Source organism: Odontesthes bonariensis, chromosome 6 (assembly GCF_027942865.1).
Source record: "Odontesthes bonariensis isolate fOdoBon6 chromosome 6, fOdoBon6.hap1, whole genome shotgun sequence".
NCBI classification, from domain to species: Eukaryota; Metazoa; Chordata; class Actinopteri; order Atheriniformes; family Atherinopsidae; genus Odontesthes; species Odontesthes bonariensis.
This window is the reverse complement of record NC_134511.1, coordinates 16,974,784-17,082,405: the sequence shown is the minus strand read 5'-3', so window position 1 is coordinate 17,082,405 and position 107,622 is coordinate 16,974,784. Positions and strand designations below refer to the sequence as shown.

Here is a 107,622-nt window from a genome sequence, read left to right as displayed (position 1 = left end):
AACTCTAAAGTCATTTATTTTTCCAGGCTACCTCCACCTGTCCTACCAGGTGTGAGCTGCTGATAGCCCAGACGCAAAAGGACCTGGGATGTAAAATTGTTGCACAGTGACACCTGGTGAGAGTTAAGCTGCAGAGCACCAGGAAAGCGGACATGAATGGAGGGCCGTCTCTAATCCACATCATGACAAGAGGAAGGCCCCGAACAAACCATAATGACTGCAAACTTACTCAACCACTCAGATTTTCTGGAAATGTAGGAAACTGCGCCTCAAGCCAGCGATTACACAACAAAAAACTTGGTTTTGATTTAGAAGCACTGTTTATTAAATGGTTAACACGTAACATATTTGAAGGGTACCATAGTAGAACACCGTATAATCAGTTACCCAGCATAATACTCCAACTGTGTGCCGTAACACTCAAATTTGCTACTACAATAATAGAAATATATGAGAAAAATAAGACAATCATAGTTGTTGTTGTGCATTCCTCATTTGGCACTCTTAAAAAAAACAAACAAAAAAAAAACACATGACATTCACATGTCTCTGTGTCCTGGGATTACAGTGTCATACGTCTGGAAAAATTGGCACGAAATGCAGCTGTAATTTCAGAGATTATGTCAAACGTCTAGGTCGTGGCCTTTAAAAAGACAAAACAAAGAAACCATCCACATTGTAACACTTCTTCCATCTTTTCAGAAGAAATGAACAGTTATGATGCAGACTTAAAGTAACTGAGCCCTTGTCAAAACACTGGGTGCACCAAGATTAGCCTTTGGCAGCAAAGATGAAAAAGAAAGGAGTGGGGGGGGGGGGGGGGGGTCATTGCAGTCGTGTTATCACGTAACGGTTGCAGGTGCACCGTTCACAGTTCTTGAGGTTCATACAAAACGAAAATATAAAACAGCTCTCTGATCAGACACAAAGCGGGAGAACTCATCTTAAAAAGGCCTTTTTGTTAAACTGTTAAACGGAACAGAAAGCGAGAGGTTAGACGTTCGCACACAGTACAGATGAATGACCGCTTCACTCCTTTAGCAATGCTGAGGTAATCACTGCAGAAACAATCCAATGGAATGATTAAATGTAGGATTTGGTTGTCTATATATATAAAAAAAATAAATAAAATGAATCGAGCACAGCGTTAAAGTAAGTTGAGTGCTGTCATTTTAAGGATAAACCACTTCCTCTTATGGAGCTCAAGGTTCAAAAGAGAGCTAAGTGACGAGCACTCGTGTGACACGGCATCATCTGTCTGCTGGCTAACAAGGGCTAAAAATAAATGGTGTGTCGCTTTGAGCGTGACATCCAGCTCCCATCATCCCCGATGACTGCGGCGTGGGTAAGCAACCGCAAGGTTTCCAGGGTGAGAAGCGCCCCGTTCGGGGGATGAAAGAGAAAACTGGACAACTCAGGTCTAAAGTCAGGTAATGTCAAGTCATGGGAAACGAACGCCAACCGCCCTGATTGTGAAACTTTTTCTCCGCTGATGCGGAGTTTAAATCAGTCACTGGTTCAAGCACTTAGTTCGGAGGGGATTTGAAATGTTTCGTCACCGAGATGGAGAAGCTCGGACAGCACCGAAACAGGGTTAACGTCTCCGAACGACCTGGAACATGTGGATTTGTGTTGCAGCATCTTCGAGGCATCATTCATGTGGCCCTCTGCCATAATAAACTGAAAATCTCGGGCTTTCTCTATAAGAAAAGATTTGGCTGGGGTTATTTTTAGCAGGTACTTCTACAAACAAACAAAAAAGTTACGTTCTTGTGATTTTAAAATATTATTTATATATCTTTTGTATTTCTTGGATTGTAGAAAGGTTGGCGTTAAAGTGAATGACGGTTTGATTCCCCTGTGCCAGACAAGATTTGGAATCAGTCTCAATTTTTCTTCTAAATATGTGGAAAGACTGCGATTTGCAATTATGTCTTAGTGTTCCCGCCTTTCTGTTGGGAAATTTCAGAAGGGAAGTGCACTGCAGAATGATCAGAAAGGAATGATTCCACTGTGGAAAAAGAGGCGAACCACCTCAAGTCAGTTTTACTGGCTCTGCAGCCACTGCACCCTCAGTTCCTCCACCTCTTTCCCATACCAGTCATGGAGTTTGGAGAAGCAGTCGGTGCCAGGGGAGACCGGGCTCTCCAGTGATGCTCCTCTCCGTCGGGGTGGCACAGGCGGAGCCCTCGCGCCATCGGCCCCATAACCGATCCCGTTCCCAGGGTCTGCGCAGCCTTCCCAGGTCGCAAAGGAGGACGCTCCCTCGACGAAGCCATTAGCCAAACCAGCCGGTGGTTTACTCCATGCAACTCCATTCTCCTTGGAGCACCCGGAGACGAGCTGCACCTCATCCTGGAGGCTCCTCTGGGCAGAGGTGGCCATCATGGAAGGGGCACTTGATGACGATGATAAGGAAGATGAAGAAGACGAAGAAGTGGACGCTCCAGACTTGGACCGTGCCACCTGATTGCGTCGGGATGACTTAGGCTTACCCGGCTGGCCTCCAACTCCAACACAACCCACCCCAGCGGCCTCCAGGACCTCCTCCAGCTGCCTCTCCAGCTCCTTCACAACCAGCCTCATGTAGTCAAAGCTGGCCCTCGACAGCGCTTTCACCCACGACTCCATGGCTGCCTGGTTTTCGGCAGCCATCTTGTACACCCGCGCTTTGGCGCAATCAAACTTGACGGCAAAGGCAAACTCCTCGGCGGACTCGCAGAGCTCCACGGTGCATCCCTCGAGAACGATGACGCCGATGGGCTCTCGGCTGTCGCGCTCCTCAAAGTAGAAGAGCATGTTGCCCTTTAGGACGAACCAGCGCCGGTGATAAGCAGTGTTGCGTTCGCCCTTTTTAAACAGGAAGCCCGTCTTGTCGGGTGGCGAGTCACAGGTGGCGTAGTGCGCCACGCTGCGTTCATTCAGCTTCATCTTCTTCTCTGTGGATTCTTTATTTACCTAAAAATAAAAAATAAAAAACACAACGTAAGGACAGAGGTCATATTTTAGCCTCTTTGCTCTAAATTTGAAGCTTTCTTAGTCAGAGAACCAGACCACTTTTATGAGACAATGAAGCTGATTCAGCGTCACATTCCTGGGCAGGTGCTTGCCAAAAAGACTTGAACCAACCTTCCCTCTCTGAGAGGTGGTGCCAGTGCATGCTATGGTTTTTGTATTACTTTCACTTTACCAGGGCAGCACACACAGTCCCAGACAAAAAAAAAAAAAGCAGATTTAAAAGGCTTGTTATTGTGGTTTGGGCTGAGCAATCACATGCTCAGCAGTAAACTGGAGCTCAGGCCTTCCCACTAAGTAAACAACCACTAATCTAGTTTCCTTTGGTCAATATGGAAACGCCGTCACTCAGGCTTATCTTCATCTAAACTTTTTTTTTTTATCGTTTCTAAAACAGGAGTGTGCACTCCTCTTCTTTTACCTCACACCATTAAGGCGCCACACAAAGCTTCGGTGATTCATATGTCAGCGCTAAAACAAAAAAGACAGTTTGGCTCCTTGGAAAGCAAAATATACAAAAATACTTTGTGTGCTTGTATAACATTTGCTGCTTAAAGTGCAATGTTACAGTCTGATTGGGCCAAAAGCTGTCAGTGAGGCCACACATTTACAGTAGGCTGGTACTTACATGTTTATCTAATATCCAGCTGACGTCCACCCCAGTCCTCCCATCACATCTGGAGCTCTCCGCTTATCAAGTCTCCACCTTCTTCTGTCTGTCTCTCCCCAAACAAAGACTAGAAGGGAAAAAAAACAATGTTCCCAGTGTTAGAAACATACGTCCACTCTGCCAGCTGACCAAACTCGTACATGTGGAATTAAGTCCGCGTCCAGTTTCATACGTGCACCAGATTAGCTGTGTTTTTCTCCCCCATCTCTGCGGGCTAATCCCGTCTGGGCGAGTGATTCAGAGTCGAGTGGGCTGGTGTGTCACAAGCTTTTGACACATCAGCATTTTACAGGAATTCATCTCGGCCTATCACACCGCCTCAGTTAACGCGGACAAAAATCCACGAACGAGCACGGCACGCTGTGAAAACACGTCTGTCTGTGCCAACTAGCTACAATGCTTTTAGCCACTTTTTTTTTTTTTTTTTTTTTTCCCATTGCAACTATGCACCGAGAGTCAGCGTTCCCGAGTTCACCGAGTTACAGCTGGACCCACGACACGAGTTATTCATGATAATGGCGCGCCATAACAAGCTGAGTGTAACTATTAGTTACCAGCGCATAAAAATGTCTCTTTCGGCCAAGCTGATAATCTCACCGTTGTATATTTTATTTTCATCTCCTCCTGGCTTCTTTCTTTCTTTTTCCCGTTCCTTTCTTTCGTCACGTGACCAGCAGGAGGCGCACACGTTGTTTCGCCGGCGACCAGCTTGGCCGGGCGGTGTCGTTCGTAAAATTCAGCTCCCACCGTGGCGAAGCGGGCCTTGTCCGGATGTACGCAGACACAAAACAAGCGCACCCCGTCTTTGCCCTTGGAAAGGTGGCGCTGAGAGCAGTGATCTGCTGTTGCTGCACCTGCGTGGATGTAAAGTACCAGGAAGGCTTGCTGAGTATGAAACGAGGGTTTTTCCCCAGTCTCTGGCTTGTCAGGGTCGATTTGAATAAGATTGGATAAAATATAATATTTTTACGTTGCTGATTTTTCTTTTTTCTTTTTTATAGATGAGACGAGTGCCCAATGGTTAGAGTAGACCAACAGCACGGGTTAATTATAATTCCATTAACATATTCATGTTATATTTATTTTTGAATTTGCATTGAACCTTTATTCTTTGATATATTTCTACATTTGAATTGATTTCCAATGGGCTAGAACTCCAAAATAAACCTCGGTAGGTGAAGCACTGAGATATCTTACATGAAGGACAGCGTTAACACTGAATAACTAAGCAATTAGTCAGAATTTTTTTCATGTATCTGTCGTTGTCACTGAAATACTAATTGCACAATCTGGTTGTGGTTATGTGACAGTGAATTTCTTCAGCTATTTTTAGATGCTGTGCGCACCAACTAAAAAAAATCTGAATAATCAAGGAAATGACTGCTGCCCTGAAAATTCCCACAAGTTTTGAGTAATATCTCTGATGTATTTATAGGTAAGCTAAATTTGAATGTGCAGCTTTTAGAGAAAAGCTACATGTGTTCTTTATTTGCTTTACAGACAGGTTTAAAGAAGCCCGATCTCATCTAGCGCATTATTTTAAAGGTCTTCTAAATGATTTTCTAAATAACAGCTGCAAATAACTGAGATACTCAAGCAAATAGTTTTGTAGTTAGTAGTTGGGAGGTGATATGTATTTTCCTACTTTACTCTCTGTCCATTTGCTCTTTGTCTGTTCTTGTTTTTGAATATTTTTCCAATATGAGTGACGCATTTTCATTGAACTTGTTAAATGACTCTGATGATATTCGCCTCTAAAGGTCTGGCCACTCTGCTGTGGTCAAATCGTACATTCACAGAAATGACAACAAGGTACTTTATGATCTAAACCTTTTTTTTGTATGTACATACATATTCTTTTTTTCAGCAGCCACTTGATTCCCATCCACAAAAAGCACCTATACACAACCGCTGTCTTCTTTCATGTTGTACTTTTGCTCGAGGGTGCCAGGGCGGTGAGTCAAATGTGTCGTTTTCTGATGCACATTTTACTGATTTTTCCAGTTCATGGATTTGAACTCAAGACATTCCAGCCACAAAACTCCCTTTTTGTTCTTTAGGCCATCCCTATAATCCTGTCCTTCATCATAGTGGTGCTGAGTAGCTGGCTGCTGCCTGTGTTTTAATCTGAAAGACCTGAACAAGCCAGCATGAATTCATTCGAATATGTTCTGCAGACAGTTCACGGCCCAGAGCACAGCCGGCCTGTTATCTCATCACACTAATCTTCAACTAACAGATGCAGCTGCTGATGTCATTGGCTGTAGTTTTCTTTTCTGAGGCATTTGCTCGGACTGCTTTTTCGTTGGCTTTGATTAAGCGTAATGCTCTTGTAGTGGGTTTAATTTCCTGCATGTGGCTCTCAGCTCACCGAGTCATGACACTGTAAAGAGATCAGTCTGCAGGAGCACAGTTTCCAATCGAAGGTACGGACGTAAAAACAACACAGAAATGATTGTTCGCTTTAAAATAATCACATACACCCACACTGAGTGCAAAGTGTTTACTTCTCACAAGTTTTTTCCAAACGGTTTGTGAACACACACAACAGAGTATCACGGACAAAGCTTTCGAGGTGTTCCAATCGTCTTTTGAGCTGGTTCTTTATTGATTGTGTCCAATGAGAACAAAGAGGTGGACTTGTGTGGCGTCTCTCATCCAAAACTGGTGAGAGGCTGCGTGTTCAAAGAGGCTGCTCACCAGCAAACATTCCCCGACCCCTAAATGTCAAGAATGGCCAAAGAATATATTAATTTGCTTTTCTATGTGTTTTAACAATAAACACAATTGTTATCATTATTTTCTAATCACCAATGACTCGTTGCCTGAAGCAACAGGAAATTGTGGAGTTTATACTGACTGCAGTATTAATCTGTTGGACCTCACATGAGGAAATAAGAAAAGAAATATCTCTAAACTCTGTACTAGAGAGCAGAGCACCCGGTGTGTTGGACCCAACAACAGACAGCCTCTCCACACAAATGCATAGAAAAACACAGTGATGACAGGACAAAGTGAAGAGTTAGTCAAGCATTCATTAATCCTCATGCCTCCCCTCTTGATAAAGCACAACTATTATTTGGTTTACGCCGCTTTTCTTCTTTTTCCTCTCACGAAGCGGCCCACTCGACAGTGATAACACAGATGTTTTTTCATCCGCACAAACACTAATCCTTATAGGTAAATAACTTTGTCCTGTGCCCTGCTGAAAAACATGTAACTTTAGGGAATGTTGGCTTTTGTCAAAAAAGAAACAAAGAAAGACAGAGAGAGAGAGAGGGGGTGGGGGGGTGGGGGGGCGACGACTCTCAGTCATCCAACACAATATCAAAAATATCATCTCTTAAAATGTTAAAGTCTCTGTAGAAAAATGCCTGAAATATATTGATATCAAACACGTACATGTAGCTTTGTATACAAATAAAATTTGATGCAAATTATTACTTCATCAGTCATCCCTTAAAGCTGCAACTATGCCACTCTGTCCTCGACTCTCCTCCTGTTACTGTGATATAATCGTGGATGCATGGCACCGGTCGATCGAATAGATGAATGATGAGCATAATGTCTGGACACAGATCAGTGACCACACACCGTCATTCATTTAAAAAAAAAACAACAACATTGGTCTCTACAAAAACACTTTGTGGCTGTGATATGGCACGTATTGACATTGAATATTCTTTTCTCTTTATCTGCAGTTCAGCAGAGCAGCATTTTGCCCAAAGGCAGACCCACTGGGCTCTCCACACACAAAACAATTACAGTTCTTAAAAGGCAAATTCCATCGGTTCAGTGGAGCCATTGATTTCCATCTGAGTATGCACAGAGCAAAAGTCTGTGTAGACATCAATCAAATGCTAGCTGACGTTATTTCAACCCATCTTGCACCAATTAATCTAAACCCGCCTCGTTACTTCTGATAATAGGATTTCAGCCGTTTTCTAATCTTTAATTCAGCCATTTATGTGAACAAACATATTGCCACCACAATACAAGTCATCTTTTTGCTCTTTCATACAGTGACCGCCCTTCTTGTTTTGCCTGTTTTGACAGCAAAGTCGCCCCTGCACAGCTGTGCCTGGAAATAGTATAGTGCTCAGAAGTCATCATAAGTAAGAATCTGTCCATGAGGATATTGTCTCCTGTCGGTTGAGAGCCATTAGCACTTCATGTAAAAGAAGGTGTTTGGGCTCAGCTCTGGCTCCTCCTTCCCTGATCAACAAGGGTCCATCAGCGTAGGAAGCCAGCGTCCCTTCCTCTCACAGCTCAAGTATCTCTACGGGCCGTGCTGAGGAGAAAGAGGAAACACATTAGTGTGAAAATGTGACAGCACAGAGGAGAGCCACTTGATAGTCACAGCACCAACAATTGCTTTTCGTGGTAAAAAATGAAAGATATCGTCTCCCTGACACAAGCACCCCGCAACACAAGCCAACAAAGTTGATAGGACTCAACAGTCTGGCACGTTTTCCTCTCTGGATCAAAAAGCCCCTTTCTGTTGTCAAACGTCAGCAGCCTCACCTCACGTCACTTAAACTGCCGTTTTATCAGCGTCTTTTAAGTCAAGTCTGGAGTAGCTCGATGAGTGTGGAGGACTCCATCTGGGCCTCTGTCCTTCAAAAACCTAATCCAGTTGTTGAGATGTTGTTTGAGTACGGTGCAGCTGATGCCTCTAAATTTTGAAAATCACCAAAGGGGCGGAGGGGTGAAATCCTCAGATTAAGTTTGCTTCACCACCACAAGAAGTTGAACTGAACCATCTTTTTACACACACTGCTGCATGAGCGCCCGTTAATGTTTTTTAATTTTTTTTTGGTATCGATACACCTTCACACACATGCATGTGTCCCTTTAGCATTTCAATTCATGCATATGAGTGCCCGCAGACGTTTCGACAATACACACACTCACACACACACATCCCCACTCGCTTTCCCACATCATGACATTGTCTGAGTCATGGACGGAGGCACCATAACCAGACAGAAATCATTCCGTATGTACACCAGATTTACTTCTGAGGGCTCTGGTGTTTGGGTCTGTAGGTCAGGTCTGTTTTGTGTTCTAATTAACCTTACATACAGTATCTCCATCACTGATATGATGCCGCTGGCATGCCACATCAGAATTATTTGTTTCATTTGCTTTAATGCTTCCTCGTAGCAATTTCATTTTCCGTGATCATAATGAAATGTAGCTTATTAAGGAAAAAAAACAAAGTAAATGATGCATGCAGAACAAGGATGAGCAAACAGACTGTGACAAACTGTGTCTCTTAGCAGACTATCACCACCAACAATCAGGCAGAGATACAACAGCTAATTAATATTCATTGGCAAAATGTGTGCCTCACTCTGACACATTTATTGAGTTTTACTGCGTGGTGTGCGCTTGTCAGGTGAGAAAAAATCCGATGGAGACAATCCATTGCTCTACAGACGGCGGAAACATTGGAACCACACATCAGACTATTGCGTTCTAAGTAAATGAGAGTAACGGGTCTATATTTACTAACTGAACTGTATAAATCAACCATGTCAGATCTGAAAAATTGTCGGAGAAATCATTGAAGCTTCACTTTCACCTGATGAAAACGAGGTGACTCGAGGTAAAATGAGATGGACGTGGGTTCGAACTCTGTAAAACTCAAGCTTTAAAATCCAGGAGCTCCCAGAAATAATAGCTTATATCAGCAGATGCCAAACAGCCGGAAATAAATATTTTTACTCGTATAAGTTTGTTTGTAATCAAAGGTAAGAGGTGAAGCTTGCAGAGGCCGCTGCAGCTCAGCAGGGATAAAATCTCAGGAATTTTTGATTGAACACACTCTACATGTAAAAATGTTGCCCGTGGTGTTCTTTGAACAAAGTGATGTGTTGTTTCTTATTAATAATAGTGACCTCACCCACATGCATATAGAGATGCATGTTCACGAAGAGATTGTTCTGCATGCAGATGCTACTGAGTGGGAGTGAAGCATCAGCAGAGGGGGAAAGGAAGAAAGAGATGAAGAAATGGTGGGAGGGAGCGAGACAGTGAGAGAAACAGAGCTGAGCTACGAACTGGAACGGTGAGCTGTAGGGAGTAGGTCAGTGCAGTTGAGTCAGTCCTGACTCATGATGGAGGCGGCAAAGATCCACCTCCTCCCTGCCCATTACAACTTCATCCTCAAGCCTGGAGCACCGGATCCCTGATTGCCTTGACAAAAAAACGTCGAAGATCTCCTGCACACGTGGTCAGAGGAGCAGTGGTTTCTGTATCACAGGAGCAATTCTATTGTAAGTCATTGATGTACTCAACAGTGTCTGCTGCATCCAAACTTTTTTTCTCACAAGTGCTGGATGTACCAGAGCAAATGTCAACAGACTCTCCTGATCGGCACACGCAGTCTATTTCCATCGCTCATGAGTGGTCAAGGTAATGACATCATATGACCTACTGTAGAAATGCAGCAATAGCCAATGTTCATCTGTATCAGATCACAATACTGTTTTGGCACCGGGAAATAAACGATGTCACACTGGTGAAACAGACTGGTCTGGAAACGATCCCTCCAAATCTAAATGAACTTTTTATTCGTTCAAAGTTCATGCAGCCGTTTGTCTTTAGACAATATTTAACATTTGAAAACTCTGGCTTCTTTTATCAAAATGCGCACACTGCAGCTGAACTGAACAATGCACAAACTATTAAATGCACAAATTTCCACCTTCAATGCTCAGAGGCAATAAGAATAGTTTTATAAGTTGGAAAGGGAATATTTGGGCACCACTGCAGCTGTGTGTGTCAGCACTGAGTTGCAGCTCAGGCAAATCAGCGAAGACGGTCAACAAAATTCAATGACTTTAAAAAAAAAAAGAAAAAGGAAATGAGTAAAGAATACTTCTCTTGAGAAAAGGACACCATGTGCTTAACAAAAGCAGAAGCTCCTGTGTTTATTCCCCACTATTTCCAGGCACTCAACAAAGCCTCGGAGTAAAAGAAAGAAAAAAATTAATGAAAGATGAAAGAAACAAGTGCAGATGCTTTTACGTTTTCAATGTGCTTTCTTAATCATACAATTCCAAGTCCACCGTGTCAATTTCCTCGGATCAATGCACAGTGCATTAACTAGTAGGGAAGTGCCATCGTAGCAAAAGCCCTTATGAGCTGCATCTATTGATGATACTGCCTGCAATCCTTCCTGTTCAGTACCAATGTGTATGTGAGTGCATGCGTGCTGCCTCCAGGCTTATTAGGATCCACTGATACAAGGTAAATAGAGTGAATGTCTTTCACTGAGAAATCATCAAGAGGGCCAGCATGTGTTCACATGGCAGCAAACGCAATGAAGCCAAAACAGCACCGCCCTTAGCCACATCAGTTTCTTTCCTTCTCTATCGTTCTGTGCCTTTTCTCTGCTTCTCTCTGTCTCTCAGCCCCCCCCCCCCCAAACGCCACGACTTCCACTTAGTCTCATTTTTCTCATGGCTGAATATCCACTGATCCCTAATCCAGATGCCGATTTTAGATTGTATGGCCAGCGAGGTCATGCTTTGGATTTAGTCATGTGTGATTTCATAGCTCGTTTTTCTCAGCCTCATCCTTCAAGCTTCTCACACCCACAACCCCGGCACAAACATGTGATATGCATATTAAATGGACCGTTCATGAAATAACTGCCTTCCCCACACACGCACATCTTTATCTTTCTGTACCTTTCCCTCCTTCCTTTGTTACTTTCTCTGCCTGTGCTCTCCTTCTCTGTTTATCAAAAATAATATGTGCAGCAGCAGTTCTGAGCTTTGTCAAGGCTAATGTTGATACAAAGGCTGTTTGAGGCAGCGCTGTTATCTTCTGCAGTCTAATCCAGCTAATTAAGGGCATTGCTGGGAGGAAGGTGCAACTACTCTCCTCTAACTCGGGGGTATGCTGTCTCCCCAAGTCTGCCAAGCTGACGTGTGCCTTTACAAACACCTTTTATGAATACATAACCATACACACACACACACACACACATACATACATGCAGGTAGGATACCTCAACACTTGATTTAAAAATGATTATCTCTGCTCACACACAGAGGAAATGCCAGCTTTATCAAATATGCTTCTATAAAAGCTGATGAAGGGGAGACTACCGACACCGCTACCGCTCATATAGACCAAGATGGTATTAATGCTGATTTATGCTCCTTTGAGAAAATCAAGTGCTGCATGTTTCTGTGCTGGATTATCTCTACTCAGGAGCAGAACTGATTAGCTTAATGCCCATTAAGTCTCATAGATATAATATCACAGATATATGGAGTGTGGGGTTCCACACGAACAATAGTTATATGGTATTTCAACCATTTGAAAAGGAAAATCATAGAAAATCAATTAGAATTTGCCATAAAGACATGCAGCCGCACACATCCAGAAGGCAGTGTGTCATCAAACGCATCTCTCCTCAGTCCATCATGTCGCTCTCCTCTCGTTATCTCTGTGTTCTTTCAGTTCTACAGTCTTTTATGTCAACGGATTGGAAGGTGATGAAGGAGGAGTGAGTATGACCTCCCTTGTGCCAAAGCGTTTATTTCAGCAGGTGCGCTTAAAGATGCAATGACCTCTACCTGTATCCAGTATTAAATAGCTCCGATCTATTGAGACTCCTTAAGAGTTTTCATTCATTCATGGCTATGCGTGTATATGTAGGTGTCAGTTTATGGGAAGATCTTTCAGGCTTTGGATGAAATCTGAGGGAGGCAGATTTTCTTGTTTCATACAGAACGACATGAATAAATCACAATCCCTTCTAAGAAACACCTTCCTGAGTTTGAGACTCGTTAGTGCCGAAATCTTACAGAAAAACAAAGATGTTCCATTTGTATTTTTCAGTTAGCAATCACTGCCTATAGATGCACACATATGCATCCGCAGAGATGTACACACATGAATACAAAGACACTTGCATGAACACAGATTTGCAGATATGCATCAATGCACACATGCAATTTTCTTTCTCCTCCTGACAAACACAATCGCACGTGCACAAACACTCACCGCCTCTTCCTGATCTCTCTGTTTACGTCTCAGCGCCCGTGGCGATGCCTTTTCTCTCCATTCCACTCACTTTATCCTTCCTTTTGTTTTCTGTTTCCCAACACCTCCTCTTTCTGTCTGGATAATCCAAAGTTCAGCTGGAGTAGACAGCTCTCAGAAAATAGAAAACACTATTAATGATTCAAGAATGTTTAAGTTAAGACGTAACGGGGGTTGTTTGCTGTCAAACCGTTGTGGTGGTTGATTTACGTAGGATTGTTTTATGGGGCTTTAGGGAAGGTGTGTGAGGAGGCACGCAAGGTGGAGGAGTGTTTGTTGTTGGTGGGAAACTGTGGCTGATCGGGAGCCCTCCGTTTTCCAACATTAACTCACGAGAAAGAGCATGAGAAGGAGGTGGGGGGGAGTAGGAGCAGCAATGCACAGGGCTGAGCCTTAAGTCACTGAGCTCGGCCTGTAAGTGTAATTCTGTGTCATCAACATCATATTGAAGGTCACAGTCTGGACAGTAGCCGTGATACTGCACTTTCTCACTGAAACGGACGCGCTCTCTCTCACGGGGCTCCCTGCCAGGGGCTTTGGGGCATTTGTTCTTTTCATGGCGGAGGAGTGGCATGGGCCTGGGCAATGTAGGAACAAAACCTGACTCAGGGATCCCACTTTCAGCAGAAATGAAGCACGGAGTGGAGGAGAATAAATCCTTGTTTGGTTTCAGCGGGAAAATCCCACCATTCCTCAAAGACCCATTAGCCTTGGATATATTCCCTGATAAGACTAATGTTGGATGAGGCAGATTCCTAATGTTGTGATCCTCAGCTCTCAGTGGGGTAAGTCTTGGTGGTGGCAGGGGTGGGTGCGGTTTCTTGAGTACAGTCAAGACTGCAGGAGGGTTGACAGGGGCCAGATTGAGGGGCACCTGTGTTTTAAAGATGCAGTCATCGGGGAAGAGTTTCATCTTCTCCAGGCTGGAAGCAGTCGTAGTGGTAGTGGTGGAGCTCGAGCTAGAGTTGAGTGTGTCTGTCTTAGAGCTCTCTGTCAGTCCGTCCTCCTCCAATTGCAGGTCACAAGTCAGGGTGTCAATCTCATGAACAACCTGGTGATAAGCAGAAGAAATGTCACTGTGACAGCTGGGGATCAGGTTATTAAACTTATGCTACAAAGTGGCATGAGAGGATGAAATATCACCCACAACAATCTTTTCTGCAAAAGCTGGCAAGTGGGAGGCTACAGGGCAGGGGATGACACTTTACCCACTTTAGAAACTGATATTTTTTTTATCTTCTTAAGTTCATGAAATGCAAAGAGACACCTTTTGATTTAAGATAATTAAGATTCAAACTTAAAGGACAAGACCGTTTTTTTGACATTGGGCCCTTGATTTCACATTATAACATGATGTTCTACTCACCCCTGCTTGTTGTTGGTAATTTGGAGCTGTTCCGAAGATATTCGAGAGGCGTCTGGCTGCTCTCTTGAGATATTCGGCCATGAAACGGTTTCCTATGGGCAATGTTATACAGGCACAAACTACGCTGTTTATAATTTATTAATTACTGTACACTAGCACTGATAACGTGGAGGTGCGTCGCTTACTTAAAAAAATCCGGGTTACTGTAATTTTGAATTTTTGTCGTAAAGTGGGTGTTACTGACGTCATCGTCGTGCTACTACCACAGACAGCCCACAGACCCACTTTACGACAAAAATTCAAAATTACAGTAACCCGGATTTTTTTAAGTAAGCGACGCACCTCCACGTTATCAGTGCTAGTGTACAGTAATTAATAAATTATAAACAGCATAGTTTGTGCCTGTATAACATTGTCCATAGGAAACCGTTTCATGGCCGAATATCTCAAGAGAGCAGCCAGACGCCTCTCGAATATCTTCGGAACTGCTCCAAATTACCAACAACAAGCAGGGGTGAGTAGAACATCATGTTATAATGTGAAATCAAGGGCCCAATGTCAAAAAAACGGTCTTGTCCTTTAAGATCTCGCAATAAACAACCACACACAAGACAAATTAAAAATCACTACAGTTCATGGGAAGGCCCACCGGCACTGCCAGACTCTCACTGGAATGATACCATGCAACAATCTCATGCACCAGAGGAACTTTAGCAGGACCAAGTACAGGCAAAAGACACAGAAATGACCTTTTTAACATAAAACCATCACCAGAAAAGAGTAAAAAAAAAGGGGCCGACACAAACAAAAAAGGAACGCAACAAAGAAAAAAATGAACAACCAGAAGACTGCCAGTGTGTTGCAAAACCAACACAAAGTAATTAACAGAGCAAATAAATCTGTTAGCTTGAAATGTAATATTATTTATGTATACAGTGCTATGCAGAACACAGTTATAAGGAGCTGTCCAGACTACTAAAGAGTAATATACAGTGTTGTCTTAAACACATTACCTCATGTCCATTGCACTTTGGAAAAGGACACACTTATTCTCCCCAGCATTTATATCTGCAGAGCTCAGACAATAGCCGGAGGCTGGGTGGCTTTTAATTACATATACACTATAGTAAAAAATGTCCAAGGAACTATTAACATAGTGGATTAAATGTAATAATGGTGATAAACTCTTTGGGGAAGTCAATTCTGAAATTGGGTGAAATAATACCTATCCATAATATTCCTTTTGGATGAGAGTTCCTTAGTGACTCTCCTCTCTTGGTGGAGCGTTACTGCTTTGATGAGCCGAATGGAAGTGCTGGGCATTGTATTCATGGCTGTAACTATTAAGGATTCAGAAAGTCTAATTCAGCTTGAGCTGAGAATGTCTAAGATCACAGTTTTATAGTTGAAACTCCTGCAATAACCAAGGAGAAAACCTCGCCCGATGGGAAAAGGTCGTATATCTACCCTTGCAACATTCACAATGACAACAATGACAATGTGCTTATGAAAATGTTTTGAAGTACAGCTAAAAATGCCCAGTCGGCCGCTTTAAATCTCGGCTGCATCCCAGTATTTGAAATGCAAGTCCAAACAGTGGCTCAAAGAGAGGCTGAGAGGGAAGTGATGAATAGAGCGAGAAAGGAAAGAGAGCAAGTGACTGGAGAGAGACATATTGGGCAAGTGCAGGAAAGACAGAGCTAAACTCTCCATGCAGTCTTTAAAAGGATAATTTGTTGGGACACACACAAGAGCTAATACCAGTGTCCCAGTGTGCAGCCCCTGCTGTAGGCCAGGCAGCTTGAACGGCCGTGCCAAGCATCTGGGCAGGGTCCTTGCTCAGAGCCAGGCTTGGCTCCGGCCCCGTCTGTGAGTTCTAACAGATAACTGCATTTCAAATGGATTATGCCCCAAACGCTGGCTTTGATAGTAACACCCCCTTGAGGTATGTGTTTAATGTGTGAGCAGTGTCAGAATTACTGATCCTCTACACAATTTCCTGCGAGGTACGGAAGAAAAGAAAAAAGGAGGGCACATCAGAAAATTATTAAAATAGTCAGATTACAACACCCTCTTGTTCTCAATTGACTCTGATGCCTGCTCTGACGGACTGTTTGCCTCTGAAAAGGACAAAGGAAGTTGTCTCAAGCTCGAGTTGAGTATAGAGAAAGAGAGAGGGGAGCAGGGAGGCAGAAAGAGACAGATGCTGTGTTGGCTACCCATCCATAATGTAGGAAGCAGAGGCTGTATGCAATAAGATTTTATTAGAATGACAGCTTGTCATGTTAGGGTGAAAGGTTTGGCACTGCAGCCTGGATGCAGAGCGTGTAGCAAGTAGAGGAATGTAAACACAAGTAAGACTGCAAGTTAGTTTCAGCTGAGGTGGCTGAATAGGATTCAGTGACTGGTACGAGAGGAAGCACGGATTTGAGGCAAGCAGCGATATGTCTCTAAGAAAATATGCCACAGTGGGACTCGTGAGAACAACTTACTGTAGGAATCTTTAATCTTAATCACCACTCCTGTCTCTGTGTCTGTTGAGTGTTGATCTTCAACAAGGACTCGAGAGAAGAGCCCAAACAAGAGACAAAAAGCGAAAGATTTACGTGGCAGGTATCGGAGGAGCACCACGAGAGTGGTGACAAGTGAAAAGAAAAGACTACGTCGCTAATATTTGGCAGGAGATCATTCCCAGCAAACAACAGCCTGCATTTAGTCATGAGTCAGGGTGAAGAAGCCGTCCTGTCATCTCACACCCCTCACACTCCTGAGCCAAATGTCTTTAAAGTTGGAGATAGTGATCACATACATTGGTGGGCAGGGAGAGGAGCACGGTCTATGTATGCAGGAGTGAGTGAGTGTGTGATATTTCCAGGCCCCAGTGAGGTGGATGTCAGCCTCCCATCTCCTCTCAGACAACAGTGCTTAGGAAGAGCATCCTCAAAGCAAGCCTATAGGGGGAAAAAACAAAACAAGAAAAAACAAAAACAAAGCAGATAGTCTTCACAAAGTGTCCCCTGTTAATTTACCTCTTTGAGCTCTTTGGCAACATCCTTAAGGTCTCCCAGGATGGTTTCCAGATTCTCCACGATTGTCTTGATCTCCTTTTTCACTTGTACTTTGGAGACAACTCCTTCAGCGTCCGCATTTAGTGTCCCTGACATTCTTTAGTTTGTGACACAATCTATTTCGTGCAGGATCTCAAGTCAAATCCTTTGGTCGCCACGATGACACTTTGCCAACGCATTTTCAATTAGTCCTCCGCTCCTTCTACTTTCGCTCCTACATCACGGCCAGGACGGAGCGAAGTGGCGATGGGCAGCATTCTACATCTACCACCAGGCATGCGCAATAGAGCGAAACACCAAAAAATAACGGTTAAATCAAAATATTGTATCATACTGTCTGTGAAGCGGCACCTGCCCACAGGTTTGTGAACCTATGCGGAATCTTTTTCCAACAAAAACAAAAAAATGACGCACCAAGTACATCTTCCACGTCAATGAAAAGCTTAATTTAACATCTGGTGAGAAAAGGACCAACGCGAATATGCGCTAAAAAAATGTGTCAGCTACAGTGGAGAAGAACAGAAAGAAGAACAACTAAGCATCTGTCTAAGCCGTTACACGGTCCGTCGTTGTTGTGACGGTCCATATTCCTCAGGCATCGACAAAATGGTCATTCAGTCCCCCTACTTGTCCAAAATATACGGCTCTGGTGGTGATACCACCGGGTAACGGCATCCCAGAGGCACTTTCCTTTGAAGAACACGCTGACAGATTCATTCCGTCTCCATCGCAGCCTCCTTGGAGAGTCTGAGGAGAGCAGCCAACGTCCGGGCGCAGAGCAACCTCACGCGCGCTCTCTCTCTCTCCCTCCCTCGCGCGCTTTACTCGGATTGCCTCTGACATTGTTAGTTTGTTTTGTTCCCATGTCATGTCCGACAGTTGTTATTATGGCGAGAACGGTGGCATTTACGTTGTTCAAATGACATAATTACACCCCTACGAGCTTGTGATAAATCGAACCCTTTCTACCGACAAATGCATTGGTGGGGTGTTATTAAGTAACTATATCTACGTAACTAAGTAGCTATTTAAAGCTAGGACATCAAATAATCCATTACAATTGAAATTCTTGCATGAAAAATGTAACAAATGACAATGGAAATTCTGTGTTGTCAGTAGAAAAATGTAGTAAAGAATAAAATTGGTTGTAAGTTTGAGCCACTATTTGATGTTTCCGCATAAATACTGTGATATTAAAGTTAGGACTTTGACTCCTCACGTTAACTTTGTTATTTTCTAAACCATTCTTTATTGTAACAGCTTGTATGCACATTGTTTTATTACTATATGTACTATAACTGTTCAAATTCAGCTCGTGGGTGAATATCTTGTAACTAAACTAAACTTGTAACTGGTGGTATATTTCAGATCGTTTGATAAATAATACAAAGCGACGTTTCCCAGATAGAGAAAAAAAATATGGCCCAACCCAAGAAACTACCAAGTTTCAGAGCTGAGGGGGGTATGGCAGAAAATTTACTTAAACTCGTTGAAAGATAAGCTGGAGGCAAAAAAAAAAAAAAAAACGAGCGAAACTATCTATTTTAAAGATCTAGCCAAAAGGGTTGCAGGGCAGGAATTCAATGACCAGTTCAGATGCAACCCAAAACAAAATTTAAAAAGGTTAGAAAAAAAAAAAAGAAACAGAGAACAGAACTGGTAATGTATCCAAACACAAAGTCAAAACCAGGCAGGTGGAAATATGAGCACTGGGGGGAACGTAAAGGTGACTTAAAAGTAAAGGAAGAGAGTTTAAAAACAATACAAAAACCAAACAATTAGCTACAAATGTCATAATTAGGTCGCATTTCATGCAAAACGACAAACACTGAGCAGTTTCAAATTTTGAAATACGTGGTTTTGATTATTGTTTTTCCTTAAACAGTCGTGCAATACCAAATTTCTCACTATGTTTGAATTTTGCGTTTGCTTAAAAAAATGCATCCGGCAAGAGAGAAAAGTACTTACCCATTTACAAGATCAATAAATATGCTTGTCATTGTTATTTTCATCACATACTTGGTCATCCTAAACCTCTTACATGGTGGTAAAAAAAGGAAAGATGGCCAGCTATAAAACGATAATGTTACTGTCATGTCAAGATAATGGGACTCGCAAGGCTGAAAACTCGGGATCAAAGTGCGTACATTAAGCGGCGCAATAAAATCGTGGACTCTGATTGGTCACTGCCGAGAACGTCCCCTTGTAAATGCGGAAGTGGAACTTGTAGGAGTTCACCCTCACTGCTGTCATTTAGTGCTGCTCGTATAACAACTGTGTCAGTGCTGCCCAGAAACAGACAGTTATAGAGTACTTCACCGCTATGTCTTTGTCATTCGAGGGAAAAGTTGTGCTTGTAACTGGCGCTGGAGGAGGTAAAATCGCTGTTTGCAAGGCTGTCAGTTGTATCGACGCTTCTGTAGCTTTTATAACGTTAGCTTCGAATGCTAATTTGCTAGTTGTTGGGTTGTTGTGGGGAAGTATGTGAGAAAAGTTATGAAAGCAGGCAGTCCACGACTCTGCTGTCTTTCTCTGCTGATTATCTGGTTATTTCACTGATTGAACGGCAACACCGGAGATAGAGCTGCAAGTCTCAAAGTTGTCACAGTAAATAATGACATATTTGTTATGAAAAAACATACATATGATTAATGTTCTTTTAATTAGGATACAAATAAATAGAATAGAATGGAATGGAATGGAAAAAAACCCGTAAATTTGATGAACACGGGGAGCAAAGTACACGTATAGCCATGGCTTACAATCGCTCAGATGAAAGTGTGTGAAAGGGCACATGCAACAACACAACAAAGGCTGCAAATGGGGGTGTTTTACTCTGTAAATGTGTGCTTATACTCTTTAATTCTTCCGTCTTTCTTTTTGCAGGCCTTGGCAGAGAATATGCACTGGCTTTTGCTGCAAGAGGAGCCTCAGTAGTTGGTAAATAAACAACAGTAATAATGGATGTTTTGAGAACAAGTATGGACAATATGTTGATTAATGTTAGAGCTCCCATATGAACCCTTGTAACATCTAGTGTAGTTATCTTTTTTTTTTTTTTTTTTTTTAGTCTGACATGAAAGTGGATGATCTTGCCAAAGCTAGTTGCTTTCATATTTCATCAGTCATATAGCCTACTAAGGATTTCTACTGTTGGTTCATATCACTCGCTATATAATACCTCACAAGGTATTTTTTTCATTGTCGAGACCAACAAGACGTTTTTTTATTACACAGTTACTGATGATGGCATAAAGAAATGCCAGCCTTAATGGCTTTTATTTCTGCCCGGACTGAGCTAGCTCTCTGCTCCGACAAGGAATCAGTTTAACTCCAGTCCTTTCTTAAGCTACTCACTTATGGAGGATTGCAGAATTCACCCCATTATTGCTAATCTTTTTTTCTTGTTGCAATAAAGTGAATGACCTTGGGGCTGACACAAAAGGGGGTGGCAAGAGTTCTGCAGCTGCTGATAAGGTTGTGGAAGAGATAAGAGCAAAGGGAGGCAAGGCAGTGGCGAACTATGGTGAGAACTATGGACTACCCTTCTCTTCTCCTTTCTTCCCCCCTCAATCTGTGTTTTTTTTTTTTGCTCCTTGCTTTCCATGTACTGTGTAGTTTATGTAATGGCTAACAGAAAAAAGGTATTGACTTCTCTCAGTTTCTCTTGCTCTCCGATTAAACTGTGTATCTTGTAAAGTTTCTCTCATCTTTATGCTTCTCACACACATTTGTACATGACAGATTCCTTTTTTTTTTTTTGTTATCCACTATGCAGCAAGCAGTTATGATTCACGATCGATAAAGATAGCATGCCACTCATCATCACTCTACAAAGTGGGAAATTGATAGGGGCTATCAAGACTCTGCTGTACATAGTACAAGTTTCCTGTCTACCTCACTCCTTGTCTGCCATATATTCTCTCTCTTTAGAAAGCGAGCACAAGAATCAGCTCTTTCATTTAACCCAAACCAACAAGAACCACACAGTGGGACAGTCCTGTGAATGAAAGAAAGAAAGTACTATTTTCTTTTCATGTCCATACAGATTCTGTGGAAGATGGAGAAAAGCTGATCCAGACAGCCTTGGATACTTTTGGAAGAATAGGTTTGTATTATTTTTGCATGGGAATCCTATAGTCATCAGTGGTGATATTTAGAGTGCATATATTAGATGCCTGTCAGTGACGTCATTACTACAATTAGTTTAATCAGGTAATATTCTTTTCTTCCAGATATTGTTGTAAACAATGCTGGGTGAGTCATTTCACAATAATATTATTCAGAATATTTTTTGCCTTAATTACCTCATCTGCTCTTAGGATGGATTTTCTGTTGCAGTTATCGTATTAATTGGAGCGTGAGCCACGCTAATGACACAAGAAAGCCTTAAGTTTTTTCTCACACTGAAAACACTGAAACTCTTTCATGCTCTTCTTTGCCTAGGATACTTCGTGACCGATCATTTGCCAGGACCAGTGATTTGGACTGGGGTAATTTTATGATCTTTGATCTTTACATTCACTTCAGTCTCATCAGCTCATACTATAAAGGGGGATCTCATAACACCACCTTATTTCCTTTTGTTTGTCTAACCACCATACTTATTTTATCTATAAAAAGACTTATTTTATCTATAAAAAGCAATTGTCTCTGTTGGAGGTTTAAAAATATACTTTTGGTTACTTCTGAGATCCACACGGCACGACACAAGTGTGCAATGTTATGTTTACTGTGACATTTCTCCCACTCTGCATTTCAGACCTCATTCAAAGAATTCACCTGAGAGGCTCTTTCTTGGTGACGCGAGCTGCCTGGAACCATATGAAAAACCAAAAGTTTGGCAGGTAAGGAGCACAGCCAGCAACAATCGTTCATGTGGAGTAACCGCTCTGTCGCCCTGTTAAAATATTGGGATTCTTTTTTTTTTAGCTCTTACAAAGTTGCAGTGTTCTCGCCAGCCTCACTCTGTGTTACAAACTATCAGTGCTACATACAACTTTCAGGTCCCTCCCCCTCTGTGGACGAGGTTGATCACGTGAGTTCACACCAGTGTGCGCGCACACAAGCTGGGGCAGACTCACGCTCAGCATGGAAGACGTGGTTGGTGACTGTTCTGCTCAGATAATAGATAAATAATAAACCTAACGTGATTGGTTAAAAACAGCCGGGAGCGCTCGATTTTTGCAAGCACGATTACAGGCTTCAGAGGGAGCTACAGATTTCGGGATTTTTCCTAAACAGCCTATTTAATATTCTCCTTTCAGAATCCAATGACAGTTCAAGCTAATATGACTAAAAAAAAGTTGCCGACCGCAGCTTTAAGAAAGAGTGTCGTTTTGTTTTTTTCCTCTTTGTTTTCTCAAATTTGAAAATAAATATCAGCTTGCCAAGAAAAAAAAAGTGTGCAAAACATATTTAAAATATCATGGATAAATGTAAAATAGTATTTGTAAAATGAAGTCAAAATAACGAGAAGATTGAAGTTGAAATAAAGTCTAAAGTCTAAAATTACCCAACATTTTACGATTACAGTTGAGATTAAATCAAGCCAGCACTGGTGCATTGACCTGAGATATGTGAACAAAATGACCTGGTGACTCTGTACTTCAGAATAGGTTTTTAGTAATCGGGTGATTCTTTGTATTTTAGTGCATAAACACTGCATGCTAAAAAGTAGAAAGAAATTCAGTTTGTTGTGTATGAGAACCCACAGAAACCTGAAAGACGTGGTGGCATTCCAGCAAGCTGGAAACGTTGATAATGGATGAATGAATATGCTGCATCTCAGTTGATCAAATTGTTTGTTCCTGTAGTTGTAAAGCTCAGGCGGCCACAACATGCTTTGACGTTTGAATAGTTGCGATAAGCTGAAGCCAAGTAGCATTGCTATCAATTGTTTCCGTGGTGGATTTGGTTGCTGTGTTGTGTGATACGGTCGCCTAACAAATGCACCACTTCTCAAACTCACTTCCACATCCTGTGACTGTACATATTTGGGCAGATGGCATGCAGTCACCCTAAAGTTTGAATTCATTTTTGACATTGCGTCTCTGTTTTGGAAATGGGGGAAAAAAAAAAAACCTTCAGTGACCCCAATACGTCTTTGCATTATTCCTAGACTTTGATTAAGATTATATAAGTATGCAATAAAATTCTGTGAGGGACTGAGAACAAATTCAGATGTTGGCTGAACAACTAAAGATACATACATACTGAGGTAATAATTATTACATTATGAACATTATCAACACATTCTGACTCGGGCGGTTACTTGATTTCACTCAGTTTATCAAGCAACACTGGCTACACGGTTTGAAATATTGGCATATGACACTGCAGACAGACATGTAATGCACAGTGGGCTATTTATTTAACCTCGGTTTACAACCAGGTCTTTCTTTCATGCTGATGCAAATCACAGCGGCTGCTTTCTGGAACTCAACAATCATTGATGTTGTTCTTAATTATCCCCGTTCTTCTCCCCGACAGGTGAAAATGTACCCTGCAATGAGAGCCCTGTTTAGATATGCGTGTTTTGTGTGATAATTAGCATGGGAAGGTCTCACGACCTGCTTTGCTCCCTTGATAATGTAGGTAATAGTTGCCCTTCATAAAAGCACACAAGCTGCTGCAGAAAGAAACAAGTTACATTTCGTAACAACTCGCCTGTAGCTCGACAGTCGCTCATTACTGGGAAGAAAACCCTTGAAAATAACAGTGTTGGCTTTAAATAAACATTTTGATATAGATATAGATATAGTCTTAAATTCTTTATAGAAACAAAGAGGATAATCATTTCACCTTTTTTTTTAGTGCATTGCTCAGGCGCAGTCCTGAAATTCAATCTTTGTGGGCAGTCACCCCAAAGAAAAATTTATGGTGCATTCAAAGGAAAACCCATTGCTGAAAGAAATGAGAAAGAAGAAATGTCAATGACCCGACTCCCCTGTTCTCACTATATGAGAGCACGGAGGAGCAAACGCATTGAACATATTTGTCTTCTAAAGCAAAGTTTTATTGAGATGTTCCGTTTAAAAAAAAAAAAAAAAAAAGACTTCAAAGATATGTGTCGTAACACTAGATGGTTTGAACATTTCCTTCAGTAAATGTCTCCGTGACTTTTATCAAACAAAAGTAATTGATGTGAAAATACTTGCCATTCTCCTGGTATTTCTATTGTTGTGCGACGTATGAGCGCTTGCTTTGATATGGATCGCTGCTTTCTTAAGACCAGTGAGACGGCGTGTTGCAGATGTGTCTCCTGCAGTTAATGTGGCATTGAGGCTTAACCTCATTACTTCTGCTCGACTGAGGTGAACTCTCTTCGTGAGAATGTGTACATGAGTGCCAGACCGTGGCGTTGATGTGCAAACGGGTTTTTATTTCTACGGTCGATCAAGTAAATAAGATGTGTTTGTCGTTGTGTACCTATGGTAAAGGAGATATCTGTCAATGTGTTCTCATTATATGGCTAAATGCTTATAATGAGTTTATGCGTGCATCAGACGTGTGTATTCTTTGCGCAATTGTGTGTGGGCCATCACAGACTCCTATTACTCCATAGCAATGCTTGTCACCTTGCATTAACGCTGACCTGTTGCCTCTGGGTTTTTTTTGTTTTGTTTTTTTTTTTGTGGTCAGAATCATCATGACTGCCTCAGCTGCAGGCATCTACGGTAACTTCGGCCAGGCCAACTACAGCGCTGCCAAGCTGGGCATGCTGGGGCTTGCTAACACCTTGGCAATTGAAGGACGCAAGTACAACATTTACTGCAACACTATTGCCCCTGTTGCTGGGTCACGCCTCACAGAGACTGTCATGCCACCAGGTAAGCATTAAACACAACATATTATTGCAGAGAGTTGGTCTGTATAATGCACACTGTGGTGTTCTGTTCGCTATGTTGGTGCTCATTTATTCATAAAAACAGTCATTATTTGGTCAGGCCAAAATAGTCAAGCGGATCTTTACCACAGCTTTTCTTAATCCCCCCCCCAAACAGCTGCAAGATGTAATGCCAGCTTAATGTAAATTCATGAAATTTGAGGCAACAGCACTCGCATTTGACATGCGAATGTTCATCTAATTTTCAGGAGGTTTGTTTTCCTCACTGTGTCAACAACCATGATGAAATCTTGCACCCTCTGAGTGCTTTAAAAGTTTTAATTTGCCAGCCCCCTTATTGAAGCAGGCAGCTCCGGCTCTTTGTTTCCCCGGCCTTTACGGCTGCACTCGCACACATACATGGAAATATTAAGTACGCCAATGAAATACTTACATTTTTGATGCTAAAAAAAGAAAGTGAAACATTGGGACACCCACAGGGATCGCTTTAAGATGAAGCTCAAATCAACTACATATGGGGTACTGTATGTTACATGTGATGCATCCAACAAAAACTTGATATAATTCATCAGTGAGTCACTGTTTTATTCTCATGAGCCCGTAAAGACTGGGACAGCCACCAAAAGCAGTGTTTGTCTGCACCTTGTGGGTATATTTTTGCATGCTCTATGACTTCCGCTCTGTTGAAGAGTATTAAGTGACCAAGTAGAGGCACGGTTTTGTTGCCCTGCCGTGCTGGTCTCCAGCAGCATCTGTCACTCTGTGCTGTGCCAACTGTCACAGGATGGCCTCGGTAAATGACTTGGTTCCATATGTTGGTTTTTACTGACTCAGATTTTTCTAAAAGACAAACAACAGAACTCATGGTGCTAAAAAACGACAAGGCCAGCAGAGCAGAATGGCTTCTGTGTTACAACAGGCTCACAGATATTTTCAGTGCACATTTGGCATCTCGATTTGAATATTGAATTGTTTTTTTTTATTTTTGTTTGGAGGGAATTAAAAGCTTTTGTGAGGATAAATTTCTTACATCATTACAACATGTTTAGAAATCTGTTAGAAATAAAGCATTTGTACTCACTTGTGGCTCCTCTTATTTGTTATCAGATTTAAAAGATATTAATCCTAAAATACCCTAAATATCCTAAAAGATTCTTTTTTGTTTATCAACATAATTTGCACTACTTTTATACCTCATGCTTTTAATAGTTTGCGATCAGATGGAATAAGCATACGGGGCAGATGTTTGGTCTTACTGAGTAATCATATGACTGCGAGGCGATAAGATATACCTTTGATTCGTGTCATGTTCATCAATTATGTAAATATTGTGAGTTTAGGTGATAGAGGTACTGCACACAGAAAATCCAAATGTTTTTTCTCCTACAAATCATGTTTAAATGGATTTTTAGAATAAATATTCTAAGAATAAGAATAATTGTCTTGTCTGTTAGCTAGACACAAATGCTTGAACTCAGATCTTGTTCCCTCAGTATTTTCAACATGAGCAAATGGCGCAAACATGTTGTCATTTTAATAATAAGCCAACACAGCCAAGCCTTCCTTTGCCTGTTTGTACTGTTGTAGGAGAGGCAGTACAGTAAAAAGCAGCTCTACTCGACTGTATATATGTATGTTTTGTTTTATTTAGATCTTGTGGCATCATTGAAGCCTGAGTATGTTGCTCCTTTGGTCCTCTGGCTCTGTCATGAACAATGTCAAGAAAATGGTGGACTATTTGAGGTATTCAGGAAAGTAACACCTTTCTTCTGGTCTCAATCCAACTGTACTGCTCAAGCTTTGTGTCATTTTTTTTAAATGTTAATGTACTCATAACACAAGGCAATAAGGCAATCTTTACTATCAGTGTGTTTGTTCATCTTCTTATGTTTCATCTCTTCTCAGGCTGGTGCAGGCTGGATTGGTAAATGTGAGTAATGTGTAGTTTTCCTGAGGAAATGTCCGCTTTCATTTGTGATATTCCCTACCCCCTGGTTCTCCTGTACTGTATGTGTGGGATTTTCACCGTGCAGTGACCCTCTGTCATTTATGTTTGGCTATGTGCGCAGTGCGCTGGGAGCGTTCTCAGGGCCGGACTGTGAGACAAAAGAATAACCCTGTGACTCCTGAGGCCGTGCGGGACCAGTGGGATAGAATCTGTGATTTTACAAATGCCACCAAGCCCGCTAATGTGCAAGGTCAGTATTGTGTTGAGCCCGATATGAACTCACACTCTCTAAAACCAGCAAAAAAAACCCTTTATGGGTTTATCGAAAGAATACACCCTTACACAAGGGTGTCCCGATGGCGTCTCAAGGTTTTTGAATTCACAAAAATGTAAACCACAGTTGATTTCATGCCATTTGTGTCGAATGGTTATTTCTTTATTGCTAACATAACCATACAACTCCTGCCTAGAGATTAAATATTACTAAAACCGTTTTCATGCAGATGACACTTTCACACTTGTTTGACTCATTCCCTGTTGAGTCAGAATGATTCAGATTACAGATGATTGCATGACTACGCTGTTTGCCTCTTGGCCCTTTAGTGCATCAGCACTTGCGCGCTATAAACCAAGAATTACCTTTTATGTTTAAAGAGAGGGTTTTTCGCCGTGGAGCTAAACTTTTTTTACCGTACTTGTGTCCTGCCGTTTGCTAACCCAACAAACTGGGTCAAGTGAAGAAAGTGCGCGTGTGTGTAAAGTTGGATTATATAGGGTATCTTAAGTTTTTATCATTGAATGCAGTTTTCTCAAAAGAAGCTATAAAGCTGCTAATAGTGTTGAGTCAGACTTAACCAAAAAAAGAAATGATGATGGTGAAATTCCTGCTGCAGACAGTCATGTCTGATATTAAATGGCTTTTGGTCCAATTGCAGGTGGCAAACATTCTTGTGAGCAGGTTCAGCTGTGATTGATTTTCAGCACTTCAGCTCATTATAGCTGAACATCAACGTCGGTAAACACCTAAATGGACATTTGAAAAAGAAACAAATGTCATGCCGTGCAATTAGACGATCAAACCATAAAAGCATGATATGAAAAAACTATACCAGGAGAGAAAAAGGAACAACAACAACAACAAAAAGATTTGCAGCATTACATAAAAATGCAAAAGGTAACAATAAGAATAAAAAATTAGAGCAAAATATAATCAGACTTGTTTCAGCTCTACTTGTATTGAATGCCAATGGGAGGTTTCTGAAGTCTGAGCTCTTCTTATATGAGTAGGAAACTCCATGCTCCAGATATGAGGAGCGGCCATCTCAAAACAATCACTTGTATTGTGCCCAGGTGCTCAAGTGACCACGGTGCTATAAAAGGAGTCTGACTGGGATGGATAGTTACCTTATTGTTCCCATGGGGGAAATTGGACTTTAAACTCCACAATGCTTTACCTGTTGAGTCCTGATGAAGACTCTTGATGCAAACCCTCTGTTTGGGAGGCAGGAGCCAGCCCACCCAGGAACCAAATATAAAGGATAAGAAAAAAATAGAGAGGTAATCAAACGATAAATAACTTTTTAAAGTCTGTTGGAAAAATATGGGCCTTATAGCATGTCAACAAGACTCTAGCCCCAGGTTGTATCACTTTAATGCTGTTATGACAAAAACAAATATGGGTGAAATATTGCACACATAAGCAGCTGTGCTTAACGTTAGCTTCTAAAAGCTTAAACAAAACACAGTGGAATGGAGTGACAGTGCAGCCCATAGTTCATGGAGCTGAGATGTGACGGAGGAATTACGACTTATTCTCAGTGGTGTTATGAGCCAGCCGGCAGCCATTCTTTTTCTTCGGTGCCTGTTATAACAACTGGGGCCAGTTTAATACATGAATTGTGACAAGGTTGTACCTAAAAGAGGGACGGTAACCTACCAGCTGTCCATGGTCAAACTGCAGACATGGGAAATGTAGGTATCTGAGAGTAAAATAGCCAGTCAGGTATTTATCTTTCTTTGGTTAAAGGCCTGAGCTCTGTTCACTGTATGCTGTTCAGTCTGTTCACTGTAAGCTCCATCATACTGTGATAACATAGTCCTAGGCTTATTAAGTGCTCCAGATCTCAAGAGAGGCCGACCCTAGGGAGGACAGGGGCAGAGTGGAGTTGAGAGGGTCAATCCTCATCCCTCAAAAATTATTTGCTTGAGTAGAACTGTAAATGAATGGAAGATAAAGTTTGCTGTGCTGTCTCTGTGTTATTTTCACCAACGCATGCCTCAGACATTCAGTTAAGACCTCAGGAAATTATGTCAGCTTGTGAAAAAAGGACACATGTCTCTTTATGACCAACTGTAATAACATTAATTTCTTCAAAAATACAGATTTTTGTTTTGTTTGTTTTAAATAGTCGTATAAAAAAATCTGTTTCTGAAATGTATTCTGGACTTATTCATTCTTATGTTTCATGCTGCAACAATCTCACAGCTTTATGCGTCACTAGCCTTTCTAGCGTGGAGCCACCTTTTGAGAGCTCAACCAGAAATCCCATTTGGAATGGGGCGAATCAAGCCCGACCATTCATTGCGGCCGCTACTATCAGCTCACCTCTAATTATTACGGTGAGTTTGTTAACAACAAAGGGCAAGAACAAGGCGGTGTTGGAGATCAACGAAATGTGGTTTGGGAAAAAGAAGCCAAAGTAAATATGATGTTGAGCGTGAACAAGGGTTGCAGTGTTCCCAGAAGGTCTGATGCAAACAAGAGGGTGGCAAATGTTGATTATTCTCTCTCTCTCTGCCTCCTCCACCCTCTTTGCATTTTCAAATGTAAGTTGAAGGGAGGGTGGCGGCATTAATGTTAACTGAGCGGGGGTGGTCCCACAGGGCTCCAGCTAGTCTCATTAGCATGACTTTGTTGTGCCTCTTCATTTGTAGCTTCTTACAGAGACTTGTTGCTGCCTGTGTTTGGTAACTGCCTGCTGCCAAGTGACGGTAATGAGTGGCTGCGATCTTCCCTGTCTGACTCGGCTTCTTTTCCTCTGTTGTCTCAGCTGGCTTTCTTTGTTCATGTTGTCTGAATCTGCATTGATATTCAGATCTTCAGTTTATGGAATGAATATATTTATGGTCTAATTCTTTTTTTTCTAATAAAACGGCTCAAAGTGACAAGTGAAAGTATTATGGGTGAGAGCAATTGATGCTTGAGTCGAGAATCAGTTGGATTTACTTTGAATGCGCTGGCATCTTACATTTGTTCATTTAAAAGCTGCATCTGGATTCATACCTGAAATTCATTTTGTGTCAACATCTCTTTTGATGTTATTTCCCTTTGTTTGAATCCCTAAATTCATTCCTTTTAAAGTGCAGGTTTCTGGTGATTTTTACCATCATGGATTATTATTTTTCACTGTGGACCTCACACATGAATAAAGTGGGACTCCAAATTTGTTACGATAACTTTAGATACACTTCCCCATATTTAAAAAAAAAAAACCCAACATTTTAATCTCTTGTTAGAATTTTATTTATTCAGTTCTGTTTTCACAAAAGGGGCCATTAAAACGGTGTGATCGGGTACAAAATTTGTAGTAGATCCCTGCCAGCCAATGTCAGTTGGATGATTATAATTATGATCATTTTAGCCGGCCAAGAGAACGCTAAACTGCCAAAGTAAAATTGCGTACAGAATGAAGGATGAACTGTCAGTAAGAAGTATCCCGTAATAACGTCCTCATTGCAGCATGGTCCATTCCTGGGGTGTAATAGAATAATTTTCATCTGTCACCTCGTGTGCTGGTATTCATTTCCTCCTCTCACCTTTGTGCAGAGTCTCTGCAGTCAGTGGTGAGTGTGCTGTCTCAAGTGGAGTCGGAGAGTGAAGCCGGTGCGATTCCAACAGCAGCTGCAGCCTCTGTGGCGCCAGGAGCAGGGATTGATCCCGTGAGTAGAGACACAGCTTTTGCTGCTTCTTACTTTGACAGTAAAGGCTGTTTGCGGGTCTTGAAAAGTGTTGGAAAAAAATAAAAATCATTCCATTTTGTTCCCTCATTGTTTTCTTCTGTAGCCTGCTGTACACATTACTGTCCAGTTCTGGCTTATGGGAAAACATCTGCTTTTCTTTTAGCTGTTATCCACGAGGCTGATGACGGACATGGGTCCGAGCACACGGGTCAATTCAGTTGTTTTGTCCATCAATCGTCCATCCATCTTTTGACTGTAAACCATGTGTGGAAACAGCTAACCTGTGTAAAATGTGTGGTTTATGCAAACCGTGGCGCCCGCTGAAGTTGACCATCACAATAGCTGGTGCTCGGGGTCCTCCGGTGTCAATTTGACTCGTTTTGCAGCTCATTGATCTTTTTTTTTTTTTTTAAACTGACGCACACTGCATAAGGGGCGCTTTTGAGAATCAGCAAGAGCTGAGAGTTTAGGAGCAACATCTCCTATTTAGGAGGAAAACTGCTGTATCTGAGGCGCCGGCATAAACAATAATGCCGTTGTGTTGATGTCGCAATTTGCTCGCAAAATGAGCAACGCGGTGAGCCTAATTGGAGCTTTATTTATCCTCCGTCTTCAATATTCTGTCGTCCTTTTTCGTCAAAGACAGACAAAGTGGAATATTGATTAAAAAGCAACACAATTCCTCTGAATCATGTCTCATGATTGTGTGGCGCCGCATTACACTGCAGAGACACTGGCCTATGCCTTTAATTTCCTCGTTTCTTCTCACATCCCTGCGTTCCGGATCATTTTTGGTTGCAACATTTGGCAAATGGCTTTGTTGACGTGAGGCCATATAATGACTTCTGAAAGTACACAGCTGTGGACTTTCTGGCTGTTTCAAACATAGCAACTCATTACTCTTAAATAACCTCACACAGTATTAAGTCTGGGACAATAATAACCTTCTTAGCGAAGCTCCTGCAACATTTATAAGTACTTTGGCGTCTCCTGTAAATATGAAAAGTTGACACACCAAACAAGTGCCTGCACAGATTAGCTTTTAAATTGCAACGCACAAAAGATGCTGAGGCATAAGAGAGACTCCCTCTCTCGGTGCTCCTTCACTTTCACTTTACTGGGTTCCCCGTTTCTGAATCGCAGAAAGTGAATTGATGACAGCTCCCATATGGCTGGGTCGCTTAAATTAAACATTTAGCCACAAGTAAAATCACACCACATGAAATGATTATACCCAAGGACAGCAGCCATCTCACATTCTGTTAAGCTTCTTATCGTGTGCAACAGTAAGTTTGCATTCACGGGTAATGTTACGCAAATAACTGACCCCTTATTTTTGGTGAATTCTGCAATTGTTTGGAATTTGGAAACTGGTTGTGTCATTCTGTAAAGTGTAAACTTATAGAGGGAAAGCTCATTCAGGTCAAATGCTTTGCTCAGTGCAGACTGCAGAAATACTAGAACTGTGTGGAAGGAAAAAAGCCCTAAAAATATGAAACAAGCTTCTCTTATGTCTACATTAAAAGAAAAGGAGAAAAAAATAAAAGGATATTGTTTTTCCTCCGGTGAGACATGAGCAGAACTCACTGGCCCTGTTCAGCGATGCGATACAGTTCCTAAAAGGATGTACGCTGACTCTCGGGTATCTGTGTCCTCTCTGCTGTGTGTTTGGGTGTTGGTGCTGCCTGCCTGGGATTTGGAACAGAGTCGCACTGTAGCCTCAAGACAAATATCACCACTGTGTCCTCAGTAGACTTGGCTGTGCGTGTGTGTGTGTGTGTGTGTGTGTGTGTGCATGCATGCATGCATGCATGTGTGTGTTTTGTGTTTGTGTTGTTCCATACGAACTCTGTTTGTTGCATTCGTGTCCTTGTCCTTGTCATGCTTTGTGGTGTAGCTGTGGCAGGTTAATCCAGGCTGTGCTGCTGTGCTTTATATCATGCACCCATCCATTGCACAGCTGTCTGCTAGTCCTGAATGGTGCTGTGCCTTATGTTTAAGAAGGATTTAGGTGGCATAGATTAATTGAATGATATTTTATTAACCCCTGAAGGAAAATGATATTATATAACAATGTTGCACTGTTTTAGTGAAGCTGCACGATAATAAGAGGATGAAAGGTGCCATGGAACTGTGTTGTATTATTCAGAGAGTTGTTTCGGCGTTCCTTTCACAGCGGAGCAAGTGAAATATCCCAGATGCCTCCGTGTATAATGCAGTTATGCAACTGAACACTGCTACAAACACTAGTAGTATCTTTATCCACGAAAACAGCTGTATAAAAATGGACCATTGTAACCTTAATTGGCCACCGAGTGCAAACGGGATTAATTCGATTATTGTTTTTGTGTTGTTTTTTTTTTTTATTTTAATTTTTCAGCTCATGTCTGTATATTTATGTCCGTATAGATTAACATTCGGGAAATATCAATATCAAAAACACGGATGCACAAATATAAAACCAAACATAAACTGGAACAGATTTTCGAATGCTGTGAATTATTCAAACAAAATCGGCTCAAATTACTGTAACGACTTGGACGATTTAGTTATAGTTTATTTTTCTGGTGATTCATAGGTAAAGTTATTCACTAATTGACTTGGAAAATAATTGTCCAGATGGTGAAATGATGGTTATTGGTCATTTTACAACAAAGTTTTATCATGAATAATAGGAGAGAGTTAGTTTTGACCTGCAGTGTACAGCAGGCAGGAGCTTAAGGAAAAGAGGTGGTTGATGATGGACAGATTTCATTCTTGGACACAGTGATAACATGGTCGGCATGTAACATTAAGCCATCAGACCACCAGGCTGCCCCCAAACTGCTTGAAGTCAAATTTTTTCCTGATACCCTCTGGAGACTGTGGCATTAATCGTAGGAGCGCATATAGTATGAAATTAAAGAATGTGGGGAATGCTCTGAGAGCAATATATTTCCTACATCTGCATTTTAATGCACTTTTAATTAAAATTAGGTCTCCAGAGGCCAGGCTTTGTGGTGATTTATTTATTTTTTTTGGACCACATATGAAGCGATATTATGAAAAGTGTGACTCACAGCAATCTACCAAGCCAAATAGTTTTGAATTGAACCTCGGCTGTCGGGTTGTTAATATGATAAATCAGTATCTGCAGGACTGCCATGATGGTACTGTGATTGCCAGAGGTCTAATAATGATGTAATTCATCAGATTGCTTTTAATAGATAGTTTAACTGATCTAACAGATGCGTTGGCAACAAGAAGCTTTTTAAAGAAAAAGAAAAACTTTTTCCTGCTCTATTTTACTCATACACTTCACAAACTTATTACTTCTAAATGTCACATCAAGTTTCCGATACACTCTGTGAAACTACCGCTGGTACAGTCGTGCACGGGATTTATACGGCACGAATTAAGGAGACTGCGAGCCTTTGTAATTCTTTTCACACAGCATTAAGGGCTCATGTTTAAGTGTTCATACCAACTACCAAAAGTCATGCTGCTCTCTGAGCTGTGTGTGAAGGAGGAGTGTTTTACTGTGTTCTGAAGACGGAGGCGGCTTCGTTGCGCATCGCCGTTTCGTTTGCACGCTGCAGAGCGCGAAAAAGGTCGATGCTCCTCTGAGTGGGCAGCGTGGTAACACGCACACACAGTGTGATTGACCAGTGGGAAAAGTAGGGGCTGCTTTGGTGATGATAAACTGCTGATTGGCCGCTGTTTATTGTAAGTCAAGTACTTCTTGATGGCGGTTTGGGTTTAGTTTCTTGTGTTGAGTTTTAACTTTAGAATATTTGTGATTTCCCGAGTAAATGTGCAGAAAATCTTTTGTAAAACAGATGAATAATTTTTATTTGGTGGTGGGGAAGCTAAATATATGGTGCAGCAAATACATTTTACATCATATCTCCCACATAGATGGAAACAATGCAGTATGCATGAAAATATTTAAACTGTCTAATGGAAAGAAGCCCAGGACGAATGAAATGACTTCAAAGACTGATAAGAATGAATGTATAGAATATTCAATGTAATGAATAAAATGATAATTATGGTAATAATTAGTTGAATTAATTTTGTTGGTGCAGATTTTCCATAGGAGCTCTAGTTGAATTAATGATCAGTCTTAGTCTTGAATCAACAGAAAGCTCTGCCAGGCGACCTGAGACTGGGATTTATGTTCGCTTTAAAACATCTGCACAACAGCAAAGGGCTCCACCTTACAGATCTTTAAAAGACATTTGTGACTTGGTGTCATTAACGCTTGATTACTGCGTTGTTCTGCACAAGAGTTGGTGCCCATATTCAGGCTGCCAATTAACACAAGTGCAAGTAGAAATCGACCATCGCTCGGCTCCTGGCGTCTCTGCGCTGGCCACCTGTCAAAATCGAGACCCGTTTTGAAATTGTGCTGATCACTCACAAAGCTCAGCCCGATTCAGCCCAGGAGCACATTTCCAAACTGATGATTTTTCCAAACTCTTTCAGGCCCCTTAGGTCCTCAAAACTAAGGGCTGCTGATGATCACAGATGAAATCAACTGCATAATCTTTTTACAACTCCTGAAGATGAATTTCTTACATTCTGGCCAGTGTTGTTGTCGGTGTTGTTTCTCACGTTTAGTTTATTTCTTTCATCGAGTGCCTTTTAAATAGTATTTAAGTGCCAACATGAATACCAAAACAGTTTTTTAATCATCATTCTTTCTTTTCATACTTTAAAACTGCTTCAATGTAAGCTAGAGAACTAAATCTACTGGCCCCATATTCTTTACAGTTACACAAAGTGAGTGAAAATCTCCCTACATAATGGCCTTTTTAGCACAGAAATCCCTCTTTATGATCCTCTAGACAGTTACTCCCTGCTTAACTGCACTGGAGGAATAGTAAGGGGGAGAAAAAAAGGACTTTGCATTCAATGCACAGTAACTTTTGAAGACATCCACTTAGTTTGTTTAAATTGGATGGCTGCACTCTCATTATCTTCAGTGAAACACATTTTGGTGAGAAAAGAGGGCTGTTTTTGAGTATGTGCCGCTGAACGCGCATTAAGAAGAAATCTCTTAAGAAATCACTTGTAACGGAGGAAACGATGCTTGGGAAAGCTAAGGTTTTTACTCTTTTCGGTTTTATTTATACTTTTTATTTTTTAGGAACAATAAATCATAACCAACAACTGGGCTCTTTGAAGTTAGAAATAATACTAATACTGTCCGTGTGTGCTTTGGGAACATCTGACTGTAACTGTTTCATTGCAGAGCCGATGTGTGGAGATAAACTATTCTTCTGTGATATTTATCAACCTTTCTCCACACTCTTAAAACTGCATTTTCACTCTTCTTTTTGTGTTTAAATGGTAGAATAACTTTTCATTTTCCACCTCTTATCTTTTCTCCTTTTCAGACTCAGGCTGTGGGACAAAAACTGCCAGCAACCTCCTTCAGCTTCACCCAAACCCAGTGCATCCTCTACGCACTGGGGGTGGGCATGTCCACCAAGGACCCAGACCATCTTAGGTATGCATCTCTGTGTGTGTCTGTTGATAGCGGCAATCTACCCCACAGCCTATGAAAAGGCAACTTGCGCGAATTTAAATGGAATTAGACGATAATCACTGATGCAGTCATTACTTTTACATGGACCTGCATGAGGAACAAACACTGACTCACACTCCTGTGCGGCCATCTGTGCTGTTATTTCTGTCTTCATCTTGCTTCATCTGTGCTTTTTCACAGTCCAGTAACACTTAGATTTTAATGTAGGTTCCTGTACGAGGGCCATCCAGACTTCAGCTGCCTCCCCACATTCGGGGTCATCCCCTCGCAGTCATCCATGATGGGTGGCGGGCTGAGCTCTGTCCCTGGACTCAACATAGATTTCACGCAGGTTAGAAAACGTACACGATGGCGCCTAAAACGTCTGCGTGTGTGATCGTGCTTGTGTGTGCGACTTTTTTGTCTGCACATATGTTAATGCATATGGGATATTTCACACAATCTTGCACTCAAGGAAAAACAGCAATAGTACGTATGTTACTCATGCTATGAGGTTAGAAGTCTGGTGCACATATATGTCACAGCTGATGCCTTGTTTTGTGTCAGGTTTTGCATGGAGAGCAGTATCTGGAGCTTTACAAACCTCTGCCAACTTCAGGTATTTCCTCCTGTTAATATTGTTTGGAAGTGATTACTGCAGATTCTGCCATACATGAAGGGGAAAACAAGGCTTTTTTTTTTTTTTTTTGACCCTTGTTGAGTCATTTCATCAATCTGATCATTTACTGTATATATCAAATGATGGCAGCACGATCAACCTCAATTTATTTGATACTTTTAACAAGAAACTGAGTCCCTTAGTTCATCTCCACAAGCTCACGCCGATCAAACATTTAAAAACGGGATGTCTGGTGTAGTGAGCTTCACGTTTGATAGATTTTAATTGTATGATAGTCTGTTATACAGTAGCATGTCCATGCTGAGGAAACAACAACAAGTGGATCCACATGTTTCCAGTCTGTGCCCCTTGTACTGCCATTATATTCAAGTCACACAGCTCAGTTTTTTCTTTTCTGAAAGATGAATCCCCGACTGTCTGTCTGGTACCCAGAAAGTCGTTTAACACCACTCGGTGCTGTTTTTTTCAGAGGCTCCGGCAACCATTTATATATAGTCTACTTCATTTTGAAAAAGACTGTCAACCTGCTGTGACTGCTGTGTTTTTATCCTCCAAACCAAAACAAAAAAAGGAAGTTTACAGTGACATGTCTCAATATTTGAAAAAGTTTTCAGTACCAAGCAAGATTAGAAAAGGTGTCAAAATCTCATCATGAAATAGATGGGAACATCGAATTATTGTCAGGTTTGCTCGAAAATGGATGATGAGCTTGACAGTTTTTATTTCTGATAATCATGGATTTAAGTAATTCTTCAAAAACCAAGCAAAGAGACATGCTGCAAAGAGACAATGAGACCTTGTGTCTTATTTTTAAAACGCTCAAAGGTGCTTTATGAATTGAAAGGGGCACAACTGGCTCAGAATATAAAGTGTGTGTGTGGCTTAAAGTCCAAAGTAAATAGTTCCAAAACATTTTTCAGGAACGCTCACTAGTGAGTCCGCCATAGCAGACGTACTGGACAAAGGATCTGGAGCTGTCATCCTCTTGGATGGTGAGTTTGTGGGGGTGCGACTTTAGTCATATGTAGTATTCATTTTATATTAATTTGTTTTCATCAGTTTAATGTGTCTATTCCCGCGAGTTGGCTCTCAGGCTGAATTAGAAAAAGTTAATTTACAGTCTGTGTCTGCAGGGACTGAAATAATGGACCATGAAAGGCTCATGTCTTACTTTGACAATTCCACAGAGATGCACGTTATTAGAACCACTCAGATATATAATTAATCCAACATAAACAATAAAAACCAGGGACCTGAGGTTCCCCGGGTATTTGCAGATGGAACTTCTGCACATGAAACCAATCAGCTACTGTTAGTGTGAAAATAAAGCTATTTCTGGGTAAGACTGCACATCACTCTTGATTGGCTGTAGGCAGTTCTATTTACATCGACCTAATGAAACTAACCAGCCAGAACAATTATTTTAAAGTGCGTCTGCCGATGATTGCTTCTTCACGTTGAGCTTTTGTTTAACCGGCTCAGACTTTTGTCTGACTGGTGTTTGTCTGCCGTTCGTATGCTAAATGTGACGAACTCTAACCATAAACCGTGGAGCGTTCAGTTGAATATATTATTCACGTCATATTCCGGAGAATCGGCATGTAGATGTGCACATATGCTGTTTAAAGAAATGCCATCATATTTTAAAACTAAAACACGTCAAATTAAGCTGCAGGGTAGGACTATCGAGGCCCACCTAACTTAAGATTTACCACATTTATAGAATCTGATAGATTTTGAGAGATTAATCTACCTTCAGTCTTGGTTTCACTGTTTGTTGCAATAGTACACCTGTACGATTTAGTTAATTTGACTTAAACTTAACTCACAATGCTTTATAGTTAAGATTAGCTATGTACAGTGCACAGTGAAAATGAGTACACCCCTGTTGAAAAGTAACATTTTGAACAATATTTTAATACACACACAAGTTATTCCCAAAACGTGCATAGAGTAAGTTTAATACAACATCTGTTGAGCTTACAACAGAAAAGAAAGATCAATAATATAACTTAAATGACATATTTGTCCATTTTTGTGAAATTATGCTGGTGCAAAAGTGAGTACACCCCTATGTTAAACTCCCTGAGAATGGGCCGTGTTGGCCCGAAATGTCATGAAATGAAAAGGCATTAAAAGGGAGGTCATCGTTGTGCGTTTCATCCTTGCCTTACATTGAAATTTTACATTTTGAGTCTGCACCAGGCTAAAAGAGACGTGTGTGAGATTTGACTGAAATCCTATGGAGAGTATCATGATCTGCTTCAGTAGTCACAGTACATGTTGACAAGCATGTTTCTTTTGGTGAAATTCAGCTTCCTACTGTTGATGGCATCCATACAGCCCCAAACCATGTCACTCCCACTACTATGCTTGACTTTAAGCATGGGGCACTTTTCTTTGTACAAATCACTTTTTACCACCACACAGGCTTGACACCATCGAAAGCAAATTTGTTTATCATTGTCTCATCAGAGACAAACAAACTAATGATATGGATTGCTGGAACCATGTCCTGTGATCTGATGACACCAAGATGAACAAATTTGCTTTCGATGGTGTCAAGCCTGTGTGGTGGTAAAAAGTGATTTGTACAAAGAAAAGTGCCCCATGCTTAAAGTCAAGCATAGTAGTGGGAGTGACATGGTTTGGGGCTGTATGGATGCCATCAACAGTAGGAAGCTGAATTTCACCAAAAGAAACATGCTTGTCAACATGTACTGTGACTACTGAAGCAGATCATGATACTCTCCATAGGATTTCAGTCAAATCTCACACACGTCTCTTTTAGCCTGGTGCAGACTCAAAATGTAAAATTTCAATGTAAGGCAAGGATGAAACGCACAACGATGACCTCCCTTTTAATGCCTTTTCATTTCATGACATTTCGGGCCAACACGGCCCATTCTCAGGGAGTTTAACATAGGGGTGTACTCACTTTTGCACCAGCATAATTTCACAAAAATGGACAAATATGTCATTTAAGTTATATTATTGATCTTTCTTTTCTGTTGTAAGCTCAACAGATGTTGTATTAAACTTACTCTATGCACGTTTTGGGAATAACTTGTGTGTGTATTAAAATATTGTTCAAAATGTTACTTTTCAACAGGGGTGTACTCATTTTCACTGTGCACTGTAAAAGCAGGATTTGAATACTTCCTCCACGAGTGAAACTAGCCTTAAACTCCAACATTTCCTTTGTTTCACAGTGAACACATACAGTGGCGGTGAGCTGGTTTGCTACAACCAGTTTTCAGTGTTTGTGGTCGGCGCTGGAGGCTTCGGTGGAAGGAGAAGCTCAGAGAAAGCCAAAGTATATATTTTTTGTGTTTGAGTCACTTTACTGAAATTATATCACAAACTTATTTTCGCAACAAGTTGTGACACTTTGTAGATGAGTAAATTGGATGAAGATGATCAAATGTCAACTGTGAATTTGTGTAAATTCTTTTTAATAATGCAGAAAAAAAATAAATAAAAGAGAGACTTTAGAGACTGAGCTTTTGGAGAGGTAAAGAAGTGGAAGGGCTCACTAACTCTTCAAAGCATCGCATCAAAGCATCAGCAGGTTCCAGAATAATTATTAACGTTTCTCGACACAAAATAGCCTAGGAATTTTAGGGATTTCATCATCTATCGTTCCAATATTTCAGTAAAATATTCATCCAGAAAGCTAAAAAATTAAAACTATGCACACAAGTTCGGGATCCTCTGGCCTAAATCTGTGACAGAAACAACTGCACGGGCTTGGTAACACTCCTGAGAGTCATCGTCAGCAAGTTAGATCTTAGAAAAATGAGCTACGGCAATATTGCCACCTCCCCGGGGCACGGCCTCGTTTATCTCATTCACGTAGTTAAAAAGGAAAACCGACCTGTGATCTGACAAATCGAAATCACAGATGTTTCGTCTTTCAAAAGTTGAAAGGGGCCGTTTTTTTTTATTTTATTTTATTTTTTTTATGCGGCACACAATTCGAGAGCCTCAATGAGGTCATCGGGCACATCGGTGAAGGCACCATTCACGCTGACTGGCCTCTACTGCTTTCAGGCAACATGTTTTCATCCGGATGACTTTCCTTCTTCCTTAGAGAAGGTCTTGCTTATTTCTGCAAGACACTACCAAACCGCATTGGTAGTGAAAGAGTCCAGGGGCTGAACTGGCCAAAACTACGGCGGTCAGCATCCTCAGTTCCTAAATGCGTGGCCATAGAAGAGGTGTTAAAGAACAGTGGTAAACATCAACATTTGATATATTGTACTAAATAACTGAGTTTAAATGAATTTCAGTCGTTAGACTCTGTTTTTATTTACAAAGCCACAGCTTTTTGTAGAAACGGGATTATAAAATGTGCCTCGTACTTCACTGTTTTCTTTTCCTTTTAATTTCCTCCAGGCCCCTCTGCCTCCTCCTAAGCGTGCACCAGATGCTGTAGTGATTGATTCAACCACCAGAGACCAAGTGAGTGTGTCTGTGTGGGTTTTGGTCGTGAATACATCAGCTGAATTGATGATATGTGGGTGAAAATAGAGCGCATTGTTTTTTCTGTTTTTGTTTCTTTTGTCCCCCCACCCTGAAATAATCATAAAGGTTGAGACTAAATGCGAGCGTGCGGCAGAAGTGTTTAACAAGGTTTTCATTCTGTCTGAGAGAAAATAGAATCCTGCCCGCATGATGCAGCACAAAGTAAAACAGAAGGGGGAATAAGAGGTTAAATCCCTGAAGCATTTTGAATAACTGCAGTGTTATTACCTCAAAGGCATTCTTATTTTAGGTGTCTCTTTTAATTTCAGTGCACATTTGTGTTTGAGAGGTGGAGGGCTTTATGAATTAGATATAGATCTAAACAATGTTTGGTCCCCCCTTCCGTTACAGGCGGCCTTGTATCGTCTGAGTGGAGACTGGAACCCTCTTCATATCGACCCCAGCTTTGCTGCCCTGGGAGGTGAGAAACTGTACATGTATTGCGGCATGCTTGTTGTTAGCCCAGGGCTTTTTGGGCAATTTCTGTGTGTTGATCTCATGTATGCTTGAACATGATGTACTTAAAAATGCTCTTTGCTCAGGCTTCAAGTCTCCCATCCTGCATGGTTTGTGCTCATTCGGCTTTGCTGGGAGACACGTCCTCAAGCAGTTTGCCAACAATGACCCCTCCAGATTCAAAGCCATCAAGGTGAGCATTAGCTGTGATTTAAGCCCTGTCACACATTTTATGAGTCATTGGGCCCCCACGCAGTAACCACTTGAGAGAATTTGTCGCTTTCATCAGTTTTCTATTGCTGACAAAAGCAATCCAGATCTGTCGCTCAAGGCATGCACAGATGGTGTGACTTTCTCCTGAGGAGAAAAAATGATTGACTGGCATTCTTTTTCCTTCATCTGAATTCATTTGAAGGCAGAATTAACTCGAAATATGTGTTTAAAAAAAAGACGCACGGCCGTATTATATGGACTACATCCTGCTGTCCAGGTTCTGTTCAAAAACACAGCGTGGCCAAGACAAGTTGCACACTAATATTTAGTTGGGCCATCTTTAGCTCTGATTACAGCTCCCATTCACCGTGGCATCATTTCAGTAAGCTTATGCAATATTACAACATGCATCTCCATCCAGAGTTGCATACATTTTTCACCACCACCTTGCAACAGCGATGTTGGAGTCAGTCCGCTGCGTTAAGTCTTCTCCAGCACATCCCAAAGATGCTCATTGGGATTCCAATCTGGCCTCTGTGGTGGCCAGTCCACGTGTGAAAATGAGTCAATCCTGGTGTTGTCATCTTGAATTATGCCTGTGACATCAGGGAAAATAATCTGTTGATGGTAAATACCCGGTCATTTAGTATATTCAATATATTATACCTCGTTTTTTAGCCACAGAACGTTGGTAAACCTCGTCCTGACCAACTGAAGAAGCCGCTGATGGGTTCAGTGCTTCAGTTGCCGCCCTTCTTACCCTGATGTTCTCATCATTGTGGAACAGAGTCAATCATGAAGCTTCTTTTCCCATCGCTCCAGAGTCAAATCTTCATGCCCTTCATTCTGAAGACTTTCTGACTTTCAATTAGTCTTGTTGACAAGTGGTTTTCTTCAGGCTACACAGCTGTTTAGTCCCCACACCCTGACTTCTCCATGCATTGCGTGCGTGGAAAGTCTCTTACTTCTTCCATTAGAAACATCCTTGGGAGTTCCGCTGTTGACTCTCTTTTAACTGATTCCGCCAAACATTTATGTGATCTTCGATCACTCGAGACCACATTTCTTCCTCAAAGATAATGGTTCATGTGATGGAGAGTTCTTACCCCCAAATTCTAGTGGTTTTAGCAGTCTTGGTTTTTGGTTCGTTTGCTTGATGCGGAACAATAACTCGATCCCTCTGAAACAGAGGTAACATGTTTTCTACAGCCACAGGACGCGTCTTCTGACACAATCGTGTCAGGAATGAGAAGCTGCTCACTGCCTCAGTTTGGGTTGAATAACTTAATAACCGTGACCAGCTGGAGCATAATAATCACTGCTGTACTTTTCTAATGGGAGGCTTTTACCTGTTTGTTTAGGTAAATACAGACAGTGTATACAACCAGCATTTCCTCTTTGGCCACCTCACATTTTAGTCATGAACTGATTTAGTTCCCCCCCCTCCGTCCCTCCGTCACAGTATTGCTCCCCTGCAATAAGAGACATCTGTGGCAGCTTTTCAGCTCACGTATCAAAGCTGAAACCGTTAAATTAGTTATGTTTTAATGCGCTCATTTGTCAGAGGGTAACACTGTTGTGAATTAAACTCGACAGCAAATATAATGCAAAAGTCGGGCTACAGTGGCCATTCAATTCAATATTTTGAAAATGAGATCACAGAAACACGCCTGTACACTAATTTGGTTGGCATTTACCGGTAAAAAACGTACAAATTAAATCTACGCAGAAATTTGATGAACCGAACTTCTCATGCAGAAGAGAAGTCAGAGAGGTTTAGAATAGTAAAATGAACGGAAAGCAAAGAATTTTGTGTGTGTGTGTGGTTAAATGTTGTAAATAACTGACCCAGAGATTTCCCCCCTCCTTGCTTTTCTTTCTCAGGTTCGCTTTGCAAAGCCGGTGATTCCAGGTCAGTCTCTGCAAACGGAAATGTGGAAGGAGGGCAACAGAATCCACATGCAGTGCAAAGTGAGCATTATTTGATTCAATTCTGTGGCTTACAGCCTTCATCGCAGATTGGGTGGACGAATGAGTCCGACCCGTCATGTCAGAGCTGGTGTTTGTCCTCGGTCGTTCCGATCAGCTCTCGTCTCTTTCACACAGGTGAAGGAGACCGGCGCCGTTGTGCTGGCTGGGGCCTACGTGGATTTACATGAAACGGCGGAAGCTTCTCCACAAAGTCCCGCGCAGGTACATTTAGTCTGAAAGGCCTTTCATTCAGCATCCTTTTCTGCTTCCTTTTCCTTTTATCAGATGTCCTCAGCGGGCAGATGTGCATTTTACTCAAATTGTTGGCAAAAAAACTGTAGCAGCTACCTCACTAATGGTTCAAAATGAGCATGAAAATGCGCAATATAAACCACCGCCGGACACTAAAAATAACACTTTGTGAAACTTTAAACAGCAAACTTAACACATTGCTGAGTAACTCCTCGCAGGCTTGTTTGGAAATGAGGCCATGGCTACGGGCTACACTTATTCACCACTCAAGTGCTGTGTCATAACAAGCTTCTGTCAGCTTGTTGATAGCTACAGGTTGTACATGCATTATTTGCTTGAGTGTCCTTTTAATGTGTTGTAGGAGTCCCGTTCTGTCACAGTTACACGCGTTGCTGGCGTCTTTGTGGAAGCCAGATGAAGGGAGAGGAAAAAAAATAATGGGTGCTTTAAAAAGAAGAGGAGATTTCATGTGTTTTGATGATAAGACAGGTGGAGTCATCTATGTTATCTGCAGTCGGCTGATTTCTGTGCTCAAAGCTTTAAAGATTAAACACTGATAGGAGAAGCTGTAACACCGCCGAGCTATGTGATGGCGAGGTGTAATCAGCCGTTCAGCGATGGAGAGTTTGTGGAGGTTGTTTCACGAGTGCATCATTTTTGTGGTCGACCCCTCATTCGATGTCGGCTCCATAAATTGGCCCCTCAGCCATCAACCCTGTGAGGACCCTTGAATTAGACAGAACGAGAGTGTACGTTTGACAAATCATCCGCAGAGACGAACGTTTCTTCTATTTCTGCCCCCCGTGCAGGGAGGAGGCCTTCAGAGCGAGCTTGTGTTCGCAGAGATCGGACGCCGTATCAAAGACTCGGGCTCGGAGTTGGTCAAGAAGGTGAACGCTGTGTTCGGCTGGGAGATCACGAAGGACGGCAAGAGAGCGGCCCAATGGAGTGAGTGCTCAGAACGCTTGACAGACGCCCGCTGCTACGGGCAAGATAACGACTCAGTTCAGCTCGTTCCTCAGCCACAAAAGGAAATGACTTTTTTTCACAGTAAAACAGTGAAGATGGTTGAAGAGCAGGTGGTGGTGGGATACTCTGTCCCATGAAAAAGACAATAAAACGCCCGCGTGATAAAAGCAAGACAAACTGCCGCAGTAACAAACACACACAAGATAAAGATTAGGTTGTCCAGAGAGCAGAGATGGATTCAAATTTCCACATGATTAGTTTGTTAAACGTGGCAAAACGTTTTTTTTTTTTTAAAAATGCAGCATGTTGTTGCTCTGATACTTTTGCACATATAGATTCCCACGCCAGCAGCTCACAGGGGGTCAGGACTGAGGCTGGACCGAGGCCGGGGGTCACAAACCTCCCGTCAGCACATATACACGCACAGTTGAATCAAGCTACGGATAAAAGCTCGACAAGTCTATTTAATTCTGTTCTCGTCCCAGTTTACAGACACAGGAGGGGAATCGATTTGTCGATTCAAGTACGTCTGACTCTGCTCTGACAGGTAGTCAAATCCCCATTTTAGTTTGTTAGTATTTGGTTTTATCGGTTGACCTGTTCTATCAAGGAGCAAAGCGGCCAATGATTAAGCCGGTGGCAAAATGTCGCCCTGTTGAGCAACACTTTGGACAGCTTTACAGCTCTGTACGCTTCTTGTGTCTGTCAGGTTTTTCTTGTTGCTGCCGGGTAAAAGTCTGTAAGCGGAGCCGTGCAGCACACTTCAGCGGAGCGTTTGAAGCCAGAAGAAATTTGATTCTCATCCACATATTAAGGATCATTTCACTTGGACAAACATCTTAGGTGTTCTTTACACTGTTTGCTCTGTCTATCAGCCAAATATTGGGTCGGACACCATTGCACATTAGCATCGACCACTTAATGAAACCATGTATTGGATCATGGACTAAGTGGGAACTTCTTAAAAACGCGTCGAAGTGACGAGATAAAAGCAGCCAATCAGGAAAGTTGCGTAATACCCCTTTAGTGGCCTCTTAGACTAGGTCGTTTCCTAGAAAACAAAGTGGAGCAATGAAATTAAAATGAGCCGTAAAGTTAAGTTCATTTTAACCAAGAAAAACCAGGAATTGATTTACGTGAATGACAGAGAACAGAGAAAGTCGGCGTGAGGAAAAGTGAAGCTTTTTCTGCTTTTGATTAATTCCGTCTTCTGTTGCCGCCTGTGCTTTTGTCTCCCGCTGCCTTCCTGCAGCCATTGATCTGAAGAACGGCAGCGGCTCCGTGCACAAAGGGCCGTACAGCGGAAAGGTGGATGTGACCTTCACTGTGTCAGACGAAGACTTCATGGAGGTGGTGATGGGGAAGCTTGTGCCTCAGAAGGTAACACACAAGTAATCATTTATACGCTTTGCGCTGCCGTCTTTTAAGATCTTTCGTCTGTGCAGGGGAACATGTTGACTGAATTTATGCAAAACAAATATCCCGTACATTTTGATTACAGCGAGAGCGCCTTCAAAGCGCCCTTCAGTCTGTAAAGACGTCCTCATCCGTCTTGTCATGTCCGATTTTTGAAAAAAAAAAAAAAAAGAAACGAAGCAATGATCTCTGAGGTAGTTTAGAAAGCACTCAGTGTGGGTAATCAATCGGCACTACTTGTTATGTCTGTTGTATCCCATCTGTCAGCGGGAGTTGCCGTCACTGTGCTGAATTTATATGCTTCTCGGAGCGCTTGTTATTGATCCAAGGCCCGTGTTTGTGCGCGAGTCTTTACAAAGAGGTGCTGAAGATCCCTCAGGCTGGGTCTTTTTCCAGGACGGGGTCATCATAACCCCGTCCTGTGATGGCCGAGGAAAGCCGTGTGCACATCATCGGCGGTTTAGATCACCCGGTAAATTGACTCCTCTGCTGCGCGTGCAGCTCTGGACCTGATGAATAACATAACAATCCCTGCGCTGCTGCCGGAGCACCAGTGCTCACATGTTCGCTTCAGCCTCGGATTCTGATTTGTGTGAGAAATCCTCTGCATGTGCATAGATAAAACAAGACTTACAGTTTGTGTCCGTTTGTTTTAGGCGTTCTTTGCCGGCAAGCTGAAAGTGAAAGGGAACGTAATGCTGAGTCAGAAGCTGGAGGTCATCCTGAAGGATTATGCCAAGCTGTGAGCTTCTCCGCCAGACAATCGGACGTCTTCAGAAACTAACCGACCGCCATACCGACTCTCTCCTCCTCCTAATCCCCGTGGGCACTTTGTAAGCGTTGCCTCTCAATGGAAACTAAATACTCCAGCAATACTTCTGAATGAAAATTCTTTTCACTGCAGTCGAGATGTTTAGATTTCTTATGCCATAGTTGCAGATGTTGGCATCTGGAGAAACTGGAACACAGCGCAGGTGCTTAGTTTCATCTGTTCTGGATAAACACGCCTGATGTTAAAGTTCCAAATAATTGATTAAACACAGATTTTTTTCAACTTTTGATTTGATATCGCTCTCAACATACCGTCCATTACTGTAACACTGGATGGAGCTTGATGACAGATGTGATCTCACGCCGTTTTTCATCAGCCTCACTGAAGCCGTGATTCCTCTGAGGTTCATCGTTATAACGACTAAGTCAAAGTCAGAAACGGTTCTACGTATCTGATGGTGGAATCAATGCAAACTCAACGCATACTAATACAGACTTTGCAAGTCATGATGATACTAATTTGCTGGATTTTTAATGTAAACCGTGATTAAATGTAACGTTTGCTCTAATGAAAAAACAAAAGAGTTTTGTTGCCTGTTTGTTTTTTGAACCCATTCAGACCTGATGCAGCCTGATGTGTGCTTTCACCTTTTAAGTTTAACTTAGTGTTGCATCATTGGATCAACATAAGGACGGCGTCAATACTTTACAATAAAAGCTACAGGTTTAACCTCTGAAACAGTTGCGAGTTCAGGCGAGGAGGCTGTCATCAGACGACACTTTGTTTGAAATGATGATTTTGGTTTAAATGGGTAACGACAAGCGGCTGTCGCTGGAACGATGCATTGAATGACAAAGGCTGTCGTAAACTAGGTCACTGGTATGGATGAACGTGCCGGGCATCATCTGGAGCCGTTTACAGCTTCATGGTGGATTTGAGCTCTTCGTTTAGCCGCTCGACCCTCGAAAGTGATTCGGTTCACTTTGTGACTTTTATCCACAACACGCTGCGGAAAACTCTCACAAATACAACCCGTACCTTCACTAACTGTCTAAAGAGCGGGCATCTCCCTGAAAGTTGGCAAAGTTTTTACAAAGTGCTTTGTCCAACCAACTGTCCAAACCTTAAAAAAAACTTATTCATAGAAATGGCAGCAAAACGTAAAGCTAGGCTGACAGAATCGAATTTTAATGAATAAATAAAGCTCATCACGTACCAACTCAAATAGTAAGCAGTGAAATGAAAAATACTCCATTTCCATATACTTAAACAAAGGTACTTTTGGTATTTCCATTCCTCCCACAGGACAAAGGCGACTCATTGGCTGTAGGTGTGTGTAGGTCGTCTCTTCTCAGCGTAGTCATGTCCAAAAATAAACCGCAGTCCGTGAGATGCGTCAGTTTCTAAGAGTTTCCTGCATGTATAAAATGAGGAAGATGAGAAGTAATGTGCAGATGACGACTGCCGAGCATGTACGTGTGAAACATAAGAATAAAACAGTATCTGACACGCGTGTCGCTCACCCGGTTGGGAAATTACGAACACACCCCGTCATTTTACATAATTCTTTTATTGCATCAGTACAGTTTCTATAATGCGTTGATTTACATTAGAAAATTAGAATCAGTTGGTTAAATTCACATTTGTGAGATTGAGGAAGAAGCGTTAAAAAAAAAAAAAAAGAGGAATGCAACTTTAAAAAAATAAAATAAAATAAAAAGTTTTATCTTGTGGCGCAACACTGATGTGGGTGAGGTGTTTGTGATGCAAATCTTTAAAGAAATGAGCAGTTTTTGATGATAAAAATAATAATTTTATTCTCCAGTCTGTAGTAGTACATAACATTTGGATTTGATAAAAGTGATTTTACTCTCCAGTCGCTGCGGGTGTACATAAGGTTTTCCGACCACTTTTATTTGTAGATAAAAGGGAGGGGGGAGAGGAGGGGGTCTCTACTCCTAAATGTGAACATATTACATAAATATACCTGTCTGTACAGAATAATATTCTTCATTAGGTGGCTTTTAGCATCAGCCACTGTTCATCTACCACTACTTGTTGGCCTTCTGCAGGTACGACAAGAAGCTTAGTTTATGGATTTAAGTATATACATAACTGCATTAAACCTCCTACATCAGAGGAGTTTTCTTCTTCTTCTCATCTACCCTGAAATCAAAGCTAATGTATATCTGAGTCCTCACAAACTTCTACTGCTAGTTAGCTTATTGGATTATACTCCACTATCGGACAGTCTGCACGAGACCCTTCCTTATTGAAGTGGAAGACGCATCTTATCCAGCCTACATTATATTAGATTGTGCTAAAGGCAATGTGCTGCTTTGGATGATAGAAAATAAAGAAAGAAAGCGAAAGCTGCAAGATAAAAGATGATAAAGCCAGCGTGCTGATTAAAATAACAACAAGGCAAACACTATGGTCTCCAAGGCAGTTGTCAATCACAGTCCATGTGGAGAGCGAAGGTTTGGGGTCGATGAAAGGGACTGTCACTGGAATAAAACAGGATTCCCAATAAAATGGGTTTCGTCTCCCCACCTCAACCCCTTTTCCATTGTCAACAGCAAAGTTTTCTGCTACATGTTCTTCAGCTTCACATGTCAAAAAAAACAAAAAACAAAAAAAAAAAAAACAGCCACAAAAGATACTCTCGGCGCCCCGTACGAAGGGGGAGCTTTGTTAAATTAAAGCTACTTTGTGCAACTGAATATCAATACTAATCAATATTAGCAGAATCAACAGTACCGATACTGTGCCAGGTTGGCAGAAGTAGTTTCAGAGATTAAGGACACTTGATAATAATAATAATACTACTACAACTGGTTAAATCTAGGCCAGGATCGACAAACATTGCACTTCATATGATGGCCTAATATCTAGACTGCGGTACTGTCATTCTGCCACTTGTATTTATCCTCATTACACTACATCTAATGGAGTTTAATTTAGATTATGTGCAAATACAGAAAGAACTGGTGCACTGGGACACACATTTAGCTCGAGTCACACATTTCTACAACCTCGGTTTAGGAATAGGTCTCTTATGAAAGAGATATGTGTTCAGAATATCTCATATCTGCCTGTTAAACATGACAACGGCGGTTTATAGCTAAGCTTTGAAAGGATGAAATGAGGCGGCAGCTAGCCTGGCTCGCTCCAATTAAACATGCAAGCTAGATCTTATCAAAGACTACTCTGCTATTCCCCGCACATACAGCTTGGTCACAGGAGAGCTAAGAGCTGGCATCGTTCAATTTGTATGAATTAAACAAGAGCTGCTAATTTGTGAACTTGAGATGTGCTGGCGGGTTTGCTTCTGCCGGACGGAGCCAGGTTGGCCGCTTTTCGACCTTTGAGCTAAGCTAACTAGCTGCTAGCGTGAGAGCAGCATTGGTGTTAAAGCACTGGAAAGTGGGTGCACAAGTTCCCTGAAATGTCAAACTGCTGCTTTTAATATCAGAGATATGCGTTTATTTCCAACTTTTATATATATCTATATAAAAAAAAATAAAAATAAAAAAAATTGATTTCCTGTGTTCGAGTCCAGCTGGAAAGGAGCTCCAGCAAAGATCATAAAATTAAAGTGTGACACAAATAACAGACATGACATTGCTCATTTCGAATGTGTGGTTTGATCGAGATGAACGCCTGGTCATCTGTTCTGCGACCCAGCTGGTGTCATATGTACCCATAGAGCACCGGAGTGCGCTGGGAATCCTCATCATCGGATGTCGTGTGCTTTGTTCGATGTCCACCGGCCTCGCTGCTTTGCACTGAGGGGGTTCAACAGTGTGGAAAAGTCTTGTGGTGACTTTGAAACCCCAAAGGGGATAACATATTGTCCCTGTACGATGCCCTGCACACAGTCAACGCTCCGGCACTAACTCCAGAGGAACTTCCACTCTCATAACTCATTTCTTCGCTCAACTAAGAGATACTGAATTAGAAGAACGATGCTGCAGCTTTAGACTTCTGTCTCATCTCAATCCTTCTACAGCTTCAGTCTGTGCAAAAAAAGGCTCTCAGTGTGCTGCTCAGTGGACACTGAAATGGCAGTTTCAATCTCCAGCTGGGTTTTTTCTGATTGCTCTCTGTCGTTATCCTGTGCGCACTTTAGCTACAATTTAAAACACTTGTAGGAGCTCTTGTGCTTGGTTGCCTTTAAAGCCATATTTGGGTTCACATTTCGTTAGGAAGAAAAAACAAATCACGCTTAAGCGCCCCTAGATCAGACGTGCTCTGACTTTTTCCAGATTTCACCCGTTTCATCATTAAAGACGTTCCCCAAAGCTCACTTCACTGCTCTGTCACAGCATCATTCGCCCAAAATGAAGCTATTGCAGCCATTCTTCCGATCAAGTGTGACGCCATTCTCCCCAACAGAGGTGGGAGCTCTGCTCCATCACTAAGTGCGCTTCACATTCTTCGGCTGAACAGCCTAAATGCAACATTCTTCCATCTATATGAAGAATTTGACGTCGTTCTTGAGGTCGCTGTGGTTGTTGTTCACAACGCTGAAGCGGTTGGGGAGGATCCTCATCTTCATCGTTCCGTCGGCGCCGCAGGAGAAGATGTGGTTGATCGGTCCCACCTCGATCTGCATCACACCCGTCCCGAGGTTCCTGAACAGTGACTGGCGAGCGTGTTCGTTTGGAAAGTTGTAGAGAACACTCTGCGTGGCCAGGCTCCACACCTGGGGAGTGACGAGAAGATCAGAAAACAACGTAAATACAAAGAAACAACTTATGAGGGGAAGATTTCCGCACCGCTATCGTTTAAAGTAGCACAGGATCCAAAAGGTTTGTTCCTCCCTTTTTATTGACAATAAACTGGTAATAAATTGCTGCGGCTAAGAACCGGCAACCTGATTCTTTTCTCAATTCCAACATGGGAACTGCAGATCCATTCTGCCTCCCATTAGCCTTCCTTGGTGCTCTGAATCTATGACTTGAAGCAGTTACCAACTGCTGCTTGTGTAACTTTTGCTTCATGTTACAATGCTCTGGTATTTTCTACTGTGCCTACAGCGTGACAAAGAGTAGTAGTAAAGAGCACACCGATGTATCCTCTGGAACCGCCATCAGTTCAAAATTCTTATCTCTCCAAAATATTTTTCATCAAATATCTTCATACTAGGGATGCAGCGATACCACTTTTTTTTCAAACTGATACTTGGATCTGAGTACTGGCTGATACCGAGTACCGATGCCGATACTTCTACCACAAAAAAAAAAAATTCAATGAATTGGAAGACAGGTTTCGGTCTCACTAGCCTAACCACACTGTTCCTGATTAGCTCGACATCTCCTCTCGCCACCAATCTAAAAAAAACACAACAAAAATGACAAGCCACCCTCTGATCGCGGTCTTCATGCAATAAATTGGTATCGGTTCATGGTATTGGTTAACTTGAACGAGTACGAGTATATTTGAATAGTATCGGCCCGATACCAGTATCGGTGCATCCCTACTTCATACCAATTGTTTTCAGTCTTAGCGGTATGCTGGGTTTTGTCCTAATTAGCACATATTAGCATGCTAACATAAAAAGTAAAGTTTGTGACATGCCACTTTTATTTTACAGCACAATATCACAAACTTTCCTCAAGTGGCATTACATTAAGTGCAGCATATACGGTAACTGCATTTATTAAATGGGTATTTGCATTGATCTCAGCCTACACAGAGAAAAGGATTCTGGGTATTTAAGCAACACCTTGCTTGCAATTCTCCAAAAGCTAACAGTGCATTCTCCTCTGAGATGATACTATGTATAGATCAAATGAAAGTTAGCTTCATCTGGGAGTGACTGACAACAACTGTCCTTTCTGCAGCAGAACACAACTAAAGGACCAACAACATCTCCAACACAACCAAGAGCAGCCCATATAATCGGACTGCATTTCTGAGTACCCCAAAGTAGCATCAAAACCCTGCAACGTGTAGCGGTGCATTTGCAAACCATCAACGCAGAGCAGTTGCAGGACCACGTTCAAGCTCTTAGTGTCTGTAACACCCCCTGTCCTGAGTGCCTCGGTTCAAATCAGAAGAAACTTTGACAAATATCCTTAACTTGAGGGAAAAACAGAAGCAACGTGAGTAGGAGCAACGGACGGGAAACTACGAGAAGAATTTCCACTCCGAACAACTTGCTTTGCTCGACTCGTATTCCCAGTGTGAGTGCTTCATTATTTGATAAGGTATTTCATAGAATCCAAGTCTACACACATATATATATGGGCTAATCTTCCAGTTCCTGGATTCCCATCAAACCTTTTAAAAGCTTCTGAATGTGCAGCATAATCATGTTAATTTCTTCAGACAGCCAATATACAATTAATGATTTCAGTTGAGTAACATCACACAGAGATTTGGGGTTTTTGTGAGCAATCATCGAGTATGAAAGTCATTTGAATTTCAAGTGGATGCGCGCTGCACCATTCCCTCTACATCTGCATGACACAACAGCTTCATCCTTGGGGTGACAGCTGTGTGATCTGCTCCACCGTATTCAAGTCAAAAAGATTAAAGACCTGCTGTCTCTGGAAACGCATTAGCCAAAGACACCTCCTGTCTGTTCATTCAAACAATTTCCTCCGCCTTTTCCACTTCACCTTACAAATTAGTCTCCATCAGTCACTGTTGTCCTGAGCAGGTTGTTAATCATCAAGTTACATTGATTTCTATTGACTTTGATGTGGCTCACTGCCCCTATGGACAAACACAACAGCCCGTCTGATTGTCATGTGGAGGAGAGCCAGACACATTCACACCTGGGTGCCAAACACCCTGCAGGACTGTTCTGTCAGCTGCGAGTTTACTTTGTGCAGGAGAAATTATCAAAAGTGTTTTCTTTATCCAGAGTTAAAATTTTAGAATTGCTGTGAACCGCTCATGTATCATTAATGACTTTCTAAAAGAAATTCAAAGACCTTCTTCTATTGCTTAAAACTCTCCAATAGATCAAGCTCCTCACTTTCAACCAACTCTGAAAGCATCGAGAAATGCTAAAAAATATTCATATATTCAAAAATGATTAAGCCTCTCTGCCCCCCTTTCTTGAATACACCTCTCAGATCATCACACATTTAGCCCACTGAAACGTATTTGATCAGGCTGATGAAAGTAAAGCTGATCAAAATACCTTAATGTTCCCCTCAGCCGATCCACTGATGAAGCAGTCTTCTGTTGGATCAACAGCCAGTGCTTTGACCGGTGAGTCATGGGCCTGGAAGCTCTGCCGCTGGTGCTTGTGTGGAAGCTCCAAGACGCCGATCCAGCCTTTCCTCCCGCCTGTGATAAGCAGCTGCTGCCTGGGGGCCATTGAGAGCACGGTGGCGCCAGACTCGTGGCAGCAGAAAGCTACAGCAGTAGGATGAGGGAGTAAAAACAGGGGCAAGAGGACAGCATTGACACATTTATTAAGAACGGAGATGGAAAAAATGTTGAGAGAAGGGGGAAAAAAAATTGATATTTTAGAGGCCTCGACACTCATAAATATATTAATAAAAAGACCAAGTAAACCAACAGATTCCTCCAAGAAGTTGTTATATAAATAAATGTTTTGATTGTGCTGCATCTTACCATGAACGAGGCTGTTAACAGGAGTCACTAGAGTGTCCCACAGACACACGTTCCTGTGGAGTGAAAAATAATTCAAATGACCTTCTATTTCCTAATCGGAGGACTCTCTCGTAATCTTTGCTACACTATAGTGAAAGCTGAAAGGAAAGGATTCTGCATCTAGTAAGGCACGGTACAGAATTCAGCCGAGGCGACATTTTCGGAAAACGACTGGGCAAGAAAAATTTCTTCTGTGTGTCTGGTACCTGTTATCTGCCGAAAATCCCGCAGTGGCAATGAGGGAGGAAGAACCCACAAAGACAAAATCATGAGCCGTCTTGCTGTGGCACTGCAAAGTCTAGCAGAGATAAAACACAGAGAGTAAAAGAAAAATTAAATAATGGCGGATGACAGCAAGAAAACGAGAGGACATGGAGAGATTAAACTCTTACCAGGTACGGTTTGGGTGTATTTCCACTTGTGTTGGTTTGCCAGAGACTCAAACCGCCATCAGAATCTACAACACCAAACTGCAAAAAAACATACAGACAGAAGATCAAAGGTTTTGCCTTATATTGAGTAAAAAATATCCTTTGTCCTGCTACTGACAGAGAAGAACTTATTGTCCCCAAAGTTGATCTGCACTGTGCAAAAATTATATTCCAAAACAAGCTGGTGGCCTCAGAAGTCCAAGAGCTCACTTGCACAACGAAATCAAGTGCTCTGCGTGTACTCTGTGAGGTTTATTTATTTATTTATTCATTCATTCATTTTTCTCAGCATATTTCCTTCTCTGTGCCTGAAACAAGCAGATAAGATGGTACTGGCACACGAGAGGAACCATCTGAGAAAATTAAAAGCTTAAAGCGAGAACCCGAGTTCAAAATGCCGGCTTCTCTCAGCCGAGCAGAAACGTGCACTCGAGACATCCGCCCCATTGAGGTGCGCGCCTGGATGGCAAATATGTGACGAAGTGTGAAAATGTTTCTGAATCTGACAGTCTCGCATCACCGTACAGTCATTCTCCAAAGCTAAGAATAGCGTGACATCTGCCCGGTGGTAGTCAACAGTTCGCTCTCCCGGAAACAGACAGCGTGCAGCGCGCGTGTGGTCTTGTTACCTTGTTTCCTTGGTGGTTGAATCGTATCCTGGTGACTCTGGAGTTGCCGGGACTTCTGAAGCAGGTGATCTGCTGGGAGTGACCCCATTCGAACATTCTCACGCTACCATCCTGAGCTCCTGTCAGGTCTGCAGAACAAGGGGGGAAAAAAAACCTCCGTGTGACAACAGCATGGCTCATTTTCCAGTACATCTCAGTGAACACTCAGTTCCCAACATGACATTTTGGCATTAGTTTGTTCCCAAAAGTAAACTAAGTTCATACTTAAGAGGCATCTGTTCGATATACCCAAACATCTCACACATACGTCCCCACCTTTTTGGGGAAAAAATAAGATTGCAGCCTTTTTTCTAAATCAACCAGGGTATTTACAGAAGAGAAACTTTTTGGGTGATGTAATCTCTTCCAAGAGTGGTTTTTAATCACAATAATATGTCTGGAAAGCACTTTTAAGAGGTAGATACTCCTCCATCTACTGACAGACTTCAGAGTTGTACTTACAGTAAGGCAGCGTGGGATGGGAGGTCATTCTTCTCACATTGTTGATATTTCTCTTGATCATCTGGGAGAAAGCAAGTGAAGCGTAGGAGGAGAAGACGAGTGAGGAAACAGAACTTCTTTGTGATAAACAATAAGCATGAAAAATCAGGGACATATATAGTATATAGGACAGTTTGTGGCACTAAATGTATTTTTTGCTGGGGGGGGGGGTGATGCAGAGGCACATTTTTGTTTGGGGTGAGGGGAAACCTTATTATCCTTGGTGCACTAGACATAACTATTTAGACTGTTAATAAAAGAGGAATCCCATTAAACGCACTCAACATGAGCTTTAAGGTTCTTTATCAGGACAACAATAAAGCCTCCAAGTCTGGCTCTTAGACGATTCAGCTTTCATATTTTGTAGAGGGAGAGAAACAGACCGATGTGGGAAGAATTGTTGTATTTGGCAGCTAAAAGCTGTGGTTTTGTGACTAAAGAAAACCCCAAAGATCCTATTCTTATTATTTTGTTGCACCTCATTTAGACAGATGGAATATTTTGAAGCATGGACTTCACTAATGAAAAGCTATATTCTTAATTCCATATTTTTTGCCAGTGGTTGTAGAGTGGCAAGGACTCTGGAATAGGTTGATAACATCAGAATGAAACAGTGTTTGAACACCCAAGGTGTTTTTATTTTTAATTTACTTTCTATATACCCAAGGGGTTTGTGTTGTTTATTTTATTTTACCACCTGCATACCCAAGGGGTTTGTTTCATTTTTATTTTACTGTCTGTATACCCAAGGTGTTTGTTTTGTTTTTACTTTATTTTATTTATTTATTATTACTTCTACTCTTTATGCTGGATGTTTATTGCTGTTGATATGGAAAATTCAATAAAAATATTTTTGAAAGAAACAGTGTTTGAACAACACACCAAAAGTGGTCAAAGAAAAGATTCAATAGGTTTGTTTGATCTTTAAACTGACCCTCAACCAATGTAAACATAAAGCAAAAGCACCTTTATATTATATTTAGCATACATCACAGAATTCATCACAGCTTAGCAAATCCCTCAACTCCTGGGAAGTACCATCACCATATGGGATATAGTTCACTTTAACAAATTGCAGTTCAGTGAGTCCCACATTAGCCGCTTTCGGACAGAGTAGTTCTAAGAACGCAGTTATCAGAACTGTCCTACTCGAATTTCGTTCTGATAACTGTCCTTCCCCAGCGGAACGGTTTCAGTCTGCATTCGCACATGAGTCGGGACCAGGTCGGGACTTTGCGCCGCGCGGAGCCGTCTGCGTCAGTGATGTGTTACGTTAGCCGTTTAGCGCCACATTCAACAACAAAACAAAACAAAACAAAACAAAACGTAAGGAGAGAAGAAAAAATTGCCCGACTGCTTGACAAAATAATTACAACGGAGAGTGGCTTTTACTGTCCACTCTGCATAACAAGAGCAATAAGCGAACTGGTTAACTATCAAAAAAAACAACAACGACTCAAACAATCTCAAAGTTGGATGGAAATCAAATCAATGTCGCTCTCAGAGATGAGCGATTTCACATTTTCAGTCGATTCACTGATGGAGCAAACGTTCTGTCTCACAACACAAACGAGTGTGACAGCAGTTGATGTCATTAAATCAAAACACAAGAACATTCATTAGCACAAAACATTGTTTGAGCTACCAGAAGAACTGAAAGCCAAACAGGGATGAATAAGGGAACCCGACGAGAGGCACAAAAGCAGAAGAGCGAATGAGACCGAACTCACATTATCCTCTCGAACTGTTGAGTTTTCCAAATAGCAACAATCTTCTTTTACAGTCGAGCTGCAGCATCTATTCAACCCATCTTTCTCTGTCTTTCACGGGTGGCCCACATAAACACCTGCCCTCTGTGCAGTTACACAGAATCAATACGAGGAGAAGCAAGGCTTGTAGGAGCTACACCGTTGCTACCTGAATGTTTTTCTTGAGATGTTTGAGCATTTTCAGAGACTTTAATTTTTACTTGGAGAGGACCAAGTAAAAAAAAACAAACAAACAAAGTATAGCAAGTTTAGGCTGCTTGTTCCCACTGCAGAGCTCCCGCTATTGTGGGTGTGCTCTAAATATGGAGGCAGGCAATTTTGCCAAATAGAAGTTGCAGGGTACTTTACCACAGGCTGTTCAGTGAGTGCAGCAGCCCAGCAGATGATAGATGACAGGAAGGCATTATGAAAGGCAATATGTTGCTGACGTAATGATGTGTAATTCAAATAGGACTGTAAATACTTAGGAATGTATTTAAAAAGAATGTCATAACACACACACTGAAAGCATCACGCAGTTAAAACCCCTTTATTACACTTCTGCATAAAAACAGCAGAAACCACACATTTGGGCCCAGTGTCGCCAAAGAAAGCAGCAACATCTCATTTCCTTTTTAAGTCAGTGAGGGGAGCTAATGTTAGCAGCCATGATGCTTTTGGCCAAGTGGGCTCAGAAAAAGATGAATTATTAATGCAAGTCATTTGAACTGCTTTGCAGATTTTGCTTTGAGTACAAAGAAAGCCGGATTCAGAGCAACAGACAACACCAATTAATTCCAGAAGAGCAGTGGAGAGTATCATCCACATAAACCCACGGTATCTTCATCACAGTGGTTATGCAAGTAAGACAGGCCATATTGCGACAAACTGTATGATCTCATAACCACATCTGACTAGTACTTAGGATCTATTTAATGAATTAATGAATGAATAAATTCAGGTAACCTGGTAAATATTTTTTCACTACTTAGATTTTGCCTGTTATTCCATCATCTCCTGGTGATGCAGGTACCAAAAGTGAACGTTTTAAACAACTAAACAACGTTCAAAGTGATACTGTTTAATGTTAAGGCTTTTTATGACTTCTGTCATAATGTTTTAGTTGGTTGACATCAACGTGCGTTTCTCTATTGGTTTTTTACAATATCCATAACACATTCCCATAGCCCCCGCAGATGTCTTAATATCTTTTTAAGCAGAAGTTAAAAACCCCTGAGCAGATTTTTTTTTTTTTTTAGCTTGAGCAGCACATTCCACCGCTGGGTAAGTTGAATTGGGGAACTTTTGGCATTGTTGAAATGACAAAGTAGTTTCAGATTGGTTTATAAATCGAAAAAAACAAAACATATTTTTGCTCATGACAAAATATTTTATTCAGTTCAAGTGTGCTGGAGCATGTCCGTAATATCTCTACAGGTCCAAATTAATTTTATTTGGTGATAAGAGGGGGGAGGCACACAAATGGCTCAAACATCACTATGCTATATAATGAAGAAAGGTTCTCTGAAGATGCTACAGCAAGGTCAAAATGTCTGAAATTCTCTCATGAGTGTAGCTTATAACTGTGCCCTATAATGACGTTTTGGTGCCTTTAATTGGAAACTTTGCCTAACTCAAATTAAAAAAAAAAAAAAAAAAAAAAGCAGGTTTGGAGCTTACCACAGATGCACCCCTGCCGGTCTGCATGCCTCCCAGCCACGGCACACTGATTGGTGTGCCGGGGCTGCTGTGGGTGTATGGTGTGGTGCCATGGAGCGCAGCAAAGTCATCCCGTGCATGGACTACTAGGAAGTCATCAGCAACACTAGAGAAAGAAAAATGTTTACACATAGATAATCAGATGATTGAGGAGTGTCTGACAAGTCCTTTCAGGACATTCATACTGCAGGAAGTAAACGGCTTCAATTATACATTCAGCATCAAATAAAGAAATATTGTAGGGGAGTAGAGCGAGGATGGCAAGTACTTCATAAAGCATTGATCTCAACAGCGTGGAGTCAAGTCTGGGATTACACTAAATGAAAAATTCACTTAAGAACTGTGGTGAGTACTCAAAATTACTGAACATACTTGGCAAAATGAAGAAAAATTGCTCTTATGGATCCCGAACTGTTAAATCTGAGACATTAAATAATCCTATAAAGAATACTTGTATCAATTGCAAGACAAGAGCTTTTTCGTTTGCGCTGTGTGAAATTAATGAGCTGTGTGAGTAGTTTGAGTGTGTTGTGAAATATCATAATAATACTACACACAAAGGCAGCTGCGAATAAAATAACACTGAAAGCCTGAGCACGAACGCTGGAGATGCATGCACACCAACTGCAAAACCACGGTTACAATCAATCGTGTTGTCCCTTGCCCACTTGATACTTGTCGTACTCCAGGTTTACTGAGAGGTACGGTAGCAACAAGTACAGTGCGAATTTGCAGAAACAAACACACTGAATGCTCCCTTACCCTTTGGCTTCTGCCTCATCATCATCGATCCATGTCAAGATCTGTGTGGCCAAGATGGATGACACATCCAGCTCCTGGATGTCATGCGGGGAGGCCATGACTAAACAATTACGGTTTGCCTGGGAGACGGACAAAGACAGGAAGTGGGGAAAAGGAGGGGCAGAGGACAGCAGGGATAGCAGTGAGGAAAATAGGCTAAGTCTCAGGATGCCTTCACATCAAACATGATCAGTCTGTACTGTGCTAAAGTAGTACTGACCCCCCCCTCCTCCCAACTCCTCCGTCTGGGCCAGTGCTCACATGAATGTTACGTATCCAAGTACTTTAACGTCATTATCAAGATAACACTTATATACACTGTAAAGATGTGTGCCATGGCCAACTTTACTATGTAGTTCTACTTCATGTTACTGCTGCATTTGTTTTGGGCGTAGAGACCAGTCTTCTGGTCTTCCAACAGCAGATCTGCCTTCTCTTAATGTACCAGGAATCGTGCGGTGTTCACATTACCATGAGTGGCTTTAGGCTCAAGCCTACCTTAGTATGATGTGTGCAAATTTTGAACATTTGAAAGTCCACACAGCTGGGAAAAAAAAACACTTTGCTTTTAGTCACAAAACTATCCATCCTATTGGTTTTAAGGACAGCCTGAGGATTGTTTCTCTTTTATCATGGTTGAGAAGAAGCCAGCAGCACTAGATAAAGAGCTGCACTCAACTGCGCCTATCAGAGTCTGAACCTCTTCCTATCATCAAACAAAGAAGACACAAGCTCAGCAACAACAAAAAAAGCCAGAATATGATGTAAGCGTTGTGCCACCAGCCAAAGGACTTCTATCTTCGTCTTGAATTTGAAACTTTATCATTGAAAGTAATACTAGGACTTGAAATGATATATCTTTTTAAAGCGGCAGTCGGCAACTTTTTTTTAGTCATATTAGCTTGAACTGTCATGGGATTCTGGAAGTAGAATATTAAATAGGCTGTTTAGGAAAAATAACGAAATCTGTAGCTCCCTCTGAAGCCTGTATTCATGCTTGCAAAAACCGAGCGCTCCCGGCTGTTTTTAACCAATCAAGTTAGGGTGGAGGAATCCTACCTGTCAATCACAGCTTGTGCACACGCTGCTGAGCGTGAGTCTGCCCCAACTTGTGTGCGCTCACACTGGTGTGAACTCACGTGCACAACCTCGTCCACAGAGGGGGAGGGGTTTGGGGGGCGATTCGGAGCTTGTTAGAGGTTGGGGGAGGGACCTGAAAGTTGTGTCAGTTCGAATTTTCCGACTTTAGACTCGGAATTTTGAAAACTTGCCGACTGCAGCTTTAATCAAGTTTGAATCCACCACGGTGTATGAAAAAAACAAAAAAACAAAAACAAAGTGGGAATGAAAATAATTCATCTTGACCAATCGCCCTTTTGTTTTACAAAGTAAAAATATGTCATTATGACTTAAAAAAATATCATTAAATTCCTTTTTTCTGCTCTTTGTGCAGACACACAACACTGCCATCTTCAAACAGTCAAGCTCAGAGTAACATAAACAGTTATTTTGTGTTTTTGGTCACATTTTAGTTCTACATTCATCCTTTTAGGTTTTTTTTTTAAGGTCTCTATCAACTATTCACTTCTATACCTTCAGTAGGTTTGTTACTACAATCACTGAACCAATGTCTGTCTGTCTACTAACAGTAAAAAGAAGAGAAATTACAGTTGAAATTACTACACTAACCTCCATGGTACAACTACAGTCTTACATAAATAAGCATATTGAAGACCCCACATGGACAGATCATTAATGTGATCAACTGAAATACTACAGTTTTCTGATCATATATTGTATTGTTCAATGGCAGCTGTGTAAAAGGATTTTACCTTGTTTATGGCAAAGGCTGTGATGATGTCAGATTCTTTGTGGATGATACGTGCTTTTCCTCCAGGGGAGCCCAGATCTGACTCAGTCTGCGGTGAGGAAAACGCATATGTACACACAAACACCATGTCAAAATCATCAGGATTTAATCGTTACAAGTGAAACACTGGCATCCCCCCGAAGACAAATAACAGTCATATAATATCTGTTTAATTTCCTTTAAACTACAGAGCAGAGAGCCAAACAAATTAATTGTCAAATTATCTGCGGCAGAAGATATTTGTGAGTCAAGCTAATCCTATAAAATGTTTTCTTCACTGCGTTTGTGTCTCTCATGTTTTTGTAGAAGAGGCCACAGCAGCCAACATAAATACGTTACTGCCAATAGACAGCATAAGCACAAAACCCCAAGAGCAATAATAAACGTACACAGTGAACCATAGAGATCCTGTGGGATGTTTACAATACAGCACTGCAGGCTATGCTGTAGCTCGACATATTGTGCATTGAATTTAGGATTTGATGCCAAAGTTACTCAAGACGGGACAGACTTAAATTCTTCATTACATTTAGTCACAAGGAAAAGGTCGTGCCTTATTATGTCAGATGGAATAAAACAAAATAAAACTTGACTTCTAGAAATCTAACTATGGTGTTTTGCCATTTTCACTGAGCACATATTCCCTGTCGGATGCAAATTCATTGCGACAGCATTGGGCCCATTAATGTGAAGCTGTTTGGCTTCACAGCTTGTCCTCTGAGAGACTGGGTTAATTAACATTGAGCCAAATGGAGTACCTATGATGTGGCAGCTTGCGCAGAAAGAGGCAAATGATTAGTAAATGTCTATCAAGCATCAGTGTACGGGTCAATGTAAAATTCATGGCTCATGTTACCATGAATATTTAGACAGTTAAATGTAAGATTAATATCAAACTCTGACAGGAACATTCAGAGTTCATAGCCCTAAAAATATATATTTGGTAAATCTGTTAAGATCACAGCTGCAATGTAACATTTAATATTAGATTGGACAGGCAACATTTACTACTTAGATGGTGAGTACATGGAGAATGACATGCTTATTCCCCATACACAGCGAGTGGTACAGTTTCCACCATGCAAACTGTAGTGTGTTTATGTGATTTATGCTACATAAGGTGTTACCTTAGACTAATAAGTAAACAGCAGAGTGCCATTTACTTATTGTTCTTGTCCTATTATAAAAGGTCCATCATGTTTAAACACTATAAAAAAAACATGCTCCAAACACTCTCACTTAAGGAATTTTGTTGCTCATCTTGTGTGCATCTTCAGAGTGATGCTCTAGTCCATAACAGACTGGACCGGTAAAGTGTTGGACCAATCAAACATGCTTTCCAACCGCATTTCCTTTTGTTAATTGTGACCCAATTGATCTGGAAGAATTGTTCCAGTCAATCTGCTTCGATTAAAATCGGTCCAAGGTTTCTTAATTTCTCATTCACTTAAGGCCCGTTTTAACTTAGCGGGATTATTTCCTCTCGGTATCTGTCACTGCGCTGCCGGTGCCGCTTGTCAGAAACTGAAGCATTGTTGTAAAAATGCTGAAAAACCGAATCTGCTTAGGACTTTCATACAAACTTTATTTCTTGGACTGATTTTAATTCGGCAAGTGTTGCAAAACATACTGATGTTGGACACCCTGCCCATCACACCCCAACATCACGCGCATCAATTGATCTGGAGTTTCAGTACCTGATTGTTTCCTGTCTCTTCCATTCCTGAATATTTCATATTGTCAGTCTGGTCCTCAACCGACTTTAGTGATTGGGGAAGCAGCACAGGGAAGACCCACGCACACAAAACACACAACAGCAACCGGTGATAAACCATGCAAACACACACAGAGAATTACGGTGATGTTAATTCGGTTGTACTTATCATTGAGTCAAAATCAAAGCATCAACATGCACTAGAGGTGCTAATAATGCATGTGGTTGGCATGCAGAAGAAAATAAAAAAAGCAAAAATGTGCAAAAAGGATGGAAAAACAATAATGATGCAATTTGCCTGGGGGGGGGGGACATACAAAAGCGTTGTGGATTCTATCATAGCAAACCAGTAAAAAGTGTTATTTAGTGGCAGTTAAAGGATAAGACCGGTTTTTTGACATTGGGCCCTTGATTTCACATTATAACATGATGTTCTACTCACCCCTGCTTGTTGTTGGTCATTTGGAGCTGTTCCGAAGATATTCGCGAGGCGTCTGGCTGCTCTCTTGAGATATTCGGCCATGAAACGGTTTCCTATGGGCAAGCTTATACAGGCACAAACTATGCTGTTTATAATTTATTAATTACTGTACACTAGCACTGATAACGTGGAGGTGCGTTGCTTACTTAAAAAAATCCGGGTTACTAATTTTAAATTTTAGCCGAATGAATAAATAGGCAGCAGGTCTGTGGGCTGTCTGTGGCAGTAGCACGACGAGGACGTCAGTAACACCCACTTTACGACAAAAAAAAATCAAAATTACAGTAACCCGGATTTTTTTAAGTAAGCGACGCACCTCCACGTTATCAGTGCTAATGTACAGTAATTAATAAATTATAAACAGCATAGTTTGTGCCTGTATGAGCTTGCCCATAGGAAACCGTTTCATGGCCGAATATCTCAAGAGAGCAGCCAGACGCCTCGCGAATATCTTTGGAACAGCTCCAAATGTTCAACAACAAGCAGGGGTGAGTAGAACATCATGTTATAATGTGAAATCAAGGGCCCAATGTCAAAAAACCGGTCTTATCCTTTAATGAAGTGAGCCTCATGCAGCAGGTTGGCACGCTGTAAACATGACTTACCGGATTAGCACCTGGCTTCTTGGTGAAGATGTTTCTGATGAAAGTCTCCTGCACTTCCTCTTGCTTTACCAAATATTGCCATAAACGCTTCACTGGCAGAGCTGAATGGTGGTTACTTCTGAAAAATGAATAAAATGACACAACATTCAGTTAACAGACTTTTTTTTTTTTTTTTAATCCAAAACGACTAAGAGCCATTTCATACTTTCACAGAGGTATCCACCTGTAAGTGCTAAGAGCCACACAGAGCAAAGGATCCCATTATTTCAATGCAGACAGACAGATGTGCAGCCCCCCAAAAAGCTAACAATGCATAGGCTAGAGGGATGAAGCTACACATTGATTGACTTAAATCTTATATTTATGATGCAAAAATGTAGCAACAGAAAAAGAGAAATAGCTTCGAAAAGGCATCTATTCTAATCAGCCACGTGGTAAACACTAAACTGATATACCGTCTCTGATGGGTCATTTATGATTACATTGGCAGAGGTAAGAGGGACAATAAGCAAAAGCTTAAATCCACACGCATCTAGGGTAAATTTGTATGTTATTTATGTTGCTTAAAACAACTTTATTTTCTCCTTTATTTATCTATTTAACTGAAAATACTAATTTACTGTCAGGATGTTCAGAGGGTGTGTGGCTTGTGTAAAAGGTATTCTCCTCAAAGACTGTGGGGTGACTTAATCAACCAGAATAAACAGATACAGGTTCCATCTACAGTCCCCTCAATAGATTTTGTCTTTGACAAATTTAGATATTGTAACTAAACTGCTACGTCTATCCCAAAAACACAGAAAAAAACGGAAATCCGTGTAAATAAACTGGTGTACACGAGTACGACATCTAAAAACACTATGACGGTACCTGAATGGGGTGTTAGACGGTTCAAACAGGGCTTTGTGTCTGAGCAGGGCGGGGCCAGGAGAGGCAGCTTCATCCTGGAGGTGAGTGGAGATGTACTTGGAAGGAGGGCCCCCGAAGAGCTCCAGCCTTTTCTGCAGCAGCTGCTCCCAGCGCTGCAGTGTCTTCAGCACAGCGTGACACAGAGGCGAGGCCACAGGCAAATCTGCGGTAAAAAAAAAAAACATGACACACACACACACACACACACACACACACACACACACACACACACACACACACACATACACACACACACACACACACCCACACACACACACACACACACACACACACACACACACACACACAAACGAAGAGGCAATAAGATTAGCTGTGACAGCCAGTGAGAAATGGGGCAGCAATTTTCTCCATCCTGGATATTAGTGCATTAGAGGGTGTGTAGTGTATTTCAGTGTTTACCTAATAGATCATATCCTGCCATTGGATAAAAGGACTTGAGGTTGACCAACACCAGCTGAACCATGGCCAGACGCATCAAACACCAGCTTGGAGGAAAAGAAGTCATTACAAATCAGATTTGAGTTTTGATGCTGCCTCCGGAAAAAAAAAAAAAAAGAAGCTTGGGACATCATGTTGTGTACAGACTGAATAAGGAGCAGAATTTCAAGGCAGCACAAATGAATACAAATCAAAGGAAATAAACTGTAAACGCATTCAGATTAATATAAGCATCTTGGTATGACGTGAAGATAAGTCCCTGTGAGAGAATATCCACTGAGTTCAGTGTCATTACCTATATGAATTGTGGTTTGAGTGTTCTCTCTGCGGAGAATTGGGGTCAAACACATCTTCATATTCATCATCTTCGTCCTCATCTTGGCTGGTTTGGCTTTCCTCAGAGTCATAATCGACTCTGTTTTCTGATGATGGCAGCACAGGCTGAGAGGAAAAAGAAGAGAACAACAATAAAGACAACAGTCCCACGCTCTTATTTTAATGCAATCGAATTTAATTATTCCATCATTCTTCAACTTGAATATTCACAACTGTTCCAACAAAAAACATCATACTTCAGCCAAGCTTATAAAAGAGGTAACATAAGGTTTAGTCGTGAGTTTTGTTTTTTGTTAGTAGGATTATGGAATACCTTGGCAATAAAGTAATCCCAAATGCTGAGCTCTGGAGGTACAAATTGTTCTTTAATGATGGAGGGAGCTTCCTGCTCCACAACAGGGCCGTGCTTGGGACTGGATGGCCCCTCCCGCTCTATCCCAGACTCTTCCTTGGACCCGCTGCGAGATGACATCAGCCTGAATCGTCTGGACTTCCTGTCTGAGCCATTTGGTGTGTCTGTGGAGACGAGCGATTGCACTGAATTGGTTTCACAAATTCTACAGAAACATAAGCTACACCACTATGACCCACAGATAACCAAATTCATTTTATGCGAGTAGATTTTGTTTTGCAACCGAACCCCCTCCAAATCAAAACCTTACAGTGAGACAGACCTACAGAGTGCAGAAATAATAATTAAAAAAAAAAAAATCACCAGGTGGGGGTGTTCTTATAGTTGGGCTGCTGGGCTGTTTCTCTGTGACAGGGGTCCGGGCACCTCCCCCAAACACTGTCACCCAGAGCTTGCTGTTGAGAGGGTGGGTCACAATGCGAAACAGCTCGTTGCTGGAGTGAGTTGCCATGCCATGAACAAACAGACTGAGGAAGACGGCAGTCAGGATCTCACATAGAAGCACAGCTAAGCCTGGCTGACTCTCGTCACCCGCTGAGCTCAACAGACGAATAAGAGAGGCGATACCTGGAGAGATGGATGAACACAAAGCAGGGGGTAAATTGAAGAGCGAGACAACAGCTTTTGAAGAGGCAAAGTGTAACTTTCAGAATTGGACTAAAAACACTGAGCTTGGTAGATAAATACCAATCATAGAAGACATAACACAGAGCAGAAAAAGAACAAAAAAGGACCAGAAAGAGCAGAATACTTCAAGTCCCATTTTAGAAAAATAAATTCAAAGATCTGAGTACAGGATGAACAGGGAGAAAAGTTTTTGTTCTTGGCAACACATCCCATGAAAAGAGCAAGGTAAATGAACTGATGCTAGTGTTTTTAGGACAACAAAAAAGCTTGATACTGATATTTTTCCAAACTGTCTAACGCATAGTTGTATGATTCTTCAACAAAGCAGATGAAACATCAAATTAAGATCACCCCCAACATCACATGTTAGGATAATGATGAACAGACATGCTCAGATGAAAATGATCCACGACAAACACGCGATTAACCACATTTAATGAAAGTTAAATATTTTAAAAGGAAAAAAGAGGCACTTGGACCTCCTCCTGTTCTGCCATGATCTCTATGAAAGTGAGAAGCTCCATGTTGTGTATGCTCAAAATATACGTTTGTCAGCAGGATTGCTTAGTTTTGAAAATGAGTTTTATTCTTTTCATTTAGTAAAATAACGACACTAAAATCACCCCTGATCATCACTCTCTACGGCATTGATTCCCAGCTTGGGGAAATCGCACTTAAGATCACAGGGCAGGTTTTCACTAGGAGCATCTATATTCAGATGTAAAAAAAATAAATCATTACACATTTAAAGGATCAACAGTCGGTGTGAGAATGAGGCCCGGAAACACACAGAGGTATGTTGGTTACCATGAGGACAAGTGCTTCCATTTATCCATCCAGTCATTTTCTATATATCCGCTTATACAATTCAGGGTTACAGGGTGCTGGAGCTTATCCCTGCCGCCACTGGGCGAGAGGCGGGGTAAAACCTCTACAGGCCATAAGTGCTTTTGCATTTTTTATAATCGCGTGAAATAAAATGATTCTTTTTTTTTTTTTTTTTTTTTTTTAACTTTATTGCCAATAACGTATAGGCAATACAAACAAACACACCACACAGAAACAAACAAATAATAACAATATTGTACATAAAACACACATATACAAATAAAATTAAAAATACAGAAAGAAAAACAAAAAACGTTCACCTTGATTGCGAGCTTATGTTACATTCGTTTTATACAATTATATGCTTAACCCATATAAAGAATGACAGGTGTCCATCTCCTAAGGAATAGGGGTAATTTTAACTGTAGGATGGCAGTTATATTTTCCATCACTTGGACTCGATTACACCTCTGTCTCCATTGAGCCACCGTAGGAGGCTCTGGCTGCATCCAACGCATTGTAATCATTTTTCTTGCGATCATTAGTAAGACATGCAAAATATAACACTGGTCTTTCGTAAAGTTTTGTTCTGTTGTTTTCTCAAGTAAAACAAATACAGGGTCAAATGGCATGTCCATATAAAGTATCTTCTCCAGTTCTTTCGAAATGTCTCTCCAGTATGGCTGTATCTCAGGACAATCCCAAAATATGTGGGTATGGTCTCCTACCATCCCACAATTTCTCCAGCATTGATTATTACCCCCATTGTTAAAGATACTAATCTGAAGTGGGGTTCTAAAGAATCTCACCTTTACCTTCCAATCAAACTCTTTCCATAATTGACTTCCCACCCCTCTATGACAATCAGTACATATATCCTCCCATATATCATTTTAAATTTTCATAAATCATTTCAATTTTAGTTCCAGCTCCCATTGTCCTTTGATGTGTAACGTGTTGTCTGACATATCTGTTATTAGTTTTTTGTATATTTGAGACACTTGGTGTTTTGTTATTGTGAGGTGTTCCTGTATATATGTGAAATGTGTTTCAATACTACTGGGGTCTCTCTTGAGTAGGTTCCAGTCTGCATGTTTTGTTATGTAATTCCTAATTTAAAGATATCTATAAAAATCACTTTGGGGCAGATCAAATTTATCCTTAATTTGTGAAAAAGTCTTGACGACCTGTCCGTCTAGAAGCTGATTGATTATTCGTAGGCCTTTTCTAAGCCCATCTTCTAAATACTATGTCAACTAAAGATGGGAGAAATTCTACATTTCCTCCTGACAAAGCTGCCCTTCCTTTTAGGGGTCTTTGGATCGTATTCCAAACCTTAAGGGTGTATTTAGTGTATATGTTCTTTACTTTGATTTTTTTTTGTGATTGTTGACTGAGGAAGGGCAAAGTATCTAGTGCAATTCCTGGTAGAGAATTCTGCTCAATAGACACCCAACCCATTTCACCTCTGGCTATCCATGCTACCATTGCTGTGAGCTGTGCTGCCCAGTAATACATCTTTAAATTAGGTAGACCTATACCACCTTTTTCCTTGGATGACATCAATACTTTCAACCTGACTCTTGGTCTCTTATTTTGCCAGATGAATTTTGATATATGTTTTTCAAGCACTTTAAATGTGGACTGGGGAACTATAATGGGTAGCGACTGAAATAAGAACAGGAACCTTGGCAAAACATTCATTCTCACAGATTCAACCCTACCAAATAGTGACAAAGGTAACATGTGCCATCTACTTATGTCTATATTTATTTCTTTTATCAATTTGTTGTAGTTTGCATTATATAATTGTGAAGGTTTTGGAGTTAGAAAAATCCCAAGATATCTAAATCCCTGCTGGGACCTCCTAAAAGAGACTAGGTTGTCTAGTTGTGATGGCCAGTTACCTACTATCATCATGGCTTCAGATTTATCTGTATTAACTTTGTAACCTGACACAATACTATAAGCATTAAGGCTATTCAGGATTGCTGGGATAGAGGTGATAGGATTTTCTATAAACAATAGTATATCATCAGCAAACAATGAAATCGTGTGCTGAACATTTCCTTCATACCTTTACCTTGAATATGTGGATTGGTTCTTATTAGCGCCGCCAGTGGTTCAATACTTATGATTCTTGAAAGTGCAACTCTACAGAGTACAAACAGCCGACCAATGTTTTTTTTTTTTTTTTTTTTTTTTTTTTAAATAAAACAGCAAACATCATAGAAACATTCACTCTCTACAACGAGACCAACCACCAGACGCAACGTCATGCAGTGCAAAGATGCTCTTTGTGTGCAAACTGGAGTACAAAGTTGGAAAAATGTCATAGGGGAGCCACGATTGTTTCCACGGCAGATGGAATAGTTCAGAGAGGGCGCACTGCCCTTGAATTTTGTTTTCCAAGGATAAATAGGTTTCCTGTGTTTAATGCATTATCTCATGTGTGGAATCAGATGGAACCTGTCAGCTTGGTGTGTTTCTGAGTTACAGAAATATCTGCAGTATTAGTGCTTCCTGTTAAAACAGCAAAAGTATGTAGGTTCCAAAATTTAATTGTGCCTATTCCAGAAGATATACCTGTGGTGGAGGTGGAGGTGTAAGGAAAGCTGAATTTAGAAAGCTGAATTTGAGTTAAGAACTGAAGGTTTCAAACAATCTGTGAAAGAAAGTGCCGAGATGCTGAGGTAGACTAAAGTATTTTTGGGCTACCATTTTCATTCATTTATCTATTCATTTATTTTGACGTAGAGGAAATTCTGTTAATTTAAATCAAGCAAAAAAAAGTTTGTTTTGACTGACTTACCTGGCCACTGAGCGGGAGAAGTGTTGGGCTGAACAGATTTATCCATGCTGACAGTTTTGATTGGCTGCTTCTGAGACAGCAAAACACTCTGATACACAGTTCCTGTGAAATGGTTCACATGGCTGTGGGAGAACCAGAAGAAAGAAAGAACACACCTTACGGAGTCAGTATGAAAACAAGCAGCAACATTTCCATTTTATACAAAAATTGAGTGCTGAAAAGTGACATTTTAAAAATGACGATAGGTGGTTTAACCCTATAGTTTGAAAATGTCTCACTTTAAATGATCGAGCTTTATTTGGATTTCTCAGTTCTTGTTTCTATGAAAGAAGCAAACCATCAAACTGTGTTCTGTCCACACATGAAATGCCACTGTGCTGCATCTCAGGTCGGCTGCCTGTCTGTGTTTAGTTACAGAGTAAAGATGATTCATCATTCATTTGACATCAGTAGTCCAGTTATCCCTAAAGCCGCTTTTCAACACATGTACACCAAAGGTGTGGACAGTTGGAGTGGATTTAAAAAAAAAAACAAAAAAAACAAGGGTATACAGTGCTTACACAACCAGGGATTATATTACGTTTCTAACATTCAGTAATCCCCATTCAAGCTTCTGTAAAATAAAAAAATAAAAACTCCAACCACATCTAATAGAATTCAAAAGACAAGGGGAGCATCATTGAGAGGAAGCGGCATTTACTGTTCGCTCCAAAGACAACAAATGCCATCCACAAAGCTGCAATACACAACACTGCAAATGTGCTGAAACAGTTACCTCTGGGGCTTTTAGGCTGTATATGGATACACCTGTTGGTTAATTAGGGAATTGAGTGAAAAGAGTCATATTCCTGTCACCAGGAAATACTCAATTTACATACACAAAACACCTTTTTGCACATATTCCTACACTGAGAGACTTAAAGAGGGAGAAAACTCTTTCATCAAACCTCTGGAGCAACACAACAGGAGACCTTATAACACAATTAACATTACAAAGACTGTGTTAAATCAGTAATAGCCTTGCTAATTTAGTTAGGACTGCTTAACAGTAAGTGACAGATGGCTCTGTTGTGTGTACGTGTGCATGTCTAAGTATATTGAATAAGAAGACGCAAAACCAATTGTTCTTTTAATCACATCACTTAAGAGTCTTTTTAAGTGTGAATATCAATGTTAGAGAGTTTGTTTTGACAGAATAGTAAATAAGGTCTCTCTCAGCTTAAAGGAAAAAGAAACACCCTTACCCATTTCGACATAATTTAACCGATTCAAGCAATTCTATTTCTGGAGTCGCATCACAGTGGCTTAAGGAGGTCCCAGTTCGTTGAAGCATTAGTTCAAACAATTCCCTACATCATGGAGCAATCTGACAGTACGCTGACAGGGACTCAAAAAGCAGCACAGCTGTAAGCCAAATGGGTTATTTCTAAAAAAGAAAAAAAAAACAAAAAGGGAAAAAAAAAATCCCACACACATTCAGCCAGTCTAAGTTTGAACCCTGCTGCGTTGTTGTCAAAGCGATTGGAAGTTATGGTACATCAGTCTTAAATAAACAATATTCCTCCCATCTGTAAGAACCAAAATCTAATTAAGCATTTACAGAAAGAAAGACAAGCAGCATCCTTGCAGCTTTCATAATTCATATTCAACATGATCAAAACAGACAAGTGGCTGTCAAACTCTTGATTACTACACCTCCAGCACGTCTTTTTCAATGCCTTAAATCACACTGCAGTACTTTGCAAGAGCAGAATAAAGCACATGCCAACACGATCTTGAAAGGCATTTTTCACTTTAGTTTTATAGGTGGTGTTCCGCTTCCACTGCATGTGTGCGTGAACCTCTCATTAAGACACGTGCGGGGTTGTGGATTCTTACACGTGCTAAAACCTTTAAAAGCCCAGCGGAATATGGCTCAGTGTACATATTGCATTTTTAAAATGTTCATACTGACGAGAAAAGCGACTGTGGTTCCATCTAGATATAAGTGTCACATCCAGCGTCTGTCTTCAACAAACTTCTTCTACCTTTGTTGTGCGTGCGCTCCGAGTGCTTCTAGCTGAAAAACTATGAGCTTCTCAGAAAGACAAGGTTGTTATCTGCACAGCTCATTTTCAGGGAATCAATTTTATGGTCAGAACCATCACCATGGTAACTAAGAAATGGGAAGAAAGGAAGTTCTGGCCATGTTCGCCTCTCCTGAGCTGTACTCGTATGATATATCAGACAGAAACGATCACAACAAAGAGAGAAAAGCCTGCCTGTGGGAAGCAAGTGTTCCAAAACCTGACTGCTGCCTGTGAGTTTTGTGCTTTTTATCATTGTATGTGGCGCATACAGGTGTGTCAGATGTTTTTTTAGATAAAAATCAGGGCATTCATAGACTTTTTCTGCTATAGAAAAACTCTACATGAACACACCTTAAAGAGCCTTTTTCAATAGTGCAAAGATTTTTCTTAGAAAACAGCTATAGAGCAGTTTGGTATTAAAGGAGACGTATAATGGCCTTTATTCACAAACTGACACAATTTCAGGTGGTCTTTATGACATTTCTGAGACATGCTTTGGTCAAAAAAAAACACTACAGTTACAATCCTTTCTTCTTACTAGTTATATTCCTTTTTAAAAATATGATGAAAATTCACATCGTAATTCCCCCGTCATGCATCAAGTCCATCAACTCTGAAATTTAGTGTCTCTTTCACTCTCCATTCTTCTGTGTTTTGTTCAAGTTTTTAGTGGCTATCATTAAGAACTGTTTATATGGACAATATTTCCCTAATGCTTGTGTTTGAAGTGCAAGTTACCTGCCGTGCTGATGGTGGATTCAAAGACAAATGGGAAATTGGAATTTCTAACTCGAGATTTGATTAAAAAAAAAAAATGCCAACATTAAACAAAGTGTTGGTAAAGCCTTATTAGCTCATTTATTTCTTCAGTTAAGTTAACTCTATAACAAATGATGAGGTTTGATGTTGATCAGAGAGCAAAAAGCCAGAGGAAAAGTTGATAATAAATAAAAAAAAAAGTTTCATCCGAAGATGAAGCTAGGCTGAGATAATGCGACACTTGGCTGGATAACCTGGTAAATCTGAAGGAGTCACTAAAGAACAAAATGCGGTTTTTTTTTTTAAAGTATTTTTTTGGGCTTTTTATGCCTTTAATGTTAGGACAGTTTGAGAGAGAGACAGGAAGCAGGGGGCAGAGAGAGGGGGAAGACATCATTTTCCATAATATGTCCCCTTTAAAGCTCTGTAATTCACCCTTCAATGTCCTTTTTTTTTTTCTTTTTTTTTTTTTTTTTAAATAACTTATAAGGTAACATTGCACCCATGGAATACAACATTATTCTTAAAATCTACTCATACTATGGGAGCATGGGCCTTGCATGCACACTTCTCACTGTTCAGTAATAAGGTTGATGCTTTTAGTTCAATATAAAGACAATAATTCCTACGACACATTAGCCAAATAAAAGTTTCCCCATGACAGGATAATGATTTCTGTAGAGACACTGAGAATATTGTAAGCCCAGTCCTATTCTTCAAGGGGATGCAGACATACCTATAGCCTATACATCCAAAATGGGGCAAAAAAACAACAAAAAAAACTTGTTTACTGTGACACTCACCTGTATGTGTGTTCATCACAAAGACACTGATATATACAGGCAGACAGGGAAGCAGCCAAGGTGTGCATCACGTAGATCTGATGTGGAGGAAAACATAGGAGTGAGTGTTTAACTAGCGCTATTTTCCTATATTGGTCAAGCTGTTTGCTTGAGGTGTCAAGTTGGAAATTTTCCTATTTCAACACGTCACTATTAGTCACTCAATGCTTTAAAAAAAATACATAAATAAATAAAGCACCTCCCTAAGAAGTTAAAGAATGCAAAAGATAACCCAATACAAAAGATGACAAAATGCTAATGCCCATCATCATGGTGGGCATAGGTAAATTGGCAACCGTGTGCAGCAAAATTAAACATAAAATCACCTCAATGTAATGCAGGTTTTACACAAAACATTTCACAAAATGAAATATTCATGTCCACAACACTACTTAACACTGACATTCAAAATTGTAGGCATGTATTGTACGTCCGCTAAGAGCAGCTTGGTTTCATTAAAATTTAAATTTCCAACCCTTTGAGCAGCAAAACAAAACAACCCACATTTCACTGTTTGGATGATGGAGAAACAAAATGCCTCACCTCACTGTTAACTACATCAGGCTGTGGTGGAGAGTCGAGTGCATTGATGGTCTGCAAGATGTCATGAGTCAGGTTGGTCAGGTAGACAGTGGGGTTGGCCACCACCGTCTTTACATTGACCGTACAAGCCATGAGAAGAGGGATAGATGTGGGTTCGGAACTCAGTGTCGCCACCGGCTTGGTGACGTCGTCCTGAGGGCAGAGGTCCAAAAGGGAATGTGTCAAATCATTACAGTGTATTTGCATTAAACTAATGAAACAGTGATCATGCATCCAGGTACAAAACCTCATTTTCAAAAGAGTTGGAAAATTTTCTAAAATACAAAAAGTTGATTTCGCTGACCAACTTGACTGCATTTGGAAAATATAAACAAAATCAAGAATCCGGTGGCAGAAACGCACTCAAGACAAGTTGGGTGTGACTCAAACAAAAAGAAAGGTTAATAGAACATACAAGTGACACCGATCTGGTATTCAGATCAGTTGGTGACGGGTTTGGGTGTCAGGATTGAGAACAAATGGAGCATCAACCAGAAGGATTAGTCTTTCCAGTCAAGGATGTAAATGTAGCTTGAAACTCTTGTTCAGTAAATCATCAATAAGCTTGATAGATTCTCAATTCAAGATCGCAAAGAACTTTCAACATCTACAGTGCATAATACAGTGAAAATATTCAGGGAGTCTGGTGGAAATCTTGGTGCGTAAAGGCCGAGTGTAAAACCACTGCTGGATAGCCGTGACCTTAACAAACTCAGGCAGCACTGCATGACAAACTGTCACATTATCGTGATCACTATAGCCAAATAGGGTCGGGGCTACATTGAAAAACAACTTTAACTCAAGTCTGTAAGTAACCCTATTCTGAATAAAATGTCTTATGGAAGGGGGAAGTCAAATATAAATTAAAAAAACTAAACAAAAAACAGATGTCTGGATCTACATGCAAAAAGATGAGAAAGATAAAAAGGTCCAGGTTATCAGAGAAAGATACAAAGGCTGCATCTGTGATGGTACTGGGGTGCATCAGTGTCTGTGGTATGGATGACTACGATTAAGGTGTCGTGTTTTCCTTGAGATAAGCGGTTATTATAAAAGAACAATGTCAAACATCATTCTGGATGATTTACATAAAACAGCATGTATTCATAGACACTGTGTGCGTGCTCGACTGGCCTGGCTGTCGTCCAGATCTGTCTCCCATTGAAAATGTATGACGCATCGTGAGGAGGAGAATCAGACAACATCAACCACAGAAATGTTGTAATAAGCAAGAATGGACACTGATTTCTGTTGGGAAAACTCCCAACATTTAATATCTTTAGTTCCCAAAGGATTGTGGCGTGTCACTAAGAGTGAGGGTGATGTAATACAATGTCAAAAATACTTCTATTCCAAATCGAGTGTCGTTGCTGACATTTAGTCTTTAAAGGATAAGACCGGTTTTTTGACATTGGGCCCTTGATTTCACATTCTAACATGATGTTCTACTCACCCCTGCTTGTTGTTGAACATTTGGAGCTGTTCCGAAGATATTCGAGAGGCGTCTGGCTGCTCTCTTGAGATATTCGGCCATGAAACGGTTTCCTATGGGCAAGCTTATACAGGCACAAACTATGCTGTTTATAATTTATTAATTACTGTACATTAGCACTGATAACGTGGAGATGCGTCGCTTACTTAAAAAAATCCGGGTTACTGTAATTTTGAATTTTTGTCGTAAAGTGGGTGTTACTGACGTCCTCGTCGTGCTACTGCCACAGACAGCCCACAGACCTGCTGCCTATTTATTCATTCGGCTAAAATTCAAAATTAGTAACCCGGATTTTTTTAAGTAAGCGACGCACCTCCACGTTATCAGTGCTAGTGTACAGTAATTAATAAATTATAAACAGCATAGTTTGTGCCTGTATAAGCTTGCCCATAGGAAACCGTTTCATGGCCGAATATCTCAAGAGAGCAGCCAGACGCCTCGCGAATATCTTCGGAACAGCTCCAAATGACCAACAACAAGCAGGGGTGAGTAGAACATCATGTTATAATGTGAAATCAAGGGCCCAATGTCAAAAAAACGGTCTTATCCTTTAAATTGGTTTGTATTTTTTATTTATTTATTTTTTTTTAAATATAAAGTTGGCCAGTGAACAAAGTGAAAAAACTTTCTTTGGACTTGTTTTCTTTCAATAAATTATACATTTAGGTTTTATATAGCAATTTAGAAAACTTTTCATGAAATGGGGTTATTGAATATAAACATTCACAGCTGCACACTGGGACGTTTGCATAACCCCAATGTTACACTGCAGCTATTTTAAAAAGTTAGAGCATGGTGGATATATTCTTTTAATATGGGGTAAAGGAGACAGAAACAAATAGAAAGAAGAACTGAGAGGAGCCACTTTGAACCTTTGAAACATAACAAACTCAACTGAATGAATTAATCAAGATGAAAATCTTGCTTAATATGTCAAATAGGATTTCAACCAGATTCTTCCAGTGTACGCGTGGCTGACAGTTAACGAGCAAAAACACAAACACTGGCAGTGGAAGGATGCATGGTTTTGTTTGTACTATATTCCTAAACGTCAGTCTCCATGTGTAAGAACACCGCAGGGTTATTTTCAACACCCTTGATGAATCACTAAGTTTTCACTAACCTACTTATCGGGAACTCCTCAGACTTTTTGAAGTCAACACGAAGGAAAACTATGAACAATTTCTTCAACAACAACAAAGATGTTCGACTCGAATGTTCAACTGTGGGACCAAACCTCGGGGAAAGAAAATGATTTCATTTCCAAGTCAAGGCAGGACAGTAGGAAGGACTCCCACTGCTGTTGATGGGGCTTACATTTAAGAACATAGTTCCTACATCAACACAATGAGTTGTTTACCTCGTAAAATTTTATTTAACTTTTTTATTATTCAGCCTGAGGCAGGACCTCGCTGAGGAACTTGGGAACTCAGCACAATCTGTCCGCTCATTGTAGAAGGTGTTGAGACAATCATTGGTGCACAATAACCAGGTGTTTTATTAATTATTTCTACATTTCTTTCATGCATATTTTGCTGATCACCTGCCCTGTATCTTTTTTTTTTTCCAAAGAGAATATGTAGTAATAAGTTAAATGAGCAGCTCTGCCCACCAGTATGCACGAGTAGGCAGCTAATGGTTATGATCCTCTTGCCTTTTGTGCACAAAGATATGTGCACCTTGTTCTTGATGGTTTTATCAATCAAAATTAGTAATAGTCAGAGTGATCAGTGTACATTTTAATTGTGGTCATAAGTTATATTCAGAACCTCTGACGGAAAATGTGTTGGCAGGCAAGAAAAATATGTATTTGTCATCACAAATTAGCAACTCACACAGGTTCATAACAATCAACAGTTTTCCTCATTTATAAAAAAAAACATATTGTACTAAGCACTCAAAGAAACAAAGAAAAGCAAAAAAATCGAAACAATCAATCAATCTATCATCACCATCACAGCCAACCTGGAAATATCAGCTTTTTCTGGGGAAACGGATAAGATGTCAGAGAAATGGGAGTGCTTCTGAAAAACTGTCATGCTCTGCCTACCAGTGGCCTTGAGTGTGCATCTGAGCATGTTTTATTCACCTGGTGAGACTCCTGAAGCAGCAATATGAGCTCCATGCGTACAGAAGCCAGACCTCCGCCATGGGAGCCGTGCAAGCTGCAGTAGCTCAAAAACATCCTCAGCAAAGGCTGATTACTCTGCAGCCAGTGTCTCCTCTTCCTCTGGCTGTCACCACGGGGGCTTCCAGGCTGAAAAACATTTTATTCTTTATTCATTTCGTGAACAAATCTTAACCATTACTCTTACTATGTTTGTGTTATCCAGCTTGCAACAATTCCAACAAAAGTATTCTAAAAGGGACTGTAATGATCCAAACCGGTTCAATCCAATCAAACCCAATTAAGATAGAATTAATTTGAATCAAAGCTATCTGAATATCTGAACAAAATCAAATATGTTATGCTAAAATCAAATAAAAAACAAAACAGAAATCTTGGACAGTGTTCTACCCCAAACAATAAAAAACATCTTTTCTGTGTCCCTAGATACTGTTCTGTTGTCGTCATTGTTCAATGCAGAAGGACGTAAAGTAGCAACACCCACCTGTTCCTCTTCCACCGATCCAGAAGCAGGCGCATCACCATGGACAGACAGCTCTGGCAGGCAAGGGGTATAGCTGCAGCAATGCTGAAGAGCCACCACCTGGGTAATAAAAAAAAGAAAAGAAGAATTTATTTTCATAAATTCAATTCATGAAAAAGGAGTTTGTGATTACGAATTCAGTGTATTTAGTGTTTCTAACCGTTTTACATGACAGAAAATCCCTAGTTTTATATGGACTGACACTGACACCCGACTAATTTCAGATGTTGAGGAATATTCAAACAAAATTTGAATCAAAGAAATAAATGTAAAATGAGGCCAAGAAGTCTATAGAAATGTCGATGTTTGTACCTCTTTTTCCAACCACTGGCAGAGCTGATAGCGCAGCTTCCCTCCGTCCAGCTCGTACCCGGTTGACAGTGTCCGGAGCTCATTGGTCATAATCTTCAGGCAAGCAGTGAATTTAAGCTGAGCCACCAAAATGTCATCGGATGGTGCAATGAAATCATTGCTGTCGTCGCCGTCTTCACTAGTCCCGGTTTCCATTACTGTCGAGAGGGTATCCTGTGTGTCCTGAAACACACTGTTGTCTGCATTTCTACCAGCTTTTCCGTCTTTAGTTTCTGCTTCATCCTCACCCTCTTCTTCATCATCATCATTATTATTATCATCATCATCTTTGTCACTGTCCCACTTCAGCTCCAAGGGCTCATCTGGAAGGGTCACTGACGGCTGGCTCCAATCAAAACTTAGCACTGATTCTGATCGGCTGTTTGATAAGCTGTTCCTATCTGACTCGTAGCCGTTCAGAGCTGGTGGAGACCAGCCTGTTGCTTGTCCATTCCTACTCCCAACACTGAGTTCAGCTGCAATGCCAGTGTCCTCCTGGTTAAAGTGCTTTGAATGCTTGTGGACTTTGGGCATCTTGGAAAGGATTTCAAGTGCGAGCATGGGGCACCCAGCATGCAGGTGTGCATATGCAGCTGTGAAAAACAGTCTTCTCTCCATGAGGCTAATGGAGTCGGCCCTGCGACCTTCAGCAGTCAGACCAACTTTAGCCTTGTCTGAGGAGCCAAAATGGCGCCGGAGGAGAAGTGGGTGTGTACGGAGGTAGATGTAAAAGTTGAAAACCTCAGGATTACATGAAGACGAACCTGTAACAGAGGCAAGAAAAATGTCTTAGAACAGTTGCAGAAACTTGCTGTTCTTACTTTAGGAAAATACCTGAAAAGGAAGCGCTGTATAACTGGATATGGAACAGAAGGAGAAGTTTAACGTGTAGGCAACTTCATGCATGGACCTTCAAAAGCACTTGCGCTCTGTCAAACTGCACTGTGTGGTCACTTAAATACACATTGAACGTAGCACTAGCAGTTAAAAGGTTAGAGAACGCCTGTAGGGCAAGAAGGTAAAGCGTCAAAATTACTTTTTTCATTCAAAGACTAATATGTCAAAGGCCATGACAGCTCGTACAGAAAGGAGAGAAGATTCATCTTTGAAGTATTAGAGAAATGTTCAACTTTCTAGAAGTCAGCGTTATTTCTTCTGTAAGCATACCAACTGCGACTTGAGATCATTGTTAATAAAATACATGTAGCACAATGATGTTCATCTGCGACTGGTTTACTTTTAAGTCAAATAAGGGTTCATATTAAGTTCAGGCTTTCATTTATTCTTGAAGGATTTTTTTTTTTTCTCCCAGTAGGGTTGCATGAGGTATTCCATTATCAGTGTATTACACACAGTAGATGGCATCCAGCACCTCCCCATTTTGAAGAATCCAGAGAGGAGAAATAGTAGAGAAGACAAGCACTGTACTGCTGTGGACAAGTAAATGTAAATTTTTAATGTGTGGTTTATTGCTGTAAGACCAACCTCTTCAACAGTGAACTGAAGCTGTTCAAAGCTAGTGGACTCTGTTAACAGAATAAGGAAATTGCTGGTCAACTACTAAACTGCTCTTTTAGGTCTTTTTTTGCTCTTTTTTTGTCGGTTATCTATTTGTCAAAAGAAACCCCACAATAACACAAATAAAGTAAAAGATTAAACTAACTATTTATGTGTTGTGTGAGGCAAAATTACTGGCTTTGAAAAGAGCTGGAAATAAAGTTTCACCTCCCCATCAGAGGGCCATTGAGTCAGTATGATTTAACATATGTTCTACATATAGTTTGCACTTAAATTGATCCTGACATACGTTTTGATCCTGATACATAACTGTACATCCCTTAGCTTTCCCACTAGTACTCATGTCTGCTTCTCCAATCCATTTTAAGTAGCACAACGTATATAGAGAGCCTCTAAAAACTAGGAATAAATGTGAAATTTGAACTCGGGAGCAACAGAATTATATATCATCAATACACTTCCAATAAATAAACAATGCTTTATGGGGGAGAAAACAAACCAAAAAGAGCATAAATAACATTTCAGACTAGCAGGAGACCTACCGGTGCCATATTTGCTCTCGGAGGACCCCAAGGTTTTGCAGTTAGCAGGCTGCTCGATAAGAGTGTCCAGTGCTCTGCTGTAATCTTCCAGCACCCAGTGAGCTATGCTTCGGAGGAAAGGATCTGGATGGGCTGGAATCTAAAATATACAGAAAATGAACTGAAAAACTGTTTTTCATTAAATGAGGAATTGAAACTAAGCTATGCGGTCAAATGATACATTTTGTGTCTATGACGTATATGTAAACACATTAAACTGTTCACCTGTTTGTCTTGACCCAAAACATGTCTCTGGAGGATCTTTTTGTAGGTTGATGCCATCTCAAACTCTGACTCGTACAATCTAGAGATCACCAGTGCCAGCTGCAGGTCCTGCATTTTCTCCAAACACACCTGGAGGAGAAAACAAATGGGCACTCACAATCAGTAATCATTTGAAAATGGTTTCTGCTTTTAGCACAGGGTTCAGCGGGACATATAACGTATATATTCCAGATGCAGAGTCACCCAGTAAAAGGTCAAATCTAACCTTTGTTTCTTTTCTGTTAGAATGCAAGAGAGGCAAACACATGCAAATAAATAAATAAAAGCATGTGCTCACAGAACAAATGGGTGGATAGTTGAAAGTTGTTGTGGATGCCCTCAGCTAAGAGGGTGTGAGGTGCATTTCAATGAGACTACCTCCAAGCCACTGAGACCGAGCAAAGTCAATGATAGTCCTTCGCCCGGGTGACGCTCATTTCCATAAAATGCTTAGAGAGGTTGCAGTTACTCATGCAGATGAACTAATATGACTCTGTGCTTAAGGGACCGTCTACGTAGAAATAACCTTGATAAATAAAAGCTTAAACAATCAAGATGACCTCTCTGCCAGCCCTCCTGATATTGATAAATGCACATTTTCGTGGCCTAGCGTAACCCTGACAGATGGCAGCAATAGATGGCATTTCTAACCGCCATACACTATTTGTATAGAGTACAGAAAACACTATGCAAATATCAAGTGCATCTCTTTTTCTAAGCTTTGACAAGAAAGAGGTCGAGCTGGTTTATGAACACACAGGAAGAATGTCAGCAACACCCAAGTGCCAACTGCTAACATCATCAATTCTTTTGTAAATTCTGCTAAAAACTTGAGAGAAGGAAGCCGCTTTGGGAAGATACTGAGGTGTTTTAATAATAAAACACACGCACCCAATAGAAATAACTGGATATGCAGCCTGAATTTGTGAAGACATTTTCTATGCTTTCTACCATACCATTAACCCCTACCATTGAATAAAAAATGATGAGGAGAAAAAAAAAAAAAGCTCAATTACAATGTCACCGAGGGAACGCGAATGAATACATCACCACTTCACTCACACTGAAAACCTGGTTTAACTTTATCAGGCTGGGAAGTGACACAGCAGCTGGAAGGAACAAGTCCTTCTGGGAAACATTTTGTCATGTCTATTTTCCACTTACCTCAACAGCATCCTTAAGGGAGCCAGCTAGAAGAAAAAAGGCTGCAGAATGCTGGAACCGCTGCTTTCCCAAAAGAGAGAACGCATTTTTCAGAGCTGCTTTCCTCCACCTGTCCTCGCTGAAGTTGTTGCGGAAAAAGTCTGTCATTTTTGCATTCTTCTGAGACCTAGAGAGAAAGAAATTCAAATGGAATCAAAGTTACTGGTCTTCAGGAACCTGACAACACTAAGTTTGTACAAGGGCAAAGTGTAAAATCATGTCAGTTCTGCCAACCTGTACAGTCCCCAAACCACTGCCTTCTTTTTCAGTGCCAGGTAAAATATGGCCGCATCCAGAGGATCATTGTTTCTCTGAAAAGAAGCCTTGGCAACCTGAGAAAAAGTGAGGAACAATACTTTCAACTAACACATCGACATTATCAGCCTATACAGTGTTATCTAAAAAAACAAGTTGTAGCTTGATGGGTCATTTCAGGGAGTAGTTCACTCTGCTATCATGAGGCATTTTAAAAGCAATCTCAGCAAAACTGTACTTTCAAACACTTAAAAAGATTCTTTTTAAAAAAAACTGGGCAATCAGTGCAAGCACACTGGGCTTACACGCAAAATGCCTTTATTTGTAGAACTTTGAAGTTCATCTTCAAAATCGTTTTGCAGCAGTTTTGTCTGGACAATCCCAGGGAAAACCCAGTCTGTGGTGCTTTGCTAAGCTTTGTCAGAACCACAGTTCAAATTAATGCCACGTCCTCAAATAAGGTAGAGGTGGAAGATCTTTGGTATTTAGTGTTTCTAAATTACCATTAAACACTTACCAATATCAAATGAATTTACTAACAATCAACTCGATTGTACATTACGTGTATATGTACAGATATATATTGCCAATTGAGTAATTGCCTTACCTTCTCGATACACCTGCGCAGCTTGTCAGTGCTGCGCAGCCACCAGCCCACACCCATAGAGCGCAGCTCAGGCCAGGTGGGCTCTCTCTTCTGCAGGGCAGGCAGCATGTTCAGCAGCTCCTCCTCAGCTTCAGAGTGGAAAGCCCAGGCGTAATGACAAGTTGACAGGCCTGCAGAGAGAAGAAAAAAAAAAAAAAAACATGAAGAAAGTAAGTCTCTGTAACTCATAGTTGAACCATTAACACAGTTAGCTTTCCTTGTTTGATCTATTAAGACATTAGCTTGGTTGGGTAAACAGGGGTGTAAGAGGGGTTAAGTAATGTGGATCCACTGATAGTTATGCTGCTGGACCTTTTTTTGGAGGCATCAGAGTTTGCCCAAAGGTAACTTTACTGCCGTAGTTAAAGATGACGAATAGTGTGGCTTATTCACTTCACTTGATGAGACCTGCAGTCAAGTACTCTCAATTGAGCCCATCAATAATTCCCTCTCTTTTTAGCTTTAGGGATCTTTAAAGGTATTGCCCTGACGACTAAATGAATATCACAGCTGAGTCTGAATGAGGGCAGGGAGATGGAACTTTATGCAACAAGGTGGAAACTTACAATACCAATTCCAAGAGCTCAGTGTGTGAACGGAGGGGCTTTTGATTAATTAGTGGTTATAACTCAGCACAACATAAAATGCACTGTAAAAAAAAAAAAAAAAATCAATTAAAAACCACTGCTGTACCTTGCCGTAGCAGCTGCGCTCTATGTGCTGGAGGCAGGGACGTTGAGAGGAAGGTATGGAGTCTGACAGCCAGCAAGAACTTCAGACCACACTCATCCAATGTCTCTCCCCCTGTTAAATGAATTAGACCCAGTTCTTACCACTTTTCCACATATTGCCATACTTTGCTATAGAAGCTTATGTGCAAAATGTCTATCATTTTAAAGAGTCCATATAAATGTTAGTTCTCTGTAGTAAACCACCTTGGTTCTTGCTCTGGTTATCCTTGAGGTCTGTGCTTGTGGTGGCAATAGTGTCGGCCAGCGCCATGAGAGACATCTGCTCCATTCGAGTCAATCCAGGCAAACTGGAGTGGAGGAGGTGGCTGGATAGAACCTGGGCATGTTCTGGACCAAAGTATGTAGGACTGTACTGGGACAAGTCTATAACCTTTAAAAAGGGGAGAGAGACAGACGGCCGTCTAGAATTCAGTTTAAACAACAAAGAGAAGCAGTGATTGATGCGAAACAACAACTCAAATTCAAAACATATGCAGAATTTAGCAATATTTGGATGAAAATATCAAATTTGTATTTAACATTTAAAAGGTCTGAAAGTTCCATCTTAGTGGCAACAGTATACACAGTATGTATAAGTGGCCAAAATATACTCATCTGAGCTAAAGACCAGATACTAAAAGAGATTTAAGTGTTATCACACACTTCCACTATTGTATCGAATGAAGGTGAAAGAAACTGACCTTATTCCCCATTTCCTCCTGATCGTTGGCCAGAGGATTCAGATCCACTATGTTTGGTGTATGAAAAAGCTCATCATAGGCATCAGTCTGACTGGAACCGTGCCCACTATCTCCACTCACACTGCCCCCTTTATCTGTAGGGAGACACCTTGCTTAATTTCTCTCTGTCCTGAGACTATTTCATAAGAAGCCTGAAGACAAATTTCTTTATGCAGGTGAGAAAACAAATTGAATTATCGAAGAACGCTATTTAGCCTTCATTACTGTATACATGTTTCTGCTTTCCTTGTTTCACTTTGAATCCCAAACACTGGGATTACACTTATTATTCTGATATATTTATGGGGAGGGGGCAGAGCCCATTCAAACTGCCATCGTGCAAGAGGCAGGGTAAACTGTTGCCAGTTCATAGCAGAGATGAATAGTACTAATTAAGTACTAATGATCTTTTTAATACAGTTTTATTATCTGCCGACTATCTCCACTTAAAAACACAGGTTGGATACTCACCAAGTTGTGGTGTATCCTCATCAGCTGCCAGGAGGGCGTACAAAGGCAGCGGAGGGACGGAGCTTATCTCTGTGTAGTCTGGGTTTGAGCTCTCTGCTTTGCTGAATATCTTCTGGTCCCTGGCTGTGCTGCCTCCGACACTGATGGTTCGAGAGCGCACACGTTTCTCTGGATTGGTGTTACTGTCTTTAAGTGTCACAATTTCCCCAGCAATGCATTTCACCAGGTGGGAGAGGATGGCTTTAGCACGATGAACCTTGAGATGGACAAATTATATTACACATGGGCATTTCAAACCGAAGTCATTTCATACTGCTCGCTTTGTTAAATAACCACGACAGAGATCACAAAAATATATCAACTGATAAAGACGCTTAAATAAATAGAAATGCTCCATTTCTTTGATTGCTTTCCAAGTATTTCAGTAATAAAGTAAGGAATCTATGTGTTTGCTTTTCTTGACAACCATACAATCTATTCACTTCAAACTCAGTGGGTCTTTTGCTAGGGGCCTTATGAAATGCAGTGGAGAGCTTGTGGTACTTTTGATGAGAACTCTTAGCTGCCTTAGTAATAGTCTCAGCCTGTTAGAAACACTGCTACACAGCTCACACTACAAACTGATCTTTTTGCCTCTCGCTGGGCGTAAAGTCAGTACTGTGACATACACACCCCGTGTAGATAAATTACAGTGTCTGGGTGTAAAGTGCCCTTGGGGAATTTGAAAAGTCTATATTCCAACAACAAAAAAATAACCCAGATAACATTGTTGTTAAAATAGCATTGTAGATGTATTTTGTAATTGAGTAATTTCTCTAATTTACCTTCCCTAGGTCCATGAGCTCCAGTAACTGTACAGGATGATACTGGGGTAGAGTGGGAAAGAGTTGGTGAGCTGCTTCAAAGAGCCCAGAATCTTCCATCTCTACAGGCAGGTCATACACTGTCTTTTTTCCACTGAGTTTCTGAGCCAGGCTCATCATTGATCTTGTTAGGGCCCTTTTGGGAAGGGCCAGTAAAGATGTGGGCGCCCCAGAACTGAGACCCTCCTCCTGGCACTGTCTGACGGCTGAGGTTATGGAAGACATGCTACTGCTAATATCTGTATCTTGGACAACTGTGACATTAGGTCTGGGAGGCACCGGAGGCTGCCACTGGGAGTAGACATGCATCTCGCAGTCCATACCCACAACCAAGATTCCATCTCGGACCCAGGAGAGAGAGACTGGGATAGGTAATGAACCTTCCACGGATGAGACCAGATTGACTGATCGAAGCAGAACCAGACGAGACAAACTTTGGTCTCTACTGGCATCAGAAGACAGAACCAAATCAGGAGGCTTCCCAGATAGACGGCCATACATGTAAATCTTTGTCCCAATACCAACAGTTAAAATGTGTGATCCATCCTCTTGGGAAACCCAGTCCAAGTGAACCACGCTCTTACATGGAGACCCAGGACAGTTCTTGTCAAGAACATAGGAGTCCACATTACTTGGAATATTTGCACTTCCAGCTCTACTGTTTCTGGCAGCAGAGTTAGCCGTGGGATCCGCGTTGTCCAAAACTATGGTTTGCTCCAGAATCCACTGTGTACCACCTGTGGACTCACACTGGAAGATGTCGATGTGAACCGGTGGTTCTCTTGTGTTTGCTGGGTTAGGACTTAGAGTGTGATTTGGACTGGGATGCACAGTCAGGGTGGGGGTCAGGTGGGTGTTGTTGTATACATATGGGGAGGATGCAAAGGTAGGAGGAGAAGTTGGCAGTCCAAGAGAGTTCGGATGAGGTGTTGAGTTCATAGGCGAGTTTGGTGTCAGCCTGTAGGCAACAGCAATCCGTCCCGTGTGACAGCAGCTCACCTTGATGGGGCGACCAGGTACACTTACAGCGCTGCTATTAGGAAGTCTCTCCTCAACCAGAAGAGGCCACTCCTCCCAATGGTAAACCAAGTTATCCGTACTGGAAGGTTCTGTTGTCACCACATTACATCTCCAGAAGCGCGCCTTACCATCCGAACAGGAAGTAGCAAGGAGGTAAGGCACTCGGCCAGCTGGTAGAGAACACGACGCACTCAAGTGACCTGAGAAGAGATGTGACATTACGTATTAGGCAAGCAAGTTTTCCTTAAACTTGTATCCTCGTTAAAGTAATGCAGCTAAACCTTTTTTGAAATCATCTAAATTTATGGACAATTTTAAGAGTTTTATGTAATAGATACGCAGGAGACTATCTAAACTATCCATCAGTGAATGAACGTGCCAGAGTTAAGTCTGAAAGAGCGAGGTAGAGCTTTTCAGTAAAAGGCATTCTTAACAGGCCACACTTGGCAACATCAATTCCCAGTAACATTAACAGACAGTATGGCAAAAGAAGGTTCATTTTTTTTTTTTTTTTTCTTGCAGTTTGGGTGAACCTGCAGCCGAAGCTTCTTCTCACTGTCAGATTAAGCTGGAAACACATGACAAATAGCAAAGGCAGTAGTGAGGACATGGAAGTCACCACCACCTTTGCTTCATCTCACCGATGAAATAAAAGATTGTGTTTTTCTTGAGTTGGAAACTGTGTGAGTGTAGAGAATAAAGCCCTGCATTCATAGAGTACAAAGTCATAATAAGCAGCACTGTATTAATGTTTGTGTGAATGGCGAGCACACAGTAAAGTGCTTTGTAAAACCTAGATCACGTTCAGATCATTTATCAAAACCCAGAGAAGAAACAAACCAATCATGAGGCATTTTAGAACCAACTGATAATATTTTCATCACATCCCTTGTTCTACAAGTTTTAAAATGAAAAAAAGCAATCTTTCTATTGATAATTCACCACCAAAAAGTGTTACACGACGACTGCTCTGGTCAGGCCAACAACAATTACCAGGGCGACATGACATGTTGTAAAACTCCAACTCAAGAGACTCTAACTTGATGTTCTTACTGTCCCCATGATGACTTAGTGTCACGAGAAAGGAAAATATTGCATTAATACAGAGGCTCTTTCGTGGGTGGCTCTGAATAAAGCTTTGGGGAACATTAATGCAAAAGGCACCATGTCTGAACAATTGAATGAAGCTGCCTTAACAGATTTGAGAAAGTACCTTAAGTTAAGCATCTTTAATCTTGCACTAACTGAAACAACGACTTTTTAGATATTAGGTCAAAGTACCAAACATTAAATTGGTACCATAGTGTATTTGGATGTCAGTAAATGTCTAATTAACAAGTAGAAAAGTGTTTTGTATACGATTGTATGTCCTCATTATCCCTCACCTGCTGAGGGAGTAACACTTATAGCTTCCACTCCTGCCGGAAGAGCCATCTCTTGACTGCAAAGCCTGTGTGTTGTGAGGCTGAGGCGACAGGCGCTCCGCAGATTTGAAGTGGAGGTTTTATTCCGCTGAATAACTGGAGAACTGAGTGTGTCAAAGATAAACTGAGAGCTATTCATGGAAGAGGGTATGGTGGTTTCCTTCTGTGTTGTAGTTTCATCTGGGGGCATAAAGAACAAAAGCAAATGTTAATTTGAAGGGCTTGGACAAAGTTTTGGTCCACATCAATAATTTTCCTATGCAACTTTATGACAGACTACGGATACAGTAGCTGTACCACCATCTGGCAACAGTGAAAGCAGATTTAATGATATTTGGGGCCTGCAATCCTTATCGATGCTTTTAATAAGTGAAAAAAAGCAGAACTAGTGATATTTAAACTGCCCTGTAAAGAACATCTCTCACTAAGAGCAAAAAAAAAAAAAAAAACTACTTGAAAAGAGTTACAAAATGGAAGTGAATTTTGGATTTCAAAATAGCTTTAAAAATTAGGTCAATAGAGAACAACAAATTTCAGTATTTAACAGAAAGCTCACAAACCTCACAAGCTACAGTTTCTTGTTACTAAACTTTTTTTTAGGCTGCAATTTATCAATCTAGCTAAGGATTAAACATTATAATGGAATACTTTTCTCTTTTTAAAAAAGGACTTTATGGTACAGCAACAAAGCACTCCTTGTCCAAAGTACCCACCCATGGTGACAGGTCGAGCAGCAAGATGGAGGTGCCACATGTGGAGTAGCGAGCGACCTGTTGGGGTTAATTCTACCACCACCAGAAAGAAACGTGCTGAGAAGGATGGTTCACTAGAGGCTGCGGGGAAACACACACAAAAACAGATTATCAATTGAGTGTGGAAGTTTAAGTTTATTCAAACAAAAACATTTACGTTAAAAAGTGTGTCCATACCGTTAATAGAAGAATCTGAGGTTTTCTGTGCGTCCTCTGTTCTCATGTTCCCAAGGATGAGATCCTCCTCAAAGACATGCAGGAGCTGGGTCTCCTTCCCCTGCTGGAGAGAACGGCCTCGTGTGTTAAACTAAAACAGGTGCAGACACTACACATCTTAACATTTTATCTACAGTGGTGACAATATGCAGACGCATAGACACAAGCTGGGTTAATGTCACACACACAAACATATATGCAACACACAAACTGCTCAAGGGATGAAAGAATGCTTGCTCGACATCAGATTTAGTTTATTCATGGAGGTTAAGCTTTCACTCATGACTACTGCAGAATGTTTCATGCTATGAATGGTCAATAATTCAGCTAAGGCTTTTAAAATATGCAACTGCAATACTTTTACTTTAAGGTTAAAATTCACAAGATATCGTCAGAATCTTTCTGCTATTAGATGAATTGGTAGGTGAGAGAGGGCAAAAGCAAGTTGAGTTTGGTACATTATTAAAGTTCTGTTTTCTTGGGGTTCACGCATACTTACAAAGTCAGTAATAGCATCCAGCTCTATGATACATCCTGGTTTTGCAGTGGACTGCTGACTGATAATGTTGAACACTTCCCCAACATATTTCTGAAGTGAAGCAAACCAACAAAAACAAGTGTCATCTGAACGCGTTTACAAATTAGTGTAAGTTCAAACAGTATGCTAAAAGGCAGGCAATATGTAATGTAAGGTATGTGGCAGCTGTGGATCAGGTAATAAAACAGGTTGTCCATTAATAAGAAGGCTGGCGGATCAATCCTAAGAATTTCCATGTGCCAGTATGTTCATGAGCATAACCGTGAAACCCAAGTTGCTCTGGTAGGTGAACACCTTGCATGGCAGCTCAATGGCCATTGGTGTGTAGATCTTTGAGCATGGATTTAGGGATTGATTTTTGTTTCTCTGTTGACCAGAGTTGGACTCCATAGGGGTCACTCATTATGATCAAGTCGATCCGTACTGTACAGCACTTTGTAATTTAAAAAAAAAAACAAAAAACACCTTAACTGACACTGGTGTGTACAAATATTGCCATTGCAATGTTAACTTTACTCTTAGTTTATGGAAAAACCTGTTTGACGACTCACTGATATCTCAGGATTGGAGAGCTCGCTCAGGAGCTTCTTGGCTTCAATGACAGCCTGATAGAGTCTGAGGGATTGGCCATCACTTGCCACAAAGCAGGCGCTGGGGGAATTACAGTACATACCTGAAGATAGAAAGAAGAAAATAATCTATACAAAATATTGAGATACAATATAATTAATTAACACTTCAGTAAAAAGTATGCAATCATCAAAGAATGAGAAAAGTCATATATACCACTTGCACATGTTTATACTAATTTTACACGTTTTGACATTGGACCCTACATTATAAACTTTTGGTGAAATTAGTTGCTTTTACTGCAATTGGTTTATTTGCATCAAATAAGAGCAAAGTGAATCAAAAACAGCTCCGAAAGTTATCCATATGGATTTAATTTCCAATGGTTAGTCTCTTTTGGTCATGGCAATTACAATCAAATAACATTTACTGTATTTTCCTGTTAGTGAATCCAAGTAAATTTGTTAACAAAAGGAGAAATGAAAAACAAGCTGTGCTTTGTAAAGATGGCCCAGTGTGTCAACAAATAAAAACAAAGGATAAAAGACCCAGCAATGTCCCAAGAATAACATTTTTCCTCACCAAGACAGCTGCTGGGAATGAGCGTGGGCAGCCAGGCCACATTAGCAAACGCCGATGCGTGAAGAGAATTTATTCTAGCGAGCTCCGAGACCCCACCCGACAGAGACAGTGGGCCAACTGGATCCACTCGCCATAAAATCAGCTCACTATATATTGCATTGGGATCCTGAGAAACTCCTCCCAAGGACACCCGGCTGGGCCGTGATCCACAAGGCAGAGATGTGGAATAGGAGACACCAGTGGAAAAGGCCTCCGGAGGAGCCAGGATGCTGTCTGCCTCTGGTGTCCTCAAGGCATTGTGGTGTGAGGTGGTGAGGAGGAGAGGGAGTACCGAGTGACAGGCCAAGTCGTTCAGGTGGAAACGATGGCCACAGTAGCGCGACTTGTGAGAAACACTGAGCACGGTGGAGAAAGCAGAGTCCTCTGCGAAACTGACTGCCCACTGATTTAGAGAGCCATCATCATGTTTTGAGATCATAAGTACATTGGGGGTAAAAATGCTGAGTCGAAGACTACTGCCAGGGGCAGCTTTTCCTTGACCTCTGTAGCTTATTAGAGCAGATTTGGCTTGGGACAATGAGCCTCCAGGCAGCCGCTGCCTGCCATGTTGGATAGCCAAATCCACGTTCTTGTTGCAGGCGTACATAACCACACTGTGGCTCAGGGAGATTGCATCACCTGTAGGAAACGCTACTGGGATACGGGACACAAATGACACCTGAGAGAGAAAGGGAGACATCACAGGAATTCATTCAAAAGTAACAAAGACTCATAAATCAGATGAAGTCATAAGAACAACTCAAGTCCTGCAACGCTTAGTTGCCATATAAATATTGCGACAACACAAATAACACATAAAATCATGAACTTTTACAGGATGGTTAACTGAAAATAAAAAAAGGCCAAAATTCTTCTAATTTTCAATCAAAATGTGCATGCAAAACTGCAACAAAACTGGGACAGAACGACAGAAATTGTAACTCAAGTGATGCAGTATTCTTCACTAGCTACTTCATATTTGTAAGAAATGTTTGTCGATACTTCTGCCATTTACAATACCAAGATTCTGCCGAGCCTAACAAATCTAAGGAGCCTGGTACTATCAATCTGAACGACATTGAAACCTGAGACCCTTTAATGTGCCTTGCTTAACTAAATGCGCTACATTGCCATGTAGTTCTCATCATTTTCACTCCTAATAAAAATGAGTAAAATTGCTTTTGGATTGAATACGAAGACAAAACATAATTGAACAGAAGCACTTTCCATTCATTTTGAATGAGCAGGAGTCTTAAAAGTTTTCACTGGTGTAATATATGAAAAAAGTTATTCATGTTTGTACTGAAAAAAAAAAAAAAAAAAAAAAATCAATCCATCATTATTAACGATACACTTTTAACAATACATTAGAATAAATTTGCTAATTCACAATGTTTGATTGTATATACAAACTGCACCAACAGTAACATACCTGAGCTTGCCTGAACATGCCTGGGTGGTATTCATCTAACCAGTCCACATTCCAGACCAACAATGAGCCATCCATGGGATGTATACTGAACAGCATATCAGCCCCTTTATTCCAATCCTCTAACAAAACGTCCACCTGGTGCTCCACAGCAGCAAGAGAAAGCTCCATTCCTTCAAACCCTTGGAGGTCACTTGGCCTGCTACTGTTATCTTCTTCAAAGTTATCTTCATCATCAGGCTCTAGAAAATAATTACAAACCATGGTAACCGAACAGCATGTGTTGTGTTGACAGTGTTGTTCCAGTTTCATATGTACAGGAAATGCTAATGCTTGAAAAAAAACCAACCCTTTTCTGTACCTCCACTGGAGCATTCATTCTGTTGCTCTAAAGTGCCTCTAAGCTGCTGCAGGAAGACTTCCATGGCCAAAGTGAAATTAAGCTCTTTGTTGTTGAGCCAGTGGACAATAAAAGGACCCCCAGGTTCATCATCATCCACAGCACTCAAAGAGGAAATGGAAGGCAGCAGAGGAATGTCTGTGAAAATTTAATTCAAAAGTAATTAGATGAAAAAACAAATTACAAGGCAAAGAACAGCTGCAGAAATGCAGGATAAAAACCACATCTGTTCGAGCAAATTAACTTTCATGAATGTAAATATGATTTGTAGTTTTCTACAGTTCGACTTCATTCAAGCATACAAATACAATCCTACAGGACTCCTCGCCCTCAAGGCAGGAACAACCTACAAGATTTTGCCCAGATTCAGGTCAAATTAAGCTGCCCCACAAAAAGCAGAAAGAAAACAAGATGTTCATAGCTACTCTGTGCAGCCCTGAGCGTAAAAGAAGGTTACTGGGATGTTAAATAAACAACCCCTGGCAATCTATAAAAATTAACTGAGGTTTTTTGCAGCAAGAAAAACAGCATTGAAGCCCACTGACCTCCAGACCTTTTCATTCAGACAGTCCAAATAAAATAACATACTGTATCTGTCCACTTGTGAAATCTCACAGCTTCAAATTCGTCATAAAATTTTAAGCATTTGGCAATAAGTAAGACACTGATAAAAAAAAGTGAGTCTAACCTGTGGCAGGGTTGATGCTGGCAGCAATGTGGAAGTGGCAGAGGGCATTAGCGTGGGGCATCCCACTGCTGCTCCGCTTGTGGTTAGAGTGACGATTCTGATGAGGCAGGCAGCCGGTCAGGGAGGGCTGGGGAACATCACGATAGGAGGAGGAATGCCATGATTCTTGAAAATTGAACTGTGAAGAAAATATTGACAAACCAAGTTAAACTTTTCCAATCTGCAACTTGAAATTTATCAACAGTTGTTGTGCCCCAAATGCATACATTCTACTTACATAAGTATGTTTGTTTATCTCATATTTTACAAGTCTTGCACTAGTTTTGAAAAATTTAAAGACTTTTATAAAACACATAAGCCAAGTAAGTAAGACACCTCAGTTCACCCTGGTACCCATTTCAGAGTGAAACAATGACAACTTAATCATTTTATCATGGGCCGGACTTTAAAAGTGAAACACTTCATATAAATGAACAACTTTTTATATTTTTCTTTTGTCTGGCATACAGTTTTTTCTTTTGGGGATGGGTACTTAACCTAATATTCCTCATGTTTTAAAAAGTATCCAAGTTAAAGGCCTTTTTTTTTTTTTTTTTTTTTTTTTTTTTTTACAAAGCAGAGCCATCGCTGAAGAGTAGCCAAGTTACAGAGTGAAATATTTAAAGGACAGTTTGAACCTCATTTGTATTGGGCTATGTACTACAAAGCCACTTTCACTCATACACCAGGGTTCTAACATGTTTTAGTGATGTCCTGGAGGGGTGGCATGTGAGAGCTCAAATGTACATTTGCTCCAGACTTTCAGCAGAGATTTTCCACCTGGATCATCAGCTGGTGAGACAGTGTACGGACATGCGGAGCAGTCGCTGCTGCTATTCGAGTTAGCACGTGTTTGTGCTGGTGGCTGTCTTTCTGCTGACCTGAAGGCTGTTTTCCGCTCGCTCCCTTCTATGGCGGATATGTAGAGATCAACTTAAAACGCATATCAACACAATAATGAGGCTCTTCTAATTTATTCTATTATTTTCAAGCTGTTGTAAAGCACAAGTTTGTTCTGTTCTGCATGTGTAACGTACAAAGACTTGCAGCGCAAGACTTGAACATCTACAAAAACAGACCAATATAAAATTCAATCCAAGTTTGAGATTAGTAAAGAATAATTCCACACAACTATTCTTCCAGACTACAACAGGCTACAACAGAGAATTTTGCATACCTATTTTTCTTTTAATATCATGTGGCCTGAGCTCTGTGAGGGCCAGTAAGACCCATAACCCTATGAAATGTCCAAACTGTCTTTAGTTATGGTGGTAGTGTTTTAAGGGCCTACAGTGGTTTGGCGGTCACCTACAATCTCTAGATCTAGAAAGGAAAAATGTATTTGACTGGATTCACTTTAATAAAGTGTACCTACATTAGTTGGCCACCTTTTATTACAGGCAAAAAACCTTTCAGAGTTGCTTACGTCTTGCAATGTTGTTCCTTGTGTCTTCCCATTGCAGTTTTTTTTCCAAGAGGAGGCAGAGTGTCTGGCTGTTTCACTGTTTTGGCCAAAAGTGTGGTTGTTATGGTGACCAGAGAGGAGGCTGTCACCAGGCAACAGCGTCTCTGCCCAGAGCCGGCAGACGCTGTCCTTACAGCAGGTGAGCAGAACATTGCAGACTGCACCTCTATTAGGAGAAAGGAGGAGAGGAAGGAATGGAACAGCCATGAGATGACACTGATGTCTGCTGGACAGTACTGAACTTTTTAGTAACCATGTTAATCATTAATTTACTAAAATCAACAGCAGGTAGGGGGGGCGAACAGGACTAGGGAGAGAATGGAGCAAAGTTTTGTTTTGGCAGATGTGGATACAACTTCGGTTTTGATAAGGAAAAAAACATAAAAATGGCAAAGAGGCAAGCAATGTAGGCATGAGTCATTATTGGACCACGCTCTATAAGATACAAATGAGAATATGGGTGCAACATCCTATCTGCAACTCATGTACACAGAATATTGTCTTATTTAGAGGTCAAAAGTCAGAATATTGCTGTGCAAGTGTTGTTTTACTATTGCATCTGATTATTACCTGATCCTCAACAGCAGTAAAAGCCAAATTACAACTCCCATTCGTTTCAAAAGTATACGGTAATAGCCACTAATAAAAGAAGCCAGCAAGTAAGACATTCAGTTATTTTCAAACCACTATGTAATCTCCCTGAAGTTATTTCCCATATTATATTCCTACATGTTAAATCTGATACAGCACAGTACAAACACAGGTCATATCAGATTAGCAGTGCAGTTACATGCTGCATGTTTATCCAGCTACAATCAAATAATACATTGTGCGTTTCAGTTAACAGCAAAAGAGATAAGACTACTTATTAAACCTGCAAAGAGCTTTAGGTGCTGTTTACACATACCCGGGTATTTTGATAAACGAAGACCTTTCCCTTCGTTTGTGCCTTTCGTTTATACACAAACGGAGTTTTTTCCTCCGAAAACGAAGCTAAAAAAATACTTCGGCAAAAGTGGAGATTTTTTAAAAACTCCGTTTAGCGTTTGTGTGTAAACTGGTTGAAAGAGACAAAAACGGAGTTTTGGGAATGGAATGAGGAGTTGTCGTCATAGTACAGAGCCCCGCCCCTATCCGCCATGTTGGCAGGATGCTAGCGTGAAAACGCCATTCTCTCCGTCCATTGTTTATCTGGCAAGCATGGAGGTACTAGCAGCATTTCTGTTGTTGAGAGCTATACTCGCTTGTGTGATTTTGAAAATTACAGTCATACAATGTATTGAACAACAAAGACATTTTTCACGGCTTTAGCAGTTTTATAGTCCAGCGCAACGTGTAAAAGTAGCTCAGTCTCTCTATCAGTCCACACACATGAGCCTGGCGCCATATTTTCTTCTTGAAAAGGATCCGGAAGTTCTTCCTGTCCGCGGTTCTCTATTAGGCTTCTGATTGGCTTGTGTGGAATTCTCATTGTTCTAACACTGCCACCGTCAGGCTTGGCGTAATTTAACAGCTCTTGATAGCGTATTTATGCGGATCAATGTAGACGTGTTTTTTTTTTTTTTTTAAACGGGGCTGTGTACCCAGGCTCCGCCCTCGCAGTGACGCAACACCTTCGGCTCTGCTACACTTACTCAGGCAAACTGCTCATTCAGGTGGATTCGAGTTCCCGAAAAAATGGGAACTCCACCCACTTTGTCGGGAAGCAATCAACTTTGAGCAGCGCCAACGGCCCAGGGTAGAGGCGTGTTCAAGGTAGTGACGTGGTTGAACTGCCACTCAACCCATGGATTGTACACGGAAGCGCTTCATTCAATATCAACATGGAGCAGCGTCAAGCTTTTGACACTGCTGTAGATGCTGTAATGAAAGTGTTCGACGGGAGATTCTCGTTAAAAATCGAGCAAGGAACAGCCCTTGAATCATTTCTTGACAGGAAAGACGTTTTCGCCTTGCTCCCTACTGGCTTTGGTAAGAGTTTAATCTACCAGTTAGCCCCGCTGGTAGCTAAATCATACGTCAGAGGAAAGAGTGGTGTGATTGGCTTAAGCTTAGGCACAGCCTTTTCTGGCCTCAACCAGTAGCAACCCGAGGGAGGCGGGTTGAACAGGCCATTTCGAATCGTATTCGTTATGGTCTTGGTCAGACCAGAATCTCGAAGAGATTTGAAAGTCTATGTTAATCAGGCTAGGGGTTGTGTGCACCTAGTTTTTTTTGCAAACGAAGGTTAGAAAATATGCGTTTATCAAAATACCCGGGTATGTGTAAACAGCACCTTAAAACCAAGCCAAACAGAGAAATGGTCACAATTGTAGAGCCACCCTAAGAATGTGGTGAAATATTAGAAAGCATTACTTTACTGGCGCTTTCCTTATTGTTGTGTGCAGTTGTATAAGATTATGTTAAAATTACCCATGGCTACACAAAGGCAGCAATGAAAGTGTTCTTACCGTGGCATGTACTTGCTAGTCTTTCTCCAAGAGAAACCAGTAACAGAGCGGGGATGGGCAAGGTACACAAAGGAAAAGACCAGCTCTCCCTGGACACTAGTACTGGCTTCTGGAAGTGTGAAGAGTCTGGCAGCAGATGATTTCCACTTACTGGTGCTGTACCACACCTTTACCAGGCAATCATCCTTAGATGGAGAGACCGAAAAAGGAACATAATTACTGTGATGCAGGATCTGCTATTATTAGTAATAGCCATAGGGTGTTATTTCTAGAATTAAAAGAAAAATAAACTACCACTACATGTCAGCAGCTACAGATCAGTTACCAATTACACTGGAGGTAATTGTTTGAACAAACAATGAGACATCTTAGACACCAGTTACAAACAGGTTTAGCAACAGGTTTAGCCTCTTACATGTCCAGCAGTTGCAAAGAATTCCCCATCAGGAGAGAACTTCATGAAACTGACCGGAGAGGCAGTCCTAACACAAAGAACAAAGAAAGAAAGAAACTCTCACATTTTAATAAGCTTGCTTTTACCTCTCAGAAGAAAAATGTACAAGCCATAGTAACCATTAAAAATGAATAAAGTATGTTGAAACACATTTTTCAAGCCAGCAGTATACATTCAGCTGAATAAATGAAATTAAAAAAAAAAAAAAAAAAAAAAAAAAGCATATTATATAGAAGTGATAATGAAACATCAGATATACTTAAAAAAAAGAAAAAGAAAAAAATACATTAAAGTACTTACATTGCAACAATAAAATGACAGTAAAAAGGTACCATCGTGTAAGAATTTTGTACATCTTTATTCTTACTTGCTCTTCCAGATGCACCTCCAGGCAGAATTAGAGTCTCGTATGGTCATTTCTGCCTGCTTTCCTCTTTCTTCGCTGTCATCTTTTCCACCATTCTCATTACACCACAACTGGAGACTACTTGAGCCCGTTAAGAGAGTGCTGTCTGTACACACAAGTTGTACAGGTTGTCATCAAATCCAAAATTAACTGTCTATTTACTGCTAAACAGATTTCCAAACTATATTTCAAAGAAAAATCCAATGCTTGCTGTAATTGTTGACATGTTTGTGTTAAGACAAAGCTATGCATCAAAGTACCTGTCGGGTGCCAGGCCAAGTTGCGTACCATAGACTCTAACACAAACTGCCCAGTCTTCTGCCACTGGCAGCTCAATTTCTGCACAAAATAACATATGAACAAAACATAGATTTTAATATTTGAAAAAGTTCAGACATTTCACATTCAGAATTTCTTTTAGCCGAATATTCAAGCACTATACCAATGGCAACAATTGCAAAACAAGAACAAGAACTAGCAGCTGCTTTCATGTGAGTCACATGTGACCTGTCCACATCGAGAGCGGCGCAATAATACGGAACTTCAGCAATTACAGAGGCAAGGGGCTGTGTTCAAGACGGTGTAAAATTCCTAAAATTCTCTGCCGTTACTTTGATTTCTCTAATAACCAAGGGGCTGCTCAGCTCTGACTTTGCAAACATCTTTGCACACTATATAGCAGTAACAAACATTGAGTAATAACAATAATTGCCAGAATTATACTAATTTCCTGTGTGTGTGTGCGTGTGTGTGTGTGTGTGTGTGCGTTACTTACAGACAATGATCCGTCTTTTTGATCTGGATGCTGAACAGGCTCGAACACACACACAATGCTTCCATAGGAAGCTGCAATCTGTCAGCAGAAAAAGAGAAACGTAGTAAATGTTGGGACATGTTTTCTGACAGAAGGAAAAAGACAAAACTGTAAATGTAGTTGTACCAATTGTCATTGATATGTTAAAATACAGTTGAAAACGTAAACGTCAAGTTTTTGTCTTTTTTTTTTTAGTAGCTTAAGAACTATTCTTGTGTTAAAAAAAAAAAAAAAAAAAAAAAACACTGTTCTGTCTACTATATGCAGAGTTTACATTTCTGTATTAGTCAAGGTTACGTGTTCAAGAGATTCCCACTAAAAATGTTTCATGGCGCAAATGGTTGAAATATCTACGACGGTAAATAAAAAATGTTTTTAAATGGGGTAAATAACATGCCGACTGTTAGAGGAGTGAATCACATGCATGTGTGTAATTGTGCACACACAGATCAGCAGTCATATGAAATCCTTCTAGACAAAAAGCTCAGACATAGAAAAATGCATGATTTATATGAAGGTCAGCTGTCTGTATTCGTATTTAAACACATTTCACATTTAACTAAATTCTAGCAGAAAGCCACACGTCTGTAAAAGAAGTTTTACTGTAGACAAAGCACGTCTTCAAAAATATCGAAGAAATATTGGACAACTCTTTAAGTAGCAAGTAGAAATGATTATATAACAACATTTCTTTGGGGTAATTATCATAAATCCGCAAGTCAAATTTTGCAATTGTATCATGCTGCAGGAATATTACAACAGATATCTTAAAGCTTGACTGACAACTTGTTCAGTCACTGTTTAATGTAAAGCGAGATAACAATAATTACTGGCATTTGTTTTGATTTCCAAAGAGATATGAGACCTGATGCAAACCCTTGTAGGAATGTCTCAAAGTAAAGCATTATTCTGTCATCATAACTAATTATCCCTTCCAAACCATGAATTTGGAAAACACATTTCAAAGCAGTGGGTCATTAAAGCTTGCCAAATGTGTCTATAGTGCAACAACCCTTAAAGAATGAACAAATAGGATGTCCTATTTGAACTAATGGCATTGCAAATATCACAGTAAGCAGAGGGTAACAAAGTGGAAATGTCAAGCATACCAACTCTGCATTCTTAAACAGATGCTAGACCATGCTGGAGGCATGTGTGGGTACTTCTGACCAAAGAGAATTGGATTAAACATCACGAGGGGAGCAGTAAAACACTGGCTGTTCCTTTTTTGTTCATTTAAACTATATTAGGCCTGTTTGCTCTTTAATACAGCTATTCTCCCCAGTTCAAACATGCATACTTATAAAGCTGATTAAGCTTTATTATCAAGCTTATGCAGATGTGGCAGGATTATGCTCCTTATTTGAGCAAGGGCAATTATGCAAGTATATATGGAATCATTGGCACAAAGCATGTCATACCCCGGTATGATAGGTGGCGCTGTACCCAAAAGAACACAAGATACCAAACACTTCCAGAGGGCAACCGAGCTCGTCACTGAGACACTGTGCAAAACAGTCCCAATTAATCTATATGAGAACCCAAAGTTTTTGACATTTTAACTAAATACAAACTGTAAACTAAACTTTTTTTACTGGCTGAAAACACATTCCACCAGTCCCAGTTTAGTGTCCATAACAATAAAAGGGAAGTTAGTGGAGAAGTGTGTTTTATGGTGCCAGTTTTGTGCCCCCTTCTATTTCAGATTAAACTCAAGATCAGATATTTTCCAACATCAAAGTGGAGTGTCATCATCATCTTTACTGATTATGCTGTGTTGTCTTTAAAATGAACAGAGAATAGAGGGAAAAGCCATCATCATCCAGGATTCCATGTCTCAAGAATCATATTACATATTGAATACTACAGTATATTGAATAATATTACATTATTAATGTACCCAATCAATATTCAACAAATACCCTGTGTTGTTAGTGCACAAAACCAGCATATTATACCAAAAACCCTACAGTCTGCAGCCTGGGGACCCAACGGGAAGAAGCAGCATTCAATTATTCTTACCTGTCCACCCTGAGGTGAGCAGTCGACACAGCCGACCTGGATGTTGCCATGTTTGGCCCCTGGGATGATCTGCAGCCGCTCAAAATTACTGCCCAAAATCACCACGTCACAACCTGATGCATAGGCCTATCATGAGAGGGAGAGATAGTGAGAAGATAAACATGACACTTGATTTCATCCAGAGAGAATTGTAAGAAGGGTCACTTGATCTGCACTTGTCCCAGAAACAGTGTCAATGTTTCACACATACCAGCATATGGCAGCTCTGTAAAAGCAGACAAGATTAGATTTATCTGCTCTATTTCCATGGTTCTCAAAAGTAGATCCTCATATGAGCAGTGATTCACAGTGACTGAACCTCACTCAAAAGAGGACCTAGAGAACATAAGGGAGGAGTACCTCTTTTTGAGTTTTATTTAAGATAAGACAGTGTAAAATCATCGAGATGTGATGGTTCTTTTGTTTAGACATGTAAACAAAGTCTTTGCCCCCCCCACCAAAAGAATCACATCAGGGTTTAGGCAGTAGAGAGAGCTTGTGATTTATTTGCAATGCTAATTATAAAACATATTTTTGTTTTGTTTGCATGAATGCAACAGATTTGCATGAGTGCAGTACAATGAACAGAACTCCATTCAGCTTTGTGACAAATCCGTTTGGCCACCCTCTAAGAATCAGAGCATCTACACCGCTGGGAGGGAAATATTTCCAGAGCTTGAAATATCTTACCGTGAAAGGCACATTGTTGACGTTCCCAACAGAGAAACAGTTGTCCCCAGGGTTGACAGCCCCTGTAAGGACTTGATGGAGATTCATGACTACAAGTGTTTCTTCCTCCTCGCTCCTCTTTTCACAAAGCCCTCAAACTCCAGGTGAGATTCATGGAAAACCATGAGAGGGATGTGTTCATCTTAGTAGCTTGTAAATTCACACCCGTTTCCCTGCTTTACTGTTAGGAAGAGAAAGGAGAGATGCAAGGACAAGGTGGAGAGTTTCTGTAAGAATCAAATTGACTTTTTCCTAATACTCAGCACTTGTAATGTTTCAAGTAGGAAATTAATGCTGAACGATAAATCACGTTTTGATCATCACCATAATATGAACATGTGAAAAAGGTGTAACCAAAGGCTGCCTGTGCTGCAGTGAATAAGAAAATATTTACTACCTAAATTTGCCATCTATTCACACTAAGCATGCAAAAAAAGCAAGTTTTGATATAAGAGGTTTAGAAAAGAAGGACAGACATTTGTTCATTACTCATGTTCATATGGTCATTTTCATCATGAATAATGTTACTGCACATTTCAACTTTTCTCAGATTTTCTCATAATTTACCAGCCAGTAAGAATTGGCAAATGTTCTGAGGGCTGTTTGTTGCAGCATATTGCACAAAGAGGGCTTTAAGTGTTGTTAAACTAATTCTGCAACAATACAGACAGTGCTTCAATCGTATTCAATAAAGCTTTTAATAGAACTTTGATGCACTTAAATTACTGAGAGCAACCGCAAAAAATAAACAGGTCTTTAAGAAAACACTCAGCTGAACAAGGCATAGTTGCATCACAGCTCGTTTGATCCTATTGACCTACCCCTTCATTTAAAATGCATGCATTTGTTATGCATGCTCTGATTTAGAGGTTAAAATCAAGGGCTCTTTCCTTAAAATACAGAGAAAATTACAGCTTGATTACAGATTAACTGGCCCATGTTGACAGGAATTGAACGATCACCAGGATGAGTAGAAACTACTGAGGTAAATAAAGGAGGGCTCTCAGGATGCTTTAAAGGAGGAGATTTTGGCTAAGCAAGGTTATGCTGCGTTAGCTGATGTTGTGCAAGTGAGAGGGCAAAAACTGTTGGCACCGTGAGCAGCTTCTCCTCAAAATACGCAGGGGTTTGAGCAAAGCAAAATGACTGTTGTTATTATGAGGAAACCTACTGAAGTAGCTTTGAAGGCAAATACTTCTTTGTAGAGTATGAAGTAACCACAGCAGGTGATATTACAGTGGGAGGGCCGCACATAAACGCTCACAGTAATAATAATAAAAAAGGCTACAATCGAAAGGGTGAAGAGCAGGTAGGTAAAAGGTGAAACAGGTTGGTCACAATAGCGCAGGTTACACCTGTTTTCATTACTGCAAGCCCGGTTAGTCCACTTTGCTTGGTTACAGTGTTTGTCCACTGAACTGTCGTGTTGGTATTTCGAAGAAACTACCACACGTACATAAAACGCCATAAACTCATATTACATTGCTAATACACACAAGCACACCTTTGAGCACAGGGTACAATGGAAATGAATTCGCTAAAAGCTAGCGAGGACTGGAGTCATTTAGTTGTGTCAATAATACAACACAACACATCGTTTAAAGTGGGAAAACAAGTACACCAGAGTCAACGTGGGCCTTCAACATGAACGCCACATAAACGAAGCATTTAGAGATTTAATTAAAGATATGTTTGTGAAAATAAGGGTCAACTTATGTTTCCTGTGTTGTGGCACCTCACGTGATAACGTTTCACACGCCAGCAAATTAAAACATAGCAATTGACGACATATGTGGCGAATACTGTGTCACCAATTTCCTTATCTGAAAAAAACGCAAAATGTCACCCAAGTTTAAAGCGGATATTTCACACATAAAGTACATGGGTTTTAATTCCTCAAATTATGAGGCTAACTTAGCTATCAAGTTTAGCTAGCCCTCCGTTACTTGTAAGACACAAAATAACACGACAATAATAGACAAACTAATTGGCTACTTACCTTGTGTTGCTACTCTGTGACATATTCTGAAAATGTACCATCAACAGTAACTCCTATTAGCTGCTGTCTTTGGTGCATATATGACCCCAGTGGTACAGATTTTGTCTGTTCAGCTAGCTGCGTTAGCTGACACTAGCTCCTGAAGCTCTCTTTCAGCAAGCTCCTGAGCCTCAAAGCTAGTTGTGGATAATATATGGCACACATTTAGTAGCCGGAAATCTCTCGTTGCCAAGACTAGGAACTGTTCGTTTCTCAAAATGCTAAAAAAAAAAAAAGAAGAAAAGAGTCACCCTTTCCCCAAGGTTAACATATAAAACGCTCCCACAGAGGAAGCTTTTCCTTATGTTGAAGATGTGTCATGATAAAGACTGTGCCACTGCAGTGCATTGTGGTCTTTGTAGTTCCCTTTAAAAAGCAGGGCGAGAGCGCAAGGTTTTTAAACGCATAACAGGACGTTGCAGCACCGTGATACTTTGCCCAAAGTGGTGTTTAAACCATCGAAAATATATATATTTCAGGTGCAGTGCCACATGTTGCTATTTATGTTTGGCATCAGACGTCACTTTGTGAAAAGAGGCTCATTTGTACACTGTTGGAAAGTGTCTTGTTTGATTTTTGAACGACAAAAGTTTATTCGAGAAAGAAAAGTTTAAAATATGCTTAAACAACTACACAAAACAGGTGCAATGCAAATCACTCATGACATAAGGTATTGCCTGAGGCAAAATAATTTGCTAAAGCTAAAAGAGAATTTGTGTGCTAGGGTTAGCTGTGGTAAAAGCTGAGGAAATCACAGTTTTGTTTATTCATTCATTTATTTATTTGGAGTAATCAGGTGCCAAATCATGGAAGGTTGAGGAAAATACATCCCTCTCAAGATGCAAAATGTCCAGTAGCACCATTGGCATTTAACTCTTATCTACAATACACTGAAATCTGGCAGAGGTGGTGTTTTTTTTTTGTAGGATTTACAGCTAAAAAAAAAAGTGCCAAAGCCAATGCTCTGGACCGAGGAGTCAAAAAATCTCAATTACTTTAATCTAACAGGGCTGCAGAGTTTCATAAGGGAAGCAACTGTGAAATATGATAGAGTCTCCATGCAGATTTGGAGTATGATTTCTGAAAATGGAGTACCGGTAGATTCTTACACATCAGACAAAATGATCTGTGCATTCCCAAATGAATTCTCCTTAAAGACAATGACCCAAAACTGCCAAATCTACAAAGAATATCTGCAGCCGACTGCAACAGATTAGGTAGCTCCCACAGGACAAAGATCTCAACATCACAGAGATAGTGT

The 107,622-nt window shown here is 40.9% G+C and overlaps 4 protein-coding genes across 6 annotated transcripts; 1 reads left to right on the top strand and 3 right to left on the bottom strand.

Annotated features, from left to right (window-relative positions):
- Positions 1–301: 301 nt before the first annotated feature.
- On the bottom strand, positions 302–4,361 carry LOC142382136 (sesquipedalian-1-like). Its single transcript, XM_075467659.1, has 3 exons — positions 4,283–4,361; positions 3,644–3,752; positions 302–2,958 (listed from the first exon to the last, which is right to left on the bottom strand). The coding sequence occupies exon 3, from the start codon at positions 2,929–2,931 to the stop codon at positions 2,047–2,049; it is 885 nt and encodes a 294-aa protein (XP_075323774.1). The 5' UTR covers positions 2,932–2,958; positions 3,644–3,752; positions 4,283–4,361; the 3' UTR covers positions 302–2,046.
- Positions 4,362–6,187: 1,826 nt separating this feature from the next.
- prr16 (proline rich 16) lies at positions 6,188–18,010 on the bottom strand. Its single transcript, XM_075469000.1, has 3 exons — positions 17,147–18,010; positions 12,713–13,802; positions 6,188–7,976 (listed from the first exon to the last, which is right to left on the bottom strand). Exons 1-2 carry the CDS (start codon positions 17,279–17,281, stop codon positions 12,936–12,938), a joined length of 1,002 nt encoding a protein of 333 aa, XP_075325115.1. The 5' UTR covers positions 17,282–18,010; the 3' UTR covers positions 6,188–7,976; positions 12,713–12,935.
- A 1,391-nt stretch (positions 18,011–19,401) lies between these two features.
- Positions 19,402–48,254, top strand: hsd17b4 (hydroxysteroid (17-beta) dehydrogenase 4). Its single transcript, XM_075467658.1, has 25 exons — positions 19,402–19,560; positions 20,072–20,125; positions 20,604–20,711; positions 21,234–21,293; positions 21,421–21,442; positions 21,632–21,678; positions 21,948–22,032; positions 24,830–25,017; positions 26,686–26,777; positions 26,940–26,964; positions 27,104–27,232; positions 30,809–30,921; positions 36,324–36,436; positions 36,683–36,806; positions 37,022–37,073; positions 38,015–38,086; positions 40,307–40,410; positions 41,493–41,558; positions 41,973–42,042; positions 42,164–42,270; positions 44,175–44,261; positions 44,397–44,483; positions 45,323–45,461; positions 46,735–46,862; positions 47,555–48,254. Exons 1-25 carry the CDS (start codon positions 19,509–19,511, stop codon positions 47,642–47,644), a joined length of 2,214 nt encoding a protein of 737 aa, XP_075323773.1. The 5' UTR covers positions 19,402–19,508; the 3' UTR covers positions 47,645–48,254.
- A 967-nt stretch (positions 48,255–49,221) lies between these two features.
- dmxl1 (Dmx like 1) lies at positions 49,222–106,690 on the bottom strand. Of its 3 annotated transcripts, none has more exons than XM_075467655.1 (51): positions 106,323–106,690; positions 104,285–104,504; positions 103,556–103,681; positions 101,495–101,572; positions 100,980–101,058; positions 100,681–100,825; positions 100,275–100,341; positions 99,860–100,044; positions 97,371–97,575; positions 95,906–96,083; positions 95,179–95,355; positions 94,821–95,059; positions 93,350–94,067; positions 92,749–92,870; positions 92,159–92,248; positions 91,621–91,723; positions 91,405–91,524; positions 90,653–90,871; positions 88,209–89,467; positions 87,385–87,640; positions 86,875–87,008; positions 86,378–86,564; positions 86,136–86,246; positions 85,404–85,573; positions 84,776–84,873; positions 84,503–84,668; positions 83,300–83,428; positions 83,036–83,174; positions 80,937–81,739; positions 80,586–80,684; positions 80,063–80,230; positions 76,443–76,634; positions 75,861–75,937; positions 72,230–72,351; positions 68,266–68,529; positions 67,864–68,066; positions 67,510–67,655; positions 67,176–67,261; positions 66,717–66,918; positions 65,847–65,964; positions 64,744–64,806; positions 63,009–63,095; positions 61,138–61,256; positions 60,337–60,481; positions 56,870–56,930; positions 56,369–56,496; positions 55,701–55,778; positions 55,515–55,606; positions 55,270–55,322; positions 54,830–55,047; positions 49,222–52,378 (listed from the first exon to the last, which is right to left on the bottom strand). In XM_075467655.1, the coding sequence occupies exons 2-51, from the start codon at positions 104,369–104,371 to the stop codon at positions 52,145–52,147; spliced, it is 9,345 nt and encodes a 3,114-aa protein (XP_075323770.1). In that variant the 5' UTR covers positions 104,372–104,504; positions 106,323–106,690; the 3' UTR covers positions 49,222–52,144. The 3 variants fall into 3 exon arrangements, with proteins under 3 accessions (XP_075323770.1, XP_075323771.1, XP_075323772.1); XM_075467656.1 differs by having other exon boundaries at positions 91,621–91,720; XM_075467657.1 differs by lacking the exon at positions 64,744–64,806.
- Positions 106,691–107,622: the final 932 nt, after the last annotated feature.

Excerpts from the sequence above, each read along its gene's own strand:
- dmxl1 (XM_075467655.1), bottom strand. The coding sequence starts at position 104,371 with ATGAATCTCCATCAAGTCCTTACAGGGGCTGTCAACCCTGGGGACAAC. Across the intron at positions 86,247-86,377 it reads TAACCAGAGCAAGAACCAAG|GGGGAGAGACATTGGATGAG; the intron begins GTGGTTTACTAC and ends TTCATTTAACAG. Across the intron at positions 55,607-55,700 it reads ATACACCCAAACCGTACCTG|ACTTTGCAGTGCCACAGCAA; the intron begins GTAAGAGTTTAA and ends TATCTCTGCTAG.
- hsd17b4 (XM_075467658.1), top strand. The coding sequence starts at position 19,509 with ATGTCTTTGTCATTCGAGGGAAAAGTTGTGCTTGTAACTGGCGCTGGA. Across the intron at positions 25,018-26,685 it reads AGAGACTGTCATGCCACCAG|ATCTTGTGGCATCATTGAAG; the intron begins GTAAGCATTAAA and ends TGTTTTATTTAG. Across the intron at positions 36,437-36,682 it reads AAGGACCCAGACCATCTTAG|GTTCCTGTACGAGGGCCATC; the intron begins GTATGCATCTCT and ends ATTTTAATGTAG.
- prr16 (XM_075469000.1), bottom strand. The coding sequence starts at position 17,281 with ATGTCAGGGACACTAAATGCGGACGCTGAAGGAGTTGTCTCCAAAGTA. Across the intron at positions 13,803-17,146 it reads TTGCCAAAGAGCTCAAAGAG|GTTGTTCATGAGATTGACAC; the intron begins GTAAATTAACAG and ends GCTTATCACCAG.
- LOC142382136 (XM_075467659.1), bottom strand. The coding sequence starts at position 2,931 with ATGAAGCTGAATGAACGCAGCGTGGCGCACTACGCCACCTGTGACTCG.